The 117559-nt window shown below is 35.1% G+C and overlaps 16 protein-coding genes across 28 annotated transcripts; 7 read left to right on the forward strand and 9 right to left on the reverse strand.

The window, feature by feature from the left end:
* The first annotated feature begins 16532 nt into the window (after positions 1-16532).
* LOC139809963 (ankyrin repeat domain-containing protein 13D) lies at positions 16533-23592 on the forward strand. 2 transcript variants are annotated; one of them, XM_071773269.1, is made up of 13 exons: positions 16533-16859; positions 18259-18394; positions 18604-18728; positions 18966-19011; positions 19159-19302; positions 19907-20090; positions 20197-20422; positions 20509-20637; positions 20719-20869; positions 20960-21121; positions 21196-21296; positions 21406-21494; positions 21827-23592. In XM_071773269.1, the coding sequence occupies exons 1-13, from the start codon at positions 16761-16763 to the stop codon at positions 22062-22064; spliced, it is 1830 nt and encodes a 609-aa protein (XP_071629370.1). In that variant the 5' UTR covers positions 16533-16760; the 3' UTR covers positions 22065-23592. The 2 variants fall into 2 exon arrangements, with proteins under 2 accessions (XP_071629370.1, XP_071629371.1); XM_071773270.1 differs by lacking the exon at positions 16533-16859 and adding an exon at positions 17473-17499.
* Mip40 (Myb-interacting protein 40) lies at positions 22966-27274 on the reverse strand. 2 transcript variants are annotated; one of them, XM_071773281.1, is made up of 8 exons: positions 27121-27271; positions 26860-27017; positions 26693-26768; positions 26476-26611; positions 26192-26395; positions 25638-25821; positions 23375-23523; positions 22966-23297 (listed from the first exon to the last, which is right to left on the reverse strand). In XM_071773281.1, exons 3-8 carry the CDS (start codon positions 26766-26768, stop codon positions 23276-23278), a joined length of 771 nt encoding a protein of 256 aa, XP_071629382.1. In that variant the 5' UTR covers positions 26860-27017; positions 27121-27271; the 3' UTR covers positions 22966-23275. The 2 variants fall into 2 exon arrangements, with proteins under 2 accessions (XP_071629382.1, XP_071629383.1); XM_071773282.1 differs by lacking the exons at positions 22966-23297; positions 23375-23523 and adding an exon at positions 23799-24601 and having other exon boundaries at positions 27121-27274.
* A 135-nt stretch (positions 27275-27409) lies between these two features.
* Positions 27410-30175, forward strand: LOC139809966 (multiple inositol polyphosphate phosphatase 1). The gene is made up of 8 exons (XM_071773276.1): positions 27410-27852; positions 27935-28245; positions 28468-28593; positions 28672-28816; positions 28920-29020; positions 29102-29211; positions 29485-29685; positions 29765-30175. Exons 1-8 carry the CDS (start codon positions 27687-27689, stop codon positions 29928-29930), a joined length of 1326 nt encoding a protein of 441 aa, XP_071629377.1. The 5' UTR covers positions 27410-27686; the 3' UTR covers positions 29931-30175.
* A 13-nt stretch (positions 30176-30188) lies between these two features.
* On the reverse strand, positions 30189-33810 carry LOC139809971 (uncharacterized). Of its 3 annotated transcripts, none has more exons than XM_071773286.1 (6): positions 33672-33810; positions 32814-33112; positions 31699-31826; positions 31375-31511; positions 31094-31272; positions 30189-31016 (listed from the first exon to the last, which is right to left on the reverse strand). In XM_071773286.1, exons 2-6 carry the CDS (start codon positions 32853-32855, stop codon positions 30957-30959), a joined length of 546 nt encoding a protein of 181 aa, XP_071629387.1. In that variant the 5' UTR covers positions 32856-33112; positions 33672-33810; the 3' UTR covers positions 30189-30956. The 3 variants fall into 3 exon arrangements, with proteins under 3 accessions (XP_071629387.1, XP_071629385.1, XP_071629386.1); XM_071773284.1 differs by having other exon boundaries at positions 31699-31829; XM_071773285.1 differs by lacking the exon at positions 33672-33810 and having other exon boundaries at positions 31699-31829; positions 32814-33126.
* A 64-nt stretch (positions 33811-33874) lies between these two features.
* Caper (RNA-binding protein 39-like protein Caper) lies at positions 33875-43767 on the forward strand. Of its 3 annotated transcripts, XM_071773274.1 has the most exons (9): positions 33875-34016; positions 34425-34497; positions 37258-37322; positions 38777-39097; positions 39377-39581; positions 39726-39992; positions 40187-40362; positions 40457-40627; positions 40977-43767. In XM_071773274.1, the coding sequence occupies exons 1-9, from the start codon at positions 33979-33981 to the stop codon at positions 41272-41274; spliced, it is 1614 nt and encodes a 537-aa protein (XP_071629375.1). In that variant the 5' UTR covers positions 33875-33978; the 3' UTR covers positions 41275-43767. The 3 variants fall into 3 exon arrangements, with proteins under 3 accessions (XP_071629375.1, XP_071629376.1, XP_071629374.1); XM_071773275.1 differs by lacking the exon at positions 34425-34497 and having other exon boundaries at positions 33882-34016; XM_071773273.1 differs by lacking the exon at positions 33875-34016 and having other exon boundaries at positions 34042-34497.
* Positions 43768-44332: 565 nt separating this feature from the next.
* Positions 44333-47553, reverse strand: LOC139809964 (2',5'-phosphodiesterase 12). The gene is made up of 8 exons (XM_071773272.1): positions 47432-47553; positions 46976-47326; positions 46107-46663; positions 45839-45978; positions 45280-45566; positions 45048-45203; positions 44777-44897; positions 44333-44631 (listed from the first exon to the last, which is right to left on the reverse strand). Exons 2-8 carry the CDS (start codon positions 47258-47260, stop codon positions 44369-44371), a joined length of 1809 nt encoding a protein of 602 aa, XP_071629373.1. The 5' UTR covers positions 47261-47326; positions 47432-47553; the 3' UTR covers positions 44333-44368.
* Positions 47554-47648: 95 nt separating this feature from the next.
* LOC139809968 (dnaJ homolog subfamily C member 5) lies at positions 47649-61763 on the forward strand. Of its 3 annotated transcripts, XM_071773278.1 has the most exons (8): positions 47649-47843; positions 48934-49072; positions 49295-49447; positions 49767-49898; positions 51644-51751; positions 52668-52721; positions 54469-54649; positions 58816-61763. In XM_071773278.1, exons 1-8 carry the CDS (start codon positions 47824-47826, stop codon positions 58881-58883), a joined length of 855 nt encoding a protein of 284 aa, XP_071629379.1. In that variant the 5' UTR covers positions 47649-47823; the 3' UTR covers positions 58884-61763. The 3 variants fall into 3 exon arrangements, with proteins under 3 accessions (XP_071629379.1, XP_071629380.1, XP_071629381.1); XM_071773279.1 differs by lacking the exon at positions 51644-51751 and having other exon boundaries at positions 47652-47843; XM_071773280.1 differs by lacking the exons at positions 51644-51751; positions 52668-52721 and having other exon boundaries at positions 47654-47843.
* LOC139809558 (uncharacterized) lies at positions 61752-65334 on the reverse strand. The gene is made up of 8 exons (XM_071772510.1): positions 65323-65334; positions 65108-65237; positions 64829-64923; positions 64292-64499; positions 64052-64187; positions 63707-63856; positions 62215-62344; positions 61752-62114 (listed from the first exon to the last, which is right to left on the reverse strand). Exons 1-8 carry the CDS (start codon positions 65332-65334, stop codon positions 61818-61820), a joined length of 1158 nt encoding a protein of 385 aa, XP_071628611.1. The 3' UTR covers positions 61752-61817.
* Positions 65335-66539: 1205 nt separating this feature from the next.
* Positions 66540-69316, reverse strand: Rpt3 (26S proteasome regulatory subunit Rpt3). Its single transcript, XM_071773277.1, has 6 exons — positions 69142-69316; positions 68812-68904; positions 68050-68383; positions 67502-67705; positions 67144-67408; positions 66540-67060 (listed from the first exon to the last, which is right to left on the reverse strand). The coding sequence occupies exons 1-6, from the start codon at positions 69172-69174 to the stop codon at positions 66742-66744; spliced, it is 1248 nt and encodes a 415-aa protein (XP_071629378.1). The 5' UTR covers positions 69175-69316; the 3' UTR covers positions 66540-66741.
* Positions 69317-70697: 1381 nt separating this feature from the next.
* Positions 70698-75505, reverse strand: Fand (Pre-mRNA-splicing factor SYF1 fand). 2 transcript variants are annotated; one of them, XM_071774684.1, is made up of 15 exons: positions 75244-75505; positions 74996-75144; positions 74586-74907; positions 74134-74433; positions 73878-74019; positions 73645-73796; positions 73347-73567; positions 72982-73144; positions 72769-72882; positions 72528-72690; positions 72336-72445; positions 71899-72102; positions 71593-71815; positions 71374-71520; positions 70698-70933 (listed from the first exon to the last, which is right to left on the reverse strand). In XM_071774684.1, the coding sequence occupies exons 1-15, from the start codon at positions 75283-75285 to the stop codon at positions 70857-70859; spliced, it is 2529 nt and encodes an 842-aa protein (XP_071630785.1). In that variant the 5' UTR covers positions 75286-75505; the 3' UTR covers positions 70698-70856. The 2 variants fall into 2 exon arrangements, with proteins under 2 accessions (XP_071630785.1, XP_071630786.1); XM_071774685.1 differs by lacking the exon at positions 75244-75505 and having other exon boundaries at positions 74586-74797; positions 74874-74907; positions 74996-75094.
* A 315-nt stretch (positions 75506-75820) lies between these two features.
* On the forward strand, positions 75821-77966 carry Rtc1 (RNA terminal phosphate cyclase 1). The gene is made up of 7 exons (XM_071774689.1): positions 75821-76071; positions 76472-76711; positions 76787-76953; positions 77031-77205; positions 77307-77457; positions 77569-77673; positions 77764-77966. The coding sequence occupies exons 1-7, from the start codon at positions 75930-75932 to the stop codon at positions 77903-77905; spliced, it is 1122 nt and encodes a 373-aa protein (XP_071630790.1). The 5' UTR covers positions 75821-75929; the 3' UTR covers positions 77906-77966.
* LOC139810800 (tRNA-specific adenosine deaminase 1) lies at positions 77903-79575 on the reverse strand. 2 transcript variants are annotated; one of them, XM_071774687.1, is made up of 4 exons: positions 79374-79575; positions 78770-79295; positions 78430-78681; positions 77903-78342 (listed from the first exon to the last, which is right to left on the reverse strand). In XM_071774687.1, exons 1-4 carry the CDS (start codon positions 79438-79440, stop codon positions 78063-78065), a joined length of 1125 nt encoding a protein of 374 aa, XP_071630788.1. In that variant the 5' UTR covers positions 79441-79575; the 3' UTR covers positions 77903-78062. The 2 variants fall into 2 exon arrangements, with proteins under 2 accessions (XP_071630788.1, XP_071630787.1); XM_071774686.1 differs by having other exon boundaries at positions 78770-79575.
* A 130-nt stretch (positions 79576-79705) lies between these two features.
* Positions 79706-81330, forward strand: Mrpl4 (mitochondrial ribosomal protein L4). Its single transcript, XM_071774691.1, has 3 exons — positions 79706-80133; positions 80217-80625; positions 81096-81330. Exons 1-3 carry the CDS (start codon positions 79834-79836, stop codon positions 81239-81241), a joined length of 855 nt encoding a protein of 284 aa, XP_071630792.1. The 5' UTR covers positions 79706-79833; the 3' UTR covers positions 81242-81330.
* Positions 81095-83184, reverse strand: LOC139810802 (uncharacterized). Its single transcript, XM_071774690.1, has 4 exons — positions 82700-83184; positions 81913-82563; positions 81629-81816; positions 81095-81544 (listed from the first exon to the last, which is right to left on the reverse strand). The coding sequence occupies exons 1-4, from the start codon at positions 82797-82799 to the stop codon at positions 81494-81496; spliced, it is 990 nt and encodes a 329-aa protein (XP_071630791.1). The 5' UTR covers positions 82800-83184; the 3' UTR covers positions 81095-81493.
* A 251-nt stretch (positions 83185-83435) lies between these two features.
* LOC139810798 (uncharacterized) lies at positions 83436-90470 on the forward strand. The gene is made up of 3 exons (XM_071774683.1): positions 83436-83674; positions 85120-85225; positions 85334-90470. The coding sequence occupies exons 1-3, from the start codon at positions 83601-83603 to the stop codon at positions 89141-89143; spliced, it is 3990 nt and encodes a 1329-aa protein (XP_071630784.1). The 5' UTR covers positions 83436-83600; the 3' UTR covers positions 89144-90470.
* LOC139810804 (thiol S-methyltransferase TMT1A-like) lies at positions 90284-93238 on the reverse strand. 3 transcript variants are annotated; one of them, XR_011731476.1, is made up of 4 exons: positions 92293-93238; positions 91519-91778; positions 91050-91376; positions 90284-90968 (listed from the first exon to the last, which is right to left on the reverse strand). XR_011731476.1 is itself a non-coding variant. In XM_071774693.1 (4 exons), exons 2-4 carry the CDS (start codon positions 92567-92569, stop codon positions 91116-91118), a joined length of 798 nt encoding a protein of 265 aa, XP_071630794.1. In that variant the 5' UTR covers positions 92570-92796; positions 93047-93236; the 3' UTR covers positions 90284-91115. The 3 variants fall into 3 exon arrangements, 2 of the variants coding, with proteins under 2 accessions (XP_071630794.1, XP_071630793.1); XM_071774693.1 differs by having other exon boundaries at positions 90284-91376; positions 92293-92796; positions 93047-93236; XM_071774692.1 differs by having other exon boundaries at positions 90284-91376; positions 92293-93236.
* Positions 93239-117559: the final 24321 nt, after the last annotated feature.

Genomic DNA, 117559 nt, shown 5'->3' on the forward strand with positions numbered 1-117559 from the left:
GGGATGGTTTTCTTGCGAAGGGGTTGTAGCTCAATAATCAAAATGCGCGTATTTTAAGAGTTTATTCTTAGAGTTTATACGCTATACGAATTATATCGGCGATACGATATATTTAAATTTTTCTCACAACATTTTTCTCTTGAATTGAATCAATTAAAGGGTTGTTTCGGGGTTAAGAGGATGAGATCAAAAATCGAAACTATATCATTTTGAAAACTCATAAATAGCTCCTAATTCTGCCGTAAAAATCAATTCAATATCTATTTTTAAACGTTGACTCAACCCCCCATAAAAAATATTAAATTCCTGTTCAGTGTGACGAGCTCAAAAATTTTAATCTGCAGGATATAAAAGCTCACAAATAGCTTGTAATTTTGCGCTATTTTTTTTTAATTTCTGCAAGGTGGGGGGGGCCAGCTCAACAGGGGTCTTACCAGTATTTGGGGCGAACACGAAGCAGTTCAGATTTACTGTGGTTTCATCTGAATCTGACCGATCAGAACCGATCGCTTGCAATTATTTCATTTTATTTTTCCTGTCGTTGACATAGCTCTAAAAATTCGCGAAAGGATATTATAATCTGACGGGTGTGAAGTTGCCACTCCTACTTTAAAATTCGATAGTTCTGATTAGAGTTTCAGCTTCTTTTCGAAGAGTATCTACACGATTTATGTTGAGGAGTTCTAATGCTTTTCGCTTGACTAGCGCTCAATTCCTGATATTACGAAATCGCAAGGTCACGCTATGCTACAGGTAATAAGGGAAATATACACGGAAAAAAAATGATGTATCAACAGCATCATTTTTTGCCAGCTATTCTATTAGCCATCTTATGCCGGGTACTCACTAAGACCGTGCAACGTGCAACGCAACGATTGCTGCAACTAGTGAGTACGTCTTATTTCGGAACACATTGTGAAAAAATTGTAGCAACCGTTGCGTTGCACGTTGCACGGTCCTAGTGAGTACCCGGCCTTAGGTTTTGCGGCGAAACGCAACAGGCAGAGTATACTAATGTCCAGCGGCCATAAGTCAACGAATTTCTAACACACGTATTTGCGTTGAGAGTACACTAAGCTCATCTTAAATCGGAGATATAATCACGGAGGGAGTTTGTTATGCCGGATACTCACTAGAACCGTACAACGTGCAACGCAACGGTTGCTGCAACTAGTGAATACGTCTTATTCCGGAACAAACACATTGTGAAAAAATTGTAGCAACCGTTGCGTTGCACGTTGCTCCTAGTGAGTACCCGGCTTTATACGAGTAATATTGATATAAATCTCACAGCATCGATATATACGCGTATTAAAGATGCAATGATAAAATTATCGTTGCATTTTTAATAAGCAACAATAAGATTATTGTTAAACAATATCAATGAGTAAAACGCATAATTTAATGCATTAAGTACAAATAATCATAACGAATTAAAAAGTTAAAAGTTACGTGCAACGTGCGTCGGACCTACTACCGGTAATCACGCTGGCCACGGCGGCCTCGCTCCCGTCCACGTTGTTAACAGTGGCAAGGCTACTACCTTTTGTGAATCGTGGCAGAAAGGAGCGCGAAAAAAGTGGCGGATCCGTGTTAGGATCCGGCGATCCGAGTAGCTCGAAAACTGCGCTGGTGCGAGCACTGTCGTATTGTATCGACCGAGTTAGGCTGTCTTAGGCCTTTGATTCTCTGCACGAGTTCCTTTGGGCCTAGGGTTAAAGTCAATTGATCTGGTGATACGAATATATAGCCTCTCCCAGTCAAGTCATGCGCCCACCTCCCAGTGGTCTCGCTGGAACGTTGCAATGGGGCTGTTCTGATTCAGTACGGCTCGGTCGCAAGATCTGATGTCGGCTGGTCGGCGCGCTCTGCAGTAACCAAGCGACGTCAATGGCGATCTGAATGCGCCACTAAGGGCCTGTAGTGATACGGGCTCAAGTACCGCTGTCCATGGTGAGTTGTGGGGCCAAGAAAGGGCACGGTTATCTGGGGAGCTCTCGGCTGTCAATCCGTTTGCTCTCCAACACGTAGTAAATATGAAAAAGTCAAGAATGAATCTTCATGCCCGGGTTCTCGGATGGTCACGTGCAAGCGATGCGAGAGTGGTGACTCGGTTAGTACGGAGACACCCAGTGAGTGCATAGCTGGTCCCTCGAGAGTAGGAGCCAGTTATCGGGTATAGAAACGATTACGCCTCTTGACGCACGAGACTCGTGCCGTAGCCCCCAGTAGCCTTCTTCTTCTTCTTTAATTTTATGGCACCTAATCCTCCTCGGGATCACATAACGGCCAAGAACAAGTCGAAGATAATAAATACAGACTCGAAAGATTCAATCTAATCTCGGCGCTGATTGCATTAGCAATCTTCAAAAATTATTCAGGAAAAAACACGTCTGAATATGTCCACGGTCTCCACGAGATTTGCCCCTAGTAGCCGTGTCAAATTAAAATAGAAATAAATAGTAATAAGTTATTTCGTGAATGGATATCCATCAAGCATACCCGGCGCCGGGGCTCGATTCGCAACGGTGGCGAAAATCGCGTCCGCTTCTCCCACGTTGCAAGGCCGGCCAACTTCGACACCCCGGCTAAAGTGATAGATAATCGCATGCTTCAATGAGCTTGGAACTCTTAAGAAGGGTCGTTCAGCGTCAACACGTGAGATTCGTGAGATAACTATAATATGTCTATAAACCTTTTATCCTTTCTGCCATAATTCACAAAAGGTAATAAGCGATTCACAAAGTGTAACAAATAATGTTCACATGATAATTTTAAATGCCATAATCTACTTTACACTAATCTACTTTAAAATAAATATTAACTCATTACGCGTCATTAATCCATTTATCATAACTTTCTCTTTTCCCTCATGTGTAAAATATATTATTCTTAAAATAGTTACTGTTGGTGACGTACAACAAATCTTTTGATATAACATACTGTTCTTCTCCATAAATTTCACTGATTTCTCATCCTTAGATCAACGGTCGAGTCTTCAAAACGTTTTACCCCTTTAAATACTACTGTGGATGATTGTAAATTCATACGTACAGTTTTATTTATTAAATCGTGAAAAATTTAAACTCAAGATTTTATAATTCTCTAATGATTCGATAATATTCCAACAACTTTCGCAGATAAAAAAATTATTTTATATACATTTTACATTAGTGATATATATTAACATTATTTAGACCTTAATAAAAATATGTACACAGAAAGAACGATTTTGCTGAAGTAGGTATCTAAAAACAAAACAAGTACCTTCCGTCGCCAGTAAATAATTCAAAACAACAGTCGTTTTGGTTCGACCCAACTGGCCAAATTATTATTATATGTAAAAATATTAATTTAGCCAGTTGGGTCGAACCAAAACGACTGTAGGTATCTAAAAATTTAGCTAGATACAGATCTAAAAATAATTTTGTTGCACCATCAAAATAATTATAGTAAGTCGCTAAAATATGATAATGCTGTAAAAAATTTTGACATTTTAGCAATCAGTTTAGGTGTTCTACATAATTATTTTGATGATCCAACAAAATTACTTTTAGATCTGTATTCAGCTAAATTTTTAGACACTTCAGCAAAACCATTCTTTCCGTGTGCTGCATATATACGGTTTTTTAAATAAAAATATGAATTATATCAATTTCTTCCTTGTTATGCAGCATCGAGAATGCAGCAGCGCAATGCTGCTTGTTAACCCTAGGTATACACAGTGAAGTCTCCAAGACCCCAGCTCAACTTCCTTTTTTCGCGTTTCTGCACTTTTGTCCCCTATATTCTTTTCTTTTTACTCGTATATCTTGAAACTCTTAGGAGTGCGTTCGGTGAACAACAAGGATAAATGATGCATTATGCGCATCATGCGTGAAACGGAACGCATCGATTTAATTCTATCGACTTTTATACATTATGGGCCTATTCATGGATCGATTCTCAATCGATTAAAAAAATAAATAAATAAATAAATTGAATTTTTGCTGAAGTTACGATGACAAATGTGGATGGGATCTCAGAGACCTCACAGAATTACACTCTTAAGCATGTACCGCGTAGTATCTCCAAATTCGAGGTACTAATTTCTAAATGGAAATGACATTTCAAGTTACATACTGCTAGGAGATACTTTTCCCGGTACAGTATAGCACAAGGTACGGAATACACACGAGGTACTGATAAAGGAGGAGGTACCGATTGGAGGCACCGCACTTATAAATTCACGGTACAATTTTTTAGAAGGTACAGTTTTTTAGGGGGCTTCCCGTATGTAAAGGATTCTTAGACCGTTTTATACGACTGTTATATTATTTACGCAACTAACATAAATATGAATATATTCACAAGCAGTGACATTCGCGGAGTATTTCGCGGTGCGTGCCGGGAGTCACAGTGCGAATGCATGGAATACATTCGCAAATTAGACAGTGATACAGCAGCAGAATCGTTTATTTTGTGTATATAATGTAGTCATCCACCGACAAAACATGTATCCATATTTGATAAAAAACTGGAAGAAACAAGTAATGCAGGTATGTAAACTCTTAAGCATGTGTCGCCAAAAATTGTAGGTACGTAATGTACTTCCTGACTTCGAGGTACCATCTTCCCTTCTATTTTTGATGGTACTTATGTCCCTCGTAATTACGTAGGATTTTTATTTCAACGTGTACCTCCAATTTTTGGCGACACATGCTTAAGAGTGTATTAGAATAATTTAGATAAATGATATTATTGTAGATTTCTATTTTTTAAGGTATCATTTGAGCTTTTGAAAACCACTTTTGCCATTGGTCATAAACTTGGGTCAAATTATATTATTTCGAAAAAATAAAATGTAATGATCGCAAGCTATCAGTCAGATTTAGAGAAACCACAGAAAATCTGAACTGCTTCGTGTTCGCCAAATACTGGGAAGACGAGAAGAGAAGACTGTGCAAGAAATCAAAACCAGCGCCGTAAAACGCGACGTCGTTTTCTCTCGAAAAAATATGCGGCGTCCCGTCGAACCAACGTCGTATTTTTTCGACAAAACCGTCTCGTAAAATTTTATTTCGCGCTCGTCACGATCAGAATCATTCGATCGGAATAATCGTACTTTGCACTTGTGAAAGTATAACGTGTTTGTGAAATTTAAAAGTGCCATGTGAGATCGATGTACTGTCGTAAGTGACAACATCACGAATATGGTTAGCCGTGTGGTGTTGAAGCAGTGGCGGAACCAACCGACTGCGACGAAACAACGGCTGGTGAGTAAATTTTTTTTATTACATTATATGATTAATTGTTTGCATATTTAATATTTTGATACCATTACATCATAATAATCGGAATTGATTGGTAAACAACTACAATTATTAAATAAATAATTTTATAAAATATTTTATGTGTTGCATCGTGTAAATCAAGTTATAAAAATTATTAAAAATAATTAAAATAATGAAAACGCATTGTCTGAAACAAAAACCGTATGGAAATTTTGTAAAGCCAATAGGACTGGAATCGAAACCGGTACCGTTAAAAATCAGTGGTCAGAACTGTACGGAACTATCGTCAGGGGGTTCAGAACTATTGTTTAAAATTTCGAACGAGCCGAGAACTTGTCGTAGAAGTATAGCATATCACTCTAGTACGAGTGATATGCTGATAATAATTGTTAATAAATATTTAATGGTAGCCAGTAGTCAGAACTGTATGGAACTATCGTCAGGGGGTTCAGAACTATATGTCTGTGAAGTTGGCCCCCCTTTTTCAAAATTCGGAAATTTTTATTAGAGTTCTGGATTCCCCAGAAAGAGTTCTAGAGTTCTCTGTAGTTTTTAAAGAGAGTTCCGTCATTTAAAGTGGTGAAAACACCATTTTAAAAATGAGGGGGTTAACTTCACGGCGCCCCCCATTTTTGAAAAAATAAATTTTTTATGGTAGTTCCGGATGGATTTCGATGAGTTCTAGAGTTCCCTATAGGTTTTAAAAAGAGTTCCGTTCAAATAAGCCCAAAAATCAATGTCAAAGTTAAACAAAAAATTTCCACTTTTTTTTAAATCAATTTTTTAGGGTAGATTCAGAAAGATTTCGACGAGTACTAGAGTTCCCTATAGGTTTTATAACGCTCCGACCAATATTTCAAAAGTTACAGGCCCTCAAAGTACCGCACCTCGAAAATATTCTAAGTCCCGAGAGGTATTTTTTTTTTCGGAAATCGGCAGTTCTCGCTGGAGTTCTGGTGGCCCCCCGAGGAGTTCTATTGAAAACTATTAGGATCCGAAGCGCTCCGACCAATATATCAAAAGTTACAGCCCTTCAAAGTACCGCGCCTAAAATTAAAAAATTATTTTACCGGAGTTCTCGCGAGAGTTCTGGTGGCCCCCCAAGGAGTTCTATCGAAAACTATAAGGGTCCGAAACGCTCCGATCAATATTTCAAAAGTTACAGCCTCTCAAAGTACCGCAACTCGAAAATATTCTAAGTCCCGAGGGGTAATTTTATTTTTCGGAAATCGGCAGTTCTCGCTGGAGTTCTGGTGGCCCCCCGAAGAGTTCTATCGAAAACTATCAGGGTCCGAAACGCTCCGACAAATATTTTAAAATTTACCCTCGGGACTTAGAATATTTTCGAGTTGCGGTACTTTGAGAGGCTGTAACTTTTGAAATATTGGTCGGAGCGTTTCGGACCCTTATAGTTTTCGATAGAACTCTTCGGGGGGCCACCAGAACTCCAGCGAGAACTGCCGATTTCCGAAAAAAAAAATTACCCCTCGGGACTTAGAATATTTTCGAGTTGCGGTACTTTGAGGGGCTGTAAATTTTAAAATATTGGTCGGAGCGTTTCGGACCTTTATAATTTTCGATAGAACTCCTCGGGGGGCCACCAGAACTCCCGCGAGAACTCCGGTAAAATAATTTTTTATTTTAAGCGCGGTACTTTGAAGGGCTGTAACTTTTGATATATTGGTCGGAGCGCTTCGGACCCTAATAGTTTTCGATAGAACTCTTCGGGGGGCCACCAGAACTCCAGCGAGAACTGCCGATTTCCGAAAAAAAAAATTACCCTTCGGGACTTAGAATATTTTCGAGTTGCGGTACTTTGAGAGGCTGTAACTTTTGAAATATTGGTCGGAGCGTTTCGGACCCTGATAGTTTTCGATAGAACTCTTCGGGGGGCCACCAGAACTCCCGCGAGAACTCCGGTAAAATAATTTTTTATTTTACGCGCGGTACTTAAGGGCTGTAACTTTTATATATTGGTCGGAGCGCTTCGGACCCTAATAGTTTTCGATAGAACTCTCGGGGGGCCATCAGAACTCCAGCGAAAACTGCCGATTTCCGAAAAAAAAATTACCCCTCGGGACTTAGAATATTTTCGAGTTGCGGTACTTTGAGAGGCTGTAACTTTTGAAATATTGGTCGGAGCGTTTCGGACCCTTATAGTTTTCGATAGAACTCCTCGGGGGGCCACCAGAACTCTCGCGAGAACTCCGGTAAAATAATTTTATAATTTTAGGCACGGTACTTTGAAAGGCTGTAACTTTTGATATATTGGTCGGAGCGCTTCGGACCCTAATAGTTTTCGATAGAACTCCTCGGGGGGCCACCAGAACTCCAGCGAGAACTGCCGATTTCCGAAAAAAAAATTACCTCTCGGGACTTAGAATATTTTCGAGGTGCGGTACTTTGAGGGCCTGTAACTTTTGAAATATTGGTCGGAGCGTTATAAAACCTATAGGGAACTCTAGTACTCGTCGAAATCTTTCTGAATCTACCATAAAAAATTGATTTTTTAAAAAGTGAAAATTTTTTGTTTAACTTTGACATTGATTTTTGGGCTTATTTGAACGGAACTCTTTTTAAAACCTATAGGGAACTCTAGAACTCATCGAAATCTATCCGGAACTACCATAAAAAATTCATTTTTTCAAAAATGGGGGGCGCCGTAAAGTTAGCCCCCCCATTTTTAAAATGGTGTTTTCACCACTTTAAATGACGGAACTCTTTAAAAACTACAGAGAACTCTAGAACTCTTTCTGGGGAATCCAGAACTCTAATAAAAATTTCCGAATTTTGAAAAAAGGGGGCCGCCAACTTCACAGACATCAGAACTATAGTTTAAAATTTCGAACAAGCCGAGAACTTGTCGCAGAAGCATAGCATATCACTCTAGTACGAGTGATATGCTGATAGCAATTGTTAATAATTATTTAAAAATTGCCAGTGGTCAGAACTGTACGGAACTATCGTCAGGGAGTTCAAAACTATTGTTTAAAATTTCGAAGGAGCCAAAAACTTGTCGCAGAAGCATAGCATATCACTCTAGTACGAGTGATATGCTGATAATAATTGTTAATAATTATTTAAAGGTAGCCAGTGGTCAGAACTGTACGGAACTATCGTCAGGGGGTTCAGAACTATTGTTTAAAATTTCGAACGAGCCGAGAACTCTGTACAGTCGTAGCAAGCATATGCATATCACTCTAGTACGAGTGATATGCTGATTAAATTGTTTAATAGACGAATGATATTTAAGGTTGCCAGTGGTCAGAACTGTACGGAACTATCGTCAGGGGGTTCAGAACTATTGTTTAAAATTTCGAACGAGCCGAGAACTTGTCGCAGAAGCATAGCATATCACTTAGTACGAGTGATATGCTGATAACAATTGTTAATAATTATTTAAAGGTTGCCAGTGGTCAGAAACTGTACGGAACTATCGTCAGGGGGTTCAGAACTATTGTTTAAAATTTCGAACGAGCCGAGAACTTGTCGCAGAAGCATAGCATATCACTCTAGTACGAGTGATATGCTGATAATAATTGTTAATAATTATTTAAAGGTAGCCAGTGGTCAGAACTGTACGGAACTATCGTCAGGGGGTTCAGAACTATTGTTTAAAATTTCGAACGAGCCGAGAACTTGTCGCAGAAGCATAGCATATCACTCTAGTACGAGTGATATGCTGATAGCAATTGTTAATAATTATTTAAAGGTTGCCAGTGGTCAGAACTGTACGGAACTATCGTCAGGGGGTTCAGAACTATTGTTTAAAATTTCGAACGAGCCGAGAACTTGTCGCAGAAGCATAGCATATCACTGTAGTACGAGTGATATGCTGATATCAATTGTTAATAATTATTTAAAGGTTGCCAGTGGTCAGAACTGTACGGAACTATCGTCAGGAGGTTCAGAACTATTGTTTAAAATTTCGAACGAGCCGAGAACTTGTCGCAGAAGCATAGCATATCACTGTAGTACGAGTGATATGCTGATATCAATTGTTAATAATTATTTAAAGGTTGCCAGTAGTCAGAACTGTACGGAACTATCGTCAGGGGGTTCAGAACTATTGTTTAAAATTTCGAACGAGCCGAGAACTTGTCGCAGAAGCATAGCATATCACTCTAGTACGAGTGACATGCTGATAACAATTGTTAATAATTATTTAAAGATAGCCAGTGGTCAGAACTGTACAGAATTATCGTCAGGGAGTTCAGAACTGTTGTTTAAAATCTCGAACGAGCCGAGAACTAGTCGCAGAAGCATAGCATATCACTCTAGTACGAGTGATATGCTGATAATAATTGTTAATAATTATTTGAAGGTTGCCAGTGGTCAGAACTGTACGGAACTATCGTCAGGGGGTTCAGAACTATTGTTTAAAATTTCGAACGAGCCGAGAACTTGTCGCAGAAGCATAGCATATCACTCTAGTACGAGTGATATGCTGATAACAATTGTTAATAATTATTTAAAGGTTGCCAGTGGTCAGAACTGTACGGAACTATCGTCAGAGGGTTCAGAACTATTGTTTAAAATTTCGGACGAGCCGAGAACTTGTCGCAGAAGCATAGCATATCACTCTAGTATGAGTGATATGCTGATAATAATTGTTAATAATTATTTAGAGATAGTTAATGGTCAGAACTATGTTACAGAACTATAGAACTCGTCAAGAACTATAAAATTCATTCTGAAAAAATTATATAATATGCTAACTTCGCGGGAAGTTAGCATATCATTTCTCAACTTCCGTTTATTTATATTTAATGACCAGAACTATTGTTAAAAATTATCAGGAACTATAGAACTCGGTTGTATGCAAAGAGAACTCTACTTTTTTTTTTATATGCTGACAATTGATATGCTAACTTCATACACATCATAATTACGTATTAAAAGTAAATCATTAAATAAAAAGCTGATAATATGTAAATAATTTAATTTAATACAAATTTCAAATAAAAAAATTTTAATAAACCGGAACCGAAAAAACTGTAATTTGCGCAATATCGATACTTGTGTTAGCTAGAAAACCGAAACAGAAACCGAAACCTTTATTAAGTATTTTAATGTACCGAAACCGAAATCGAACCGATATTTTCATCCGGTCCGGGTTTCTGCTTGAAAGTGTTGAGAACAATTTTATAATCGCACAACGACGCGTGTAGATGAATCACGCGCTCGTCGCGTCTCAGAAACACCTGATTAAAATAAAGCAATAAAGAGCGAGCGATCGATGCTTGCTTCGTTGTCACCATTAAGTTATAACATATAAATCCGCGACTCAGTCATTCGATCGGACGAAAATCCCTGTCGTCGATCCGGAATTTTATGCGACACCCGAGAGCTCGCTACGTGACGCTATTTTTCTCCCACCGCGTTATACGCGGATATGATTGGGTTTTTGCGTATAAGCTTTGCGTAAGTTATTTCGTGCAGGGAGTCACAAATGTTAAATGCAATATTCCAATTTGGTATCATTAATGCTAAAAAAAAAACACATATAATGGAGAGCATTGCAGAGAGTCACTGCAAGTACTGAAAATCAGAACGCGGCCAGAGTAAAAGTAAGTCATGAAAGAGCCCATGCACAAAGATTGTCGTAAACGGTTATGACAATCCTTGTGCTTTAGCCCAAAGGCTATTGTACAATAAGCTGCGATAATTTCGTCAAGCTGCGATAATTTCAACTTCATAAAATGTCGAGAAATTAACACAAGTGTGTAATCAGTGTGAAAAATGTCTGCTGGACCGTCGGTCACCCGCAGTATCGGCGCGTCGAACGCTACAAGAAGCCGCACGAAATCCCAAATACGAAAACCGTCGCATGAACGGACAATCGAAAACCCCAAGCTGCGAATCAAATACAAAATCAAAGCCTCCACCCCTCTCAGAAGGCGCCAACCAAAAAGTAAGGTGGCGCCCAGAACCGCACACCAAGGGCACAGAAGAAACCAAAAACTACCCGTCGCCACCTCTCACTCCCACCTCGTGCAGGGAGTCACAAATGCCAAATGCAACACTCCAATCCGGTATCACCAATGCCAAAAAGGAAAAAACATATAATGGAGAGCACTAATACAGAAACACCCTCAAAAATAAGAATTGGGGATGTCGAAATTTCGCCAGGAGAGACCCTTCTCCGGACCAGGTCAACGACCCGCCGCCAGACGAACTCACGATACTCTGCGAAGTCAAAGTCACACTGAACAATGCAACATCCAAGACACCACGTCGACACGAAGCACCGGAATGTAAACCCGCTGATGTCCCTAAACGGTCCTTTAAAAATTCTTCCGACGTGACGACCTCCGTTGATGGAAGGGAGACTCAGGCGCACAAGCGCACTCCCGCCGAACAAAACCGCGCCTTCCCGGCAATGCTCGAGACAAACATGACGGAAAAACGAACAAGCCACGTAAACATAAAAGACATGAATCACGAAACTATAGTACTATAGAACCGCGGATAAAAAAAGCTGGCAATGTTCTGTACGGAACACATTGAGTCAAAAATTCATTTAAAGAATTATTCATTCATTCAAATAAAGAAAAAAAGCTGGGGAAAGGTTTCTTCTGGAAAAGATACATCCAGACGATTTTTGAAAATGCGGTGCCAACTTTACAGTGGCACACGCAGTATGCATATGTAAATAATTTAATTTAATAAAAATTTCAAGAAATTTTAACAAAACGGAACCGGAAAAAAACTAAGTTGCGCATATATTATAATCTATTGCCTTGAAAAGAATAGGCTCGGAACTGGATAGATTCTAGAGCCTAATAGAAAATATTTTTGTAATTTATGTAAATGAAAGTGGTCAGCGACTTCCCTCCCCTCCTCATTTCTCAGGACTACTAATTGTCAAAATACAAAACATATATGTGAACAATAGATCTATAATTTTAAATTAAAGTCCATTAATGCTTTGCACATAATTATTGATACAATTATTATCCTAATTACGTATTAAAAGTAAATCATTAAATAAAAAACTGATAATATGTAAATAATTTAATTTAATACAAATTTCAAATAAAAAAATTTTGATAAACCGGAACCGAAAAAACTAATTTGCGCAATACCGATACTTTTGTTAGCTAGAAAACCGAAACAGAGAAACCGAAACTTTTATTAAATATTTTAATGTACCGAAACCGGAACCGAACCGATATTTTACTGGCTGCATGGATTGGTGAAAAATTTAAACCAAGAGCACTAAATATAAACAAAAAGGTATATTTCCGAGCGTTTACTAACAATAGCTACACATAGTTGTCCAAAAAAGTTCGCGCACGAGAAGTTTAGGCGAATGTTACCGATTCAAAGCTACTGAATTTCGGCAGTTCTTATTTCACCTACAGTACTTTTTTCGGAAGTTATGAATGAAATATGTGAATGGCAACTACGTAAAATGGAATCACAGTAGTCTTTCCAATGTGTATTCCATATTACCAATTTTTAATTCTTTACCTAAAAAATTTAGACCACGTTTTTTCTAACAGTTTGATATCTCTAGGAAACTATATCTGCTTGTGCACTTAAACTGGAGCTAACGTATTACAAAAGGAATGTTAGACAGTATTTAAATATTAATTAAATATTACGTAAAAATGTTTAGAGAAATCTGTATTAGGTATTTCTTTTAAAATATATTTTTGATAAGTTTCAGCTGCAAGTTCCAAAAAAAAAAAAGTACAATCCGAATCGCGAACCGCGAACCACGAACCGAACCGCGAAATAAATCGGAAACATTATTTGATCTCACCCAATCTCACCTCAGATATCAAGTGATCATTATAAAAAAAGTCACTCACCGACCGATGCGCAACGGACGGAGTTAGTCAGCCACGTTGCTCCAATGATTCTGTAACACAAAAATGAAAGATTCATATTAAATAGACGCTCAAAATAATCAATGTTTCAAAAAATAATTTTTAAACGTCACGTCTACGTCGTCTTTTAATTAGATTTACTAATATATAATTTACTTATTTCCTGAGAAAAACCTTTATGAGAATATAAACTTTTATAAAATTTTAGATAAACGTTCGATTTCTCAAATTATTTCTTGCTTATCCGAGATAAATCGACGCGAATAAATAGAAAAGAACAATTAATTTTAAAAATGAGAAATAACACTTACCCCAAGGTTGCTCCGTCGGGGCCCGATGCCTTTGCCAGGCCTCCTCCTCCTGTCCACGATTCGCCAGGTCCTTCTCCGTTGCAGCGTTAATCCGTACTCCGTTGGCCGGTTGGCGCACTCCGCACTCACTCACGAACGTTCACGAAAATCGATGATAAGATCGCGTAGCTTATGATCGCGCGATATTTTCGACACTTTGCACGACACTCCCGGCATTAATCTCGCGACGTACTTAATTACACGGCAACGGAAAAATTACGGCGGAGAAGCTACGAACGAAACTATACGATCTGCTCGACGCCGTGCCGCGATGTCCCGCAGGGAGACGACAACACGGCGGAGAGAATTTCGTAAATCGCACGGTTAACTTCACTCGCGGACTCGCCAACAGCAACCGCGACTCGCGACTTTCACGAAAATCGACGATAAGATCGCGTCGCTTATGATCGCGCGATATTTTCGACACTTTGCACGACACTCCCGGCATTAATCTCGCGGCGCGTACTTGGTTACACGGCAACGGAAAAATTACGGCGGAGCAGCTACGAACGAAACTATACGATCTGCTCGACGCCGTGCCGCGATGTCCCGCAGGGAGACGACAATATGACGGAGAGAATTTCGTAAATGGCACGGTTAACTTCACTCGCGGACTCGCCAACAGCAACCGTGACGTCGCGTCACTACTCACTCGCGACTTTCACGAAAATCGACGATAAGATCGCGTCGCTTATGATCGCGCGATATTTTCGACACTTTGCACGACACTCCCGGCATTAATCTCGCGGCGAGTACTTGATTACACGGCGACGGAAAAATTACGGCGAAAAAGCTGTACGATCCGCTCGACGCCGCACCCGTGCCGCGAGCCGCGATCCGCGATGTCCCGCAGGTAGACGAACATGGCGGAATTTCGTAAATCGCACGGCCAACTTGACTCGCCAAAAGCAACCGTGGCGTCGCGTCCACTCACTCATGACATTCATGAAAATCGACCGATATCGTCGCTTATGAACGCGCGATCTCCGCGATATTTTCAACACTTCGCACGACACTCCCGGCATTAATCTCGCGACGCGGCACGTACCTACTTAGTTACACGGCAACGGAAAAATTACGACTGATTACGACGAAGAAGCCGCGCTCTGCACTGATGCATGGAGCGCGGGAGGCGGGAGTCGCGGGACGCGGGCGCCGCGCCGCGGCTAACGGCTTCTCGTCAACGCGATTGGTAGGGACAAAGTGGGGGCTACAAGTGACTAGGCACGGTGCGCGCACGGTATGCGTGACGTCAGCACGCCTCGAACCGCTCTTCTACCCCCACTACTCGTGTTTACCGCGGCGCACACGACCACGCTTTAACGTCGCCGGCCGCCGCTCTCACATCACAATATTCACAATCAGACCGCATCGCGGAATAATAATAGATAATACACGAATGAATCGCGCCCGCCGGGTCCCGGCGCGGCGGTTTAGATTACGAAAAACTGATGTATCGAATTTAATACATGTGCTTCGCGAAATTTATGTAGATACCGAGGTACGTCGCATTCGATAATATATTCGATAGTATAATATTGATTAATGATTATACGTTCTTTCGGACGATCAATCTCGCTTTTACCGACAATGACTCCGCGTCTCGCGTTGTGTCGCGCCGACTTCGAAATTCGGAACAAAGTTGATTGGACATCGTTTTCGGAACACGGATAAAGAATTTCATTAACGATACGAATGGACGCTAAAACAACTCCGCTGTTGCGCATCAGCCGGCGAGTTATTTTTCGAGCAGAAGGGATGAATGTATTATTTGTATGGTACAAATTTTAATTTTCTTTTTTTTTTCTTGTGGTCTTTCTAGCTTTGCTAAGGTAGCACCGCCACGATTTTCTCCGAAATGGCACGGGATACAAAATTGTTATTAGTGGTACAAATTAGTACAAAATGGGTACTAAATATTCTGATAGGTCCGGTTTGATTCTGCCGATTTGGTCCTGCTAGCTTAGAAGAGGTGTATATCACCGTATGGCATTTCGAGCGATTGTAATCGCTCGAAAAGAGAAAATCGACATTTATTTATAGGATGGTTCTGTTCTTATTAATTTTACGATTAACGAGAATCTTGATTCAAACACTTCATCGTACGTTGAAACGCGAAGTTGAAATGGTAATCGGTTATAAAAACTCATTCTGCTGCGAGCAAATATAGATATTTAACGGCAAGTAAGAAATCGTAAACTATCAGAGCGTTAATAGAATATATATATATACTGTATAAGCCTTTTGAAATCATTATTGCTATAAATATGCATATTAAAAATAAAAAAAATATCAAGCTAGGGCGTAGTGGACGATAGTAGTTAATTGTTGACGACGACGATGACGACAACGATGACGACGTGACGACGATGAAGAGAGATAATAATATACCAGACATACGATTTTAATATTTTATTGAACTTTATATTTTATTAATTATTATATATACATACACACACACACATAAAACTATAGTGATATGATATTATGTATAAACGCTGCATAGCGAATATATGTTATTATACAAATTCTTCTGTATATTTACACTTGTCGTTTTAATTTCCTGTTTGAATGATTTCTCGACCCTATTTATAATTAAAATTTAACATCCACTATGTTATTTCAGAATTTTTAAAGAGATCGCTGATAAAAAATAATATTTAAATTTAAATTTTATTATGTGCAATTATTAAACTATTTTATTTGTCGTCAATTATTTTGACAAATGATTAATCATAATATTATTATTAATTATATTATTTTAATTAATTAATATAATTTTTCTAATGTAACTCCAGAAAATACATAATTTAACATACCTAACATATTTTAATATTACGTATTAAAGTGTAAAGAGAGTAATATATAATAATAACGATATATAAATGTTAAAATGTACATATAATAAAAAATAAGAAAAGCATATTGGACTTTATATACCCAGGGATTTTTTTCTTCATTCTCCTTAGATGCCGGCGCTGAATTGAAATCGCCAACCACCAATGACGGAGCTCGCTCCAAAATGGCGGTACCAAGCGGCACCAATCAGAAAACGAGTGTCGACGTGTCATTTCTCTCGAGGTTGGCGCATCACGCACGACAGGCAGTTTCCCCTCTTGGTCGCGACTCGCGCCGCGTGTTCGATGAGTATGAGTACCCCTTTCGTCTAGGTCTGATGTGTCATGTATCGCGCTGTCAAAATCACCGAATTTCGTGTCGTGCGCTCGAGTACCCGTGGCAGTCGTGGCACACGTTACGATAAACGCGTTATATGTTAACGTCAATCGGATACCGTAGAGATGGTGAATGTAGATACTATACGAAAGAATTATCCACTGCACTGGCTCGTCTGGCATAACAGCTATGTAGACCTCGACAGGGAACTGTCCACAAATCAGGTTTGCGCAGACCTGCTGTTTTAACGGCGCTCGTCTCATTTGACACTAATTAGATTCCGTATACGCCGTATGGAAAAACCGTGCACGTGATTAACGCCGTTTGGCGCGTTTCACTCGCGGTTTACCGGGGTCCTCCTCCTCCTCGCGTGTCTAGGCGCGTTGCGACAACTCGGTTATCGCCGATTAAGTAACCGAGTCTCCAACGTAATTGACAATCATGCAGTAAGCGATAATTGCGTAATTGTTCAATGCGGATGAATAACGCGACATTGTATATATACCTAATGCCTGCACTCGCGTTTGCCGACGGCTTGAGTGACACGCCGTTTAGTTTGGTCGTGTTAAAATATTTTCTCTGCGCATCCTTTTTTTTCATAAGTACCTTCCATCTGACTTTGTTACAGTAATTGTAATATTAAAGCATTTTTTATCAGATGCTACGAAATTTCCTCAAGTCTGCCAGAGTATCGTGAGTTCGACGATAAATATGCTTAAAGCTAATAAATTATGTAACGTGAATAACACTTTTGAACAGATGCTTGACAGACTTGAGAAGTGTTCAAAGCGAAAAGGTTAAAAGTGATTTTATATTACAGCATCTATATTTATAATTCGTCAGAGATGAACACAGATGTATACGGTGTGTTTTATTATAAAACAAACTTATATGCACACACACATAAACATGCGGGAAAGAGGAAAGAAAATCAGAGAGCAATGTCGTATCTTATTTTGCATTGTGACAAAGTTAATGTTTTGCTCAAGGTTTTGCTTCTTCATAGAGGAAGCTTTGTTTTTTTTTTTTTATGAATAACAGTAGTTCTGTTAAAAGAAATAAATACAGGAGTAAGATAATAAAAATACACGGTTGGTTTTACCAGAAACAAGAATTACTTCTGTTAATTAATTATTTCTTGATATAAATTTGAATTAGTTGTATAAAATACATTGAAACTTTTCATTTGTAATAAACAGAGCACAGATATCATTATCAATTATAATTTAACAATATAATATAGTAATTTAGGTGATTTCTTTTAGACGCAATATTATTTTATCGGTGAAATTATAAGCTTGTAATTGCATATATTCTTTTAAATTTATGATTACACAATCAAGCTTACAGTAGTAATGCAGGTTTAAAAAACGTGTGAAGCCTTTCATAAAAAAGAGAGAAACCTTAGGTGTGAACTTACGACTCAAGATATACTGTTGAAGTGGAGTCAAGCTATCCGACATATTTTATAATACAGATATGAGGGCACTTTAGATAACATATCATTTTAATTATATAACAAATGAGAAGTTAATATATGCTGAAAGAGAAACTAGGAGCAATAATAATTGCTTTAATAATTACCTCAATTAATATCGATTATAATATTTAAATATTTTCTAGCATGACATAGAAAAGCATGACAATCGAGGAAGGACGCCACTGATGTTAGCGGTAACTTTGGGTCATATAGATTCCGCTGTAGTACTGTTGCAGCATGAAGCCAATGTTAATACGGAGAACACTCAAGGATGGACCGGTAATTGGCTTTTACATTTTGTTTGTTTATAACTTTTGTTTAGACATTTGTATTTCCAACAATTCTATTTATATATATGTAAAATTCACTCAAATAATATTAGAGGCAATCAAAATTCAGTCCTGACGGATTACGGCGTTTTTCTTGTAATTTGAATTCTATTTATTTTCATTATATTTATTAATATTTATTAATTTATTTTGATATAGTGGTCCAAGAAGCAGTTGGTACGGGAAACCCTGAGTTGCTGCAATTGGTACTTGCTAGGAGAGACTACCAGAGGTACTGTAATCGAGTGGCTGGTATACCAGAGCTACTTCAAAAGCTCAAACAGGTCAGTTTTATGTAATAACGAATGACATTATTAATTCATATGTCGCAATACGTGTACAGTTCTCACAAAAGATACAATCTCTTTTATTGAAAGAGGAATTCTTTTCTGCAAGTTCTATGAACTAATATTAACCCGTGTGTTTCTTGTGTGAACTATTGTGTGAAAGCTAATGATATTGACTTTTTCTCATTCATTCTTTCTATATATGATGGTCTTAGTAATAGAAATCCTTTTCAGGCGCCTGATTTTTATGTAGAAATGAAATGGGAGTTTACAAGTTGGGGTAAGAAACGGAGGATTTAATAACATTCTGTTTTCAATTATAATCTTGTAGTTTAATCCATAATTTGGATCTAACTGCAATTTACACACTTATTTAATTCATTTTTAATAACATATGTGGTTAACTGCCGTTATTTCTGTTGACCAGTTCCTCTTGTGTCTCGGATGTGCCCAAGCGATACATATAAGGTTTATAAACAAGGTAGTAATGTGAGGATTGATACTACTTTATTAGGCTTTGATCATGCAAATTGGCAACGTGGCAATCGAAGCTATATCTTCAAAGGACAAAGTAAGCACAGATATCTTTAATAAACATCCTTTAATGTTGCTAACGTTTGTGCATGAATATCGTATATAACTTAATTTTTGTTTAATTGCATTTGATTATGTCTTGGAAATGTCAATTTGTTTATTATTAAATTCCATATGTTAATAAGCAAGCTGCGTCAATTCCACCTGTAGCAATCAGATGTGAACACAGTTATGTGTTCAGTTTGGATGGTCATCACACAGGTGATACAATCCGAACATTTAATTTGTGCACTGCATTGCTAAAAATTTAATAAAAACAAACATTTTCGCATAAGCACAGAAAAATTTTCCTAACACTAACAGTATATTTTTTATTATATTCTAATTTTTTTATTTTTTCCATTTTCATTATTTATTTCTATTAGTTTATATAAATATAAGTGAATAAATTGGCGATTAAATAATATAAGACAAGATATTGTTTTTATATCACATGTGTGTATATACATTTATTTATATAATGTACAATGTGATATATAATGTGACAATAATACGATCTTTTTTATTGAAATTTACATATATTAAATATATTAAATTATTTATTAAAACAGTTTTTTAAATAAAATATGATATTTTTGTAGATGATGGGGCAACAATGATGGAAGTAGATCATGAAACTAGAAAAGTTTATGTTGAACATATGAAACTTATAGGAGATGATAATATACAATTAATGGAACCACCTTCTGAAGAAGGTGTGATAGCTCGACTTACTAATCCTATAGTTACAACATATATAGATACAGATAAAATTAGTTTTGAACGGTAATTATCTGTCATTATAATATTTAATAATAATATATATATGTATTTATGTATATACATGCTGTGTTCCGCATTTATTTCAACAACATTGTTTATGTTGAATTAGCAATAAAGCAGGTCTATGGGGATGGCGTTCTGACAAAAGCGAAGTAATAAATGGTCACGAGTGTAAGGTTTTTAGTGCAAGCAATGTGGAATTAATAACTAAAACTCGACTAGAACACTTATCTGAGGCTGATAAAGCAAGAGCTCGAGCACCAAGGACTCCTTTACAGTCATTTCTTGGTATCGCAGAACAGCAGCAGGAGAGTTGCAGCACTGTCGCTGCCAGTGTAATCTTTTTTTTCAATAATTTTTCAATAATAAAATAATCGGTAATCATGCATTTAAAACGTAGTAATCGAGCTATATATTTTAGGAAGAATTTAATAGTGTAGGCAATTCTTCTAACATAACGGCTGAGGAATATTTTGACCCAGCTGTCGATTTGAATGGGAGAGATATAGGTAGACCAAAAGAAGTTAATACAAAAATACAAAAATTTAAGGTATTATAGATTATATAGGCTTGAAAACTGTACATCATATATTATATTGTATACTAATTAAGGCAATTTTTTCACATTTAGGCAACTTTATGGTTAAGTGAGGATTATCCACTAAGTCTTCAAGAACAAATCATGCCAATTGTAGACCTGATGGCCATATCTAGTTCACATTTCGCAAAATTAAAAGATTTTATTCAAATGCAACTTCCAGCTGGTTTTCCTGTTAAAATTGGTAAGATTGATTTAAATGTGATGGATATGCTATAGTATCGAATGTACATATCATATACCAAACATACTAATACTCAATCTTTTTTTTTAGAAATTCCGTTGTTCCACATCCTTAATGCGAGAATAACATTTGGAAATATATTTGGTTTAGATCAAGAAGTACCGCATGTAGGTCATTTGCAAGAAACAAATCGTATAACTTGTTTAGTTGACGATATTTGTTTCGAAACACCTACTGGATATACGAAATTAGGTAAAACTTTTGTCTTTACATATATCCTACAATTAATATATACAATTTGTTTAATTCATATTGGTTGAATATAGGTGCGGAAGTTAGGGCACAATTTAGTATTGAAGAAGAGGACGATTTGCTACAGTTTGCTATTCAGCAAAGTCTTTTAGAAGCTGGCAGTGAACGTGATGAGGTATTATTTTTTTCTTTATATTCTTTTGCTTTAGAATTATCGAAATCACGTATCATGTATGGCATACATCCCCTCTGTTTTACACGAGAACATATTATTTCATTTATAGGTTGATATATGGGAAGCATTAAGAGCGCAAAAGCCATCTAGACCAACTACACCTAATATGACCACCGAAGAGGAAAGGCAGCTTCAGAGGTATGCGATAAACAACTTACTAAAGAGCATGTTATCGATGTTCTGTTTTTAGTTAATTTTATTATTGATGAGATTTTATTATTAATTTTGCATGTGTTTTTGTGCTACAATTCATGTTCAGACAGGTGGGTAATTCTATTACAAATATCAATTTTGGGTAAATTGTTCACACAGCAGAAATTATTCGTATTTAGATTAATATAGACATTGAATATTTACATTACCAAACATTTTAAAAAGTCCTTGCAAGTGTTGTCAAAATAAACGTTAATATAAACTAGTTTGTTAAAATATTTGTCATGTCGTTTAAATTATTTTTGTTTTGAACATAGGGCGATTCAGGCTAGCTTAGTGCTATATCAAGAGACTACAGCTGGATCCACGGAAGGTACTGCAAATTCAGCGGGTATAAATGAAAGCGAAGATAGCGATTCCCTTGAAGATACTGCAGAACAATTGAGACTAGCGTTAAAGCTTTCCGAGCAGCAACAAATAGAAGAGGAGCAACAACGATTGCTGGAAGAAGAAACGTTTCGTCATGTGTTGGAGCTATCTTTGACGGACAAGTAAACTTCCCAAATGTGCAATAGTGATAACAAATTTACTACTTCCAAAAGTGAAAACTCTTCCAGTCTCAAGAGACTGTACAAAAAAATCATTTCCTACATTTCATAGATTGCAAAGTGCATTACGAAATAATAATGTTGCTTACAATGAATACTTGTTATTGAAGTATACAGTTAAGTCAAAAGATGGAAATAGTATAGTAGTAGTTAAGCAAATGAATAATTTAAATTATGTTATTTATTTCTTAGCTACATTTTATATGAGACGAAATTCTTCAATATTATAGACATCTCAGCAAGCATGTAACGAAGTCTTGAAAATTACAGCTCTTTGAAAAAGATGAAGTTACGAATGACAAACAATCAAATAGTGTTTGTGTAAATCCTATTAATTGAAAGTAAATAATGTAAGTTACGATTTAATATCTAGAATAAATGGCATGTAATTCTCAAGCCTTCAAAAATTATTCGTCTGGTCCTTTGTCCTCAGTTTTAATCTTTACTTCTATAAATTTATAATGCATATTAATTGCAATTAGGATGACACAGAAAGATAACCATCTTTAATCAAATCAAACATTTTTACAAAGATCCCTTTTCATATCTACAATAACATAATTCTATATAATATTTTAATGCAATGGTGTATAATGAACTATTAGGAATATACAGGAAGTATTTATATAAGTATTCAGCCCTCCTTCCAAAGTTTTTCATAAAAAAATAAACTGAGGATATAAGATTAGTGCAAAGATTTTAGAATTAACAGTATATTATTTATTATTTCAGATAAGTAAATTTATTTTTGTATGTTATTTTATCAATATTTTATATATATATATATATATAAATAAAATTTTGATGTAAAATATGATTTATGTAAACTTAAGAGAAAAATTAATTACTATGCTCCATTATTTTTATTAAAAGAAAAATGGTTACAAGTGCGTTACAATTCCTTTTGTATTAATAATAAGATTAGACAATTTGTTATCGGAATATCATTAAAACATGATTACATTTTTCTTCTGGGCATTATAAATAAAAAACTGCATTCATATAAGACATAAGTATAATTACTTCTGCATTCACTCACCAACGAAGATGTATAGAAAGATAGCAAACGAATTATTATTCCCTGATTATATAATAAAAATTACCACGAGTAGAATCAGCGGCGGAAGAACCGGCAGTCATTGGACTGCCACATTTCTGCTATTCAAATTCCGATTGTGCCCTGAAATATAAATAAAATTATAAGCATTATAAGTTATCAAAGAAAAATCTATATCAATCGACATCTTTTACACAAACTTTGTAAAAATGGTGCCAAGTATAGTAGCACTCTGTAAGTAACGTTGTTCGTTTTTATGTGCTTGTCGATGCCATTTTTTGCGTATGGCATTCCACCGTTCACTATGATCCTTCATTAATTGTTCTTGCGTTTTGAGAGTCTGTCCCTCCTGTAATTACGTTATGTACAATTTATATCTGTTATAATATAATTGTTAATACAAAAAATATGTACAGTATACATTTCTTTTTATTTTTAAAACTTTAATACAGTTAAAAAAGAAATAAAGAAAATTAAGCATGATACATTCACGTATGGATTTTACTCAGTCATAAAATTTTGAAAAAGTACGTAATAAGAAAATCAGCGGTGATATTAAATTAAGAGACACAAGATAATTTAGAAGTTTAATCTTAAATGTCCGTTCAGCTTAATAGAACAATAACAAAATATTAACAATAACTAAGGACAATTGTTTAAATAGAAAATTAATTGATCAAGAAATTTTGGTACGAAATTAATAAAGTACCTATAAGAAAATATGTATATTAAAAAAGTGTATATTTTTATTAGACAGATATTTTTAACAATATGAAAAAAAATAAAATAAAATAAACATGCGTGCCCTACATTCATTCCATATAATTGTTTTTCACATAAATTATTCATCTCTCTGTTATGTTATACACAGTATATATCATTATTCTTATGAGATATTTCGACAACAGATATTTGACAAAATATTTGGATTCTATTTTTATTATCACAAATTTTATAAAAGACATTACTTGTAACATTTTTTAAATCGATGTTACGTAACTTGGTCATTAATTTTCAAATTAATATCTTATTATATGAACTTAGAAATAATTTTAACACATTTTTTTTAAGTTAAGAGGATTACTTTCCTTTATAGAATTATAGAAATTGAAATTTTTACTATATTAATTTACAAAATGTCCAATTTTTAAGTATGAATATTTGTGACATGTGCTTTTTTGAATCTGCTTTTTGAATGTACGTTTGTTAGCGGAAATTTATGTCTCCTGTGCAAACTTTTGGAATTAACCTCTGGGAATAGTATTGTCAGCTCGAAATAAACGCCAGCAATCGATTTTAATGTCGAATGTGCGGGAAAATGCAAAAATACGAACCTATATATCTCTAATGTTTATCTGTTTTTCCATCTTTCTATTCAGATAAGTTGTTTACCGATATATAAAGTTGTACCTGTAGTGACCCATTTTCTATCGATTAACGCAAGATATTATTTTTAAAGACATCTTTAACTATGTCAAGATCGATGTTAGTCTGTCACGTTAGTCTGTAGCTGATTATAGCGTCTCAGGTGCAAGTCATAGGAAACGTGTGCGAACCTGAGCATCTTGTATATTATTTATCAGTTTGTTACAGTTGCGTGAACGCCACTTTAATTAAAGTTTTACAATCATTTATACTCCAGTCAGAAATGATTAGTCAAGTTGATATCAATTTGACATTGATGCGTCAATAAATGATCGATGTCGAATAGTGATTGATATTTTTGTCACCTTTGACCTCATCAGAACTATTTTTATGTTAATTGAGTAATTATGAATATTTCTATAAGATTTCTATCTTTCAACTAATTCTCTCTGCATCGAATACATAATATATACGTATACATTGTGCTTTCCGACTTTGCATTGATTTGATGTAAGTAGAGTTAGAAAGACAATAGCAATCTTACAGAAATATTCGCAATTGCTTGATTAACATCACAGGTATAAGTTTTTTTATAATGAGGTCGAAGATGAGAAACAAAGATCAACCAATATTTGACATAGACTATTTATCGACGCATCGATATCGAATTAACGTCGAATTGACTAATTATTATTTCTGGCTGGAACGAAAAAATAACGGGAGACTCTAAAAATCAGTTTTCTGTTGCTGAACTGGCTGCACTAGTTCAGAGTTTATCTTTTTTATTCCATATTGGAAGGAAAAAGATAAACTCTGAACTAATACAGCCAGTTCAGCAATAGAAAACATTTTCCTATTACGTGTTATAAGTATTATTAATAATACTTTATTATGCTTACTGACGACATTGATATCGTAAATTTTTTGAGTACAGCTAGCGCGCTTTTAACACTATAAACTGACATGAGATGAGAGTCGGAGTCAAATTCGAGACTTGCTGACCATGAGACAATCGATTCTAAGAGTCACGTGTTACCTTTTGTGAATTGTTTTAATATAAATTTAAATGACATACACCTATCGAAATTATTGACTTACGTAATCTAAGTTTAAATCGTCTTTCTCTCCAAGTATAGGAGATGGAATCCGATTTCTCGGTATGGCTTCTTCACGAGGCAAAGGAGGTGGCAAATAATGAACGTCATTTATTTCACCGTCAGCACCAACTAAGTTATCTGCCATGCTAACTTCGTTAATTACTTCTGGACTTGGACTACGTATCCTGTTCACAAATCAATGTATTTATTTTAGTTTTGCATAATATATGCATAATATAAAGTTGTGTGTAAGGGAAAACAAATGAAGAATATTTTTATGATTTAATTTAGTCGCTAAGTATATTGTACATATATCTTTTCTCATTCTTTTCTCATTATGCACAGTTTTTTAAATCATAAGAAACATAAAAAATACTGCAGTATAATTTATAAGAAATATAACTGCAATATATATACTGAAAAATCTCAAGTATAATAAAATATTTTTAAGTACAATAAAATATTTTAAAATTAAATAATCATCCAAAACTTTAATGTAATAAGCAAATATGTTAATATGAGTGAGATAAGCGATATCTATATAATCTTGCTTACTTAGGGACCAAATGTGGATTTCTTGGTTGATTAGCCATCCAGGCACGGCATATTGGATATAGCGGCGTGTCTTCTTGAAATTGAGCTAAATCAACACTACGGTCGAATAATTTCATCACATATGTGTGATGAAACGCCGGATCAGTTTGAATTGGTCGGCGACGTCTAACTTTCCGTGGTTGTTGTAAATTAACGGATTTTGTCCTAAATGTCACAATTATCGAAAGATTGGTTTCTCTCAAATAGATAATTCTATGTAATAATAAACAAACATCAAGACTTACATTTTTTTAATGGGATGTTTATAATCTGAAACAGGGCTGTCATCTGATTCCCCCGATGAACCAGTGTCACTATGCTGTAACAACTCTCGAAGAGCACCCTTCAGACGATCCCTTGCTACAAGAACATCGCTATCCCCTAGTAAACATAATCAATACTATAATATTTAATATAGTTTGTAATAGCTTGTTGTTTTTCTTTAATCTATTTATTCATTACCAATTTCATCTTTTATTTCCACTTTTATCCGTCCTGGCATTATTGGCGGTGGTTGAATATTTCTTTTCTTTCCCATCTAATCATCACATAATGTGTAATATTGACTTATTCTAATAGTTAACTAAGCAATAGCAAATTTGTACATTTAGTAAACAAAAAAAGATTACCTTCAACAATGTTTGAGTCACATAGAACAATTATCAGAACAGTTAAAATGTCAAATTTCGGTAAAATCAATCTGATCAAATATCAAAATGTCATTTCGGCTTAAAATCGGTATTTCGGTTCATATTCGTCCAGCAAGAAGTATACTTCTCTTATGTACCTGAAATGAATTATTAAACAGTTATTGTAGTTTCTGCAGCTAGAAAAATGTAAGATATCAGATCAGAGAAAGAGAGAGAGCAAGTCTCAGTCTCGATTCTCACTTTTTCCTAAGATTACACTTGGCAAACAATTGACTGCACGATATAACAACCGCATATATACTTCCATATATACTTCTAAATTTACTAAATCCGTTTTTCAAAATAGACCAAAATAGCCTTGCTTTCGAGCGTAGCCTGCAACCTGACGACCGTGATCAGTTGATTACGCTTGCGCAGCCGGCAGCGAACGGACAGCTAACTGTACTTTCTGTGAAATGGACAATAATCAGGAGGTTAGAGGAAAGGAGAAGGAATGAGAAAAAGTTCAGCTGCGGGAACATAACCTATAGCGCCAGCTTCGTATAGATTGAGATCCATAAATACACAGTGTTCGAGAAAGTTTAAGCATGTGTATTGCTGCGTGGTGTATGCAGCGTGTTGTTATGACAAAGTTATTATTACTGACAAAATGCTTTTGTCGCAGATAGAAAAAAATAATCGCTATATTAGAATGTATTGTGTCAAATAATTGAGAGAACAAAAAAAAAAAAAAATATATATATATACGTTAAACGTATCTGTGGACTGTGACATGGTTGTGACTTGTGACAGTAAGACTATACAGAATGCTTTGGAAAGTATCTGCTGAGATTCTTATATTTTGTATGGTAGCAGATGTTTTTCTTGCTTCTGATTATTCCAAACGTAATGACGGTTACGAATGTAGATTAGGATCAAAAACTCCTTATAGATGTGTAGCTAATTACGACGAGTCACCGTTGGAATATCCAGGTATACCGCGACACCGTTAATCCGCCTTTGACCCAAGTACGGAGCCTCTAATAACGTGTATTTATCATTATTTGGTTTACAGATTGTGTGGAGAAAAAGATCTGGTTAGTTCTGCGTCATGGGACTCGGTATCCAGGCAAGAAGTACATACCTCGTATGATAGATGAATTACCAGAGTTACAAAATGTAATATTAAACAATTATGATAAAGGAGCGACGAATCTGTCAGCCGATGATGCGGCTCTGTTTAGAAAATGGAGATTATCGTTTGCTCGAGGGCACATGATGAAATTGGCGGTAGAAGGGGAGAATGAAATGATTGATCTCGGAGAAAGATATCAGGCAAGGTTTCCGTCTCTGTTGCCAGAAGATTTCAACAATCAGACGTATAAAGTATGCACCGCAAAATATCCGAGTGTATTTAAGGACCATCTACAATAGCCGTAAGAGAATGCAGTAAGCTATTGACCAACCACAGTCGATTATTCTTGAATTATAAAAATCCCATTAGTCAGTAGCTTACTGCTTACGTCTTACTGCACACTCTTACGGCTATTGTAGATGGTCCTTTTTAAATACACATTTTACGTTCCTTAATCACCAGCTGAATTTTAGTTTAGATTCACCGCCACACAACGTACAGAAGAGAGCGCAAGACACTTCGCTGTTGGTTTATTCGGTTTTCATAACAGCAAAAATGTTTGGTATCCGTTACCGGTGTATCGAGATCGAGTGATAAGAGTAAGTTGTTTTTAAGTTCTCAGACAATTTACTTTGCTCCTAATTTTTCCTAGTTCTAAGTATATGATTGTGTTCTAGTTTTACAAGGCTTGTCCTCGCTGGCGTCAAGAAGTTGACAAGAATTCAGATGCACAACTAGAGAAAACGAAATTTCTGGACAGCAAGATTGTCAAAAATATGTTAAACAATATTAAAAATCGCATCGGTTATGATATCGATTATGGTTAGCACTTATTAAACACATTGTATATAATTGAATAAGTATTGTTTAATTGCTACTAATATTTCCCTATTAATTGTGTTATATAATCATTTATATGTTTCAGAAACTGCATACTTAATGCACACAACGTGCGCTTTTGAGACTGCTTTAAATCAAAGTGTAGTATCTCCCTGGTGTAAAATATTTTCATTAAATGATTTCAGGGTGAGATTTAAAACAAAATAATGTTTTAAATTCTTAGTTTAAAAGATTTAATTTACCTAATTCTAAATTCATATTTTATAGATCTTTGAATATGCGGAAGATCTAGAATTCTATTGGATCGATGGATATGGCTACCCACTAACTTATGAGCAAGCGTGCCCTGCCTTGAAAAATATGTTTGACTCTTTTGAGTATGCAAATTTATACTTGTTGCAATATTCAATATAAAATTCTTGTTTTTTCACTGGTTTTTTAAGCTACAAAAACGAAAAAATATGTAGATTTTTTGTTTATATATGTGTGTGTCAAAAAGATTTTAATTAATTGAAAATATTTTAAAACGATACATATGAGACTATAGTTTAAATTTTGAAAATTTATAGAATTATTGTTGTAAATAACTTTATAATTAAATATAATTCAATTGTGTTAACGCAACGTATCAGAAGAATGTTATTTTTCAGATCCAATGAAGGAGCAATGGCTACAGCTTATTTTACACATTCCGGCGCGATTTTGAAATTAATAGCTTTACTCGGACTAGCTAAAGATGCACATCCTTTGATGCACGACTCCTTTACATTACGCAAAAAGGAAGATAAAAGAGCTTGGAGGAGCAGCATTATTGACACATTTGCATCTAACATGGCATTTGTTTTGTACGAGTATGTTTCTTTTTTAAAATCATTGAATTATACGCTGCCTGTATTGTCATATATAATTATCTAATTACATTCTTTTCAGTTGCGAATATTACGGGCCCAGTGTTTTATTCATGCTTCAGGAACGACCGGTATATTTACCAGGCTGTCCGAAAGATATGCCATGTCCATTACGTACTATGAAGGCGATGTATCCAGATAACGATGAAGAATGTCAGTTTGACGCTATGTGCCATATACAAAATTGAAGAGCAGTGCCAAAAATATTTTTGCAATAATGCCATATACATATGCATCCTTTTATTTATTTACATATCTAATTAAAAATATATTAAAATAATTTAATTTAAAAAATATATATATTTTTCTAAGAGAAATTTTGCCAAAACGTACCTGGTTCATTTTTTGATGAATTCAGAATCTATGTTTTTTAAAATGTACAATAAAAGAGATCGACATTTATTTTATCTTACCATGTACATAAATAATTATTAATAAAAATTCAATTATCATTACATTTCTTTTTATTTATATATAAATGACAAATGTTCCTTATTGTTAAGTAAAATTCTTTTTCGTGCAATATACTTGTCCGTAGAACTGATGAGGAATGAGTTGATATAAAATATATATTTAATGATGAACAATGATTTTAATCTAGATTTTTATGACTATGAATAATTGTAAAAAAAAAATAACAATTCAGATAATTAGCAAGTTTCTACGTAAAATTGAAAATAAGCTCTCACAACAAAATGTTTAAGTGATTCAAAACTGTTAGTGTTGCATTCATTATTTATCTCTCTCTTTAGGCTGTTGTTTGGAAATATTTATATTATTCAACGATGAAAATACTTGAAAATTCAGAAATAAAATTAAAAATTTAATTTTTTTACATTGTTTTCTCATCAATTTGCTGTTGATAAAAATATATAATCTGCCTCTTTTTCTGTATTGTCTCTTTATACATATTGTTTTGTATTTTATTCCTGATCTTGATATTATATGTTAAACTTGTATTACATACATATTATTGAAAAATAGTCCTATTTAAAATACACAGTTGATATTTAAATCCTTTTAAAATCTATGAGTTTGAAATTCTTGTATAAAATTATTGTGAAAAAAAAAAGACGCAATATATATTCATGCGTGTAACAATACATTTATGTCGGTTTATGTGAGAACTTGAATGCTTTCAACAATTTTACATAAAAACTGGATAGTTCGTCGTACCTATTTTATAACGTTGTATTAAGAAATCATTTTTTAAATCAAAGGACACTGTCTTCTAATGAATTATTTATATCATTTCTGTCATCTCCAATCATGTCCTGCAATAGAACACATAACATAATTATAAAATAGTAACTAGTGCCGAATATAAGTATCAATGTAATAGATATATTACCTGCAGCACTTCAACAAGTGCCCTTGTCTCATTTAACATTTCTTTATAAATACGCTTTTCTTCTTCTAACTTTTCGATACGTTTTACAAGTTCCTTATTTTCTTCTAAAGTATTCTTAAGTGCTATTCGCCTCCTTTCAGCCTGGACCTGCCAGTAATTCTCACTAGGACCAGCTAAATCTGAAAGAAATATTTTTTAATAGAAAATTTGTCTTTTGTGGATTCTGGTTTTTAAGAGAAAATACATATGAAAAAAAAAATGATATATTATTTTAAATATACCTGTGCATGTTAAATCTTCGGCTTCGATCTCTATTTTGTGAATCTTTTCCTCTGATACAGTTTGGACAGCCTTGTCATTAGTAGTCACCTTTTTTTGTTTCTTAGAAACATCCTTTTTAGTTTTTGTAGGTACATTTCTAAAACATATATAGGTTTAACATTTTCCACAAAATTTTCCAATAAATTTTCCTTAAAGTAAAGATTCTATAAGAAATGACTTCTTTGGTACATTCTCATCATGCATACTCAAAAGTATAAATATTTTTCTAAAAATTTTTTGGTCAATCTCTTCATAAGTCAAATGGGAAGAGAGAATTAACTTACTTTTTTGATTTTGCTTCTTTTGGTTGCTGAGTGGATTTGATCATTCTGTCAGCACGATCAGCACCAACTAAAGTCTCTTTATCGGTAGCTGAGGGCTGCAGTTCGTGCAAAGATTTTCTAATTTTATCCTGCTTTAATAAAAGAAATAATTACAACATGCATAGACTATTATATATTTTATACACAAGTATTATATCAATTTATTTACTATTCCTTTTATTCTGTAATTAAACTAGTTATTTTTTATTTACAGATTTTATTTGTAATACATGACGTACTCTTCGTTCAGAAAGACTATTATGTAGAATATATAAAGGCATTTTTAATAAATTTATTATAATCAAACATCAATTTTTTTAATATAATTATCCCACATAGTAATAAACAAAAATACAGTAGATTTATAATTTGAACATAAGATTTCTACACACGTTAGAGACATATATTTTTAATCCAAGGCAACATGTATCATAAATTTCTATGAATAATAAATCAATTGAATAATATAAACTGAACAACCATTTATATATATTAACAGTAACAAAATTCAATAAACTGAAATTAAGTGTATACCCAACAGACTTAATTATTTTGTAAGTTTTGGTACACGTAATATTTCGTTTGGAATGTTCTTTCAGCATGTATTCGTAAATACGGTTGAACAAAAAATGACCTCCCGATTGTGTTGAGAAATTCTTAAGTATGTAATATCCCCAACACAATCGGAAGGTCGTCGACAAGGGAATATAGAACGTATATTCTTATTAAGAATATACGTTGTAAAAATAATATTTATGTCACACGTGCGTGGAGAGTGGCCCGTTACGCACGCGACGTGTGCGTGATAGACCACTTTCCACGCACTTGCAACATAAAATAGGGTGTGCAACACGTGTGTTAAGTTGAAAATTGGACGTGCGGGTGATCGCTCTCGCCTCCGGCTCGTGCGTCCACTCCGCACGTCCAATTTCCATCTTACAGCACAAATAACTATTTCTATATTCCCTTGTCGACGATCGAACAAAAGACGCTTATAATACGAAATCCTATAATACGTTGGAACATCATCATTTTCTCGACGATTTCTGCGCGACAAGAGAAATAAACACACTAACCTCGGAAGCGATATTCGTTTCGGCGTCGGTAACCGGTTTCATCCTACAAGCCGCAAGAAAGATCTGAGGAGGAAGGTAGTAGTGCTCGATCGGCGTACGACGAAAAGACGACTCGTGTGTTACTTTATTCACGAACAGTTTGGCATCACAATGCGAATGTTGTTTGAATAAAGTTTCAGTTAACTTTCCGATCGGTAATCATACGGCTCTTCTCCTGATAAATATGCTCCACTCGGGCACACGCAGCGCAGCTCACAGCTCACCTCACACAACCGGTTAGATCAGCTGCATGGCGGGAACTGCGAAGTTGGAAACACTGCATGTGGTCATGTGGCCAGCGTATTGGACAGCCATGGTGGAAGAACACAGAGGTGTGCTCATGCGCATATATTTCCAACAGCCAATGAGAATTTGGTCGCGTTCAGCAGACCAAGCCGCTCAGTAGCAATCGAACGTGCGTGGTTCTTACTTTTAGAACCAACCAATCAACGCAGAGTGTCGATAAGACGAACTCAACAATTGTGCAACAGTTGTGTCTGCTGAACGCGTCCATTGATGCCAGATACCTCCATCTTGCCGCGACAGTTTAAATTTGGCGTTATGTCATTATCGTCATTATGCTCAATGCAATCTCGATCTTTAATATACATTAATTAACATTAATAATTCTAGGAGCGACAATTTTAATCTGATCAATTCGTTTTAATTGCATAAAAGTAATAGCGGTTCAATTTTCGGCCAAACAGGCAGTTGCCGAACGATTCACGTATTGACAAGCGTCATTTCCGGAGAGAGCATTTCGGCCGAGGAAGGGGGGAAGGAGGAGTGGGGGTTGGGGGGGAGAAGAGGTCTGCTCACCGAATCCGGTATCGGCCATTTTGATCTGACCTGCCATGGCTGCCATCGTCATCGTTGTCGCGTAACGATTATTCTCGCGTAAACGCGTTTCACTTATACTCTCGATCGTTACCCGAGCCGCTCTCAATTTAGAACGATTGTCGCGGCGCCTGCACGTTTTGTAGCTCGATATCTCCGGTAACCGAGGGACGCCTCGTCATTCACGTTATCTCTCCTCTCTTGTCCGCGAGCAACGTGAAATTCTGTGGTCCGCTAATGCGTGGCGTTTCAGAGAGCTCCCCGACTCGCGCAATGGCGGAGGATTTGGATGTCGAGGCGATGCTGGAGGCGCCGTATAAGAAAGGGGTAAGCCTTGCTTCTCTGTCAGCTATTGTAGACCGATATCTCTCTTCGTTACCTTTTTCTCTCTCTCTTTCTCTCATTTGGGTCTCTATCTGGGTCGCCGCCGTTTCCGCCCTCGCTCACGCTCGTGCATCGCATTGTACGTGCCTTCTATTTTTTTTTATTTTTTTATTTTTTAATAAACGCACTCGCCGCCGTATGAGAGAAAGGGAACCCGCCGCTCCTCTATCCCCCTGTCACTCTCGCTATATATATATATTTTTACTCTCTCTTTCTCTGTGTGTGGTATATGGATAGTTTTATATACAAGTATATATATATAAAAAAAATACATATATATGTAGAACAAAGTACGCCCTTGTCTCTGATGTATCAACTATTGATCAACACCTCCGTTTTCTGTACTTATAGATGGTACGTAACATGTACCCTCGCGCTCATAGGATGTGCGCCAGCGAGTTCCTTGCACTTGAAAGACGACGAGGTATTAAGATACAGCAATCATCTAACATCATTTTCTAATAATCTCTTCTCTTTTTTTCCTGTCTCTTTCCTTATTTCTAGTCTCTCTCTTTCTCTCTCTGTCTCCGTTTTTTTTTATCTTTTTTTAAATTTTTTTTTTCTTACAAAGGTGTTAGGTTTCATAAGATTAAAATGGAGATTACACGCGTCACACTGTCATGGCGGTACACGCTCACGCAATCAAATGGAAGCAGTTCTTGACAATGATAACGATGATAACTCGTGGTAATCCATGGGAAGCTTCATGCTGTTTGAACACATGGTAACGACATTGGTACCGTTAGACATGAGTCCCTGAGGTTTTTGCGCCAAAGCTTACGCGGAATAAAAGTCGAATGAATGTGCGCAAGTGTGTTTGAATGCAAGAGCGTGCGATTGAACATTTGCAAGCAACTTACGAATCAATAACGTACTCTGTGGGATCCTCGGATTCCAGACTCTATGAGAATTTTTGACATTTTGTGGGTTTATTACAATTCTGCCATCTCGAGCATGTAGGAATTCATGAGTTCGTGCAGCGTACCTTGCGACTCAAAAATAAGTACACGCGTGTGAAAGTCGATAAAACGTATTGAATAATTCAAATCATTCTTCTTGCACTTTGCTATAACGTAACACTCCTTACTCGTTGTTTTTGCTGAGATAAAGTGTATCTTATCTGTAAGATATAAGAAGCAGAAGGGTACTCCATATTTAACAATATACTCCGATACTTAATACTCGTATTCAGAAATCAATTTTACGAAATACTCATTTTCACTATCCTTACATAATCTAAATACATCTTTGTTTCTTATCGTTTAATAATTATTTATCTAGTATTAATACATTATCATATATAAGTAGTAGAGCTTGTCGATTGAACTTTATTGTGATTTATAAGTTTAAAATATTTGCAATTGTTATTTCTGTTTGTTTCCACTTAATTTACAGTTACATTATTTGAATACTTCTCTCTTTATATCAAACGTAACAAAGATAATTCTCTTTAGTTCTTATTGCAAAGCTGTAAGATACAAATATTGTCATATTGCCAAAGTGCTATAGTTGTCAGATGTTTTTTTAGGGAACTTGAAAACGTTTTACTTGTAAAGGTTCATGAACGAGCTCATTTTTTACATTTCTAAACCCTGCCCACTGTTTTTGTACAACTTGTAATGATAGCAATTTGCCTTTTAGGTAGTGGCATCGATCAGGTATCACAACACTTAATCGCAGTGCGACAGAAGACACGTCAGGGTTCCGAAATTCATACTTTGCTTTTAGCTTATTATTCTCTACTTAATTCGACGTTTCGAAATTGTTTACAAAATGCCTATCCATCTTATCGATCAGTTTTCAGTGTAGCTTGAGGTAAATGACGTGAGTCATGTAGAGAGCTCCAATTTTTTAGAATTTTAAACGCGCAGTAATAATATAATTTCTAATGTACTGGAGATTTGCGTGTAAAGACATTATTGTACATTCTGTGCGTAATTTTTTGTAAAACGTTTTTGCTCTGAGAAACTGGATAGGAACTTTGTAAGCATCCTGCGTTACGTCTTAAGTTTGCAAACGACCAGGTGAAAGTATAGTAAATTGGCCAGTAAACTAAAACAAGATAATTATATTTATTCAAGAAAATTGTTTCCAGAACTTGCTTTTGTTCTCCATCCGAATATTTCGTCTTCTATATCCTTAATAAAGTTCAACGTTCACCAAGTGAATTAATGTTTGAATTGTAAGAGAAGAAATAACTGTTGTTTGTACTGCCACTTGCATTGTCATTGAAACACGCTTTACAGCGAGAACGAAAGAATTTTCTGAGCCGGATCGCGAATCTGTGCGAGTTGAATCTTGCAGAGTGGGTCGGTCTCTTCCCTGTGTTGGAAGAGAGGGGGGAAAGAACAGTAGTCTAAAACGATCCCTGATTAACGAGAGACACACTCCCTAATCAGCAAATGCGCGTTGGTAATCGTAGGCTATATAGCGATTAGGGGTGCTCGCTCGCGTCTCTCGCGTTTACACACCCTTTTGAAATCGTGCTGTCTTTGATGAGGGCTCTCTTTTGCAGAAGAAAAAGGATGTGTGGTTGGCCATTGGTAGTTTAAACACCAAGGCATGCTCAACCCAAGATTGCAATGCTTTCCTAATACCCGATAAAGCGATTGGTAAGTTTGAGCCAGGTGCATGCGACCGTGTCGCATCGCTATGCTCGCCCCGTCTTTCTCTCTCTTTCTCTCTCTCTGTTATACACGCTCTCTCTCACGCTCGCTCTCTCTTCTCTTCTTGTACCTTCCCCTCCCTCAGCGCTCTCGGAGAGTCCCATAGAAAGTTCTGGACAAAAAAAAATGAACAGAAAAGATGAGAAAGAGCACGAGAATTGACGCCGACATCTGTCTCATCCAGCATCAAAAAAAGCATTGCTTTTCCGCAACAAGGGAAGGTTGCTACCGTAGTACTGACAGGCGATACGAAAAAGAAAACAGATTCTCTCGTTCGTAATTCTCGTTGAATTTGACATTTGACATTTGACAAAAAAACAAAAGATATTAAAAGAACGACATACATATATATATATTATATATATATAACGTTATTGTTATATTTATACATATTTATAGCGAAAAGACTGTCGTTATGAAATTTACTAACGTTCTACGATTTGCTTTTTGTCCCCTTGTTCGCGCGTCCCTGCCACATCGGCTGGCTGGCATGGCATTCAACTGTTTGCTGTTCGTAGGAGCAGGACTCCTCTTCCAAAGACAAGTCCTCCAAGGAGAATGGGTCTAGTCGCAAATCGTCTGGGTGAGTAGAACCTTCTTTTGAATTACTTAGGTATAGTGAAAATTAAATGGAGATTGTAGATGAGGATTACAAAACTTAATTGCACGACCCTTGTATTTAACTTCAAAGCTGAGCAAGACTAGGTGAGACCCTACATCACACATTAAAGCTTATTAGAATTTGGAGGTCTTGTTAAAACACATCGACTCGCCATCGTCTTACTTTCATTTTATTATGTTTTGAGATTTTACTTGGGTCACTTTCAAAATAAACGAATTTATACGTATCCGTATGTCCGGACGGTACGTTATGGCATTGAATACAATGTGTTAATGATAAAAAGCTAATGATGACAGAGTAACGTTAATTAAGAATAAAAGATGTTTCGATTTTCTAATCATTTTATTTAATTTTCTTGTGCTATTCTGTGTGTTCTTTGTTGCAACGTGAAATAATCTTTACGATTGTACGGGTTGTCAAAATTGTCAAGGAATCTGTCATTGGAATATATTGTGACTATTATTTGAGTATTATGTTAGCATGTCGTTAATCCTGATACACCGTCAATACACTGTCGAATCAAGTTAGAGTAAAAAAAAAAAAGAAAAAGCTACATTGTGTCATTTCCCACAACGCCTTGTGATGTTGTTATACCTTTGCGCCATAATTGAAGCAGCATTAGTCACTCGCCTAATAGACCCATCTGAAGTTTTATTCTCTTTGTTATAGACCCCATACAATTAGTAAATGCCGGTTAATTTCATAATTCCAAAGGTTAAACCTGATGATGGTAAGTATATAGGAAGAATATCTGTACTACAGATTCTCCTTTCGTGAAACGATATACTTCCTTATAACTCTGAATGAAAAGACGAAATAAAATTACATAAAATTAATAAGTTGCGTTGTGCTACCTTTAACCGAGTCTTAGGAAACTCGGTATTAAAGAATACCAAAAAAAAAATTCGGTAACGCAACTTTCTTTTTATGGCTGAATCAGATATAGTGGAAAATGCATTTTCCAGCATCTCAATATACTCATCATTTTAGCATCATTCATTCAAATTACTTGCCAAAAAGATTTTAATCCGAGTATTCTGGTGATAACAATATAATTCTATAATAACTATAAAAATCGATGCAGATGTTGAAAGAATTCATTCAAGATTAGCATTATTTTACATATGTAGGGATTTCTCTTCAACAGAATGGTTCAAACCTACTTTTCTTAGTAATTTTTACATTATTTATTTTTTTAATGGGTTTTTTAATCAATGTCTTAGCTTTGAAATGAAAACCACATTCTTAATTTAATATAAGCTGAGTATAGTACATATGTGTACAAGAGTATATATATTTAAAACAATTTCATACACGTGGGTATCTTGAATCTCCATCTTGATATTTAAAGGAGTATTATTCAATTCGCTTTATTTCGAGCGAGCCTTTTTAATTGAAGTATTTTTCTTTCGTAGGAAAAGCAAACATCGCTCGCGTTCTCGTTCACGATCCCGAGATCGCGATCGCCGAGACAAAGATCGACGGGATCGCGACAGAGACAGGGACCGAGACCGCGATCGCGGCGACAGGGATCGCGATCGCGGCGATCGCGATCGTCGACGAAGATCAAGATCGCGCGACAGACGGGATCGGGACAGGGATCGGGACGGCGAACGAGATAGGGACAGACGAGACAGAGATCGGGACAGGGACAGAAGGAGGAAGAGATCGCTGACACCATTGACCCTTCCTAGAGCCCGACCGCCGTTCGGCAAAGGTCACAGTCCGCTTGGAATGTAAGTATATCTGCTACATTTATGATAAGACTTCTCGTACGACTTCTATGCTAATGAAATTTGAGATGCATAATTGACTAGACCCAATCATGGAATTGCAATCTGTGATTTTGGGGGTATACTTATGCTAAATCAATATGAGTATTAACTTTGGTTTTGTTACTATTGCATTTAGTAACAGAAATTAATGTGCAACAATGTCAAATTAAAGAGTTCCTCCAATCTTTAATATTTAAGTTTTTTTAAATATTTAATGAATATAATAACATATGTCTTCAGAAACGATGAATTAACACCAGAGGAACGAGATGCTCGGACTGTCTTTTGTATGCAGTTAAGTCAGCGAATTCGTGCGCGCGATTTGGAAGAATTCTTCTCAAGCGTCGGCAAAGTACAGGATGTCAGACTTATCACATGCAACAAAACTCGAAGATTTAAAGGGATTGCTTATGTAGAGTTTAAAGACCCAGAGAGTGTGACACTTGTGAGTATATTAATTGGAGATGATAATCAAATAGTATTTTATGATATGTTCCCTGAACGTTTTCCTCATTTAGAGAAATTTTTTACTAAATTTTGTACTGAATAGCTGGAAAAGTATTTCCTTGATTCTCATGTTACTTTGTAGGCTCTTGGTCTATCGGGTCAAAAGCTTCTTGGAGTGCCTATCGTAGTACAGCATACACAGGCTGAAAAGAATCGCATGGGTAATTCGATGCCGAATCTAATGCCTAAGGGACAAACAGGACCCATGCGATTATACGTAGGATCTCTACACTTTAACATTACAGAAGATATGCTTCGCGGGATCTTTGAACCCTTTGGAAAGATTGACAACATACAGTTGATTATGGATCCTGAAACGGGGCGCAGCAAGGGTTACGGTTTCCTGACTGTAAGTTTTCACGGCATTATTCATATGCACAAATGTCTCTTTAAATACGCGTCAAGATATTATTTCTTTATATAATTGAATTAATATTCTTTATTTGTAATCCATAATTGTCAGTATCTTGAATACTTTTTGTTATATTTGTGTGAAACTCGAGATCTTCATTATTATTATTATTATTTTTTTTTTTTTTTTAGTTCAGAAATGCAGACGACGCAAAAAAAGCGTTGGAACAACTGAATGGATTCGAGCTCGCTGGTAGACCTATGAAAGTTGGAAACGTAACGGAACGAACCGACTTGATTCAAGGACCTTCCCTACTCGATACTGATGAGCTAGATCGTAGTGGAATTGATCTCGGAGCGACTGGAAGGTATGTAAAATATAATATAAAAGACTAAAAAAGAAAGGAACAAATTAATATGCGAATTAAGGTCACTTCGTTAAAAAATTTATTATTTTTGAAGGTTACAATTGATGTTCAAATTGGCGGAAGGTACTGGCCTGGAAATTCCTCCCGCTGCAGCAAACGCTTTAAATATGGCACCAGTAATGGCGCAGCCGCAACCACCACCTCAAGCTGCACCTCCCATTGCGACACAGTGTTTCATGTTATCGAACATGTTTGATCCGCAAAAGTAAGTCACGTGTTACCTCGTATCGAACAGTATTATTTTATGCACTTATTTATGCATAACTTTATGCATTGCATATTTGTAGACCTAGTGTCACGTGTGCTGTACTTTCACTAGGGGGAATATATATGCTAAATAAAAATGTTATCATAATTGATTTATAACATATATGCCAGTTATATGCAAAACTAATGATGACATGACATTCTTATTGTAAAATATCTTTTAAAGCAAGTTAATTATAGTGTATTAATTTCAAACTTGTTAAGAAAAGTATTGCTCGTAGTTACGGGTTATAATTTTCATTGAAATTAATAAGAAATTATATAATTTGTATCGTTATTGTTTCTAGTGAGACGAATCCTAACTGGGCAAAAGAGATCCGCGATGACGTGATCGAGGAATGTAACAAGCATGGGGGCGTTCTGCACGTATATGTGGATCAAGCATCACCGCAGGGCAACGTTTACGTGAAATGCCCGTCGATCGCGACTGCCGTGGCGGCGGTGAACTCGTTGCATGGTCGATGGTTCGCTGGCCGTGTCATAACCGCAGCCTACGTACCGGTGGTGAATTATCACTCGTTATTCCCCGATGCGATGACTGCGTTGCAACTGTTGGTGCCAAGTGCGCCGCGAAGAGGAATGTGATGATCCTGAACGAGCGAGCAAGCAAGCGAGCAACAATCGTCTGCTGATGTGTAAATCCTTGCGTAGTATTGTGTTCTTCTCTCTCTATCTCACATTTTCTTGTTGCTGTCTGGTGAAATCGCATTTTTTATTTGTTGATAAAATGGGGAAAGGAGACACTCTAAGCAACAGGTTTCAATGATGTCACTCTGATATGTTGTCACTTATGTCACGCATAAATTCATTGTAGTAGTCTAAACATGCGATAAGTTCGATTCGTTTCACGGCACGTCCATTGTTCGCGTGAGTTTTGATGGCAATCAAAATTTGTGACTGTTGAAGGTTGTTTGACATTTGCATCTGACTTCAAATGTGAATTGAAGGATTTATGGACCCTAAAATATATGATTCTATGCTACGTTGTATATATATTTATATTATTTCATAATTTTCTATTTAGTTTCCCCTTGTAATATGAAGCAATATAATATAAATACTGATTGTCCTAATTTTTTTGCGATATAATACATATAATGCAATTATGAAATTGATGTTTTTTATTTGTAAAGGAGCGAAGGCTGCGATATCGGCGATATGATTTTGAAATTGATTTTTTTTTGCAAAAACCTGCATGAAGATGTATCCATACGCTGAAAAGCGTAAGGACGTCAAAGTTAGATTCAAAGCACTAACAATCAATAAGATAACTCGCGTAACTTCGTTTTTGAGTAAGGACAATTGTTTTTATTTCTTTTAAAATTTACAGACACCTAAATGTTAACGCGATGCGGATATTTCACTTTATGTGTCGATGTATTATGTTTCGCAATTGAAATAGCATGTTTTTGAATATTTTAATGAGGTATTCAATCGATCGTTCATAGCAGTTACGTTGAATAAAGGAAAGAGGCCTTAATCCTTTCATCCCTAATCTAGTTCACGTATTAAGTTTGTATCTACAACGTATAAAAAAATATCTTAATATTAAAAGAATAAAAAATCTTGTCAATTTTGTATCGTTTGATTAATCGATTCTATATAATTCCTGTACTACTTTTTAGTTTGTATCCTTCCTAGATTATAATTATTTTTGGTAATATTAAATAGGAAGAGAAAATCCAACTTGAATTTTTTCTCTATATTTTCGACTCATCTAAGAGTATAAAAAATAAAATTTTCACAATAATGCGTTATTACAGGCTTATTTGGGGAAGAAAGGATTAAGGTATTTTAGTGGTTACAAGGGCTTAGTGGCGAGCATTACTTTAGATACACATATTAGATTTGTTACATTTATATGGAAGTGGAAGCAAAATGTGATAGAAAAGAGGTCTGCAGGTATTATAAATTTTTCACTCGAATAGTTATTTCACGATAAAGTACTCTTCTACAGTTTAGAATATTGCATTAGAATAAGACACGATTTTAATAAACTATAAATACAATTGTGTTATGTGATCAAGATATATAAAATATATAATCCTTACTATAAAATTTTACTCTTTTCAACACACAACAGAATTTTTAGTATCGGGACATCCTACACCGGATGCCCTGAATATTGCGCCGAAAAATGGACCAATTGAAGTGGATTAATTTTATTTTTAAAGTTGCCGATAAATCTCATTGCTGAAGTGCTTCTATATTAAAAATATGAGATTCGAAAAAAATAGTTAATCAAGTCAGTACGGAATAGATTGATTGATTAAAGAATAAAGTAATTACAAAATTTTGTAATAAACATTCTCATTTGCGTTCGTAGATTTAAACGCAACTGTTTATTAATATAATGCTTTTATATTAAACAGTCGCGTTTAAATCTGGAACTATACAAAAGATATCAGAAGTCCGAGTTTTGAAATAAAACTGACAATTTATTTAATTCGCAAAATATAGGATGTAAATTTTTATGATTAAATTTATCATTGGTTATTGAATAATTTTTATGAAAGTTAAATCAACAACATTATAAATATATCATATACAGTGTTTCATGTAACGTAACAATCACGTAATAATTTTCGAATCTACGGTAGAAAAATATAAATAAAGATATTTTAATTATCGAATATCTAGGAAAGCAAAATAATTTTTTCTATGTTTTTCTACGATATTCTATTGGATTTCTTTGAAACGCTTTGTAACTTAGAACTCAGATAGCTGCAGACTATAGAATTTCTATTCGTCACGCGCAATTGTACTGTAGACTGGTAAAATGGTAAAATACAAAAATTCAGATTTTTCTCTTAAAATAGAAGTAAAAAGAACTAAAAACAATTTTGTATACTGCAGTAGAAAGTTTGTATTTCAAATGTAAAGTCCCTCGTTATCTGCAGACCTTTAGCCGAGCCGTCGAAGAAAAAAAAAAACAATCTGTATATAAGTTTTTGTAAATTAACTCTATACCTGTAGACATAAGTAACATCATCATTTTACTGTATCTTCGTATTACTGAAATATGAATGTACACTTTGATGAGATAAATGAAATTAATGTGATGCACTTGGAATGAAGGATCTGTTCTAGATTACGAGAACTTGTTGCATTTTTGTGTGGCAATATATTTTTCCTAATCCACAGTATCCCTTATGACCCGTTTCTCATTCTAAAACAAGTTTTTGCTATCTGCTGATTGATATTAATCAATTGAACAAAATGTTATAAATACTACGTAGCATATAGGTATCTGTTGCAGGAAATGTAAGTTGTATTTTCTCTATTTGTCGAGATTATATGACTTTCTGATCATGGCATTACAGTGAGATTATAGATATATTAATACGTAATGCTAAAAAAAATCTCTAAATATTGTAACAAAATTTGCTTTTATAAAACCTTAGTTAATATTTGATGCGCAATAATAAATTAATACGAAATTTATTTTTAAATAGTTAAAGACGGGATGAATAATTCAAACATTGTAAAATTATTCAAATCTTGAAATAGCGCTCAAGAATAATAAGTAGCAATGATGGCAATAGAGGTTTTACATTAACGCTTGATGATTATACACTCTTTTGTTGGTATACATTCCCCCATGTGTGCACGTAGGTTTAATCACTATGTTTGATACGAGATATTAGAGGTAGATCTATTTATTAATGTCCAATATTTATTATTCTTTCAATTTTAAATCAGCACATAAAGATATATGATCACTGGGAAACACCACGGATGGCAAACCTGTGTGAAGAGTAAGCTCTTCCTTACTAGGCATTGGGACCACTTGTTCTACTACGAACTTGTCTCTCTCATAAAATATGTAGTCCAGACAGGCAGAGAACTCCGGCGTGTAGTTGGTATATTCCGGCGTGCCGCAAGCACTAGACATGCAAAGATCTTGTTTTAAAGATATATTTTTTATAGCTTCCTCAGCATCTGAAAAAAAGAAACAATTTTTTTTCTCATTTCGCAAGATACAGTCATTTCGATCGCGACACGTTGCACGGCAAGACAAAGAGGGTAACGAAATCAGAAAGAAACGAGTTTTCGTAAACTGATAATATTGAAGAAAGTCACTCACTACTTTTCCAGTCTTCGCAGGTTTCTGGAACGTAATTCTCAGTCATCAGTTGATAAATGCCGCATTCCGGGACACTGTTAAAGTCTCCGCAAAGTAGCACACTCACGTTACATTCAGGATTCTGTCAACGTACATACGACGATTGTCAATAAATTGTAGCATAAGTAATACAAATTCTTATAACGGCGTGAGATAATACGCAAAAGTATCAAAATAACTTTTTCAAATATTTTTCTAGGTGTGAATGTACGAGGTTGGAGAAAGTATTTACCTCTTCTCGAATCCTTTTCGCGATATCGTGTATATATGTAACAGCATAAAATCCTTGCAACAAACGTATATGATCCGAATCAGGTTTAAAGTATAAATGTGTGTTGCCGATAATCAAGATCTCAGATCGGTTCTCTTTTGATCGTAACGTCGTCACCTAAATCATTGCTAACTTTTATCTGATGAGTATGATAATATCTATTTAAGATCTCAATTGTATCATACGCGATTACCTGAATGGTTGTATTTCTAGCCAAAAATCTTTCCTTCATCTTGTCATTGTCGATTTTGGACCAGATGGCAGCAAATTTAGGAAGATCAACGTTTTGAGCCATTATGCTGTATTCGAATCTTAATTTCTCAAATCTATCCTGATTGAAAAATGTGGCGAGTCCTTCGCTAATTTCATTTTTCGTAACAAACACGCCATCGTAATTCAGCATGTACAGAGAAGGTAACAAATCATATTCGTATATACTTCTATCTACTTCTTGCAAACAAATTATATCGCCATTAAAACCTACAATAAAATCATCGTATTAAAAAATGACGAAAGTGATTATAAACTTGCTATATATTGCTTGACTCGATACTCTAAAACACTGTTTTTAATATTAAAAGCTTTGGAAAGAATCGGTTTCGTGAATTAATAATAATTTAACTATTCATTTATATGATATTTTATCAGATATTCTAAACTTCTTCTATATATAAAGAAAATTATTCAAAATATATTTTACGTTTCTAATAAAATTACTTAAATAGCTTGGATAAATTATATTTATCACTCACCTATTATTTCTTTAAGTACCAATTGCTTTCTGTAGTCCATGTCTAAAGCATATTGTGGACAGTATGGAAACAATACATCCTTAGAAAAATCAGAATCGGCATACGTATCTGCCAGTATATTATAACTTATTATCCTGAAACTATAATTTTCCTTCTTGAAGATACAGATGGCAAATAAAATGTATATGTTTAATACAACATCGTTATATTATAAATAATATAGATCTTTCTAATACTTTATTCATCGTATTCATTTTGAGTATCGTACCTTCTGCCTGATAATTTATGTTTTGTGAACTGATGTCGAATGTCGGATGGGCATTGTCCAGGTCCGGCTTCCACGACATTCTTCGACTCTACTTCCATCCTAGAGCCAGAATCCGATTCGTTTCGCGGTTCACAGTTAACTTTCAAATGGCAGCCAATGTCGGTCACGTTGGGTACGTATAAATATCCATTACTTATGTGTGTCCACAAATTCGGCTTATTGTTAATAGAATCGTTTTTGTACCAGTCGAAAGTCGATTTCTTTATGTCAGTATACAGTGACTCCAACTTGGATGGATAAGTTGGAAAACCTGCCAATATGCTCGATGGTAATGACATTCTGATGATGTAAGGCGAATTTCGCTTTACCAAGAAAGTCTTCTCAAAAATGATCAGTTTTAGCTCTGCGGAATCCTGTAGAAGGCTTTGGCATAATGTATCGCCATCGACTTTGACATCATTCTTGAGAAGCATGATCTTCCCAGTCTTCACATTATCGTTTGACAAATCTGGCATCATCTCCACAGCAGCAGCATTTTTCTTCCTTTTTCTCTCTATCTAAAGAAATAAACCTCTTGTTCCTCAACTAGATATTTTTTTATTCTATATACTATATTTCATTTTAAATACCCCTATCCCTAGAAATATTTCTACTGATTTTGATATACAATTTTTCACAAGTTGTAAGAAATTCTATTTTATATTCGTAAAGTTTTTTTTCTTTTAGAAAAATCCTTTTTCTTGGTTACAGTATATACTCAATATGTTCTATCTGTTATAAAATAATACTATAATTCTATAAATAATGATAGTTGGGAACCGGATAATAAAAAAAGAAGAGGAAAAAAGGAGGGCATTCGTTTCTCTCACCTTTTTGTTTACAAATTTGCAAACATTTGTGTCGACCCTTTTGAGGAAATTGTTCACGCTTTCCGCGGCCTGCCTGGAAAAGTTGAACTGACGGTCGACCTTCGTTGCCTCGTCCACATAACGAAACGAGATGTCGAACAGGTCATTGCCTTTCTCGTAGCGGAGAAATGCCTCGTTCATCCTCAGCGTGCGTTTCGGTAGACAGTGCTTACTGCGATACGGCGTGAGGACCGGTGAAATTAGGTGTATTCTGTGCGCGAATAATTTAGCGAATGTATTTCGCATTATAATCGATCGCGGTTCATTCAGCCTGGATGTATTTTAGATCTTCAGGCGGGCGGAATTGGTTAACTAGAAAAAAAATGTTATTTTAATTAAATGTCTAAAAAATTTATTACATGTAATCATCGTGCACATGGTAGATATTCAAGAAAACCCGTTGGAGGTTATAAATACCTTCGCGGTATTCTCTTGCTACTGCTCCAGCCACCTGAGCCACCTCCAGCTTTCTAGTACTTCTGCATACTTTTGCGTTGTGTGATAGGCTTTAGTTACTAGTGAAGTGTACTAGGGATTATGCAGTTGAAACGAATATGTCTAATTTCCTAGCGCCACTTTGGCGCATATGCGTTAACTAGCGGAACTAAAATATTGAATCGAACCTTTCGTATGCTGCTGATGGTGCTCCGGAACACTTCTGCTGAAAGCTGAAAGAATGCGCGCATTTTCACACGACACATCGAAGGAAATGTTCGTATAGTATCATTGAGAAAAATCGATCGAGGACAAACTTCATCGTTTGGATAATTCGCGTGTGAAATTGACCGATCCACGGAACTTGGTTCGCCATGGACAGGAGAAAAATGTCGTAAGTAGGAAATATGTCGCGACATTGAAGACGCCCAACGCTGCGACTATGCGCTGTCATCTACCTTTTTGCACACCTTATTGGTTTTAACAGGCACGATTGCTCTGTTAAACTGTTCAATTAATTAATCATCGATATACCTGTTTCTTTTGAAAACGGATTAATTAACGATGACATCTCGAAATAACCCTCATGACTTTTTTTCTTTATCTTTTCGCCGGTTGATATCCACGTATCTACTTGCGTAAAATATATAGAGATTTTATAGATATAAAGAGATAACGTGTGTACATTGCTTAGGCGTAATAGAAATTCACGCAAAAATCTTCAAGAGCACACGTTACAGCACGAAATATCCGAATATAAAGGTGTTTCGTAAATCTCTGTCTAATTGAACATTTCATAGGTTATTCTGTAATATTTGCGATATTTTTGTACGACAATCTTATAATTCTGTGTCATGATTCTTTCGCTTTTTAACATTATTTTCTTCCTATTCACCTTATCAACCGTTATTTATATTCAGAATAATACTCGTTGTAACGTAAATGTAAAAATACAAATAATTTTGAACAGTAGTCTGAAATTATTTAAAGCCATTTTGAATCTAATAAGGAAAATGTAGCGGCGTACTGGCAGTTTTTTTTTCCAACAGATTGGAGTAAAATATTACAGTCAATACCATTAACTGAGTCCGCATTAATTGCATTTTTGTTACTATTAATAGAAATCAAACAGAATCTCATTAGTTTATCCATTTAAACAGAATAGATTATTTAAATAGTTACAAACTGACAGATTCTGTATGGTTGCTGCAATAAATGTGTCGTCATATTTCGCTAGCAGATTCTATTATCTTTCTGCTATTAATATATTGTCAATAAAATTTATAACAGATACTTAGCAAAATCTGTTTCTGACTGATTTGCCTATCTAAGAAGTCGATTTCAGATCCCTGCTTTCCGCAATATTAATGATATAGATGAATAGTTTTGTAATACTGATTAACGATAGATTGATCGTGTTACGCAACTTAACTTATTAAAGATTTCTCGATTAATTTCTTCACTTATGTCTATTTATTCTTCAGTACAGCAGGGGATTCCCTCTATCAGACTTTAGAAGTTCCGAAAACTGCTACTTCAGAAGAAATTAAAAAGACGTATAGAAAACTGGCCCTGAAATATCATCCTGACAAAAATCCTAACAATCCAGAGGCAGCTGAAAAGGTTACTTTAATTTATAATTTATAATGTTTCTAAAAATGATTAATTTTTATAACTTGAATAGCATTATAACTCTTTAAGCTTTCTTGAGAAAGAAAATTTTTACGAACTCAAATATATTGCGCAAATGTTTTTCTTTCTCTCATAGTTTTCTTTACACAATATTGATAACTTTTATTTATATCTCTTACAAAAATATAATATCTTGTAATTGAATATTTACAGTTTAAAGAAATAAATAGGGCGCACGCTATACTGACAGATCTAACGAAACGTAATATATATGATAACTATGGATCTCTTGGTTTATACGTCGCAGAGCAATTTGGAGAAGAAAATGTTAACGCCTATTTTGTTGTTACCTCTGGATGGTGCAAGGTAAAAGCATAAATTACTTTGACCGATGTTTTTCTAAAATATTTTTTGTGACATAAGAATAATTATATTTTATGTTCAATATTTAAATATATATATATATATATATTTATATTTATTTAAGCGGTTTATATGTAACTTATATACATTTTTAAATAAATATGTAAAATATTAAGTGTATGAAGCAATCCAACATTTAAGATAATTATTGTAAATACATTTTTTTATATACTATGCCAATCTCATTGAAAAACTGATATATTATTAACTTTAATAAATAAACATTGACACTATAGTCTAAGAATATTGGTTTTTTTTACAGGCACTGTTCATAATTTGTGGACTAATTACTGGTTGTTATTGTTGCTGCTGTTGTTGCTGCTGTTGCTATTTCTGTTGCGGTAAATGCAAACCAGCTCCTCCTGAAGATAGCGGTGCATATCATAATTTACAGGTAAAAATGTTCACATTCTCATTAATTTTTTGTGATAAGCGTCCATTCTACAATAGCCGTAAAAGTATGCGTTAAGACGTAAGCAGTAAAAATTGACCAACTACAGTCGATTATTCTTGGATTGTAAAAATCCCATTAGTCAATAGCTTACTGCTTACGTCTTAACGCATACTTTTACGGCTATTGTAGAATGGGCTATAGATTTTGTACAAATATTAAAACTAAGCAGATATGAAAAAGTCAAATACATAATATACGTAACAATATATTATATGGATAAACAGTAGAAAAAAAGAGGTTAACATTAGCAAATGTAAAAGAGTAATGTAAGCATAAGAAAATTTTTATCTATTGCCATACCAAGCCGACTTAAGAACTTTCTATTTTTCTTCTTATTTCTATTGGCTTTTTGAAAATTCATTATTACCAATCTTTGATATCCTAACTAATTCTAAACTTGAATCATACTATCCAAAAATATATGTACTTTAGCAACCTTTGATATGATTATATGCAAATTATGAGAAAAGTTACGTATTATGTTTCTACTTTTTTTTCGTAATTTTTTCCATATGCAACCTCTGGTATTACTTCCTTTTACATACATCTTTCTTTGACACTCCTGTTCTCTTTTGTTGCCTAGTAGTATAAGAAATTAGGCAAAGATATAACGACACGTTATAATATACTACATATTATACCCACTTGGACTTAAATTTTAAATTTAACTTGCCCTCGTACAGTGCATGTTACATGTATAATAATGAAAGCTTGACTTTTATGCAGTCAATTAATACATTGCTAAAATGTTTATAATCTACGCTGCATGAAAAAGTAAACGATTACTTCTACACTATAACTTACATGGAAAGGCTAAAAATATCTGTTGTCCTGACTATAGATTTAGCATTTTGTAGTCCATTAATCACTGCTATAATTTTTTAAACCTTCCGTTTACTATTATTGAAGAGAGAGCTAATGTTTCAAATATCCATTCTTTCTCTGTCAACTCCATGAATTCTTTGACGTGAATTTAGATCTTCTTTGTATATGACCAATAGAATGTAATTTCTTTTTCGATATATTATAAAAATTAATATAATACATCTTAAAGAAAAAAAAAAGATTTTGGATGTAATTAAGGAAATAAGCATTGATATCTACACTTTTTCCCTGCTTTAAAATATTCTATTGACAGTTACTTTAAGGCAAAAAATTATCAATATGCTGTCATTGAGATCTCAGCCGTAGCATCTATAATCTTATCTTTAATTAGTCGACAGAAGACACTATCTGTTTAGCGAGTTATCTTAAATTAGGCCTGTCCAAGTTTTTGCTCGCAAAACGTTTCCCTGTCTCGCTGAGCGAAATGGAGAAGAAGCAATTAAGAAACAGACGTTAATATTAATCATAAATTATCGTGTGGAGGCGTCGTATCATGCACTAATTGTAAGATCGGTTAGTTGCATTGGTAGAAAGTAGAAAGACTTACGATGACGTGAACGATTGCAGGTATAGGCATAACAGATTCTCTCGTTCGATGAACTTGGACAGGCTTGTTATAAATCCTGTACTATATAACAATGAACATCTAAACTCAGCAATACAATTAAATGCCATTAATATTAATCTAACTAAATGCAATACACGCACGTAGATACAAATATATGGCTGAATTGGAAAAATATTGAGATATAAGCTTTAAACTCTCTTTTATAATTTATGCATAAATTTCTGGCACATAGTTGGAAAGCATGTCAGCGAGGAAAGAATATCTTAGTAAATATCTAATTGTGAAAACAAGCGATTTAAGGAGTTCATGCAACTTACATATGATCGACGTATGCATAAAAGTTTGTATTCATCTAAAAATTGCAAGTATTGTATTTGTTATCTTTTTATAAACACTATAAACGCTTTATATCAACTTAGCACAGCTCTTGAAAGTTTTAGCTATAAAAACTTAATTTTTAATATTAGGCACACCCGCACGCACGCACAGAAGGGGATGTTTCTGAACTAGTAGTACAATCAAAAAAGTTTCTTCATGAAAAAATGTAGAATAAAATCTTGTAAAATGCTTTATTGTTTATAAAAATAACTTTAAGCATAGAGAAATGAATGATATATCTACGCTTTTGTAATCTTGATAAATGACAATTTGCTTTGACTTATGGACTTTATACACCAGCGAGTAGTCTCATTCGCGGCTATCGGAAATATGTGTTAAAAGATACAACGTTCTATTGAAGAAATAAAGGTAATTTTATACATAACTTTTCTTGTAATTTAAATTACTTTATTTAAATTTCTTTAGTAAATATTTTTCTACATTTTTTCACAAAGAATCATTCCCTTTTCCGTTATATCATGATTATACGTATGTACATGCAAACATGAGCCCGGCTTTATACACATTGATAGTTGTCTCTATATATTCGTATCGACACACAACTGAAATAAGACATTGTTCTTATTATAGATGGCGTCAAACGAAATTTCTTGCGCTTTTTAATTAAAAATATTTCTTGCATACAAGAATACATTCATCTAATTGCATTATTGTTGCTAGTTTTAATTCATCACTTCTTTTCGTATAGAATTATCTATTTATTCAACAAATTCAATATAGATCGCTGTATATCTGTTACTTGAAATAGCAACTAAAAGTGCATGAATCCTTGTTGTCACGCATGTTAATTTATGTTTCGTTTTACAGAAAGTCTTACATAGTTTAGCGGTTTTGTTTATGTTATTATTGTATTATAGCGGAACCTGAATCCAGAGGCTGTTGTGACAAATCAACCGCGAGGTTTTGGCAAGGTAAGTTTTCATAATGCTCGAGATTTGAGTTACCTTTCTTTCTTTTTGCTATAGTTAATCGTAAATAATGCTTTCTATTTTTGTTGTTGTTCGAATATTATGTCGGAACGATTTCGCACAGATCTTGCGCAAAGCACAATAGTAGTTTCCTTAATCATATTTTTTCATAATATTCGCGCGCACTGCTATTTTTCTTTAATAAACCATGTAAAAAATGAATTATTGTAGCGCCCATTCCGCACAAATGCATGATGTATCTGTAGTTATTGTACATGGCAATTTCTTAGATAAATTTATTGTTATTAAATTTTATTTTATATATATATATATAATTGCGCGTGATTGGTGATTTGTATAATTTTTTGCATTAGAACTATTAACATTTTTAACCGTTATTTAATCTTTTTAATACGTAAAGATCTAAATCTCTTGCAAAACGTAAAATTTCTCATTCTGTCAAGAAAGTGTCGATATATCTTGCTTTTATTTTTGTTTCAATAATGCATCTTCCTTACTATTTGAGATCAAGAAATTATATCACATATTCATGAAAAAAAACCAGGAGAGATATTTTATCCTAAACATAAAGGATCCCGCACAAAACCAATGAAAAAGTGGCCCCAGTCAAATTGGCTGAAGTTTTGAAATAAAAAAGCCCTATTTTCAAAGCTTTGCAACACGTCTGAAGGTTCTTCTGATATGTATCAGACAGTTTTAAGATGGTCAGCATGTTTGAAGATATACATGCATTTATTGGGATTTTTCATTCATGAACCATTATCGTCGATTTCAACACTTTGAGACCAAGTATCTCGGAAACTGTTTATTTTCTGAACTTGCAGCCATTGAGACTTTTGATCAGGTCAGTCTGTACTTCATCATACTAAAACTTAAGCCAATTTGACTGGGGCCACTTTTCCATTGGTTTTGTGCGGGGTCCTTTATTAGAAAACACAGAGAGAGAAGCAGAATGCGAACAAATGCCTCCAAATGAGAAAATTTTAAGGACCGTTTACCATAGCCGTAAGAGTATATAGTAAGACGTAAGCAGTAAGCTATTGACTAATGGGATTTTTACAATTTAAGAATAATCGACTGTGATTGAGCAATGCTTACAGCTTACGTCTTACTGCATACTCTTTACGGCTATTGTAGACGGTCCTTAAAATAAATACATGTTGCTTTCTCTGTCTTTCTTTCATACTGTCCATTTCTTCAACTCTACGATCAAGTTTTACTAGTTTGAAAGTTTTAAATTAATAATTGATGAAATCTATATTTTTTAAATTGTGAAATCCATTTCCTTATTACAATCCTCTCACAAATATTCCTCAAACATGTCACTCAAGAAAATACAGTTAAAATTATAAAAAGTAATTATGATGTAAAGGTTGACTTGGTATGAATATAAAAATGAAAAATACTGCACAGATAGAAATAAAATTATTCAAAAATCGAAACAATATTTAAAGATGTAAAATATCATATCTATGTATAAAAACAAAATTAGAGAAAAATTTCACAGAATGTCAATTTAAATGATTTCAGATATAAAATTTTTTATTCTTTATTATACAATTATAAAAAAAGAAAAACGAGAAATGTTATTATTTCTCGCAAGATAAAAAAAATGAATAATAAATTCTTATTATTTGTGCAACTAAAAATGTATATTTCAAACAGCTACTTTTCTACAAATAAATGGTCTAATGAGAGATATTATATTTTCCAAAATGTACTTTCACAGGAAGATGAAAGCGATGATGATGCTGTGACAGCTCAACCTCAAAGTGGTGGATCACAAAATACATCTAATACACAGCAACCAATATTTGCCATGCCTGCACCAGGATCAGCGGCACCAACGTCGACGGCTAACGAAAGCACGAACCTAAACAGCGGCGGTGAACGTGTGATTTATACCACTGGTATTACAAGTTCTTGAACATAGTAGCGAGTGCATATTACAAGTTTTATCTTTTGCATATTGTCATTGATCATCCAATTCACGTTTCTCGTCCAAATTCATTCATTCAATTTCTTCTCGCCCACTCTTTTTGTTAATTAATATATTTTATCACTTTTTCACATCGATAGCGATTTTAGTACACTGACTGACAGGTGTGCCTGGACATTTCGAATATTTCGATATCGATGTCAAATATATATATATATATACATATGTTCCGTATATATGTATATGTGTCCCAGCATTCCTGTCGGTGAGTATGCATTGAAGAAGACATTAACAAAGATGCTAAAGCAATTTTTTTTTAAATTATGCCAATGTTTCTTATATAATTAAGAGATGGTTACTTAAAATTCCATTATAAATATAGATTTATTGCTTAAAAATGTATATAAAATTTGGCGATAATTATAGATAAGCAGTATCCTTCCTTAGTTATTTTTTTCATATAGAGCAAAATTACCCACATTGGGTTTCAATCGCAGATAGAAATGATTAAAACTGTACTAAAAAAAATAATACGTGCTTCCACGCATCAAGCAGAGATCTCTGTTCTTAATGACAAGAAAGTAAAATGAGAAAAGAAAATGAGAAAACGCAAACGTTTTTTTTCCATCGAAATATAATATTAAATATTTTATGAGAGTTTCGTACTTGCCGATACGTACTTTCTTCATATAATTCGTGTAGTAAACAAAAACATATGAATATACACTTTAATTAGCTAATTTACAATGAATATTACATAATTGTATACACAGAAGTATATATGTACAACGTAAATATACGTATCGAAAAAACAGGGATACGCTTAATGATAACACATTCGTAATCCCTAAACTACAAAATGAATATACAAAGAAAGAATATATATATATATATATATATATATATATATATATATATATATATATATATATATATATTCGCTAGGAAAAATCGACTCTAAATTAGTCAGGAAATCAATAAAAAGAAATCTCTGATATTTCAATACCTTCAATACAATAGACATGTCTTTTTAATGACAAATTTACTTTCTTTCATTCACGGCAAAAATGCCAAGAGATGTCATCATTTATTGCAGTTTTTCAATTTTTTTGTATCATTCATCTTTGAAACTACGTCTTAAATTTTCTTTTAAAGTAAATTCAGTCTAAAATTAATAAAAGAATATATCTTCCTTACAACTTATTCAGTCTTGTCTTCTTCGACATATATGTTCCTTTTCGGTTGATACACCATTCCCAACACCGTTTTCTCTTCTGGAAACAATCCTGGTACACGTTTTTTGGAATCGTGCGTAAGTTCGTCTGCGAATTTTCCTTGATGTCTTCAATTGTGTTGAATCTTCGGTCTTTCAATGTGAATTTCAGTTTTGGAAAAAAGGATAAAGTCTGCGAGAACCAGGTCATGAGATTCGAGAGGCTGAGGAAACACAATCATCTTTGTTTTGGTGCAGAAGTGACGAATCAACAGCGATGGATCTGTGAGCACATTGTCGTGACGAGGGAGCCATAAATTGTCTTTCTACAGTTCAGGCTCTAACATTTTCTGGACCTGGCTCTTGCGAATTTTTTTTTTTAAACAAAATCCATGTTGAAAGAATTCAACACTGAAAGATATTTCTAAAGGAAAATTTGCAGACGGGCTTGCGCGCGATTCCGAGAAACACGTATCAGGATTACTTCCAGAAATGGAAACGGTGTTGGAAGTGGTGTATCAACAGGAGAAGGAACATATTTTTCGAAGAGGACAAGAAACTGAATAAGTTGTATGTAAACTCCCAAAAATTGTGAAGACAAAAGTTCGGAACAGACCTCGTGTGTATATACAGGGTGTATCGAAAGGTAAGGTCAGCCAACTAGAAGGTGAAAGAAGAGAAGAATAATACATATCGCAATATTCCTCGTTGCTAAATATGTTTTAAACACTGAGCGTGTAATATTATGATCCAATTAATTGTGTTTACCGCGTCCATAATCTGTCCATATCTGCTGTCGTCATGTTTCTGTGTTTCATTTAAAAGAGGACTGTGTTCACTACAACAAACAATACTAAAAGAAAAAGTGGAGAAGTGAACCAAGTACTCGTATACAGGAAATTACATACATCGCGATCACAAAAAGAAAACATGTTTAGCAACGAGGATTATTCCGATATGTATTATCTTTATGGTAGCAATGCTGCTGCAGTTGAGGGAGAATATCAGATACAATTATCACGACGAAGACATCTTAATAGGTTTGTTTGAAGCTTTACATCGAAGAATACGACAAAAGTTTATATATTTTTTTTATTCTACTCAGGCTCCCCTCTTTCACTTCCTAGTTGGTTGACCTTACCTTTCGATACACTCTGTGTATACTATTTATATCTATATAAAGCTATTTATATCTATATAAAGATAGATAGGTAGATAGATTCATTGAATGATTAACTGATTGATTGATGGTTGATTGATTGATCGATGTATATACATATAAATAATATAGTTTTATGCTATATTATTATCATATCTCACACATCCTTCTTTGCACTTTTACGCATTTCGATGTTTCAAATATTACAATATTCAGATTCAATAACTTATGGTATGATTTTCCAATCATGATTATATTTTATAACATTTATTTTAAGAAAATTTACTGGAATTATTTTAGTTCGCAATTTGTATGTTTGGGTAAATGTGTAATTCATATGAATCATATTATTTTGTTATAGACAAATATACACTACGTGATTGCACGCTATAATTTTCTTATTATTATTTCCAGTCCTTCATTTTTATTTTTACTATCAGTAAAATTTTCATAATATGCGTACTTTTGGTGTTTAATATCTTTCTAATGAAACAAGTTTGATGAGACAAAAATTTGAATGATTAGAAATTTCATAAAAATGCGCGCGCGTGCGTGTATGTAGAGGCTATATACAGAGTGTCTTATTTTAATCGATCACTCCAAAAACTTTTTTATTTGTGATTCTAAAAAAAAACAACTTTCGTTTAAAGCATTTTTTTTCTAGAATCACAAATAAAAAAATTTTCGGGGGTGATCGATTAAAATGGGACACACCCTGTATCCAACTTTTGATAACAAGTAGCAAAAAATCGCATTTAAAATGTGTATCGAGACGACACCTGATGCACAGGTATTTTAATCACTATAAAGAACGCAAATTTATTCCTAAGAAATTAAACTTAATTATAATCAACACGCATACCAAATTTTTCTTATAAGTAATACGATCCTCTGTATCTCAACATTTTACTTCATATGAATTTATTATTTCTTTTTTATTTACTTTTAAACGTTAAAAATGACCAAGATACAAATCATTATTTAATCGTATAATCTTATGTTACTTTATTCTCTTTGTTTATCTGCCCTGCTTATAGAAGCCAAGTTTTTATTTCAAAAAACTAGATATTGCATTTGCGAGAGAAAAAATAAAAACGAGGAGTGTTCAAATATAAATGATAATTTGATTATTTACAAAGAAAGCGAAAACAACATACAAGTTTCAGATACCTCATTTTTCAAGGTAGCTGTCTCCTTCCTTTTTGCAATGTGACTGCGCCATCGGTCCGACAACTTCCGTATTCTGCGTAAAAAAATCTTTTGGCTATTACGGATGGCTGCCAAAACAGCCTAATAACTCTTTCAATGGTCCAAAGAGATGGAAATTCGATAGGATCCGAAAGTTTTTAAAAAACGGACGTTTTTAGGACACCTGTAATGAGGAAGTCATCGCACCTGTTCGAGAGTGAATGCGCCCGCAGCTAAAAGATTTTTTTGACGCGGAATAAATTATCGGACCGATAACGCAGCTGCATTGTAAAAGAGAAAGACTACCTTGAAAAGTGAAGAAAATGAAACCTGTGTGTTGTTTTTGAAGTTTTTCCCCTTATTTTAGTCACACCCTATATATACAGGGTGATTCAGAAATACTTGTACAACTTTGGGGGATGAGTTCTCCACCACATGAACAAGAAAAAAATATTATAATGGAAATATAATTTTATTTTTTAAGTACATGCTGATGATAGTGAAATGAATAAAAAATAGTTTTTTTTAAATATATCTCCTTCTGCCATTTTATCACTAATATAATATTTTTATGTAGCGGCTGCCACAAATCCATTCGTAGGAGCCAATGCAGCTACAAGTGACACCGGACCAACCAGATGGTAGACTGAATACGTGAAAAATCCATCATAAACATTAAATTCATATTTATAGTGCCGGATCTCTACAATAGCTCATTAACATAGATCATAAATTGATTGTCTTGATAAAATAGACGGTGATCGGTTTAGCATTATAACTTTTCCTCCTTTTCGTTTTTTGTATATACAGTCTGTATATTATTCTGTAAATCGTTATTACGTTATATTTATTTAAATGGTCTCGATATAGGTATGTATCGCTCATTTGCTACAACAACGACATAACACAAAAATTATCATTTTCGAATTGTTTGCAACAAATCAAACAAGTCCTTGGATCTTTGAATGAAGAGCTAATGATATTTTTATTCCCCTACAATCAGGTATTACATTAAAGTCGCATTTAAAAATAATATTACAAAATTTTTTTAACTTAAAATGTTCGAACTCATTTTCTGAAAAACTTTGATGTTGAATTATGTCCTTAATTGTTGCAGCAAATGAGCGACATTCTCCTACGTAATTTAACACAGTGATCTTCCATTATACAGGAACCTATACTATTTTACAATTTTCTTATACATCAAGGTATGCATTATACTTAAACTTTCCCAATTTGAAAAGTATTATTTTTTTTTAATGTTTTGTGTGTTCCTATAATAAAATTTTTAAAAGATTAGCACATATGAGCGAAAAGTAAAATAAGATGAAGCCTTGATAAAAAATATGAATTCTTATACTAATTGTAAAACGTAAAATTACTCAGTAATATATAACGAAAGATAATGTTTTTCTTCTCTCTAGAATGTTTGCACATAGTTATTGATATCTTGTGATCCACCCACCCGTCTCCAGTTAAGTTCTTGAGATAATGTAATATTTGACTATAATATACTATATAATTGTATAATTGACTATATAATTATACATAATGTAGAAAACGTAAGTCATTCATCATTTTTTAATAAATTTTAAGTCAGCTATTCGTTGGAAGCCTAATTACAAAGTTGTGTAACGTTTAACACCTGTCTAGAACCTAATTAATAAACTCCTGCTTTTTAACTTTCTAAAGATTAAGCATGCTCTTCTTTAATGAAAATTTAATCTTGATCGTGATGATCGACATATATTTATTATTAAATTTAAGAAAGAGACGCACTTCTAAGAAAGAATTGACTCAAATTTATTTTAAAAAATATCGTACATTTGTATGTTTATTTATATTGATCCCACATTTGCAATGTGCGTATTTTGGTAATTGTTAATAACAGTAAAAAATTCGCGTGTGAATAATTTTTATGAATACGTGTATGACTATTAGATGGAGATGAAAAGATTAGAACGTGTCTTGATGTAATGTATTCTATAACATCTTTTAGAAGGTACAAGGCGCGAAGTTTAGACGTAACTTTTTCTAAAAATATAATGTCATGTAATGTATTTGTCGGTTAATCTAAATTTTCACGTTACGCACTTGGACACACGCATCGATTAAATAATACTGCATGTTTGTAATAAGATTTCTTTAATTATAGATATTTATCTGTATTGTCCAAATGTGTGATCGTAAATATTGTCAACGTGCAAAAATACTTTCAAGTTCCAACAATGTAAAACACAATATGAACATATTACATACAGTCGTGATGAATAATAATCGTATGTAATTTACATTATTACCTAAAAGTGTGAGATAAATCGACTGAACGTAATATACGAAAATTGCCTGAATTTTTTATAAGATCAATATGCTCGAAGAAATCTAGGAAAGATTTTTTTGAAACTTATTTCAAAAAATTGTTTAATTTTTTGTTATACCAAATCCACTGTAGTTCCAATATATTGAATAATGATATCGAAAGCGAGAAATTACATTAATTCTTTTTTCATACTATAAATTTATACTATAAATTGATTGATAAAATGTATTTCCTTCTTTTATTATCTTACATTAGTAGATATAATTAGTAAATATAATAACAAACATATAATTCAGTTTATACTCATTGTCAGTATTTTATCCCAAGACGTCTTTTAGACGTCTTATGTCCCGCTTTTGGATATGGTGGCATGGTGCTGTTTGGGTTGTTTCCAGCGAAAACAATTCGCGTGAGACAGTTGGAGATTTAAAATTATTTATTAGCCCGTGATTAGCCGAAAAAAAGGTGTCTTCGATATATCTTAATGGGTATCTCGCGACCCATCTGTACTATCAAACACGAAAAATATGCAAAAAAAATAAACTTATCTTCATCGCATACAATAAGAAAGAATTCGACATAGCTGTGATGAGAGATCAGGAGCCTTAATCACAATTGTTTCAAGCAATAGTGTTGAATTTATACCAAATAATTACACAACACATTACAATTTATATTACAATACTTTAATTTATAAAACGGTAGCTTTCAATCAAACTTTATTTCTGTATTAAGTGTATATTTATTTATTTATTTGTGACTTATTTATTCCTCGCTAATGTGTACCCTTGTATCAATTTCAAAAGTACGGAATGTTCTCAGTAAAATAAGTATTATATATATATAAATATACATGAGAAGAGAGATTGAAAGAGAAAGTTTAATTGAAAAATCTGCATATATATTCGTTCAGTTACCTGTTTCGATAATGTCATCAATAACAATCGCGTAACCAAGTTCTCTGCATATTTAGATATAATTACGTTTATTGCATAGCATGCTTCTATTTAATATAGTATTCGAATATACTATGTTTGCATAATGGATGTATGTCATAATATATTATACATACCAAGATTTAATTATTGTAACTAAAAATAATGTTGTACCTAAAATAAAAGAAGCAAGGAATTATTGTAAAGCCAGCATTGTACAAGAAATGTAAATAAATTAGATTGGATCAATAAACATACTAATATGTATAATTTTTCGGATTTTTCTTGTACTTCTTTTTTCTAATTTCAAGATTTGGTAAAACTTTAGAGATATTCATTAAAATGAGTAAAAAGAAATCGCGGTGATAAATCATTGAAGTAAACCCTATACATAATATGACTTTGACGCAATGTAAAATACACGCGAATTACTTTCTTTTCTTTCTCAACTTCTTCCTTTCCTTTTCTATCCCAGAAAATCTTGCGCCACCAACGTTGAATAATCCTCGCGGAGTGTGCTTGTTCGAACATAGCTAAAGATTTATAGAAATGTGTTATTCCATTTTTCTCTTTCCGTTTAATAAAAACAAGGTATGCTTCCTCTTGTCGTTTCATCTCTTTCTGCAATGGAGTTAAATTGCTGCGCCAATACACTTTTTCTGCTCGTCTGCATATGCGCCGCGCGCGCGTAAAATGCATGAATTATACAGAAAAATATCACCTCTAAATCGTGTTTCTCCAGCTCGTTATATTTGTATACCTCGTTAAGCTCTTCCAACGTTTTACATCTACTGCCAATTTCTGTATCGTACTTAATCATTATTGCCAATAACTTTGATTCGGTCGTCAATCTATATATAATAATGCGCGCGCGATTACAAATTACATAAATGCATACATATACAGAGTGTTCCCAGGTTAAACGGCCAACTTGAAATATGAATTTAGGATCTCAAAACAAAAAAAATTTTCCTCTGGAGGTATGCTCGTAAACATCGTTTAAGTTCAAGTAAAACGAACTTTGTTTAAGAGATATTGACTTCTGAAGTTTTAAATGAAAAAATACAGAAAACAGAATACTATTAAGAATGAATAATTTCGAAATAATGTAGATTTATCCTCTTTACTGTTTTACAGTAATCAAAATTAGAATAATATTAAAACTACTCCAACCGGAGCTGTGTTTCAAGTCTGACAAATTTAGTCGGCGCGTAGTCAAGTTTGGAAAATATATAAAATAAAAATAAAAGCTTTCGCGCATCATTTACCTCGCTTGGTTCTTAGTTAGCCCGTTTTCTGTATTCATAGAATAATATTATTCTTTTTATTGCTTAACAGAGTAATCAAAATTAAAATAATTATTCTCTTTATTGGTTTACAGTAATCAAAATTTAAATATCAAATATTTTGTTCAAAATGATTTAAAACACGTCAATAGATTTTTCGTATGGGGTGTTCTCGAGCAAAAAGTTTATAAAATGCCTGTTAATAAGTGCCTTCAATCGGTAGATAATGCAAGCGTGTAAAGAAATAATAACAGACGCACAATTTCAGTCAGCCACTCGTTTTCTCTCATTCATATGGGTGCAACGCTTGTCTCCAGGTTGGAAAAAGTCATCATTTTGAACAAAATATTTAATACTTACTACAATTTTTATTACTCGACCTGTAAAGCAGTAAAGAGGATAATTATTTTAATTTTGATTAGTGCCCATCTACAATAGGTGTTTTAAGCCCTATAGCCTTAAGAAATTGACCAATCACAGTCAATTATTCTCCTCAAATTCAACTGTGATTGAACAATTTCTTAAAGCTTAGGGCTTAAAACACCTATTGTAGACTGTGACTTACTGTTAAGCAGCAAAGAGAATAATTATAATTTAATTTTGATTACTGGAAATTTCGATTAATTACTGTTTAGTAGTAATCAAAAGAGAATAGATGTTTTAATTTTGACTACGATAAATTTTGATCACTGCTTAGCAGTAAAGAGAATAAAGTTACCTTTATTATTTTAAAATTATTCATTCCTAATAGTTCTGTAACTTCAGAAATCAATATCTCTTAAACGAAACACGTTTGCGAGTAGCATACCCCTCCAGAGGAATTTTTTTGTTTTGAGATCCTAAATCCTTTCAAATTTCAAATTTACCCGTTTAACACCTTGTATAATAAAGAAATATGTTTAATTTATAAATTTAATGCACACATACTTTCGCTTACGGATTGTTTCTCCTAATTTCATATTTACGTCTTTTAAGAACTCGAGATCATCGGTAACATTTCCCAATGCTACCTGCATTTCATTTCGCTCGTATTCCCACGCTTTGCAGACAGCAATTTGTTTCTTCTCATATCTCGTACTATTAAAATAAAGCGCAAAGACAAACAGCACGTTATTATATATGTATATATAAGTATACGCCGTGCTTAACATATATTTGTTTCATACGTAACAATAATATTATATATTATAGTAATATATATATATGTATAGTGTACTTTTGGCCGCGATGCGTAGAATATAATATAAATAAGAGATTTGAGAGTAGAGATACTTTGTATTTGTAACGTATTCGTTGCATCTTTTGTCAATATCATCGATGGCGACTATATTTTTTCTATATCGCTTGACTATGTCTTCGAGCGTGTTTCTATGATTAATTCGTTGCCTCTCCAGATCCGTAGTAAATCCTTATAAGTATATGTCCAGGAGGGAAAAGAAAAGAGAGAAAAAAGAAATTACATATTTTATAATTATATAGTGTGTGTGTGTGTGTGTATATATATATAATTACTGGCAACATCTACAATAGATTTCTTCTGACAATGCCAGAATTTTCTGTAATGTAATTCTTTGCTTCTCCCTTCTCCCGGCATAACATACATTCTGCGTGAAACATGCTCTAAAAAATAATGAATGTGGCACAGAAATAAACCCGATGTCATTGAGATCTGTTTACGTCGAGGACTCGTGTGAAGAACATCGATACGTTTATCAAGAATCTATAAAAAATACATATATGATTTAAAAAATATCTTAAGACAAAGAAGGTACCTCCTTTTTTTATAATAGATTATTTATTGTAGTTATCATACGTGTCTAAAAGACATTTTAAAGATGTTTTTACGATGTCTTTTAGACATGTGTGCTGTCTAGGGTTTATTTTGACTTTTAATTAACAGCACAAGATTTTAACACATTTTTTTCTTTTTTCTAACCAATAATACATTTTTCATAGAGTATATAGAGATGTATTTCAAAAATTAATATTCTTCTTCTTATAAATAAATACGAATTTCGAATGATACAATATCAATGACTGGAGGACAACCTTTAGTGCCTTACAAACTGCATGGTCAAATCTGGATATGTCGTACCAAGTTTCTTTAATGCATACACTCGTCTTTGAATTCTTGTTAATAAATGCTAAAGTATAAAGATAAGTTTTACAATTATAAATTATAAATTAATTTCAAATCATCAATGACGGCACGTACGATTCAGGGCACACATATTTGCACATGAAAGGAAAACAAATATTACACCAATTTCAGAAATCTTTAAAAAGATATTATTGGTGTATTTTTTAAAGATTCGTATCTCGTATCACCTGATTGCGGTAAACATTTAGGACAAAATTCAATATTGCGTAAAATTAAGACATCGTTTATTGTATTCATTTCGTCAGTTGTGAGGATTAGAGATAATTCAGGATTCGATATAAGGGAAGGCAAAGCCGCCTAAAATCATGAATCATATTGTAATGATATTAATAATAAGAGCGAACACGCTAACAAAGTGATAGTATTATTACTATATAATTACCGCTAATTCCATTTTTTTTGTTGCACACTCAAAAATAGCTTTTACAAGTGTCAACATAATCGATTCTGTCCCAATTTCTTGCATATTTTTAACAATTCTATAGAACCGTATAGGAAACTTATAGGAAGTGTATATGAAGTTTTTATTTTCCCTACTTTCTTAACATAAAGTTTATCATATGTGTTTGGACATGAATTAATCCATGAAACTTCCAAAAATATGGATTAACATATATATCATACACATTGACATACATCAATATATTCTGGACAATCAGAGATGTATATTCTCTATATACTTTTAAATTCAATGCAATTTTTATTTCAGCTTTTGCCAAAATCTCGCAAATAATTTAACATTATTGATATTTGTCATCATCATCATCATCATGTATGTAATTAAATGATAAAAAATACAATTAATTAATATTCAATTTAATGCTATACACAATGCCCTGTCCACATATACTTACAAATACACGCAAAACTGTTTGAAATTATATAGTTTATATATTCTTACAATTAGACTGATACATACATGATTTGGCTTCACGAAATATATCTCCTTGAAGAACAAATAAGCATCACCAAAAGATCTTCACGATAAAACATTTTATGGTCTAGTTTACACACTATAGTTTAAACCAATCGTGTAAACAGTATATAGCGTATCAAATAATAATTAACATTAATATTTTGGAAGGTTAGATTAGGTTAGTTTGCTGTAGTATTCCTTGATTTTGCCACTGTATAAAATGTGATACTTATTTCACATTCGAATTTATAATCTCACTGTACTTTTCACAAACTTATAAACATATAGTGTACATACGGAATGATCATTCAGTGCGTAAACGAGGTCGAATAAACTATTGTAAATTAGGCTAAATAGCGTCTTCTATTGGGAATGGGAAAACCAGTGTGCAACACTAGTACACCCTGGAGTGCAATTTTATTGTTCTAATCTAATGTAAAAATCGGTTCACATATTTTCAGTGTTTAAATGTTCTACTGATAAAAATTTGTCAAATTTGAATGTGCACCAGTGTTGCACTATTTTCCCAGTAAAAAAAAACATTTTACTGTTTAAATACTATAGGCCTTTCTCTTTTTTTATTCCCAAGTATTCTCATAGTATTTTGTATGTCTCACCACAAGTATTATAAAAAACATGCATGAGAATATAGGCATATAAATTAGTAAAGAAAAGAAAAAATATTACCAAGTTCTAAATCTTTATTGTGTGGAATATATAATCACATGCTCCTTAGATGGATTACAAAGATGTTACTCGAGGCCAAGCAAAAAAGACGATAGAAAATCAATAGAGGACACAGCAATTGTATTCATTAGTTTAATCTTGTAACATTGTCTATATATTATATGTAAGATATAGCCGAAAGACGGAATATTATCCGATTTACTTGTAGAATTCATGTTCAGACTCATCTTTCTTAATATTGTTTTTATAACCTTTTTCAAAATCTTTTGCTAAAACGATGTAACGATTTTCACGGACCGCGTGCATTCCTGCCTCTTGACAGATAGCATTAATATCAGCACCAGAAATTCTATCTGGCCGTGCTACGTAATCCTCAAGATCTACTTCTTCGCTCAAATTCATTTTTGCAGTAATCGTGGAGAAGATTAAGCGCTTCTGCCGACGATCAGGTAACGGAAATTCAATCTTGCGATCCAATCTACCAGGACGAAGCAATGCAGGGTCCAATGTATCCGCTCTACAAAAATATAAGTACTTATAAATACCAATAACTGCCTAATAAAATTAAACAGACTTTTAACAGAGTTAGACTCGACTCACCTATTTGTCGCCATAATAACTTTGACATTAGTTGTCTGATCAAAACCATCCATCTGATTGAGTAATTCCAAGAGAATACGTTGCACCTCACGATCTGCTCCAGTTTGAGCGTCGAATCTTTTTGTAGCAATAGCATCTATCTCATCCACAAATATTATAGCCGGCGAGTTCTCTTTCGCCAAACGGAATACATCACGCACCATTCTTGGTCCCTCACCCAAATATTTTTGTACAAATTCAGAACCCACTACGCGAATGAAGGCAGCTAGAAGATGGAAAATGAAGAAAGATCAGAAGAACGTTCATGTTTTATGCCATGCAACTAGATTAGATATTTTTTATGAGATTTCTCTAGTACCAGTGGTATGTCTAGCAACAGCTTTTGCTAACATAGTTTTTCCACAACCAGGTGGTCCATACATAAGTACACCTCGCGGTGGATCGATGCCAATCTGCTTATATAATTCAAAATGAGTAAGAGGTAACTCCACTGCCTCTCTGATCTCTTGCTTCTGCATATCCATTCCACCTATATCGCTATACTGGATATCTGGTTTCTCATCTGTAATATATTGCAAATGCATTACACTTTCATATTTACAATCCCTTTGTTTTGTTTTAATTTAATCTCAAAATGTAATATTTATATTTAGAAAACCAAGAAAAGAATCGAGTAAGGCATTAAGAAAAAATGCCGCGTACCGTGCATAAAGACATCGATAAAAAAGAAAGATATTAAATAAATGAAATCATATGCACGTAGTAGATCTAGCATTTCGATTTCGATTTAGATCCTGATCAAATGTTGATTTTATTATCTCCTTTTCTTGACTCACATTTCTTTTCTGATTAAATGTCTCAGAACCTATATATTGTGTATAAACTTAAAAGACTTGAAATTATTACCTGCTTGTAACATAGAAATGCTAGAGTCAGCTTCTGGTGGCAGCACATCTACTAAAGCATTGCTATGCTTGTGAAGCGCTACACTAGCGGAAGGCTTCAAGAGTTCCCTGTCTATGGTAGACAAAATCCGTACATAATAATTTGAGCCTGTTGTAGAACCCACTATACCAGTGTTCTGATCAACAGCTTCTAAGAATTGCCCAATAACTAAAGGAACACTCTGGATACGTTTAACTTCCTCTTGAGCATGCAAATATTCTTTCTTCAGATTACGTTGTTCATCTTTGATATATTCTTCTTGTACCTCCAGAAATTCCAGCATTCTCTGTAGTTTCTACTCAAAAAATTACAACATATTTATAACATGCATTCTTTTATACATGTATATATGTACACATATATATTTGTAAAAACATTTAATGTGCAAAGTATTATATGAACTTTATTGTCAAAAATATTGCTACAAAATAATTTAATTGACAAAAAATGACATTTAGGGCCAATTTCTTCACCGTTGGATAACTCTATCCTTCGATTAACCTCACTCTTCATCTCTTTCTAACTGTCCCCTTAGAAAAAGATGAAGAGTGAGGTTAACCGAAGGATAGAGTTATCCGACGGTGAAGAAATTGGTCATTAGATAATCAAATAAAATATACAGGGAATATAATTGTTTTTCTTATAATTATTCTAGATATATTTTGAACATATATGACAATATACAACGTATATTACGTAATATATTATAAAAACTTACGCTACCTTATATTTGGTGTAAAGATCTTCAACGTCCAGCTCATCTCCAGCTCCTGTATAATGACCAGCAGCTGGCTTGCAATCAATTTCACCTACATCCTAAAAATATAATACAAAACAATTTTACACGAGTATGTGTCTGATTGTGAGTATGCTGTACGTGTGCGTGTGCGAATTGTATATTGTATACAAATTTTATGATTATTTAAAATTATCAGTCGTAATCTCATCAAAAGGCGTATAGTATAATTGCATAGTTTTATGTAAAAGGGGGGTTACCGTCATTTTTCAGTCAGACGTGCAGATGCGGCTAATATAACTGAAGCATAAACATACCTTATCGGGCAAAATAATGCCCAGTTCTTCCATTATAGTCTGAGAAGACTGTACGAGTTAATTTAGTCGAATATCAAATGCGTCGACTCCAACGATTTATAACAAACGGTTCTATATAAATGGTTCTAAAGAGCACTGAGACTGGACTGAATGACTTTAGATCTTTGAGCATTCGTCACAAACCATGAACAACCAGCTCCAAGATGTGTCAGATGCATCGGAGCACAACCGCTCACTAGGCTGCGTTCGGAAACTTTATGGTGAGTTTTTATGGGCAGTGAAATGCTGCAACAGCGAGCAAAAAAATTGATTGGTCTATTTCCTTATGCACATGTATATGAACCACGCAATTTTCTTAAGCGGGGACTGCGGGGAGCACACACTTCTGCACAACGCATAATGCGTAAGCATAAGAAAATTGATTGGTCTATTTCCTTATGCACATGTGTTGTGCAGAAGTGTGTGCTCCCCGCTTAAGGCCTTCACACATAAAATGCCGTAAGGACGTAAAACGTAAGCGTAAGAAAATCGATCAATCCCAATCAAGTATTTTCCCCTACTGGGGTTACGGTCAGCACAATACTTGATTGGGATTGGTCGATTTTCTTACGCTTACGTTTTACGTCCTTATGCGATTTTATGTGTGAAGGCCTTTAGAGCCACCGCACAAGACTCTCGTATGGTCACGTAGCGTAACATAACGTGAGCCAACGCACAAGAAACGTATTGGTTACGGCCGTTACGACGTTATACGTTTCTTGTGCGTTGATCTACGTTACGTTACCATACGAGAGCTTGTGCGGAGGCTCTAACCGATACGTTTCTTGTGCGTTGATTCACGTTACGTTACGCTACGTGACCATACGAGAGTCTTGTGCGGTGGCTCTTAAGGCCATTGCACGTAACAAAGATTTAGCCATAATCGTAAGGCCGTAAGAAAATAAACCAATCACAGTCGATTATTCTCCTCGCGCTCAAAGAATAATCAAGTGTGATTGGTCTATTTTCTTACGGCCTTACGATTAAAACTAAAACTTTGTTACGTGCAATGGCCTTAACTATGAATACCGGCCTATGACTAATGCTAGGTCTACAATGCGAGTCGCAAAGTCGTGAGTCGTAAGAATTGACCAATCACAGTCGATTATTCTTCTCAAATTCGATTGTGATTGGTCAATTCTTACGACTCACGACTTTACGACTCGCATTGTAGACCTAGCATAATGCGGGGTCTACAATGCGAGTCGCAAAGTCGTGAATCGCAAGAAGCCTAGTCGTACGCTTGCATATAAGTCTGTATGACTAAGCTTCGTATTACGTACATTACTGTTTTGTGTGCTTATACTTAATAAATTACGATATATGACGTTTCAAAGACATTAATGCCAATCCTTCAAGAATGCAAAAAGTTGAAAACTTATTTGAATTTTAAATATTTGTAAAAGTACACTAAAAAAAAACCGTTTGCACACCTAACATACATAATTATACATATACTCTTGTTTTATGTATGGATCATACTTCAAAAATGATATAAATGCATAATACTCTATAAATATATTACAATATTGAAAAAAATGGATTTAATAATCAAAACAGTACACATTTTATGACAAGACTATAGTCACTACTAGCAGTCATAGTTGCTATATAACAATATAGTTGCTACATTACATACAGATATTGTCCAACTACGATACTATCTTATCAAAATCTCAATCTTCTTCACCTTGGACTGCCTTTAAATTACCAAATACCTGTGATGGTATAGTCTGTTTCTCGATCGGCACGTCTGAAAATGAGTATTAGTGAAACATTAATAAAAAGTCAGTTTGTAATATGTTTATTATATTTCTGCCGTAGTAAATTTTAACAAAACATTACTATAGATTAGTTTATAGGACCTAACGTAATAAAATAATTAATAAACTAACAGTTTTTGCATTTCTTTTTTATGTTATGACCGACAGATAATTCAATGTAAACAGCGCGCATTTTCATCCTATGTAATTAAACAGATCTTTTGTGATTACCCATATCTGTTGCAAAATGTATAAACGAAAGCGCAAAGGATTACCCTACTTGACATTTTAATTTAAGGAAAATTTATGAAAATACAACGCAACGAAAGCGCGTTCCAACTGTTGTTGAGAAAGACAGAAAAGATAGCTTATACATGTTTGTATATAAGGAAATTGAATTTTGAAGCTACTTGTAAATGTATTGTAGTACCTTCCTCTATTTCTGCATCGTTATCATTTTCATCATCTATGTCGATATCAATCTCATCTGGATTATTCACATGAGATTCTGATTTACCATCCTTTTCTGTTACGCCACGTACAAATTTGATGCCTTCTTTAATATCAGCGGCCTTGTCTGTAATTCAAGATTGTTCAGAATTGTTCGATATTTGTAAAAGAGACGAAAGTGGGATTTAATTTCTATTACCTGTACTTGATGTAATTTTACTGTCTAATAAACGCATAGCATCCATTGGAACATCCGATACTTGATTAGATGCGTTATTCAACATTTGTGCCGACATCATGTTTACTTGAGTGTTATACATAGCTTGTACGCTACGCTTGATTCGAAGCATTTCACGCATTGTATCCTCATTTCCATGCCTGACTTCAAATTCTTTCCAAATTTGCCAAAAATTTGAAGTAACCTGCAAAATTTTAATTAGATCCGTGAAAAATGAATAATAATAACGCTGTTTTCAAATGTATTACAATGAGCACAATATCATACTCTCGGGTCACATATTTGGCTACAATGCGCATATATCGCTCTTGCTCTATCTACTTCTCCTAATTTGGTCTCCATTTCAGCGAATCGTAAACACATTTCTCTTGTGTTCTCATCGTTCAATACTTCTATAGCCTTTTCATATATTTGCCGAGTTTTCGGCACACCATATATGTCGGCAGCTTTCTTTATGTATATATTGAACATCTGCAAATTAAGAAATTGATTTTCAACTCTGAAGCTTATACTCAGATTCTTTAACAATATTATGTAGTTTACATCATACAAACTGGAAAGTATTGTATTTCACATTTTAATTAAAAAAAAATAAAAAAAATAAAAAAATATATATACAAATATCTTTTTGTAAATAAAAATTTTGAAATTATACGTAAACTATTAGTAGCAAGAAAAAAAATGTATCGGTGAAAAGACATTACGTCAAATCTTTCTTCTGGGAGGACAGCATTTGTCGCACGTTCATACACTGACATGGCATGTCTCGCTAAGCCATGTTCTTCTTCTAGCTTTGCGTACAACAAATATAAGGCTGCAATAAATAAAGATTATTTAATCTTTCTTACTGCATAATGTGTAAATTAGTAAGATAATATGTAAGACAAGTTGTATACCTTTGGCATACTTTGGTGGACAATGTTCTAAGCATTGCTCAAACAAATCTCTGGTACGTTCTAGTTTCGTCCCACCGTAACGTTTTAAAAATTTTGTGAGATATGTGTTCCAAATGTCATAAACATTAGGCCATTTAAACAACGCAATACCTTTTTCATATGCCTAAAAAATAAATATTGGAAAATGCTATTAAATTACCAGATAAACATATGTGTAATTAATGAGAAATATTCAACATACCCTAAATGCTTCCTCAAAGTAATTATTTTCTTCCAAAAACAGTGCATAATTGATAATAATTTGAGGAGTTGCGATTTTCAAGTCGATTATTTTGTCGTACACTGCTTTACAGGTCTGTTATAATAAACATTAAATTAAAAATATCGACTTTATAACATAAATAAAAAAATTAACAATACAATAACATATAAGTTGAATAGCATAAAAATATACCTTAAATGTTCCGAAACTTTCTTCCAAGTCTGCATACATAGACCATACTTTTAAAGATTTGTATAATCTCATTTGTACTGTTTCCGCTTCGTCATGGTATGCCACTTTTCTAGCTGGCATTGTAGTGGCACGATGCATGAGTTTTAAAGCTTCTTTGCAGTTCCTACGACAACAATACATATATCAATATATATATGTATATAGGGTGAATATACAGTGTGTGTGTGTGTGTGTGTGTGTGTGGGATATTTTATTTGACTTCAATCATATTTCTTGTCCAATTTAGAAAATAATAAATTTTCGTAGCTTCCGATTATCTGTATATAACAAATGTGATAAAGATTGAGAAAGTAAACCAATCCTACCCGTGTCTAATTTCCATTTCTGCCCACTCACACCATACTGAGGCAAGATCGTCTACCTTGGTGTATGGAACATGAGTTGCCTTTTCAAATACTACTCTAGCATCCTCTATTTGTCCATTTTCCTCATAAAATTTGCCAAACGCAACCCACAATGTGTGCAATTTACCAACTGCCAATTGTGGTTGCACTGTCTGCACCGCTTCCGTGTATGTATTAATTATCTACAGAAAAACATATCAATGGAATTTATTCCAAAACAGAGATTCATAACATTTATGAAGTTTCTATATCCTTTTACCTCATGTGGTTGCCCTTCGTAAAGTTTTACTCTTTTATGCCATTCCGCTACATTGTGTGGATTTTGTCGTAATAATACAGAATTGAGCAACAATAGTCTCCTTTCCATGAGATGTTCCAATCGTGCCAGTCTCAACTCTAACTTAATGTCATCTGATGCAAAAAAGATAGAATAATAAATTAAGACACTAATATAAAAACATTTATTAGTTTAAATTAATGTATATCAGCTACCTTCTTCAGTAGGATTTCTCGCTGCTTCTTCTATGAGCTTCTTAAGACTAAGTTCCTCAAATTGTGCATAAGCATCGAAAACTTGTGTAAAATCTCTAACGGTGGTAACAGTCTGTATAGCTTCTTCGTAGATATCCCTCGCCTAAATAACATTATGTACTTTCATACATATATACATATATATAACACACATATGTGTGTGTGTGTGTGTGTGAGTGCGTATTCCTTTTTATATAAAAAACAAAGCCAGTAATACCCTTTCGAAGAGACCACTTCGGACATAATAATCTGCCAATGAATTCCATAGAGGTCCCAACTGATCTGTATAACGTCTTAAACCGCCTCTAATAATAGCATCTACATTCAAAGACTTTATCTTGGAAGGATTTTTTGATATTAAATCGCATAATTCATTCCATAGTTGATGATTAGATTTCCCATGCTTCGATACAAAATCGTCCTGGTTGACAATCTGCGCAAGTTTTACAGCAGCTTCATCGAGTCTTTCAATCGATATCAAATATTCTATATATTCTTCCGTATCTTCCGGTGCTAGCTACATGTATGAAACAAAAAAAATATGCATAAAGCATTTTTGCTGGAAAAAAATTCTGTCAAATCTTAGACCAAGATTTTTTATATCAATTAAAAATGTCAAGGACAATATAAGCAGTATATAGACATATTATTTACGTTATTATCACATACCTTTAAATATCTCCTAAAGACTCTAACAGCAGTTTCATAAACATTGTGTTTCTTTAAAAAATGAATATATAATGGCCATATACGATGATGCTGTGTGATAGGAAGTGCTCTAAGAGATCGATCAAACACTTGACGCGTTCGTGTTATGTAACATTCTTCAGTCATTAGCGTGCAATAATCCATCCATATGCGTGGCATTTTATGCATAAATACTAAAGCACGTTCAAATGCATTATTAACATCTTCGTACAATGGATCTGTTATACATCGACCTTTTAATTGACTCACACGTTGTCGGAGATAATTATACCACAGCTTGTAACTGTATCAATATAATATACGATATTTAAAGCCTCTGATACAAATGTGTACAAGTAGTTGTAAAAATATATATAAAAGAATAGTTTTACCTGCCCGGAAGTTCTTTCAATGCTCGTTCATATACCACATTTAAATTCTTACTGTTTGTATTTTTAAGATGATCGATATAACGTTGCCAATGTTTCACTGAATATGGATTTCGTAAAATTTCTTCTTCGTATGGTAAATCCTCCTCGCTCTGTTTAATAACAATTATAATATCATATCGATATATTATCAGTCACAAATTTATATACATGTATGTAAAGTGCTTTTATAAATTACACAAGATACTCACAAAGGCATATAAATTTCCTTCATCATCCTCACGTTGCAACATCCTTAAGAATGTTTTATTATTGTTACACGGCAGAGCTATATATACAACTAGCAACTGCACACCCGCAACAATCTAAACTAAATGGAATCTTCTATCTTCAGAAAAAAGGAGTTCCAGGCTCCAGGCTCCAGGCTCCAGGCTTCAGGCTCCAGGTTCCAGGTTCCAGATTTCAGGTTAGGACGCCAGGACGGTTAGGTTAGGTTAGGCCGAAGACAAGGCATTTTACACTACACTCTACAGATTGCGGGCTCGATTGCGATTGGGGTTACCTGTTGATGGCTGCGCCGCTGCGGATTTACCAATCAGAGCAAAACAGCTGTACTCTAATTGGTCAACCGGTAATCCCATGGACGTATGAATGGGCGCGTTCAGGAGACCAAGCCGCTGAGTAGCAGTCGAACGTGATTGGCTCTAACTTTTAGAACCAGCCAATGAACGCATAGTGTTGATAAGACGAACTCAACAGTTGTGTCTGCTGAACGCGGCCAATATGATACGGTAACAGCCAAAACGCGGGCATCAGTCATCCTTCTCTGTCAGAACCGATAGGTCGATGGTCGATGGTTGATGGCAGGCAGGTTTCATGTATGTGTAAACACGTGGTGGTCTTAATAAATGTTACAGTTGTTCAAATTTTTTAAAAAATGCCAGCCAAAATAAAAAATAAAATACTTATATATGAGGGCAGCAATTATCTGAGGTATCGCTTACTGCTGTCCACATTATCCGGAAAGGCAGTAAAAATTATAAATATTAGGACGAAGAATGACGATCCTGGTCTTAAAGGTTAGCAATATTTATTAAATATATAAATCAATGTTTTCATTTTGACTGTACATCTGTGTGATTAAAATAATATATAAATAATCGAAGAACAAAAATGACTAACGTTATCAGTAATTCTTTAAGTATTAATTTTATTTCCTGATTTTGCAAAAATGTCAAGTACAAGTGTTATTCTTCAAAATTATAACAAACAAAAGTTAATAATATTTTGTTGTTGAGTGCAATTTTCAGTTAAATTCTATAAAATAATATCTATTAAACCAAAAAAGTTATTCTTTTAATTGCTATATCTCAATATCATATGCAGCAATATTTACCATTAATTACTGTTAATTACAAACATACACACATTCACTTTTTTAAAATATATAACTATTATATCAATTGATTTTTTTAACAGAGTATGAAATTAGTTTTATCCATCTATTGGATAAGATGACTAATGGTACAAAAATTGAGTTGAATGAAACTGGTACCAGTATATATTATAATCCTGGTTTATTAAATGGTGGTGAACTAGAACATGACTGTAGCTTACAAAGAGGTATCGGTTATTATTTGGAAGCAGTTATGATACTGGCACCATTTTGTAAAAATCCTATTGATTTGAAGCTCAGAGGAGTGACCAATAATACCATAGGTATCAGACAATATAGTAACGATATATATTTATTTTATTAAAAGTCAGTAATTAACATGATTTACATCATTTAAGATCCGTCAGTGGACAGAATTCAAACCGCTGGTATACCAATACTGAAAAGATTTCTAGCAGGCGACAATGAAATTGTACTAACTATTCGCAAGAGAGGAGTAGCACCTTTAGGAGGTGGAGAAGTACAATTTAAATGTCCTATTAGCCGTAATCTTAAAACGATTCAGGTACTCAAATATTTTCTACTCACCTACACACGCACATGCACGCAGAATCATTTTGCAACGTTCTATTTTTTTTTCAGTTGGAAGATAGTGGAATGGTAAAACGTATTAGAGGTACTGCATGTAGCATAAGGGTTTCTCCAGCAATCGCTAATCGTATTGTTGAATCAGCAAAAAGTGTTCTTCTCAAGTTTTTACCAGACGTATATATTTATGCAGACCATTGTAAAAAATCAACTAGTGGAAAATCCCCAGGTAGATGATGTATATTCAGTATATTTATCGAAATGTATTATTATAATTTTTAATCATTGTATTGCATTAACTTTTGTTACTTGTGATTTGTTACATGTCAGGTTTTGGAATCACCCTGACAGCGGAAACTACTAAAGAAGTATTTTTTAGTGGGCAAGCATTTTCCCCGTTAATGACGACAGGTTCATTGCCATGTGTACCTGAAGATCTTGGCAAAGAAGCTGCAATGAAACTTCTGGATGAAATTTTTAGGTAAAAAAGATTTGTATTTTCCTTAACACTTGTTAATACATAAAAAGCGCGCGCACGCACACACTCTCTCTTTTTCTCTATTTAAACTCTTTTAATTTTATCGATTTGTAGGAATGGATGTATAGATTCTGCTTTTCAAAGTATGACTGCTGCATTTATGGCTCTTGGTAAAAAAGATATTTGTAAAGTTATAATAGGACCATTAACTCCAGCAATGTGAGTACTGCTATAAAGTAATTTTCTTCATTTATACAAAAATTTATAAAGAAAAGAAACGTGGTTGTGTTACACTTGAGTTGTTTTCAGGATACAATTTCTACGCGATTTACGAGACTTCTTTGGAGTTACCTTTAAGATAGAACAGATCAAGGAAGGAGAAGATGAAACACAAGTACGTTTAACTTGTTTAGGTATAGGTTATACTAATATAAGTAAACGAACTATGTAATACTGTAAGTATTGTTATTGCAAATAGAATTATATTAAATATAATACTTTTATACCTTTAATAACAATGGGAGAGGGGAGAAGGGAGAGAAAGAGAAAGATTTTTATATAAAGAGGTTTATGTGCCTAGAAAAATGTGTCGCGTCTATACAATAACTTCACAATGCAAATTTTTGCAAATGCATCGGTTTACGTGGCCAATTGTGAAATGATTCATGTTTCAATTGTTTCCATTCGTTTTGATAAATTATTGACCATTGTTTCCAATCGTAATATGTAATCTTTTTTGGATGTCTTATTTCGCTGTAGTAATTCTGATATTTGTCCAAAATTTGCAAAAAGCTTCGCAAAAGCATTCGTCTAGTTACGAGTAAATTCTTGCCTTTTCTCTTCTTTGTGATCCCTTGTTTTCTGCCTGCAACTGCCATTTCTAGTGCACTGTACACAAAGATTTAAATTTTATACATTATATAAAAATAATCGGTCGATGTAAATTGCGATATATATTACAAATATTATCAATACCTGTCTCTCACGGCACACCATATAATGCTTACTGGGCAAGGATATGATCTTTGTTGTCCTTTCTTGTGCACAAAAGCAATTTTTGCTTGCAAAATCTTAGGTCTGACCAACTTGTTGTTAAATCTCTTATATAACCCACGTTCCATGGCGTCCAGAGAAAACGGGCAGTCGCCTCCGATCGTGATACTTTCCAGCTTTATTGGTGGTATTAACAACGATAGGAGTGATCCTTGCAAACCGAGAATGAGCCACCTGTGAGGAAAAACTTTATTGTCAAGTTTGTAAATACAATGCGATATCTATTGGTGGATATACATGTATAGTTAACAACTATACGTACTTTGCCATCTTATCTGAGCAAGACAAACTGCTCGTTGGATCTCCTCTACCTGGTTTGGTACGCAAAGGACCTACGATATGATAATCTCCACCAGGCAAACGAGGATCCTGTACTTGGTCTCCTTTCACACATTTCGCTCCTGTCCTATGTATATCTTTACGATATGATTCTGCGATTATATGTCCATTGGTATCTTCTTGATCGACACGTCTGATCTTACATGGAGTTAGGCCATCGTCATTCGTTTCCAGTTTAGGGAAAATGGAACAATCCCCACAAGGTGTTTGACTCGAAAAAAAGTGAAATGATACCCTACTGTCTAATTCTATTCTATTTTCGTCGTTCCGCGAGAAAATCGCACTCTCAGAGCCACTCAAAGTCAAATCGGTCTGATCGTACAAGTAACGTATAAACGCACGCCTGGCTAGAACCTCTGCGTGCGAGTCGCTCAATCGAGAGCCTACCTCTTCTCGAGTACTCTTCATCAATTCCGAGTCTCCTAAACATTTTGTCCCAGTAGCGAGTGCTACCAGAGACAATAAGCCGTCAGCGTTTTTTACAACGATGCCAGACAACACGGTCCATTCACGAGCATTGGGTTTACCTGCTTTTAGAAAGTTGTATTTTTCGATACATAATCTAGCTACGTCATCCGCAAACTTCTCCGTCATTTGCTATTCACATGAATCTTAAAGCTAATTATAGTAAAGCTAATTATTAGTCCTAAGGGCCCGGATACACAATTTTTCGTAAATGAGCAGTCGTGCTCCGATGCACCCATTTGTGTTCCGGCCTTTAATAAACGCTCGTCGCTCGTTGCGTGACGTGAGCGTGCGCGTTCAGCAGACCAAGCCGCTGAGTAGCAGTCGAACGTGATTCGCTCTTACTTTTAGAACCAACCAATCAACGCATAGTGTTGATAAGACGAACTCGTGTTGTCGGTGTTGTCCCCGTGGTTGTCGCAGACGACGCAGATCCAGAAATAGGTTAGGTTATTCACCCTCGTATGCATTTCAAGAGGAACGATACTGTAGACCCGAATAAAATTGGCTCTTCTCGACATAATGTCGACGCTATTCCGAAAGATCATTAGCAAATTGCAAAAAGTTACGTACCCACCATTGAGATATTGTACGACCATAGAGAACCGAGCAACAGTTAAAGATCCAGTAATATCCAAGATACAGTACGACGACGAAAAGACATTGTATCAGAAGCCTCGGCAAGTATGGCTAGAGAATTTAAATACTGTAGAAGAAAAGAAATTGGGTTTGGTCACCTTACATCCGCACATCTATGCGGCTGCACCCCGTATCGATATCATTCACCAGAATGTGAGATGGCAAAGAATGTACCGCTGGGTTGTAAGTGTATAGTGTAATTAATATTATATATATTTGCGAGTCAAGGGTATGTGCCGCGACTTGTATATCTTTTGTGTTTACAGTCTTACGCACATACAAAAACACGTGCCGAAGTCCGAGGTGGTGGTAGAAAGCCTTGGCCACAGAAAGGAACGGGACGAGCTCGCCACGGAAGTATACGTTCACCATTGTGGAGAGGTGGTGGAGTGGCGCATGGTCCTAGGTCACCAACACCACACTTTTACATGTTACCATTTTACACTCGTATAGCAGGCCTCACGGCAACATTATCCGTCAAACTCGCACAAGACGACTTGCATATAGTTGACCAATTAGAAATTCCTTCATCAGAACCTTCCTACATAGAACAGCTAATCGAGGAGAGGAATTGGGGACCATCTGTTCTTTTTGTAGACAGCTACGATATTATGCCTACAAATATCACCATAGCTACCGATCAAATTAAGCATGTCAATCTAATGCCCGTTTATGGTAAGTTATGGTATGCTCGTGCAATATGTTTGTAGTTCTCCTTATTGTAAATTGTATGAATTCCGATATTTAGGAAAACTGAATAATTTTACATTTAAAATTTACACAGATTAGTAAGGTACACTAGAGTAATAGTATAAATACGCTTGAATAATATAATTTATTTGGTGGCCTAATCTGACCGTGTACAAAACCATTTAAACACTCTAAAATTCCATCTCTGCGTATATAATCATCTTATAATTTTAATGAAATAGAGAGAGGGAGAGCTCACACGTGTTTTCTTTTAAGATGCTTCTAGACCAATTACAGTTCGATCGATATTTAAATCAGAATAAAATTGTTTAATTAGTAAAGGAGATGCTTATCACTGCCTTGTAAATAAGCATGTCGTAATATCTAATGATATTACGACATTAATATGCATCGTACACATGAAACTTCATATTTCATTTCTTATATGTATACAGGTCTGAATGTGTACAGCATGCTGAAACACAATACTCTGGTACTCACGGAAAAAGCAGCCAGACTAATAGAAGAAAAATTGCTTCATCATTTACATAGGGCAGACAGTATGAAGTTAGTTCGTCCGTTTAAACTTAATCAACAATGAGAAGAACACTGATTTTTTAATGAAATTAGAAACTTGTATATGTATTATCTACTCTTTATATAATACAGATTGCATCACTTGTGTATGTACATATTTTAAATATCTGTATCACCTAACAATATCCAGATTAAATCATTAAAAAAATATTAGATAAAGTAAAATAGTTTAATTATTATCATGTTATTTATCGAATCAATTTTTGATAGACGTGTACATTTCTTCCTCCTAAGATCAACTCGTTATCACACATCATCACTTCCTCTTTAATATCGGCATGTATGTCATCGATTTTTGGGAAAGTGGCTAAAATAAAAAAAAAAACTTAAAAAATAGCAAAAATTTCAACGCTTATTCATTACTGGCATTATGACAATTTGCGAATCTTACCACGGGATGTGGGTCTGTACCAAGCATTTTTTCCCGTACAGCCCATCTTACTTTCGAGTGCTTTGCTTCTCCAGGAAAAGATATCTGCTTCCATTCTTGTTGGTACTTTTGGTAAAGGGCAACAGGGTCACATTTCTTGTTAGTAATATTTTTCTGTGCCTCCGACTGCAATCTCCATGGCCGAATAACTGGATACAAACAAAACAAATGGCCAAAAACCCTTAAAAACTTGAACAAATTATATATGTATAGTACATATACACAATACACATCGCACAACTTACATGATTTATGTGCAAAATTAACTGATGATCTTGCAGATAAGGTACTTTGCGCGCGCATGTTTCCAGTCGGATCAGATGTAATACTTTTTGATTCTGATCGACTTATTTGATTCGACAAAACAGGTGCACTCGCTGAATGTTCTTGTACTAAAGTCACTGGTTTCATATGTTCCTCTATTCTTAAATTTTGTTTCCATCTTTCTGTTAAACGATCATTTTTTACTAAACATTTAGAAATATTTTGTTTGCTTTCGCTGTTTGAGCTTCTGATAACAGGACAAGATTTAGTATTAAAATAATTTCGTTCGCAATGAATCCTATCAGATTCAGCTACTTGAATAGCATCTTCCTCGTCATACTTTGCTTTTGACACTTTCTCATCTGATTTTATCGCAGTTGCTTTGGAACGTTTTTGTTTTTGTACATCCTCCTCCTTAGGAATACACCTTATTCTAACTTTTACCACTGACTCATCGTCGAGGGAATTTGAAGATTCAGAAGGAATGATATTACTCGAGGAACAATCTGCTGTGTTGCGATGTCTATAAGCTTCCTTGAGCAGAGCCTGTTGTTTGCTAAATATTTTTGTTTTAATTTCTTCTTTCCGTTGCTGCCTTTCGCGTTCTTTTACCTTTCTATATATTTTCAAATCTAGAAAGAAAAATTTAGTATGATCACAATTGTTTTTAACAAAGTATTTCATAAACATAATAATACTAATAGGATACAAATAAAATAAACGGAAAAAGAGAAAAGGAAAATAAAGCGTTGCAAGCGATGCACTTACCTTTCATAAAAGCTTTTAGTTGAATCGCAGTAATGCCGACGAATCCTAATGAATTCAGAAGAACGAGAACTTCTCGCGGATCATCTTTAATCTCCGACATAGTCGCAGCAATTTGAATAAATGTGAATGTGAAAGATAATACAACAGTCTTGAGTCTTGACTTTTTCAAATAAGAGAAACGTTAATACTACTCAAATGTCATAGAGGATAAAATACATAAAGGGTGCAGTCCCACGTAGAAGAAAAAGCGCAATGGAAAAGCAGAACGGAAAGGAAGCATAGTAGGGGGTAACCAATTGGGCCCGATTCTCTATTGACAAACGTATGCGTAAACTCTGCTCTAACAGAAAAGCTGCAAGCTTATTGGCTAAAAACTGTGCGATAGCCAATCACGTTGCAGCCTTTCTGTTAGAGCAGAGTTGGCGCATACGTTTCTCGTTAGAGAATCGGCAGAGAGAAGAATGATAGGCGCAATGACGCGACGGCGATTTTCTTGGGACGCTTTTGGAGGATTCACATTGCGTCCGATGTTCGACGTACGACGATCCGACATCCAATAACAAAATTTATTATTAGAGACAAAAATTTCCTATTGGATGTCGGATCGTCGTACGTCGAACATTGGACGCAGTGTGAATCCTCCATTATGCTATGCGCTATGCAAGTTTGTCTGGATTGACCTACTTACTGCACTAGTGTGCACTAGTTCAGCTAGTGCAGTTAAAAGAAAAACAAACCCGTTGTCGATCGTTCAGTCACATTCTGCTGATTTTGCAATCTGCATTCAATCCTCTATTCCTCTTCCATGGCTCTCACATGTCAGGGTCACAGTTATGAGTTTGTTTACAAATCATATAAGTATCTTACTCGACGTTATTGACGCGGTGACATAAAACAACTTATGGAAAATTGCATAGTGAATGAAAACATTAATAATGACTTTCTTTCGCAGTCTTATTCTCAAGGTATCGAAAGGTAAGTTAACATATATCAATTTAACCCTTGTGTGAGTGACGAGGTATACTTGGGCTGACTGGGTATCTTTGGCGTTTTTAAATTAAACATTTTTTACGTTCTAGTCGCATTAGGGGAGCAAAAACTCCGTAAGAACTTTCAAGTCGAAAAATAGATTATTTTAGCATTATTTTTGAACAGGTTTACCTAATAGGGATGAGATCTTCTCAGTTTGAGGGGGAGGGAGGGGACCAAAAGTTTAACACATCCGAATTAGAATGACAAAGGTATCTGAATACCTTTATACATTTTGTGTAGAATTAGATAGAAATAATGTGAAAATGAATTATATTTATGTTTATATTTTATTTTTATTCTATTAAAAAATGTGTTAAAATATAGTAACTTACAATGCTTAGAATGATTACTTTGGTTGGAATGAGGGACCTTGGTTAGAGTAATGGCACGTTGGCTTGCTTATAGAATGTTTGTCGCATATTGCCTTGTGTCGCAAGTAGCGCAAGCCTCCCTTATTTTCTTTTACTTTTTATTTAAATCTTGGCAAATATAATAGTTGCTGACAACTGCAACACGTCTAGTTGAGTCATATTTCTGTGCACTAGAAGAACCTGCATTTGCTGGAGGATGTACTTCATATCCAAGAACGTCTTACGTAGCTGAACCTATGTAAATGATTTTTCGACTACAATAGGATTTTGGATGGGTGCTTCAATGTTTGGTTTGCAGAGACTGCAAAACAAATCGTTGACCACACTGGCGCTCTTCTACATGTCATCCACATTGCAGCACTAGCAGTGTAAATTATACGTATATATGGAACATCCAAGACTTTTTCAACAGACAGATGCAGAAAATTCCTACGAGATTTAGCTTTTGAACTCTGCATTGAAGCACGCGTCTAAAATCTCAATGTAGTAGGATAAGTCATTTATATGTTTAGCTATATGTAAGACGTTCTTGGACATGAAATACGTCACCCAGCAAATGCAGCTTTATCTAGTGCCAGATATATGACTGAACTGGACGTGTTGCAGTTGTCAGCAACTGTTATATTTCGCCGAGATTTAAATTAAAAGCGAAGAAAAACGGAAAGTTCGCAACTAGATACTTGCAATAAAACAGTATGCGACAAACATTCTATAAACAACTTACCATTACTCTATAACCAAGGTTCCTCACAATCATCTTAAAAATTGCAAGTTATTTTACTATATTTTGACATTCTGTAATAGAATAAAAATAAAATATTAATGTAAATCAAGTTTACTTAGTAAACATAAGTATAATTCATTTTCACATTCGTTCCATCCAATTCCATACAAGATGTACGAAGATACCAGAGTATCTTCGTCACTCTAATTAAGAATTTGTTTCGTGACTCACATAAGGCTCAGTGTACGTACATCTATTATTATTTCTAACTGATATTGTTGTCTTCTGTGTAGGATTACGGGAACAAAAGACAGTACCTTTAATTTTCAAATACCAAAAGAACTTCTGGAGGTTCGGGAGAAAACTTGGAGCAACTTGTTTGATAAATATTCCAAGGAGGTATTTGTTTTCTTGAATGCCTTTATCACGTTTGAGAACTCTTGTTACTTATCACTCTATGATACTTGCTGTTTTGCTCGTTGCAAAAAATTCATATTTTATTTTTAGATGTCTGATGATATAGAGCTAAATGTTGATACTCTAGAACCCGAAGAAGAGGAAGAAGAGGAAGAAGAGAAAGCAATTAGCGAGGAAGAGTATAGGTGTGGGCAGCGAATACCTATGCGTAAACCAGCGACTTTAGTACAGTATTGGATAAATACTGGTAATCCGCCCTATAAGGTACTTTTAGATGAGAATGAGCTGTCTGAAAGTGGTTCGTCTCTAAGCGAGAAAGAAACTACATCTCTGTTAGGGTCTCCGGTCACAAATGCTGTAAATGCGGTAAATTCAGTAAATACGATAGATGCAGGTGATAAGCGAAAAGACTCATCCTGCAGTTCTGTAGATACTGCAGCTTACATTCTATCAAATGCAAATGTCACAAAGAAAGCAGACACTATAGCTATTATAGAAGGTGCAAAATGTATCGAGGCTAAATCTTTGAAAGAGGTTTCTATTAAAGATGTAGGAGCTTCATCCGATGATAAAATTGAATGTATGGAAACTACAAGAATTAATTGTGTGATACATGATGACGATAGCAATGTTGACGTTGACGTTGACGTTGACGTTGACGTTGACGTTGACGATGCCGATAGCAATGTTGACGTTGACGTTGAGGTTGACGATCCCGATAGCAATGTTGACGTTGACGTTGAGGTTGAGGTTGACGACGTCGACGTCGACGTTGACGTTGACGCTGATGTTGATGCCGATGCCGATGTTGATGATGTTGATGTGGAGATGGATGTGGATGTGGATGTTGATGTTTCAGACACCGAATTGTATCCAATGTCAAGGACAAAATCTACGGCAACAGAAATATGTGATGGCGCAGTCGCTAGTACCCTAGTATCCGCTAACGCGATACAATCTAATATTTATTCGCAGAGTGAGGAAACGGATAATATAGATGAGTCGACTACCAGTCAAAGAAATTTAGATGTGCAAACTATAGACGACATTGCATCCATTTTTCGGCAATTTGATAAGACGTCAAAACGATTGGTCGAGAATGATAAAAGTAATGACGTTTCAGGTCAGGATAGGATGCTGGAAATGGATACTTTTCACGGGAGGCAGGTGTCGGAAACGTCGGACGTTGCGCGTGAAATTATTGCAAAAGATACGAGTCTGACAGCTTTCCATCGTAAGAAATTGTACACGGGCCGCGATTCTCCTGTAGACCTGATACTAACCGAAACACATGGTACAAGTAGATTATCTGGAACAAAACAAAGTTTACATCCTGCCTTAGATCCGGATGGTACGATTAAGAGAAAGAACACGGTCTTGGTTCACAAAGGCAAAAATAAACGTTCTCTTTCTGTTAAAAGGAGTCTTGGTTCTAAGAAACGGAAAGAGGGAAGAGAACTTTCTTGTACTTCCAATAAAACGACTACAGACATTAGTAACAAGTATACAAATGACAACAGGATTCAAGATTCTAATATTGACAGCTCTTCCAAAAGTTTATCGGCTTTCCAGAATAATTCGGATAGACGACGAGATGACAAACCGTCTAGGGAATGCGATGACACAAATGTTTCTATAAACAATGAGAAACGCAAACAAAATTTACCGTCCCTTAATCTAAAGCCAATCGTACTTTTAGAACGGATTAAACCTTTTAAACGACGTAAGCTCAAATTTGGCAAATATTTGAAGAATACCCATATTGCGCAAAAAAAGAATGTACATAATGACGGGCGTTTAAAGAAATTCAAAAGGTTGGATTCTTGTGAGATTGAAAATCTGGAAGTAGAAACGATAGATAGCGATGAAAGTACTATTCTTATTTGCCAATGTAACATAAATGCATCGCAGCATGCTTCTTCTTTAAGTGACTGCTCTCTTAATTTGAGATTGAATATCGAAGACGACTTCTCTGCTTCGAATGCAGAAAGGAAAGGCGGCGAATTATCAAGTTTGAGGGATACCGACGCGAGCCAGAATAAGGAGCTACGGATTGTAGAGGAACTACCACGCTTATTAACGAGAGATTGTACAAATACAGCAATGGAATCGCAGGTTTCAAATAAGAATAACGCTATCTGTGTTAGGAATAAATCTAAAACATATTCTTATTTATACGGAAAAGACAAAATGGATAACGACGTGAAACTGCGAGAGATTAAAGTTTTATTGGAACGATTGCCATTATCAGCAAAGAATTGTACAAGTACAACGATGAAGATGCAAGCCTTAAATAAAAATGATGCTATTTGGCAAAAAGGGATATTAAATAAATCTAAGGCGCACTTTTCTAATCCATATGGAGCAAATAAGAAAGATAATGGAAAACTTCGAGAAATTAAAGTCGTATTGGAGCGATTACCTGCAAATATATGTCTTAAGGAGATCAGCAACGTTACAAATACAAATAGTTTTCCCAATGAAAAGAAGATTTCGCGGAATACGAGTCTGCAAACTAATCGTAAACGGGAATCTCAAATTAGAAAATCTTCCAAAATTCTGGCTCGTGAAAATGGAGCAGCTATTGGACCAGTTCGTAACAATTATTCGTTAAGAATGAATGCCAAATCCAATGAAAATAATGATAAAATAGGTGATATATTCGACATTGTCGCAGAAAGTGGAAATCAAGTTTTCGACAGAAGTAAGACAGGATCAGATTCTACATTTCAGCAGGAAACATTTCGACATAAAAATCGTAGTGAAGCGAGCCAAGATAAATATTCAGTTTTATCTTTTACGTCAGATGAAGATGATTTTGTTCGATCGATACAATATCCCAGAAAAAGATCAAAAGTGTCAATAGACGACGATATATTAGACAAACCAAATATCGCCGAAAAAATATTCTGCGATCAGACCAAGTTGATTATTAGCGATAAAAACAATGATCGTTCTAGTAGGAACTTAAGTATGGTAATTCGTTCGTCGGAAGAAACTGTACAAAGAGATATTGGATCGATAAAAGAGAAGAAAGAATGTAGTGGAGTTGTCGAGATCAAATCTTTTGACGGTACGCGAACGACTGACGCAGCTGACTCCTTACGGATACGTAAAAATGAAAGATTTGTGTTTTCCTCAAGTAAAGATGACAACGATAGTGCTGTTGACAATTCAGATAAACGTAGGGCAAGAATTTCGTTTTTGGATAGTAAGAAAAATAAAATAAATAATAACAGTAGAAAGAGTTTAAATGGAGCGATAACAAAGAATGGGATAGATCGCAAGGATGTCCATGTTATGTTCTTCCAAACGAAAACATTTGACACAAACTCTTCAGATTCTGAAGAAAGCAACAGTTCATCTACTTGTAAAGCGTTAAAAAGTTCTATTCGCAATAGATTGCGACATCACAATCGTGTAAATCCGGAAGAGATCTTTAACGATTCTGTTGCAAAGAGGTACAGCAAGAGATATTCAAGCTCATTGAATTCTTCTCTTGAAAAGCACAATCGGGTGCACGATGTAAGAACCAGATCGACACCAATCGACGAAGAAGCTAAAGCGAACGAACGATTGGCTAATGAAGGATCTAATGGCGATTTTAAGTCAAGAATCCGTGACACAAGAAAAGATGCGTTTTCCTCTTCTCCTATAAATGATGTACGAAACACATGCAAGACGCAACACGTGCGAGAAAAAATGTTTTCAAATGCAAGGCACCTCGAGGCAACTAATCTTGACCGGAGTTTACCGGAACATAAGGAAATCTCGGACAAATCTAAGAATTCACTAGTTATTCCGCATGACGAAACGTACGTTAGACCTACGGTAAGAAAATTGTTGACGTTCCAAACGAAAAGTTATTACGATTCTTCCGATTCGAACGAAACTTTGTAGCAGACTTTGTAGTTTAATTTTCAAGAAATATATGTACTACATTCTGCATGATGTATGTTTGTAAAATGTATGAAGAATGTATAAATGTACAGATGTGTATAGAGGAAATGTGAAATTTTACGAAAATGTTTAAAATATACTTGTAGGTATAACGTGTACGGAATGTGTAGCGAATATAAAATAAGCTCATATCTTTAATAAAATAAATATAGCGCATCGTCCTAGAGAGAAATATAAGAGCAATACTTATCCTCTTTTCCCTCTCTTCTTTCTGTGCCCTTTCTTTTCATCTCAATCTTTTCTTTCTACCTCATAAGTTACGGTTGCATATTTACAAGTAGACTGAAAATATGATAAAAAGTTAATAGATATAATGAATCGGTACAGCAGAAGACAGGGATTACAGAGAAAATATATTTTCTGTTTTATTTATTAAGAAATCGTTTCTTTCCCGTCTTTTTGAAATTAACTTTTTGAATTCTTTGAGGAATAATGAGTTATAGTTAATTATGTGTGTCTCTCTTAATTCTATTATATACAGAGATGACATATATTAAAAGAACTTATTATATATTATACAACTAACTTGTATATTATACAACTAAACGAAATAATTATAGACATTCTGAATATAGAATATAAATTTGATATATATATATATATATATTTATATTATACAATATAAATATATATATATATACACAAGCATGTATGCTCGAAGAGCTGGACAATATGTAGTATATGTACAATGTTATTTATGCTTAAAATGTATCTGAGATATAATTTATGCATCAACGTTGACATATGCATTATTATAAAAATGTCGCGTATTTAAGTTATTATGATTATTAGAGTATTATAAATATCGACAAGTTTTAATGTATCACCGATATCGCTCTTCTTACACAGAATATTTTAATGCGAATTTTTTATAATTTTATTTATGTATGAGATACAGGAATTGGTTTGTGTGCGAGAAATATTCGAAAGTCAATAGAATTTTAAGAATTTTTATAATTCGCAAATACGACATTTGTCTGCTGCAATTTATTGATTGTTTTTAATTTAATTTTAACTATGCAAAGTATATATATACCAGACCCCTAAGAGTTTTACAATTTTTTATAATTTGTCCGTATATGTGTGTGTGTGTGCGCGCGCGCGCACACGCACATGCATGCACACTCACATCAGAGTCACGTTGGTATTTAAGTTAACACTGAATTTTATTTCATATATGGATTTAATAGAAGCAAGTGCGGTTTGGGTTTTTAACATAAATTGATTTGTTATAATAACAGTAAAATAAATAATATATTATATATTATTTTATGTCATTCTTTAGACGTCATCTTACTACCTAGGATGCTATAAATAAATTTTTGTAATGTCGCAAAAATTTCATGCTATATATATATATATATATATATATACATATATATATATATATATATATGTTTCTTTTAACACAGTTATAAATCGACCGATCGTCTATCTACATCGTTGATTTTACGGAATTTATCGGTTTAATTCTCTCTATAAATGCTTAATAGGATTAATATTCGGACTTTGTGATGACCAAGGCACAGCTGAGATGTATTATTTTCTTCTGTAAAATAACTGTTTTATCGAACTCAGCGTATGTTTATATTACAGGATCATTGTCTTGTTGGAATATGTACAAGTTTCTGTCTTCCCCAAATTTTTGCATAGAAGAGGATATGTATATTTTCTTTAAGCAATTCTGCATACATTACATTATAATCTTGTCAATTTCCGTTCAATAATAGTATAAGATTTCGACTTGCTCCTCGTTGAAACAACCCTATATCATAATTATAATATAACAGATCCACAACCGTATGTTTAACAGTAGCGGTTATTAAATTCTGTTTAAAAGCATCACCTTCTACTCTCCTCCATATATATTTCCTTTTTTTTATTGAATTTTATCTCAAATTTTGTCGAATTTTTATTTCGTAGCTATACCAAACACGTGCTGTCTGGAGAGAGTCAAATGAAACGGATGTGAGACATATCCTTCCAAAGCTAAGAATGTCCATGAGACTTTGTTGAAACCAGCGTTTTCTATATCCGCAACGCAGTCAACATCTAAACGACAATCGCCAAATAAAGCAGGCCATATGCCGGTTCGCGTCAACGCTATTTGCAACCATCGTATGAAAGTGCCTTCCTTTTCTGGAACGTGTTCCACGAAAATATATTTTCCGCCCTAAAAGTTTGCAATGGAAAGAAAAGGATGATGTATCGACGTTTCGCAATTTTTCAATTAGATATATACATATATATGTATATAAATAGATATAATTCTGATGCAGTTAACAACCTGAAATTTTTGCGTAAAGAAATCTTACCGGAGCTAATACCCGTCGAATTTCCTGAAGGGTAGATTGTAACGATTTAACGGAACACAATGACCTAGTTGTCACAACCGCATCCACACATCCCGTTAACACTTCCTTCAAGGAACTCCCGTCGCCCGTTATTAATCGTTCGATAATCACATGAGAAAATTGCCATGAACGATTTCCTTTGACCAGATATTCGCCTAGTTTGATGTTCCAATCGACACCGATGAGGTGCGTACTCTCCGGATAAAACTGTACGTTTTCGCCTACGATCAAGATACGCTTGTATCAGATCAATATTTACTCGAATAACGTAATATTAATTCCGTATACTAAATATATTGGAAATATACTGGAAAGGGCGAAAGAGAATTTTACAGCTTTATATACACATTCGTGTTACGCCTTATTTCGGAGCACACGAGATAGATTAATGGATATAGGTTAATTAAATGTCTCTCTTCTCTCTTATCCGTATATATTTGAAAAGTATTTATTGATAAAAAGATTTGTCGCGAAATATATATTTAAAATTACAGAAAAAACAAAAGCTCTTTTTATTTCCTATAGACTAGATAAAACAAGAAAAAAAAAAATAAGAAATAAAAAATAAAAAGAATAAGACGGGAGAGCTAAACACACGGGCGATAGGCAAACGCTTGTCAACCGATCTTCTTCGAGTAACGAGGACTTTGATATCGCGGAAACGTTGCGCATTCGTTACGTATAAACTACAAAAGAGATACCGTGCGCGCGCGCGCGCGCTAATCCAATTCGCACCCGTTTTAACACCAATTTCAAGGATGCGAATAGAGCCCATTGATCGCAACATTTCATCGTTGGAAACAATATACTGTAGCACTTTAAAGAGATGCTCCTTGTACGGACTGGCCAGCTCGGCGCACTCCATCTCGAATCCCAAAAGATGAGCTCTGTAGGTGTCCTTCCGTAACGTTGGCCATTTCTCAATCATCCAGATCGCGACGCATAAAATGATCAATAGGATCACTCCGTAACTCGCGAGAATGTCACGCATCCATAAGTCGGTACTGCTCATTTTCGATGAACGAGTGAATTTTTTTTAACGATTCGAGGCAATAAGCACGGATTCGCTGCTAATCGAATCTTTTGAGTACATTGCGACATACACATACACGTCGGATAGTTTTCACAAGAGCAGGTATATATAGGAGGTATCAGTGTGTTGTAACAAGCAAAGTTTCTAGTTAGTTTAGAGTTTCTCTTTCTCTTTACACTTAATTTATCTTTTTAGGCAAGAATGATCTACAAAATAATACAATCTTATATAATAGTTACCTTCCTTATTTGTATTTGTAACATAATTACGTAAAGGAATAATTTTCCAAATTTATTTAAATTATACGAAAACTACACACATATTTCTACATAATGTTAACATATGTATTCAGATGAAGCATCGTCATTGCTTTATGACTTTATTTGCGATTTTATATGGCGAGATTTACGTTCTTTACATATACTTGATTTTATATTTAACATTTACTCTATTTACTTTTAATTAGTTCATGTCACGATTACGAGACGTTTTGGTCACGACTTCTTTACGTAAGAGCGTTACTATTCTGACTGTTTACTTGATGCTGTTTGCTAAATGCGGTATAAATGTGCTGTCGAATCTCATTCAGAGACGGGTATACATTCTCGAGAGCCTATGGTTAATATTTGGGGGAATTTATTTTCAATGAAAAGTTTGATTGAAAAATATATAATTATAAATGTATGTATTCGTTTATTTATTATTAACAGACTCAACGGAGAAGAAATTTATTAAGCGGCATTATTTTATGTTTCACACAAAAATAGATACAATTAGTTATATTATACGTTAATGCAAAAAGATATAATCGACAATCCTAATCATAAATCATAGATTTCTATTAACATTTTTATCGTCTAATTAAATAACTGACATATATAAATATTTTTCCGAGAGTAGAAAGAAATGAAAAACATGAAACGACATATCAACAACCGGGAAACGGTTCGGCGTATGTCGGAATTAAGGCTCTCATTGGCATCACGAGGCCCCGGAACTTAACTCTTCATTAGCTTACCAATAAATCCGTCACTGCAGTCCACGATAAGATAAGAATTAAAATCTTCTTCTATCTCGACTTATAAGTTTTATTTGTGCTCGTGTGTTCGTGTATCAGTAGGTAATTTCTCACAATAAAAATAATTCTTTACGACGGAAAAATCTTTTTTATTTTTTTTCTATTAAGATTATCAAACTTAACGCCTCGCACGATTAAATTTGTATGTTTAATTTTCTCATGTATGTATTCGCATTAACGTACAGTAAAAAAGAGTACTAGCAAAATAACGTTTTTTAGAAAAATGAGCTTATACCAGAAAGAGAGAGAGAGAGAGAGAGAGAGAGAGAGAGAGAGAGAGAGAGAGGGGGGGAGGTACGGAGGGTAAGAAATGTTCAATGAAAGCAAAAATACATCGACGCTGGAAGGGCACCTCTTTGTTCTCGATCCCGCCTCAAGAGTGACCACAAACAAAAAGCGCGATCGAGCAATTTCGGTCTGTTCGGCCGAGTACTCGCGCTCCGCGGTACATATACGCGCGAGCACAGATTCCATTGAAGAGCATTTCACGAGTCCGTGGAGAGGCGTTTTGTTTGCGACATCGAGGCGGAGAGATCGGCCGTTTTCACGGTGGTTCGTTGATTCGAAAGAATTGCCCCAGGATCAAATGCATCTCGTCTGCAATGATCGTTATTTCTCCCTTGTGGACGCGATAATAATTGCATGCTAAATACGAAACGGTACCATCGTTTTTTTTTTACTCGATTATATACGTATTAAACAGCGTTTAATATTCATCTCTATGATGATTACCAATATAATACTCATTTAAAATTAATCTTTTTAAATGCTTTTTTAAAACTACCACGTGTATATGTTATAGTAAAAGCGTGAAATTCAGTAAATGTATACACTTACAAGAGCTCTAATGTATAAGTATGAGTGTAGCGAGATAGAGAAATGGGGGCTGCGCCCCCTGGAAAAAAAAAACTAATCTAACCCAATCTAATCTAATATCAGTATGATATAATAATACTGCTTATTTTAAAAAATATTTTAAAACATAAAATTTAATAAATGTATACATTGATTAGTAAATGAATCATTGACTATAGTAAGTGTATCATTTACTGATTTTATATACGCTTTTAGTAACATGTTTAAAACTTTTAATCACAATAATATATATGTATATATATTTATAATTTATGATATATACTCATCATAATATTATTACTCCTGAAAGAAAGAAACAATAGAATATAAAATGCAATACTTACAAAAAGTATTATACACTCTATACACATATACTATCTCAAAATAGTCAAAATTATCCGATATCGTTATTATTACGTTTTTATCGTACACAACGGGTGAATAAATGCAACAGATTAATGAATTAATTCGCAAGTATTCGAACAAATTAAGAGAGAGGGAGGATGGGGGGAGGGGGGGAGGGAGGGAGGGAGAGAGAGAGAGAGAGAGAGAGAGAGAGAGAGAGAGAGAGAGAGAGAGAGAGAGAGAGAGAGAGAGAGAGAGAGAGAGAGAGAGAGAGAGAGAGAGAGAGAGAGAGCGCCGATGCTGTCAGAAAAGCGACATATGCCGGCCGCGTGCGTTACTAACAAGTCGGCGTCGCGTGTCAAAGGATCGTCATATGCGATCGTCAGCGCGCGCGCGCGTACCGTCCTCCCTTTCGCCGCGGTTCTCGCGCAATTAGTTGGGCTAAATGCCGCCACACTTTACGTAATCGCTCGCCTCCTGCTCACCGTCGCTTATCCTTTCTCGCACGCAACTAAATAGGGAGAGAGAGAGAGAAAAAAAGAAGTGGAGCAAGTCCGCGCGGCTAACGATGCATCTGCTGTCGTGCGTTTCCGTCTATGCACGCTGCTCTTTCCTACGAAAACGCACGACGCGTTTACGGTTTAACGCCTGTGTTAATCTAGATTTTTAAACTACACTTTTGCGTAGATATCTGATGGATATCTTCAGCGTAGATATCCAATGCGCGTAGATATTCAATGGATTTTTTGCTGCATATAACAGATTCAAATTCAGATTCTTATATTTGGATATCCGTCAATACTGATGTGATTATTTTTGTTTAGAATTTTTATATAAACGTATAAGTTATTGTACAAATATGTGGTTGAAATATACTTGTATAACATTATTCTTATCTATTTTATCTATGAAAGAAGACTTTAGAGATAAGAAGAGGTGAAAAGTATTACGGCTATTACGAGGGTCAGTACGAAAGTAACATGCCTCCTAATTTTTTTCTTTCTAATCTTGCGCCATAGAAAATTTTGCGTTTCATTGAGTTGTTACTTGAAGTTTCTAGTTACATTATGTTGAATTGAGGTGTCGTGATCAGTTAGGTTAGTGTGTCGAACAGCTCAAACTGGTGTGTGTGTGTGTGTTTTACACGTAACAAACAAGGGCGGTGATTAAATTTCTTACCGTGGAAGAAGTGGATCTTATTGAAATCCATTCACATTTTAGAAATGTTATTATAAACATTTCTGAAAGGCGAATGAATTTCAATGGTTGCGTTCAGCAAAAAAAGCTAAGTAAATTTGTGAGAAAAAATTTGTTTTAAATAGCTAAGCTTGTTCTTAAGTTGCTTTAGTTAAGTGTTTTTTTTATCTTAATAATTTTTGTTACAATTAAACTGAGCTCGTGTAGTTATTTCATGAAAGTCAGTTTCCAAAGATTTGTTTCCTCGCAATTTCGAATAGAATCGTCTTTCGATAATAATCCACTCGACTATTCTTTTAAGAAGACAATATATCATTTGTTAATTTAATGTTTAACATTATGAAACTACTTGTACAATATTTTTCGGAGTTAGGACATTGCGTTTTAACGTCTAGTCAAAGCGCAATTGTGCGACACGTTAACACTCGCTTTAAAGCACGTGTTTCTAAAACGATCCCCTCCTCTGCTTTACACAATTTTCTTGTTTCACAGAAATTATCTCTTCTGTATGAAATAGTAGGATATAAGGTAGTGTTTAAAAAACTGAAAATATTATAACATACACACCCTTCAGACCTCAGTTTACGATTTTAACGCTGTTTACTCTCGCAACCTCACAATTTATATAGTAAGTATAGTAGTAAGATAAAAGAAACGCTGGTGATATTCTGATATTTGACGTTGCTGCGCAGCAAATGTAGAAAAAGAAATAAAAGATTCTTATTAAAAAGATAAAATGGGGGAGAAAATCGAAATACCGCGTTTTGTATTTCGGAGCTGTTCTTCTCTTTTCTCTAGAACATTCCTAGAAAAGAACGATTATTCCTCTTTTTTCCGACTTTTCATCGCTTGTTATTCTGTTTCAAGTTCGGCTACTAAGAAACCTAGAAACACACGTCAGCAGTTTTGAGTTACATACGTACCTGAAAATTTCAAGTGCCGCTGGTAGCTTATTGCCGAGCACGAAGTCAACCGCTCACTTATCTTCTTGATCTCTGAAGAGTGAAAAATATTTAAATCCTGCAATCGACGCACATCGCGGTTCGAATCCAATACTGCGTCAGCGTGAAAAAGGAGCGTTTGGCCGCGCTACTTGAGTTGAGAGTTATTGGAAACGAATCGTTCGATGCAATGGAGTGAATTTCTGTGAATTGTTTCCAAAATCAATAACAATTAATGCTAAAAAAATAATCGAATCCGATTGAATAAGAAACTTACTAAGTTTTTATACGCTGTAATGAATTACGAAAGTGCTTATAAAGTTTAATTTATGCCGTATATAGTGAACGTAACATACGGCACTTTTATTTGCATGAATTATCTATATGTAAGTATAAATATTCTGCCTCTATGTTTAACAGTGATGCTTCCAAATTAATATGATATACATATATATTATCGCGGAATATTTTTCATTAATGTGATAAACAATAAACTAAAGAGTAAAGGTATTGTTTCGATATGGCAGCCGTCGTGTCACGGACGGGAAGAAGACGATGCTCGAGCCGCTTTTTTTTCTTTAGAGTGTCGGCCTAAGACAGCCAAGTCTGTGGCATTGTCTCCATTGTTGGTGAATTTTAATCAATATTTTCACAATATAGCAGCATTGTTCGTGGTACAAGCTACGAGTATACTTGGCGTCCATCAAGGGACTCTTTTCATTCTTGGGTGGCGCTTAGTGCTGAACGAAGAAACGTAGCAAATTTATATGTAGGTATATAACTGAAAAATATTCGCAAATTATATTGCTAATTCAAGAAATTGAGGAATTAAATATCGAGGAATTCAAGTTTTTCGAGAATTCACTATGCGATAAATCCTGCCGAGAGTTTGGTCGTGTCCCTTTGGTGGCATTTGGGTAATTCGCTAAATAATGCTATATCGTCACACGATGTTAATGATTCGGATTTGATTTCACGCTTGAAACGGCAACTCGATGACGAGGCATTTTTAAATGTTTCAAAAGGCTAAGAGCGATTAATAAAGATTTTCACACTTGGCACTAACTGTTCGTAACTGTTGTTTGTTACATGCTATCTCGACATTTCAACGCACGTTGTCTAATATATATTTATCATTATCACGTTGAATTGATATATCATCGATCATTTCTAATGTTTCAGATCTCGCTCCTATGGGATAGTTGAAAGATAAAAATAGAAAGAAAAAGAAAAGGAAAGAAAAGATTGATCGCGCAAATCATTCTGCGGGAATATCGGCGGGGCAAATAAACACATCGAGGTCTCTCTCTCTCGGTTACCGTAAGTGTATAACGGAGGGTGTGTTCCCGCGTTCCTCCCTTCCCCTTTTGCCTGCTTCTTCACGGTCGTTCTATAATCTCATGACGGGGTCTACCTGTGTATGTATATAGCTACGACGGCAGCTGTCGCCTAATTGAATTATCTAGTTTCCAATTCGACACGGAGATTTCGGGCAAAAGGCCCGACGAAAAGTCATGATGGCTAAATATTGAAAAACATGCCAAGGCATTGTTAAGCCTCTGGCCGACGATTCGTTTCTGACGGAGGCGGAGCTGCCGATTTGTGAGAGCCTTTGTTTGTCACGATCTTTGCCGATCGTTGGATTTAGATGCCGCCGTGCCATGCCGCATGCCGTGGCGGTGCGATGGTGCTGTTTTCTTGTGTCCGCTCTCTCAGGTAACGAATACCGAAAACGTGCAGTGAAGAACATGGTGAAAAATAGATACTTTTCAGAGAGAGAGAGAGAGAGATTGCGGTGTTATTTATTTTCGTTTGTCGGAATCGATCATCGCGGTAGGTAAATTTTTCTCAACTCCACCAACCTTGCCCATCGAGATACAAGTGATGGCGAAGCAATCTTGATGAAATTATTGCGCGCGCGATTCACGAAAGAAATCACAGAACGATCGATACAAATTTTTGGAAATAATTTCGAGTGATGAATTGCACGATTCTTTACTCGAATGGAAAATATAAATAACTATGGCCAATAATTCGATTCCTGATCAGTCACCAGCCATACAAGAAAAATAATAAGAAAAAGAATTAGAAAATAATTAAAAGGATAATTTTTGCATTATTTTTTTATTGTTTTTGCATTGTTCATTTATTTGCCTATACATAATCATATATAATCATATATAAATGTAATAATTGTGTATAAAATATGATTATATATGATTATATATAAGCAAATTTTTCACATTTGCTCAGACTTTATTTTTTTTGTAAAAAAACAACGCAAAAATTGTCCTTTTAATTATTTTTAAATTCTTTTCCTTATTATATTTTTCTTGTATACATACGAATAGAGATTATACAAGAGAAAAAAACATATTGTTGCTTTGTATCCGTGAAAGATTATCATCATGTAAAATTGTAAAAAGCAGCGAAACGTTTCCTTTTCACTGTGAAACTTTGTTTTCTCGTGGACTCTATACGTACGCTGCAGTATAATACTGCATGCGGTAGTGTCCAAGAATGCATTTAATTCATAGGGAAATGAAGGGAATTACTTTTCTTCGCTCTCTCTTTCACATATGTTCTATCAATCGCACTTTCTATAAACCTTTCATGCACTAATTCTTTTCTATATTAAATTCGTTGTATTTTTAGGATACGTTCGGGGAGCGCACTATTATAGCGCTATCGCGTCATTCTATCCTTGTTTTACATCTAATGAGCAAATAAAGATATATATAGAATAATGCAATAGCGCTAATAGCGCGAACGCACCCATAGTACTGTATCGTTTCTTTTTGCCGACATTTTATACATGGATTCGAGTTGCGTTTGTCCGCATCGCTACAACGACAATTAGCATTAAAAAAAGACACGGGTTTTGAAGTTTCGGAAAATTAAATTCTGCTTATTCGCATCGAAACCTGCTGATTTCAAAAGAAGAGAAAAAAAGAAATTGAAAAATGACTAAAGAATCCATGGGAGTTTCAATGCTGTGAATTGGCAATCTTTATCGCGCGTCACGGTTAAAAGATGGGCATTGAGGGCTCAGTTTCCCAGAGCGGAAGCTACCGCATGTAGCAACATCCCGCTCTTGATCTTCGATCTTTCGGATGTCAAGCGACACAATGGTTAACCGGACGATGTCCCGTGAAACATAAGTCGCATTCATTATTTCTTTCTTATTTCCCCCCTATGGATTCGAGCGAAGCATCACGCGGTGATCGCACGCGGTGGCGGCACAATTTTGAGTGACGCGCGTGACGATAATGTGCAATCGTAAAACACTAATCTGCTCAATTATGAAAAGACGATGATCGATATTGTCGATACCGTGACCGTGAAATCCTAACCGGTCGCTCGCACGAATACTTGGTGGGACGTTGTGTCATAAACTTGTATTCATGTCATATGTTGTGAGTCACGTGTCGCGGTACGTAAGTCGCAGGAGAGAGTTTCTCCGACCGCGCACTTACTCGAACGTGGAGCATTTGTATTCTATATTTTATAAAAAATAAAAACAATTATCCAAGTTGCGGCTGCACTGGAACACTGCGTGATAGCGCGCCATATGGAATAATAATTGCTTTCTTAAAAAATGGCAAATGATAATGTAAAGATATAAAGGGAGAATGTGATCCATATGGTTCAAAGGTTTTTCGACCAGGACACGTTTAAAAACAAGTTTAAGAGTCCTATCTCGCTCGCATACCGGATATTTTTTTTTACCACGCCGAATCTTATGTTAATGGATTCCATATTTCCATATTTTGTCGGTAAGTGTCGAAAAATTACGAGGAACAGAGTCTTGCGCGCCGATTCAACGGTAGCATTGGTATATAGCGGATGATAGCGAATGGTAGGGAATGGTACGCTATAGAGGAAAGAAAGTAAGGTAAGGAGAATGTCAACTGATATCCATGCGTCCCTGGAACATGGCAGCGCAGCCATTTATTATTCACCTCCGCAGAGCGGCGAACCAACAATACCGTTCATTGACAATCTCTGCTTCACACACGACGCCGTGTACCGCGACGCCCCGCCCACGATCGAACTACAGAGAACGCCGACTCTAGCCCTCACTAGCCCTGTATGAACCAAGGGTCCTATCCTGATTTCCCAGCTTTTACCATCGAGAGTTCGAGGAAGAAGCTATATTCTATGTTCTTTGAGGGAAATATTAAGCAAGAAATAAAGTAAAGCAAATTATTAAAATCTCATGCACGCAATGAGAAAAAAAATATTTTAGAAAATAGAAACACGTCAAAAAAATATGTATATATGTATACACATGACATATAAAGATTTTTTTCTTACAGAAAAATTAATTTCAGCAACATCTGAACAATGTAGATAAAATTTACAATAATTTATGAATAATTATATTTATATATGGAGGGGTAAAAACCACAGTGGTGTAACTCAAATTTTTAAAAATATTTTCTCGTGTGCATAGATGCAATCTGTACAATATATAAATTGCATCTACGAGAAAATATTTTTAAAAATTTGACTTACACCACTGTGGTTTTTACCCCTCCATATATATATATATATATATATATTTATCGTATGTATCGCTTTATCATTATTAATTAGTAGAGTTTTTGATCAAGTATTATAAGACGTTGCATTTTTTCTACATTAAAGGAAACTTGTTGGTGCGGTTGTTACGATCTTCCGGAAAGTCATCTCTGTCATACCAATGTCTATGACACACTTAAAAAACGATTCAGTTTCTGGTTTTCCACTCGCCGACATAAAACAGCAGAAGCGGCTCTCATTATCAACTTGTTAGCTTGAAAGTTATCGAGGGTTGTTTATACGGGTGCTATATTTCGAGCAGGCAGGTCCTCATCTAATTATAGTTGGTCGGATTCACGGAGGGTGGTCTCGCAAGGGCGATGCTTTCATCCTCATCGGCATCTTTCGACAGTCAACACAGTGTTGACTGTCCTGCCCTTTTCTCATCGCCGTGCCGCCGCCGCACCGCGCGCCGATGGAAATCTTCCCTTTTTTTGTATATGTTTCATGACATGGTAAAACATTATCAAACAAATTATTTTTTAATTTCGATTCATACTTATATGTATACATATACATAATTGCACGTTGCTTCATATATATATGTGTATGTATATGGCAAAAAAAATTATTACCTCAAAGTCTGTAATTGGTCTGTCCAGATATCGTTCTTTAGCAACAGCAAAATGAGCGAATAACATTTACTTATTTCGAACTGAATATTGAAAGGTTTTGCAAAAAAAAGTCTTAACTACTAACATAAAACTTTTCGACATCTACATTACCTACTTAATTATTTTAAATTACAATGTTAGAGAAGCAAAGAAATTGCAACAAGATATTTATATTATGAAAGTAATTCTTCAAATTGTTCTCAACAAAGTCATTGCGGTATTTTCGTCAATTAGATTTTTAATATCAAGAGATGTTTTCTGCTTCGATAGAAAAATGTAAAGTAATTTTCTAAATCAAGTTTAATTTTTTTTGCTAGGTGTATATTTCGAGTCATTTTGGTAATTGATCTACTGAATTTTTTACATGGCATATAGGTATGTAGATAACAGATATCTTGGAACGAGAAAGTGATTTGCGTAATACGTATAGAGACAAGAACGATATCATTTGTCTATATTTCCTAATTTTTGCCGTGATAATTGATGGTAGTTGACACAGTTACTGACAATGAGAGTCCTCGATTGACTGCGCAAATTAATATCTAAATTTAAGCTCCAAACTCATGCTGCGTGTATCAACTGTGCATCTACGTCAATTAGATTTACTTATGTACTTGCCATTTGGCTACATTTGGCTACATTTGGCGCGATTCATTTCTCTGCGCGTGAAAATGCGCGTCATGGTCGGAGCGTAAATCGACTTTGACGGGCTCTTGGAGAAGAAGTAATTTGGATTTATCGCGGATAGCGCGCGCGCGCGCACGCAAACACACACATACAGAGAGAAAGAGAGAGAGTGAGAGGAGGGAAGGGAGGTTCAGGCGTAAGGCGGAAAGCGGCCAGGTGTGAACCCGACGAGCCCAGAACTAATAGAGCCACAAATCAATGGTGCGATGGGCCATCGTTACCTTCGCTAACACAACGTGTTTACCACACAGAAACCGACGGCGACGGACGCAAATCTCCCGGTCGGCGGCGTGGCGCGGCGAGGGGAGAGATACCGATCCACGGATCCACCTCTCATCCCTCACGCTCGATCGCTCGTATTGTGTCGCGTTCTCTCTCGCGTGCAAAAATGATTTGGCGGTTCTCGTTTGTTGCACCGTGCTAATCGAAAGAGACGAAAGGTACACGCCACATGCGTACGCGTATTCGCGCCGTTTTGCTCGAGACGCGAAAAGATCATTCGAACAGTCTCATCCCGCGAATGTCGACATTCGAACTCGCTCGTGTCGAAAGTCTTGAGTTAGGAATAAGATTCGACCATCCTTTATGTCATGAGATTTAACCGCGCCCAAAGAAGCGACCAGAGATATGCTGCGATAAAAAAACCGTGCGGAAACGTGGTGCATTCGTAGCAATTCGTAGGATCGTAGGTGTGATTTTACTGATTTTCATCGGCGGACAAGCAAACACACTATATTCTCGCCTTATGCGTGCTACCCGTGCTACCATGGACCATGGCAAAGAATCAATCTCCGGCGCGGCGTCTGGAGTACGTAGCAGTAACAAGCTATAAAAGAGCGATATAGCGTTCGAGGTTGTCGGCGCGAGAATGGCGCGAGAATGGTACGGTCAAGTTTGTGGGACATGTCGCTGCCCGGATTTGACAAATGCACCCAGGCAGAAAGAAAGAAGTCGGCTGGTTGAACGTTGAACGTTCTTTCTGTGATCTGCCGATGGCCGTGTGCTGTTTTCGGACCCTTCCCCGTCGCCGCGCGCCGTGTGCCGCGTTGCGTGTCGTCGTCGCACGTCGCATCGGACGCATCGTCGCATGTGTATGGTATACTTATTACACATACATGTACATATACACGCAGGCAGCAGATATACGCACGAGACCGCGGCGCGTCGGCGTGTGCGTTCGTTGTACTGCCCCCACAACCCACAACGTATGTCGCACACGGCTCTAACATTATTACTATTAGCTGCGCCCGCTTACGGTTACGGCTCTATTATTGCTCGCTATCCTCGCCATACAGAAACTCACCTCGAGGCTTTTGCTCGCCGCGAGCGTGCTACGATCTCTTTCTATCTCTCCCCGCACGCTACCCCTCTACCACTAGTACCACAGTCCACAATACCACTTCTGACGTGACGCGGAGAATCGGGGACTCGCAGTCGTGATTAATGACTCGCTCGGGAACCACCACCATCCAGGGCATCCAGTGTCGTCGACGAACGTCTCTTGAATTTGTACAACTTGAGATATAACAAATTAGATGCAAATTTCCATCCAAATTTTAATATATTTTTTACAATGAAAACGGATATTGATCAAGGGTCGCGCTTGTATCATTTTATTTCTAAACGCAAAACGAGAAAAATGATGATTTCTTCTTTACAATAATAATCGAGGAATGAATATCGCGTCATTATCATTATAAAAGTGAAATTGTATTTCAACCATTTAATTAAAGTTGATCTTTTCCAACGTTTTATAGTGACACTTTGTCGTCGACATATTATACATATATCGAATTTTGTTTGACTTACCTATCACCTATATATTAAACAATCAAAAGCTACTGATGTATTGTAAATAAAGCTGATTCGCGTTATCGCCAGCTCAAATCCGTCGCCATTCGCCACACAGCTCTTTCGACTCGTTTTGGCTCGTTCCGACGCTTTGTCGACGTGTTGTCACCAATTGTCGCGCGCTGCGCCCCACGAGTTTACACACAACAGGGTGACGTGCAGTTTATGCGATTCCATTGTCAGGCATGGCTCTGGTTCTTCCTGTAGCAATACACACACACACGTCTGCTCTGTGCATTTTCTTCGTGCAAGGAAACACTCTATCTTGATTCGAATCCGTTCTTACATGATTTTTTAAATTAATTTTCTTATATTTCTTAGTGTTTTTACAATAAGATATCTTTTTCTCTTTTCTTTTTCCTATTATTAATATAAATTTATAAAAAAATACGGGGGGGGAGAGAGAGAGAGAGAGAGAGAGTTCATAGTCTACATAATTAATCAATTGTATCAAAATCAAATTAAATTGCAAAGTTGGAATTTTGCAATTTTTATCAACGACTCAGGAAAAAGGCTACATTCTGGTAAGCTTTCTCAAAGAGGTATGATTTGCGTGCACAATGTACATATAAGTATGTGCGCGTATAGGTACATAAAAGACATACATACATTTAAGATGTGCAGCGCGTAAGCAGGAAACATAAAGTAGGCCGAACTAAAACGTGTTTTCTTTACCATCGAGGAAATGGTTCCCGCCATTTTGCATTCTGCTTCGCGTAGGCGTACTCATTTCGCGCGGACATCGCGACGGCAATTAACGCAACTTTATTTATTGAAAACGATTATTGTGGGATTCGCTTAGAATCTAGAGCGTTGCAATTAAGTCACGGAAACTCATTTTTAATTTATTAAGCGCCGTGGCGAGACTTATAGCCGCATGCAAATATGCCTAATGAAATATCTCGCGGCCATGTGATATGCCGCGTCTCGCACTAAGGTTATGAATAATTATAATTTCGCGAGGATAATATTCGGGCAAAAATGTTCGTCTTAATCACAATTTCTTTCGCAGATCCGGTTCTCGTCGACTAACATAGTATATATAGTATAATTATCACGATGGAACTAAACTCGAGAAATTTAAATTAGGACGTAATGAAAACATTTTTCTCCGCGAAAGAAATAATTTCTGTATTTTAATTACATGGCACGGTCAAGCGATCAAGAAAGATATGTAATCGGGTTTATAATATCAACCGGTATTCGCGTAAGTAGTTCAGTCGTAGCTCTAATTATTTATTCCTTTTCGTTTTATTGGCTATCTGTTCTCGCGGATACTTTGTATAAATATACATAGATACCATATATCAAGTAAAAGATACTTTTTTTTTTTTTAACGAGAGATTCGAAACGTGCACATGCACGTACATCTTCCCTGTAAAAAGAAAGACGAGCGTGCGTGATACGTGGTTCGTCCGAGCCACAAACAAGCGGACAATAAGGACACGCATCTCGATTGTCGCGTCACAATAACCGGCACAATACGGGCAACAATTGTATCCATCAATGTCGCTATTCTACACCGCCGCCCTGTAAATTAGTCCTCCAGGATCCCATGACGCATTCTGTGGGAGAAGCTCGCGTGTCATTCCCAGTTACCGGTACAATACCATCAAAATCCTGTCACGGGAAACCCAGCGACTTGCAAACCCCATGATTGGTTCCAACGACATTTTTCATTGGCGTTATTCTTTATTGATCGAAGCCCCTACTCACGATCTTCTGCGCAATCGATCGATATATTCAATTATTATCATTAGCTGCAAACGATGTTTAAATTATCTTCTCCCTAGATGCAGCGACATGTTAATTAAAACGTAAAATTTATTTGTTACTTAGAAATGAATATTTACTTCTTGCAATATTTGTGCGTCACGTACATCATTTTGCTGGAAACATGAATAATAGATAATATTTGCCGCGATATTGACGCGCGATGGCTTGTGCAATAACTAATTTATTCGCACGCAATTGAGATTATCCTTGAAGGAGTCAATAATTAACGATACGATATCGTTATCGTTTCAAGTTCTCCAAGTACAAAGCGAGAAAGGTAAGTCGCGACGCGACACGGCTTATACCAGGATCATAACCATCTCGTTAACCCCGAATGCATGTATTAGCATTATTATTTGTCAGTGATGTCACAATGATTGTGTGACAATCTTGCGAAAGCAAATAATGCAAGACGCCGGACGCTTGGTCCCGTAGCGTCCTAGAAATTGGCTCGTATCCCACTGGCCACTCGACATTAGGTCGTACACCGACGACCACTCCCGACCTAATACGTAATCCTGACTGAGGCTAATCTGACCTCAATGGTGTGACGCGGTGCGAATTTCGGAGTGTAAATGCTCCACTTAGCAGCCAATGCGCTTCCAATCTCGTGAGTTTCTTTTGTGCCGATCGATGTGTGTCTCGCCTTAATACGGATTTGAATCTCCTGTATCAAGGAGAGATGTTTGTTCGCTGACAACGAGACATCTCAAATGTCTCCAGAACTCGAGTCGTATTATGCTGAATTAAAAGATACGGAAGAGTATTACAGCGCGGCACTTAAATAAATTAAATGAATACTTTTACCACTTGAATGAATATTTTTACCTGGATAATAGTATTGATAATAGTATATTGGAGTGAAAAGATGTAAAAATTCAAGATTACCAGCAAGAGCAATTCTAATCGATCACACGCATATAGCGACATGATAGATGTGTGTGTCTTGCTTTTGTTTTCTGCCGCCAATACACAAGGTATCCGTATGAGGAAAAGAGTGTTTATCACGTATCACGTATAAGAAATATGATTTATATGATTCCAATAGTTGAATTACAGTTGCGACAACTAGTGCAATGGTAGCGGACGACTACTTTTTTGTCAAAGACTCGCGCACTTTGAGAATTTCTTGTAACGTTTCCTATACCTTTCCTTATGGATGCGCGCGCGTGCAACACAAACGATACTGTTCCTGTTCTTTCAGGTGACGCGCTTACTGCATCCCGGGAACTTCTTCTCGTTAGATGTCTCGTTCAGATAGGAGTTACGTTGGTTGCTCGTAACTCGATATTCAGGCCGTGCAGGGGCCCGGTGGCGCAGGCAAAATGCAAGCTCGGGCCTGCGGGCCAAGGGGCGCCCGTTGTATTTGCTCAATTTACAGTTACGTAATTCCATAATGAAGGACCGACGTTTCTTCTTCCTTTTTTTTTCTTCTTCGACGATCGATCCTTCGACGAGAATGCAACGTAGCGCCGTTGCGCCAACAATAGACGCTTCTGGGATTTTGCGAGCGAGCAGACCTTCACAAAGGGGCGAGTTGTAGAGGCGGTGGGGTGACTACCACGGGGGTGTCGTGTTTCGCAGTTGTTTCTATAAACAAGGAATATAAAACAGGCTGCATGGGTTGGTTGCTCCCAGAGTGAGAAACTGCAAAGTTGCCGCGCGGAAAACACGTTTTTCTTTTTCTTTCTTTTTTTTTCCCGTTGCTACTCATCGTCGAGTCTATCGAGTCAAAATGAATTTTATATTCGCTGACGCATGGTGCCATGAGGCGAATTCATAAAAAACCGGACATATTGGACAAAAAATTAAAGATGCATATATAATTCAAATTTTGACTAGTTTTCCCTTTAATTATATATCATGAACTATAAATAAAGTTTATAATTGATTTAACCCTCCCTTTCTTTTTTCAAAATAATCCGATCAAGTGTGACATTTCCGTAAATATTGAAATTTCAGTAATTTGATAGACTACTTTCTAAATTCTCTAGGAAACGTATAACTGTGAATATAAGTTAAATGCTTATTAGAGAAATCGTTTATTAAGTTTCAAAAAACATATTTATCTTATTGTTAGTTTTGTCATTTTCAAATACTACTATATGTATATTAATAAATATTCGACACACAAAAAAATTCTCACTTTAATATTCAGAAATGAAGTAAGTTTTTGCAATGGGATGGAATAAGATAAATTTTTTATCATTTGATAGGGCAAAGTATCTAATTTTTTGACATAACTGATTATAGTATCCTTTTTTGTCTCTCTTTCGTGAAAAAATGCATATCAAAGTTCACTTAATAACTTGATCGAACATTTACAATCCGCTTACAATCAGCTTCTCTCAGCAATATTTCAATGGAATGACAAGAAATAACTGTTTAGGAAGCAAACCACAAATATTTTAAAAAATATAAAAAGGATCATTCAATTAATAATAAAGACATTTTTAATAATTTGATGATTGCTTCAGATTCATTATAGATAATATCTAATTCGAGAAAACTGATGGAACGTAAGACGAGAGAGTTAACTGAAGATGTAAGACGTTTATTATATTTCAGCGATAATGATGTAGATGTAGATGACTAATTGCAAGTTTAAAAGAAATAGATGCGAGAAGTAAGAGAACTCACAAAAATCACAAGCACCCTGAGGAATCAAATATCTGCATGCCACGTCCACACACGTTCTTGATCCTGGATTCAGTATATAACACTAAGAGTAGATAAAATAATAAATATTCGAAATCTGATAATATCAGTTTGATGGGTTCGTGTAACGTTTTCTTCTCGTCCATTCATTATATCAGAAACAACATTAAATTTAAATGTAATCAAATTCTGGATTTACTTATGTGTGTCTTATTAGCTTAAGGCTATCACTGAAAATCAAATTAGCCTTGGTTTTTTGTTTTTCCCTAAAATGTTATATATTGATCATTGCTCATTTTTATATTCTCAATTTATTTCATACGGTACAATTATGTAATATTCATCTATAAACGGAAGAATATATACTCACATACTCGATGAGGCTGCATGGCATCATTATATATTTCTTTTTATTAATATTACTCGTTGTATAAAAATTGATGTGGTGTTGAAGAAATTTTGTAATTATTTGGCCGTGCACGTGAGATTTGTACTTGCGAATAAGGCAGGTATACATAATTGGCCGCGATAGGGACGTTTACGATGGCGGTTTCTATGGCGGTAATTTTAGATAGCGTTAGATAGGGGTTTGTTTCGTATCCATTGCTGCCCTTTTTATTTCGTTCGTTCGGGCTCAACTCACTTAGCCGCGATGCTTTGTGTGCGGGGCCTAAAATAACACCTACAGCTTGTCGACTCTCCGCTAAGAGTCGTCCCTAATTTCTCGAATGATTGCACTCTCGTTTTCCTTTCGAGAGCAGCAATAGAGGAGCTCTCGGCTCGTTGCTTCAAGCTGTGACCACATTGATTCGTGCTGCATTCGTTAAATTTGCTTTATTTTCTGTGTATGTATTTTTAACTTTATAACTTGCGTAATTTCAAATTATATAAAGTTTAAGAGCAGACCCCTTTTAATGTATTACAACAAATTGTATTGCAAAATTCAATACATTTTTATAAAAATATCATAAATAATAAATATATGGAACAAATTTAAATACAGTTAAAAAGAAATAGAATATTAAAATAGAATGTGTGAAAGATTTTCAGCATATAAAATATTTACACGTGTAATCAGTTGTTGTAATTTAATTTAAATTAATGCATATATTTTGTAACTGAATTTGAAATTGACAAAGATGTTTAGCCAGATAAAAAAATTACATGATATACGAGAAGAACTTATACGGCCAGCAAAGGCTGGCACGTAAATATCTTTATGATGTGAAATTAAATTGGCATATACGTAGTTATGCATTCAACAACGAGTTTGATGTTAATATATTTTACAAAATATTCTATCTTGTATGTCGAGCGTTTTACCTTCCTATTTATAAAACATACGTAAACGTACGAGAACAACACAACAAGATAAGGCTGTTTGTAGCATAGGCTAGCTGTTGTTTGCATAGGTAGTTGGCGCACAGCCCGAGGTGTGTAGTGTGTGTACGCGGACAAAGAAGTTCCGTTGTTGTTATTTTGGATTATCCGCAGAGGGTTTTATATCTCGAAAGTGTGGCAACACATTAAGCTTGAGCCCGCGGATAATAGGCTGTTTATTTTATTAGCGGTGAACGCGGTAGTCAGACGTTTCTCTCAACCGAAATTCCAAATTATTTAAATCACATTGCACTGATTATTGGGGCTTTACAGCGGACTTGAACTATATATGTACATGCATATATTGTAAAAAGCGGTCTTAATAGCTAACAAATACTTGGTAAATTTTTGCCAAACTTTGTTAAATTAGAAATTGTATCTTTTATTTATATTGTATAATTCTGTGTTTTATTTATAAATTCATATAATTCTATTATATATGATAGATATCAATTTAGCACCATATCAGCTTGGCAGTATTGACAGCTCTAGAAATATTTCATTTTTATCTCATGTTTATATTAGTATACATATAAACATAAACATAAAGTTTATATTAGAAGAAAAATTCATAAGACTGCAGTATATATAAATGTGCAATGAAATGTAGTATAATTACCTAATGAAGTTTCTGCATCTATTCTCTCTCTCTCTCTCTTCCTTCTCCCTCTCTCTTTCTCTCTGTGCGTGTGTGTGTTTGTTTGTTTGTGTATGCATGTACGCGCTTCAATTACCTTTAACTAAACTAGATCATTAAACTATAATTTTACGACAAGCTCTCAAATGATATTCTACCAACTGTGCAGCAATCATCCGCTTTCTAATGCTGATTACAAGTTTTGTTGCAAACTTTGCAAACTTTAATATGTTTGGTAGATACTTATCCATTGTAAAGCGTTGTAATGTTTCCCGAATTATGGTAAAATTTATTATTTAGTGAGAGACAAATACAATACACATCATGTCATCTGACATAGCAAAATAGCAATATAGATATCAATTTAAAACAAAAACGTATATGCATTCACGCACGCACATACCACACACGCACGTTCCATGTCAAATGACTACGTTTCTAATACAAGAAGACAGATTTATTTCGTTTAATATCCTTATCCTTTAAAAGGGTTAACCTGCCTTCGCAGTAGATGTTGAAATTTTAATACAACAGTGCGAGAAGACGCAGTCAAGATCGAGAATATCTCTCTACCGGGCCTGTTAATAATGGCGATCAGCGGGTTCTCCTGTAGACTGCAGGATCGCGTCGCGTCCTGGGACGAGCATAATGGCGGGTCACCATGACTAAAAGGGCTAATCATGACAAATGCAGCCGTTACTGCCTCTTCAAGGGTCCGAGGAATCTTCAAGAGGATCTTGCAGAGTCTACGCTCATTCGCAGCTACGCCCTGAGACTTGGGACTCTGAACAGATCAGTCGCGTTTGCGTGCGCGTATGCGCGAAACGCATCGAGTCTCGAATCATGACCGAAGCATTCGCCACGGTATTCAATGTATCGTTTGTTCGTCCATCTCGATAAATAGCCTTTGTTTTCCCATATTAGCCTATAATTCCATTGGGCGACTGCCCGACTGGACGATCGTCATGCTGTGGAATCATTTGTTAATTCCTATGTAGAGGACCGTCGAGAATCTGTCCATCTCTTTGCTGAATTTAAACTTGAAAGAAAATCATGTGCTCAGAAATACATATAAAATCTTAACCTTCGAACAATTGTACGTAATATAATACTAAATAGCAGAAAACTGATGTAAGACATACATATACATGTATATATGTATATAGTAATTGTAATTACTGTTAATCTAGCATACAATGATCAAAATAGCATGTAGAATTTATTTTAAACATTCTTCTTCTTTATTGTAATTTATATTTGAAGCATTTTACGTCAGTTGTAATAATTTTTGGTTTGGAGTGCGCGATAATGTCGTTAAGAAATCAGCTTTGATATGACAGATATGTCCTATCAGACATCAGAATAAAAAGGATAATAGGTAAACAATGTCAATGACGATACTAATGTTAAGTGTGAAACTTTATCCTTTTATAAGAAACTTTGCAATAGTCTTTGATTTGATATCAAGATTCAGGTTAATGATATTTGAAAAACGTCGCGCCAATATTAAATAGTTCCAATACTTGCAATAATACGAGAGATTGTTTTTACTGTCGCATTGCGACAGAGATAGCGAGCTTGACGAAGGGCAATTTGTCAATTAATTTGTTTGTCGCTTGTCAGAATGGAAACTTAACGATTCGATATAATTACACATGCATTTAATATGATCGGGTACTGCTGCCGGCTGCGTATCGGTTTATGACCTATACTTGATAGGTTTGGTCTGGAAACCCGTTATCCGGTCGACGTTTCTTTTTTTTGACTGACGCGACGGTCGTTGGTCCAGAGTTGAGAGAGTAATTTGTATTTGAGTGTAATTAACTTTTAACGTACCTATTATACATGGAGAATATGCTCCATTGTGGAAAAGAACCGAACGCTGTATTGCAACTGCTTGCTCTACTGCAACTATACTTTTTGTAAATTAATTGAAAAATAATGATTAGTCTCTCTCTTTCTCTCCTGATCTCCTGCTCTCCCTCTCGCTCTTTAATAATAAAAAATAATTTCACGTTAATGGGGAAGGGAGAGTTTCAAGCCGCGAGAAGCCGCGCTTTTTCACCCCGTCGCGTCGAGGGCCTTGCCCTCAACGTGTAACTCTATAACCTGGCGTATCTGCACATTTGTATCGAGCCGCGGGGTTTCAGGTCGTGGCCTCTTTTGTTGGCCGATGATGTTGTTTCGCTTCGTTATTGGTCGCAAGGTTGCATGACATGTACATGCACACACTTCGGTATGTATCAGTATGGATGCCGTTCAGAGGGTCGTTCACGGCATATGGCCGAGTATCGGATTACGAGACGTTTGTCATCATCAGAGTAGTCATTGTTCCTTAGAACTAAGGGTGCTACCATCATGCATTGGCAAATCTCGGAAATGTCGGCTAACTTCTTTACTCGCGTCTTTTCAGCTTTCTCTCAGCTTAGGTGGAAACTTCATCTTTCATTAGATGGAAACTGCACGTAATCTCCTTGACTAGATTTCGCAAAAATAAAATGATTTAATTTCGATAGTATTGTTCCAGCACAAATACTTTTGTACAGTATTATATTGCATTTTTAATATTGTACATGTATGTAATGTTTCACTATGTTTGCAACTACGTATAATTTTTCTAATTATAAATAAATTGTGAAAAATGGAGTTAACTTTTCTGTTCTTTCGACAAGGCGAGTATAAGGAGATTTATTTTAGATACCTGTGTAAAAGTTTCGAAAGTAAAAAGATTGAATTTTCTTTCGCCTACCTGTGCGAGTAATACGATCCATGGCTTTCCCGCTATCAATCGGCCATCATTACGCGTAATCAAGCGAATAACCGGGCGGGATATTGGACTCTTTTCGGAACTTTACCCCATAACGCCTCGGAAGGGGCGATTCAGGTGCGTGAACAATCTGACCTTTTCGAGTGGCAGCTGCGGCTGCCACCGGGATTTTCGCGGAGAATTACGAGTTTTTTATCCCGAATATCCCAGCCGCACTTAAAACCTCAATTTCGTAACCCATTCATGTCATAGGTCGAACTATTTTCTGGTAATAATCTTGCGAAAGACCTCCCGCGGATCTGCCTACCTGATCTCGCATAGAAAAGTATCTTTTTTCCATGGAAGTATTGTCCATTTTTGGAAACGGTTAGACATCTAATATATGGAATGGGAAAATTTTCAAGTCGGTCGCACGTAATCTTATCGTATTGATTAAAAGTAAAAGGGTTAGAAGAATTGAAATTAAACGGTGCACGAATCAATAACCTTATCAACTTTGAATTAACTCAAGTAGCAGTTGAATTAATTCTTTATTTCTTTTTAATTCTTAATTGTAGGAGTTAAATCAATTATAATTAAAATCAATTATAAAAGCTGAAATAGTGATTAGCAGGCTATATAAGACATTATGATTTGTTTTACCTTTTTATTCTACATTATGAGGAAGCATTACTTTTTTACAACTTTTTTACAACTAATTGTAAGTTAAAGTTGGTTTAGTGTCACCGCAAACCAATAAATTGTAATAATCGCGAATCATTGTGATCTCGGCTCATGATTCCCAGTCGTCGATTTGTCGTCTTCTCTCCTCTCTTTCCTATCTTTATTTCTCTCTTTTCTTTATTACCTTCCGCAGTAGTACTCGTCACGTTTGCGTTTGCCGAGCCGCGGGATGCAGAAGAGAATTCGCACGGTCGTTAAACTGTCGAGTCGTTTGCTCGTCTCTATAAGCTCCATATTTTCCTGGCAATAAATTTCTTGAGAAGGGAGAAAGGCGAAGGGAGAAGGGAGAAGGGGTGCTATTTAAACGTGCGCTACACGAGGACGAGGGGCGGTTGCGCGCGTTACGACGACGCGACCGCGACGGTAGACGACGAGAACTCGCCGATTCGAAATCGTAAATACGTAAGAATCTGATATATTTACGGCAGTACGAATAAAATACATGGCTACTATCACGGCCACTTGTAAGAGTAATTATTCGCGAATCGAGCATTTCGAGAGATAACGATCAATGAATCAATAACGAATATCTTGGTCATTAAATCAATTGTTGAATTCGCGAGAAAATCATGTCAAGTTTTCTTAATCACATACGTTTCTCGACCTTACAAACGTGTTAAGATTATTTTTGTTAGATTTAGATTCAGATTTAAAAAGTGCGAACGCGATATTGCTAAGCATTGTGTATATTGTATATTGTAATATTGTATACTGTATATTATTCGAGATGCGATTTATAGAGTGTACATTACTTTATCATTTACTTACTCCCTTTTGTTTTTTCCATTATGTTTTAATAATCTTGCAACACTGACTACGATTTATCGAAATAAAAGAATGAAGAATTTGTTTTGCTATTAAAAACGACTACTTCGAAACAGTCTATTATTGATTTTCTTTTCACTCTTGCATGTTTCCGTGAACCAAATTATAGAATTATCCTCGTATCGGTTTGTCATAGCAAAAGAATTGAAATTGATTGAAACTTATTGTTAGAGATCAATTTTGGACGAGCCGTATCTGGACGATACCGATACGATCGATGTGGCCCATGGGAGCAAGTTAAAAATCGTGTTGTTAATAACAGATTCTGGGCAGACAATTTCTATGACAATGTCGAAGAATTCTTCCGATCAACTGAATGGTGAAGACTTAAAGGCTTTTGCAATTTTAAGCGCGTGGCACGTCTTAGAAAGGAGACGATCGATATGTCACTTTCGATCATTGCCAATCTCCGGTCGATCTTTTAAAATTGTTCGCACCGTTTTCACGGAACGATTCCGCAACAATGGCAAACTGCAAACTGCATAGTTCGGTTAACTGGATGCGACCGAGTTTTTGATCTATCGATATCGGTTCTCGAGAAAAATTGGGCACAATTTTGTCGTTTAATTCTCATGAGATTTCGACATTTCTCATGTGTTTCCGAAACCTATAAGATAGGTATCACGTTGATAGGTATGCTCGTATTCATATATTAGCGCAACAATGGCAAACTGCAATATATGCGTAAATATTGTAATACTGCGTATAAGACGGCAAATATTCTTCGTAAGATGCAACGCACTGAAACGGGATCCGTCTCTACTCATCTTTTCGCCCAAAAAAAGTATCAGACGTTTGTAGACGAAGATTCAGGCGATGCGATGTTAGAGTCATCGATCATTACGACGTTGTTCTATATGACAGTGACCTGAATAGCAAACGCTGTTTTGGCATCAACGCTGTAGGCAGGTTCCGGAAGTGAATGGACACCCGCGAAACGGAGGTATAACCGGTCCTGTCTCGAACCCATCGCGGTCCCGTAGGATGACCTATTATACTAGCTGAGCATCTAAACAACTAGTGTATAATATACCTCTTGGTTTGCTACGTGAAGGTGTGATCCCCGATTGATGGATTAACGATCACACAATCTTCCTTTCCTCCTCCCCTTTCCCTCCTCTTCCCATCTTCTCTCTTTCTCAAGCGATAGCGCGATGTTGATTCACGTTGAAATATGTCCGAGGAAATGTAGATTCCAAGATAAAGTCCCGTCCTTCAACCCTTATTTTACCAAACCTGTTTTCGGCGTGCGCGCGAGACACGAGGGCATTTCATCCGGTTGCGAATGCATTCAAGACGCATTAAAATGGTAGGCATGGAGGTGCAAAATAATTCATGCAAATTAACATTTTTCCATTTTCTGATTTTCAATATTATTAACTAAATATCTTTATAACTAACAAAAAAACATCCTTACTCGATCGATTAAAGATCTGAATAAAATCATTTAGACAAAATTCGATAAAAGTGCATAATAAATACGTCCTACACAACATAAAAAGATGTGTGTGTTACTGTCAAAAAGTGTCGATGGGAAATTCTATATTGGAAAATTATACAATTCTTTTTCAATCTTTCGAAGATTGCAAAGTAATGAAATAAAAAGGAAAACAAATGCAAGAGATTAAGATTTTTTAGTACGTACGCATCAGGCATGTCTGGCATTTAATTTTTGTTGGTAACAGAAACCTATCTTTTCATCTTCATTCCTTTCGTTTTCTGCTCTTTCATCGTGACGGGAATGACGTATTATATACTTGTGTTTGTGGATAAAAGTAACTCGGCATGAGACCGAGTCGGCGCGTTTGTACGCGTGTGTGTGTGTGTGTGTGTATTTTGTGTGGCAGCGAAAGAAAAGAAAAGAAAAGAAATAGAAGAAGAAAGGGTGACCATGAATTCTGAGAGGCTGACTCAGGCTGTGATTAAGTTATAGTTAGAGGTAGCAGGTACCACCATACGTTAGACAGGTGGATTGTGTCGGCAGGTTGCACAATGATCAGCACCTTTACAAATCAAAACAATTACTGTCTTCGGTAGTCCGGGCGCAATGT

This window comes from Temnothorax longispinosus, chromosome 3 (assembly GCF_030848805.1).
Source record: "Temnothorax longispinosus isolate EJ_2023e chromosome 3, Tlon_JGU_v1, whole genome shotgun sequence".
Taxonomy (NCBI): Eukaryota; Metazoa; Arthropoda; class Insecta; order Hymenoptera; family Formicidae; genus Temnothorax; species Temnothorax longispinosus.

Coding starts and splice junctions, on each gene's coding strand:
- Mrpl4 (XM_071774691.1), top strand. CDS start 79,834: ATGTCGACGCTATTCCGAAAGATCATTAGCAAATTGCAAAAAGTTACG. Junction 80,134..80,216: donor AAAGAATGTACCGCTGGGTT/GTAAGTGTATAG, acceptor TTGTGTTTACAG/TCTTACGCACATACAAAAAC. Junction 80,626..81,095: donor CAATCTAATGCCCGTTTATG/GTAAGTTATGGT, acceptor ATATGTATACAG/GTCTGAATGTGTACAGCATG.
- Fand (XM_071774684.1), bottom strand. CDS start 75,285: ATGTTGCAACGTGAGGATGATGAAGGAAATTTATATGCCTTT. Junction 73,145..73,346: donor GAAATGGAAATTAGACACGG/GTAGGATTGGTT, acceptor TTGTTGTCGTAG/GAACTGCAAAGAAGCTTTAA. Junction 71,816..71,898: donor GCCAAATATGTGACCCGAGA/GTATGATATTGT, acceptor AAAATTTTGCAG/GTTACTTCAAATTTTTGGCA.
- LOC139809968 (XM_071773278.1), top strand. CDS start 47,824: ATGGACAGGAGAAAAATGTC. Junction 47,844..48,933: donor ATGGACAGGAGAAAAATGTC/GTAAGTAGGAAA, acceptor TTTATTCTTCAG/TACAGCAGGGGATTCCCTCT. Junction 52,722..54,468: donor AACCGCGAGGTTTTGGCAAG/GTAAGTTTTCAT, acceptor GTACTTTCACAG/GAAGATGAAAGCGATGATGA.
- LOC139809964 (XM_071773272.1), bottom strand. CDS start 47,260: ATGCGAAATACATTCGCTAAATTATTCGCGCACAGAATACACCTAATT. Junction 45,567..45,838: donor GGTACTTAAAGAAATAATAG/GTGAGTGATAAA, acceptor ATTTTATTGTAG/GTTTTAATGGCGATATAATT. Junction 44,898..45,047: donor CGAAAAGGATTCGAGAAGAG/GTAAATACTTTC, acceptor GTACGTTGACAG/AATCCTGAATGTAACGTGAG.
- LOC139810802 (XM_071774690.1), bottom strand. CDS start 82,799: ATGTCGGAGATTAAAGATGATCCGCGAGAAGTTCTCGTTCTTCTGAAT. Junction 81,817..81,912: donor TAATTTTGCACATAAATCAT/GTAAGTTGTGCG, acceptor GTTTGTATCCAG/TTATTCGGCCATGGAGATTG. Junction 81,545..81,628: donor GTACAGACCCACATCCCGTG/GTAAGATTCGCA, acceptor TTTTTATTTTAG/CCACTTTCCCAAAAATCGAT.
- LOC139810800 (XM_071774686.1), bottom strand. CDS start 79,440: ATGACGGAGAAGTTTGCGGATGACGTAGCTAGATTATGTATCGAAAAA. Junction 78,682..78,769: donor TGCTCAGATAAGATGGCAAA/GTACGTATAGTT, acceptor TTTTCCTCACAG/GTGGCTCATTCTCGGTTTGC. Junction 78,343..78,429: donor TGGTGTGCCGTGAGAGACAG/GTATTGATAATA, acceptor CTTTGTGTACAG/TGCACTAGAAATGGCAGTTG.
- LOC139810804 (XM_071774693.1), bottom strand. CDS start 92,569: ATGAGCAGTACCGACTTATGGATGCGTGACATTCTCGCGAGTTACGGA. Junction 91,779..92,292: donor TGAAATTGGTGTTAAAACGG/GTGCGAATTGGA, acceptor TCTTGATCGTAG/GCGAAAACGTACAGTTTTAT. Junction 91,377..91,518: donor TTCGACGGGTATTAGCTCCG/GTAAGATTTCTT, acceptor GCAAACTTTTAG/GGCGGAAAATATATTTTCGT.
- LOC139809558 (XM_071772510.1), bottom strand. Junction 64,924..65,107: donor TAAATGTTTACCGCAATCAG/GTGATACGAGAT, acceptor TTTATACTTTAG/CATTTATTAACAAGAATTCA. Junction 62,115..62,214: donor TGGAGAAACACGATTTAGAG/GTGATATTTTTC, acceptor ACTCCATTGCAG/AAAGAGATGAAACGACAAGA.
- Rtc1 (XM_071774689.1), top strand. CDS start 75,930: ATGCCAGCCAAAATAAAAAATAAAATACTTATATATGAGGGCAGCAAT. Junction 77,458..77,568: donor CTTCTGGATGAAATTTTTAG/GTAAAAAAGATT, acceptor ATCGATTTGTAG/GAATGGATGTATAGATTCTG. Junction 77,674..77,763: donor GGACCATTAACTCCAGCAAT/GTGAGTACTGCT, acceptor AGTTGTTTTCAG/GATACAATTTCTACGCGATT.
- Mip40 (XM_071773281.1), bottom strand. CDS start 26,768: ATGGGAAAGAAAAGAAATATTCAACCACCGCCAATAATGCCAGGACGG. Junction 26,396..26,475: donor AAACATCCCATTAAAAAAAT/GTAAGTCTTGAT, acceptor TGTGACATTTAG/GACAAAATCCGTTAATTTAC. Junction 23,298..23,374: donor CTTGGCACCATTTTTACAAA/GTTTGTGTAAAA, acceptor TTTATATTTCAG/GGCACAATCGGAATTTGAAT.
- LOC139809971 (XM_071773284.1), bottom strand. CDS start 32,855: ATGAAACCGGTTACCGACGCCGAAACGAATATCGCTTCCGAG. Junction 31,830..32,813: donor AAACGAATATCGCTTCCGAG/GTTAGTGTGTTT, acceptor CTTTTATTAAAG/CAGGATAAAATTAGAAAATC. Junction 31,512..31,698: donor AAAGAAGCAAAATCAAAAAA/GTAAGTTAATTC, acceptor TATATGTTTTAG/AAATGTACCTACAAAAACTA.
- LOC139810798 (XM_071774683.1), top strand. CDS start 83,601: ATGGAAAATTGCATAGTGAATGAAAACATTAATAATGACTTTCTTTCG. Junction 83,675..85,119: donor TATTCTCAAGGTATCGAAAG/GTAAGTTAACAT, acceptor TCTTCTGTGTAG/GATTACGGGAACAAAAGACA. Junction 85,226..85,333: donor TTGATAAATATTCCAAGGAG/GTATTTGTTTTC, acceptor TTTTATTTTTAG/ATGTCTGATGATATAGAGCT.
- Caper (XM_071773273.1), top strand. CDS start 34,303: ATGGATAGTTTTATATACAAGTATATATATATAAAAAAAATACATATA. Junction 37,323..38,776: donor TCTAGTCGCAAATCGTCTGG/GTGAGTAGAACC, acceptor TTTCTTTCGTAG/GAAAAGCAAACATCGCTCGC. Junction 39,098..39,376: donor GGTCACAGTCCGCTTGGAAT/GTAAGTATATCT, acceptor ATATGTCTTCAG/AAACGATGAATTAACACCAG.
- Rpt3 (XM_071773277.1), bottom strand. CDS start 69,174: ATGGAAGAACTGGGCATTATTTTGCCCGATAAG. Junction 68,384..68,811: donor ATCTTTACACCAAATATAAG/GTAGCGTAAGTT, acceptor TTTTTTGAGTAG/AAACTACAGAGAATGCTGGA. Junction 67,706..68,049: donor CATTTCTATGTTACAAGCAG/GTAATAATTTCA, acceptor AATATATTACAG/ATGAGAAACCAGATATCCAG.
- LOC139809963 (XM_071773269.1), top strand. CDS start 16,761: ATGGTGAATGTAGATACTATACGAAAGAATTATCCACTGCACTGGCTC. Junction 20,870..20,959: donor TGGTTTTCCTGTTAAAATTG/GTAAGATTGATT, acceptor CTTTTTTTTTAG/AAATTCCGTTGTTCCACATC. Junction 21,297..21,405: donor CTGGCAGTGAACGTGATGAG/GTATTATTTTTT, acceptor TTTCATTTATAG/GTTGATATATGGGAAGCATT.
- LOC139809966 (XM_071773276.1), top strand. CDS start 27,687: ATGCTTTGGAAAGTATCTGCTGAGATTCTTATATTTTGTATGGTAGCA. Junction 27,853..27,934: donor GTCACCGTTGGAATATCCAG/GTATACCGCGAC, acceptor TTTGGTTTACAG/ATTGTGTGGAGAAAAAGATC. Junction 29,021..29,101: donor TTTCATTAAATGATTTCAGG/GTGAGATTTAAA, acceptor CATATTTTATAG/ATCTTTGAATATGCGGAAGA.